This window comes from Pristis pectinata, chromosome 1, assembly GCF_009764475.1.
Source record: "Pristis pectinata isolate sPriPec2 chromosome 1, sPriPec2.1.pri, whole genome shotgun sequence".
Lineage (NCBI taxonomy): Eukaryota > Metazoa > Chordata > Chondrichthyes > Rhinopristiformes > Pristidae > Pristis > Pristis pectinata.
The window spans coordinates 118,879,676-119,023,854 of NC_067405.1; the positions used below are offsets into that span (position 1 = coordinate 118,879,676).

Consider the following 144,179-nt stretch of genomic DNA (forward strand, 5'->3'; position numbering starts at 1 on the left):
GCACCTCTTTCCCAGGGCACCAATGCTCAATACAACAGGGCACGGCTTTAAAGTAATGGGTGGGAAATTCAAGGGAGATATCAGAGGAAGGTTTTTCACCCAGAGAGTGGTTGGTGCATGGAATGCGCTGCCTGGGGTGGTGGTGGAGGCAGATACATTGGTCAAGTTCAAGAGATTGTTAGATAAGCATATGGAGGAATTTAAAATAGGGGGATATGTGGGAGGAAGGGGTTAGAAAGTCTTAGGCGTGGTTTAAAGGTCGGCACAACATGGTGGGCCGAAGGGCCTGTATTGTGCTGTATTGTTCTATGGTTCTATGAACAGTTAAGCTCCATTCTCTGTGCTAACATTATGAAGTCTAGGTGATTTGTCTGGCCTACTGGGATGTGCTAAGCAGGCCAGAATATACTAATGAAAAAAAAAGATGGGGGAGAGGGGGAAGATAAATGTCATGTACAAACAGCGAGTCCCAAAACAAACAGAAAGAAAGAGCAAGTTATCAGAAGTTAGAGAGAATTCAATACTGAGTCCTGCAGGCTGCAACATACTTTTCATTTGACACATTGATTGGAGGAAATTAATGTCCAAGGTGGTGGGTGGAATTGGTTGCTTTGACCTGCATAGTTACACCTTCTTCGAAGTTGCATTCAACCAGACAAACCTAGAATATCTACTTACACTCTGACCCCGCAGGTGTTGAAATGCATTGCTCAATCTCTGCTCAATATTTATATACCTCAGACAGTGAAGTACCTGATTGACAATGATCCATGAGGATGTTAACAGTGAGGGAAAAGCAGAGCAGTGATAGGTGGACAAAAGAGGGGAGGCGGGGTGGGCATAAGATGGTGATGGGTAGATGCAGCAAGAGATAGTGATAGGCAGGTGCGGGGGAGGGGGGGGAGAGTAGATCCAGCGGGGGAAGGGTCAAAGGTAAGGGGAGGAAAGAAAAGGGGGTAGATAAACGAGAGAGAGGGGGTAGATAAAAGAGAGTGGGGGACAGAAGAGAAGTGAGGGATTGTGTGGATGAGAAGGGTTGATTAGACTGTTATTGGAGAAGGTCACTGATTGACACCTGTATGGCTTAAATGTTACTGTCCTCTTTATTGGCCCAAGTTCAACTCTTGCTGCTTCATTATTTTTTAGTAACGACAAATAAAACTTAATACCAGCAATTAAAAAGCATTCCCATTTCTTGCCTTAACAACATAAAAATGAAATTCTAGGCCATTTGGCGTCATAAGCCTACATTGCCATACAAGATGCTCTCTCATATGATCTTTAACTTTCTGGCCCGATTCACATAAGCCTGGACTCCTTTATAACTCCACTACCAAGAATACCTTCCCCTCCCCACCTCCTTCTACCTTCCACAGGGACCACTCTCTTTGCAACTCCCTGGTTCACTCCTCCTCCTCCTCCCCACCCCTCACCTATCCCACCCTGGGAACTTTCCACTGGCCCCGCCATAGGTGCAACACCTGCCCCGACACCACCTCTATCCAGGGCACAGAAATGGGCCCTTTGACTCACTGAGTCTGCACTGATTATCAACCAGTCATTTACTCTGATCTGTTCTTTTCTTCCCTTTCCTAGCCTCTCCCTCTTTTATCTACCCCCTTTTCTTTCCTCCCCTTACCTTTGACCCTTCCCCTGCTGGATCTACTCTCCCCTCCTCCCCCGCACCTGCCTATCACTATCTCTTACTGCATCTACCCATCATCACCTTGGGCCCATCCCGCCTCCCCTCTTTTGTCCACCTATCACTGCTCTGCTTTTCCCTCCTAAATATTGGGCTTCCCTTTTCCTATCTTCAGTCCTGAAGAAGGGTCCTGACCCGAAACATTGACCGTCTGCTTTTCTCCACGGATGCTGCCCGGCCTGCTGAGTTCCTCCAGCAATATAGTGGTTTTCATCCAAAAATTCATGATCTTTTAAAAGAAATTCCTCAGCTGTCTAAAACTATGCCTCCTAGTTCTAGATTTCCCCACAACAGAAAATACCTCAGCATTAATCCTATCAATGCCCCGCAGAATTTTTTGTGTTTCAATAACACCACATTATTCTTTTAAACTCCAATGAGTATAGGCCCAATGAGTATGAACAATCCCTTTGTTCCAGGGATCAACCTAGTTCTCTGAACTACCTCCAATACAAGTCTAAACTTCCTTAATATAGGGAGACTAAAACTGATGCAGTACTCTAAGTGTGGTCTCACCACCACCCTGTACCGCCATAGCAAGACTTTCCCATATTTACTATAAATAAAAATAGAATATACTGGAAAAACTCAGCAGGTCAGGCAATATCTGTGGAAAGAGAAATAGAGTTAACATTTCAGATCTGAGACCCTTTGTCAGAATGGGAAAGGAGACAAGAAGTTAGTTTTCAATAGCAGAGAAAGTGGGGGAGGGAGGGGTATAACAAAGGGAAAATCTCTAGCAAGGTGAGACCATGAGACCAAATAAGCTAATGTGGCAGTTAGAAGCGTATTATGATCTTTCTTTGTGCTATGGTATTGCTAATAGTAGGTTTGTCGCGCACATGCCCTGCAGACCAGGCTAACGGGAAAAAAATGGAGCCAAAATTATAGATGGACAGCTGGCAAAAGTAGGCAGTTCTGATACAGACAAAACAAAAGAGCAAGTTACCCAAAGCTGAAGAATTCAATAGACTCCTGCAAGCTGCAATGTGCCCTGACAGAAGATGTGTTGTCGTTCCTCAAGCTTGCATTGAGCCTCATAACAACACAGGAGGCCACAGACAGAAATGTAAGCGGGAATGGGTCAGTGAACGAGTAGCGAGCAACCAGAAGTTCAAGGTCACTCCTGCAGATTGAGTGCAGATGCTCTGCCAAGTAACAACTCAAACTGCATTCAGTTTCTCTGATATAGAAGAGGCCACATTGTGAACACCAAATGAATAGACTGGAAGTGCAAGCGAACCACTGCTTCGCCTGGACTGTTTTGGTTCCTGGGTGGTGGGAAGAAGTGAAAGGACAGGTGCTGCACCTCCTGTGGTTGCATGGGAAAGTGCCATAAGATGGGGAGGTAGATGTAGATGGACGAGCAACTATGGAGTCAAATAGGGAGCAATCCTTTTGAAATACTGAAAGGGGAAGGGAGGGGAGGGAAGGGGAATACGTGTTGGATGATGAACTCGGGTGAAATGCACATACACTGTGCTCACAAACATCAGGAAGGTCATTTTTTAAACTTGAGCCCAAGGACAACCCTAAAGAAAACCCTAAAGTTCTCTGGTTGGGATAAATTGGCTTTTTATAATCACTGCAGTTTTCTTTTATGCTAGGTTTGATTTGAGTCTGTGCAGCTTTCTTCATTTCCCACATATTTCCTCAGTTTCACTGAACTTCCTTCAATACTGCTTTGATCAAATACTACCTTGATATCAAAGCCAGTGACGTTCATCTTATCTCTGGAATTCAGTTCTCTTGTCCCTTTTGGTCCAAGGCTATAATGAGATCTGGAGTTGAATATTATGGCACATAACATTGAAAATCAGTGAGCTACATATTGTTAAACACCACTTGATGATAATATTGAAAACACCTTCCATCACTTTGCTACTGATTGAGATAAAAAGCAGCAATTGACTGGATTGGACGCTGCATCTTCTGTAGGCAGGTGTACCTGGACAACTTTCCAATTTACCAGGTGAATGACTGTGGTGTGCTCATAGTGGATCAGTTTGAATTCAAGTACAGCTGGTTCTGCACCCAAGTCTTAAGTAATACACCTGGATGTGGCCAGTAACCATAGCCTTTGCTGGATCCAATATGATTAGCAATTTCTTGGCATCATGTGGATTGGTTCAGTTAGCAGACCTCTATGCTGGTAGAGATGTCAGGAGGCCAAGATGGATTAATTCATGTGTCACTTGTAGGTGGATATGGTTGCCAGTGACATTAATGAGTATAGGAAAGTTCACAGATCCTCTTCCTAGTTGTAACTGTCCACCAGCAGTCAACATTAATTGAGGCAGAACTACACAGCACAGCTCTGACCATAACATGCATGTGTGTATTCTTGAGTTGTAGCTTCATCCATTTGGTGCCTCTTGCTGCTCCTTACATGCTCTTCCATACCCTCATTCAACCAAGCTTGGTACCCTGACGACAGAAATGGTAGATTGAAGTACATGCCATGTCACAAATTAACTGATTGCAGTGGACTTCAATTCTACTGCTGCTGACTGACCATATTTCTTCAAGGTCCCCCTTTTGAATTGCTCTTAGTTCTGAATCCTTCCCCTTTTACACTGTGGTCATGCCAAATAAATGCATGAAGAATGTTGCCAGTGTTTTCAGTAGTGGTTTTGTCCTGTTAATTGCTTTTTGTAAGAGCATGCCTTGGTGACAACCTCATTGCTCTGCACCTGAAGCTATATAACTCAGCAGGGCAAGGATAGCAGACTTCTTTTCCTGAAGTATATGAGAATAATCACAGCCCTCAAGCTGTTTCTTGTAGTTCAAGTGAAACCCTGTACTTGAAATGCAAATTCCTTGAAGACCCGTGAAATCTCATGAATAAAGTATTCTTACACAAATGAAAATTCTTAATACAAGCTGCATCTTGAATTGATTTTTTGTTTGAATCAAGCTGGTCCATTGGTAATATAGACTGTGGACAGTACAGATATCCAAACTAATACTCTTCCAGATTGTTTGTATGGGTACAGTACATCACAATTGCCATCAATCACCCACGTTAATGCCAATACCTTCCACATCTAACTAGAAAGATGAACACTGCACACAGGATTTCAGTAAAAGGTCCTTATTATTGCAAGTGATTATATAGTCAAGTAATAGTTTATAAATTGATAAAACTTCATTATAAAACCACACTGATACCAGTCTTCATTTTGCTGTGAAGGAAGTACTTAAAGTAGCTTTTATAGGCCAAATGAAAAACATTACAATTCCAAGATACAGCCTCTTTTACAGCAGAAAATTAACTGTTTAGGTTCCCCTCCACATCCGAAGAAAAAAGGAATGTTAGAAGAAGCAAAAAAAAAATGGGAATATGGTCTAAATGCATGGGATAAAGTCTGATGGCTAAAGCCAAAAAAAAGGCACTGATGGAAAGTTTTAGCTCCCCCTCATTTACCTTTAATATTATCTTGTAGTGAAATTAACAATTTAGATGAGTAGTAAGTTTGTGGATGACACCAAAATTGTTGGAATCGTGAACAGTGAAGGTAGTTATTTAAGATTACAACAGGATCTAGAACAACTGGGACAGTAGGCCAAGGAATGGCAGATGGAATTTAACTTAGACAAGTGTGAAATGTTGCATTTTAGTAACTTAAATCAGGGCAGGACTTGTACAATAAATGGCATGTCTCTGGAGGGTATTGTAGAATACAGACACCCAAGGTTAGAAGTACATAGCTCCCTGACTGTGGCAACATGGATAGACAAGGTGGTGAAGAAGGTATCTGGCTCAATTACCTTCACTGGTCATTGTGTACAAGAGTTGGGACATCATGTTACAACTGTACAGGATGTTGGTGAGGCTGCAGTTGTGGAGTATCATGTGCAGTTCTGTCGAGCTATAGGAATTATATCATTAAGCTGGAAAAGGTGCAGAAAAGATTCACAAGGATGTTGTTGGGACTGGAGGGCTTGAGTTATAAGGATAGGCTGGGGCTTTTTTCCTTAGAGCACAGGAGTCTGAGGAGTGACATTAATCTAAAACTAAAGGGCATAGATTTATATCATTAAGCTGGAAAAGGTGCAGAAAAGATTCACAAGGATGTTGTTGGGACTGGAGGGCTTGAGTTATAAGGATAGGCTGGGGCTTTTTTCCTTAGAGCACAGGAGTCTGAGGAGTGACATTAATCTAAAACTAAAGGGCATAGATTTAACATGAGGGGGGAAAATTTAAAGGGGGTGTGAGGGGCAACCTTTTCCTAGAGAGGGTGGTGCGTATGTGGAACAAGCTGTCAGGAAGTGGTAGAGGAGAGAACAATTGCAACGTTTAAAAGAAATGTAGACAGGTACACAGATAGGAAAGGTTTACAGAGAGTGGACCAAACACAGGCAAATGGGATAGCTCAGCTAGGCAGCTTGGTCAGCATGGATGAGTTGGGCCAATGTGGCCCGTTTCTGTGCTGTAGGACTTGGCACAATGGAAAATTCAAATAAATTGAGCTATCAACTTAAGACCGTTTGTTTTCAGTAGCAATTTGTACTTGCATTTTATTTATAGGACTCTTTAAAATTGCATTCATTTCTTATTTCTCACCAAAAATGTTTCAATATATTTTGAACATAAATATTGTAACATGTGACATATATCCAACATACAAATGTACATATCTTCCGTTCTAAAAAAAACTGATGACATTAATACAGTATATTCCTATCTGAATGATCTCACCCATTGATATGTAGCATATTAAACAGGCAAATTATATTAAAATATTACATGCAACATCATGGCTACACAGACTTGCCCTAGTGAAAGTGCAATACATAACTAAAAATCTGTTTACTGTATGCAAACTCAACTAAGCTTATTAAAATCATCCTTCTAATACTAAAATCTACAACCTGCAGAAATCACCGTTCAGATTAGTCTTGTAACAGTATCACAGCATTTATGCATGGATAACAATGTTATTACATTACCACTTTTTTGAATTAAAGGCTGAAACGGAATAAAAGCTGAAGGGGTAAAATCTGGTACTTTCTAGTATAGTAGTTTTCATGCAGCTACAGCCGATTTCAATTTTAGTAGCTTTGTTCAATACTTCTTACATATTTCCTGCTATAATGTTCAGAATATAGTAACCAAAGCAGTGAGAATTCGATTGTGATGTTCTTAAGAGCTGATGCAGTCAATCATTGTTATATCAAAAACTCAAGTGCTTGTAGAACCACACGTAAACCTTTTAATGGAATTAAGAATCCATATACCCTTTGACCATCATTCTATTTTTGTAAACTATCACGATTTCAATTTTCACTTGCAATCCTATTTTATCATTTGTTTTTCAATGTGCAAACAATTTTTGTTAATGTACAAATATAAAATACAAAAGAGATAAAACACTATAAAAGTCACATTTAAAAGCAAATAAGTAGTACTCCAGGTACTGCCTAAACATAATATAAAATGATTTACAAAGTAATCAGGGTAAATAAACATACAAGTGCAAGATGAATCAATGAAAGATGGTTAACCCTAAAGGCCCTAATTTCCAAAATGAAATATATTCATGTAATCTTAACAGCTCCTGCAGTTTCACTGGTCACGACTGAAGTTGCATGCCCATATAATCATCTGCAATTTCAAATATGTATCATGGTTATTCTTTTGATAGAACACCATTTTAAAGGAAGATTTTACAGGATCCAGTTCTATCAGTTGGAAATCATTTAATTTTATTTCAATCCATGAAGTGTTCAGAGCTTAGTTTGCAATTTTCAATCCAAATTTAATTTCACAGCCAGGCACAAAGTGGAAGAAATTAGTCCTTAGTTACATGCACTCAAAAATTGATATAGTAGTGTACACATGCTGTATTCCACTTCTGAAATATGATTTCAACAGGACCAATTTAAGAAGTCGAGTACAATCCACATGTCACTACTTTCTCCCCCATGATACTGAAGGCAACAGAGAACAAATTTATACCCCTCCATTTGTTACGTTTTGTTAAATTGCTGGTTTTGTAAAATTCTCATGTCAAACAGTTGACAAAAGGTATTATAAAAGCAACCTTATGATGAAAGTGACCTCCACACACATTAGCAGCATCCTTTGTTCCTTTGATCTGATTTCAGGGAAATATAGTGCAAGTTAGTAGTATAGTCAAGAAAGTACTGAGGATTGTACAAGTACCTCAACATATTTGCATTCTGCTAAAATTTATAGTTTATTAATGATCTGTCAATTTTTAAACTATCTGAAACACTAGGTTATTCAATTAAGTGATGACAAATATTAGGTATCAGGCATGAATAAGCCACATCTAATGTTAAAATATAAAGTGGCCTTTACAAGGAATAGCTAGTAAAAGTGGTTTCCATGGGATCCTACTTTAAAAAAGGAAAAATTTAACTGTACAAATCAACAAAATTTCTACCCCTATTATCTAAAACCAGCTCAGCTGCAGCATTCTTAGTCTTTAAAACAAATTCTCTTTGATACTATTCGCATTGTACTAAATTACATACCGTATCAAAGAAATATTGAAAACTAATTAAATTGGAACATACATTTTATGCTTGGATACAATATTTGAAGTTTACTGCAAATCATTTATACAGGATAATAAACCAAGACCTTAATATTGAAAAGCTATAAGGAATTGTAGCAATGAGGATTTCTTGTTCTTTTACACGAAGAGTCTAGTCTGTGTCAATTTGTGATCCACAATGCATCAGGTCATCATGGCTGATACTCAAATTTCTGGATTCTGTTAGACGATTATTTCGCTGCAGTTTAAAAGCAAGAAAAAAATCACTAATAAGATTTTGTAATATCAAAAGCATGAGGATTTTCTGTGCTTTTTTAAAAAAAATTCCAGCCCATTAAGTAATTGTACATCACATGGCATCTCTTAGCATTCCAGCCATGACTGCAAACAATTTCTTTATTTTCCAAACTTGAAACTGGACTGTGTACATTTTAAATATTAAGAACCGACAACAGTTAACAAGAACAATTGTTACCACGATTTTGCACATTACTTATGTAGAATATACAGTGGTATAAAATGGTACTCTGCACACAGCAGTAGAAAGACCTGTGAAATGAAGATTAAGAGGAAGCACAAATGTTTTAAAGTAAAAATATCAATATTGTACAATTAAACATTTCATTACAATGGCTACCAATGAAAGGATAACAAAGGGTGCATAAAATTTTAATCAAAGCATACAACTCAAAACTACTAATTGCTTAGTCACCTGTGGAATAACTATTCATATTGTAAATCAAATGTTTCAAAACACTGATCAACTTGAGTACTATTCATTTCTTTAACTCTTGTTAAAGGGCTGTTTCTGGCGCGAGAGAAAACAGCACGAACAAGCTAACTATCGAGATTGGAGCTTCATAGGCGCACAATTGAAGCAGCTTCAGTAAGTGGATTCAATTCTTTTTTGTCCCAACCTTACAGTCATGGAAACTGTACTGATGCATTAATTTCACAAGAACAGAGCAAAAATTGAAATATTTGTTAATTGAAATATTCTTCTAAATTGTATACTAAATATCCATTATTTGAGAGCTTTCAGGCAATGAGAAAAGAAACAATCCAGATCATAGGGAATGTAATTACTACTTTGAATTGCACAAATTAATTCAGTTCACAGATACAAACATTCAACAACCTTTCCAGAATATCACCCTTGAACAAATCAATTCAAAAAAAAGCAGCTCATTTAATAGAAGGCAACATTATAAAACATGCACTTTTTAATAAAGGCCTTTAGACAGTAATCTTTTCCCTGTTACAACTACATAATGAAAGTTTTGTTCTCTTATCACTTCTATCCTTTTGCTGCAATACAGCTAGGAACCTGTAAACAAACTACTGGAGGAATTCATCAGGTCAGGCAGCATCTGTGGAGGCAAAGGGATAGTTGATATTTCAGGTCGAGATCCTGCATCAGGACTAAATGTGTAGAGGACTAAATGTGTAGAGCCAGTATAAAGAGATGAGGGGGAAGGGCAAGGCTGGTGCTGGCAGGTGAGAAGTGGAACCCAGGTGAGGAGGAAGTGCCCATTGTTCCCTCATCCTTCCCCCTCATCTCTTTATGCTACTATCCCTCTGCTTCCACAGATGATACCTGTCCCACTGAGCTCCCCCAGCAGTTTTTTTTTGCTCCAGATTCCAGCATCTGCAGCTTCTTGTGTCTCTGGAACTATGATTTATCTAGTGTAACCATTAGCGTAATGCTATTACAGTGCCAGCGATCAGGGTTCAACTCTGGCCGCTGTCTGTAAGGAGTTTGTACGTTCTCCCCGTGACTGCGTGGGTTTCCTCTGGGTGCTCCGGTTTCCTCCCACATCGCAAAGGCGCATGAGTTAGTAGGTTGGCATGGGTGTAATTGGGCGGCGTGTGCTCAGTGGGCTGGAAGGGCCTGTTACCATGCTATATAAATAAAGTTTTATATACATGATAGGTTTCTGAGATCATAATTTACCAAACATTTTAGAGTGCTGAAATGTGTTGCGTATCCTTCCTCCATCAGTTTTCACTATGTTATGATGACCTAATGATCACCGAACCAGTGACCTAATGGCCTGAACTAATAATCTAAAGTACAGGAGTTCAAATCCCACTTCTGCAGTTTCAAATATTGAATTCTATTTACATAATGAGTGTAAAATCAACTGATTTATTGATGTCCCTTCAGGATGGATAGTAATAACCTCGCATGGTCTGGTCTATGGATGACTTCAGTCCCACACTTAAGTGAAGTAGTTCAATAAACCAATCTGTGCACAAAAGCTGAAGACCTACCACCATTACCAATTTCTCGGGCTAATTATGACTGGGAAATAAACGCCTTGCCAGCAATGCCAACATCCCAAAAATCAAAGTCATAAATAGGCACCATGTTTACACAGGTATTCTGATCACGATTCAATAACTTTTTGTGCAATCTGCAATTTTATCTTCACCAATAAGAGTTTAACAGTCACAGTAAGCCTTCTATTACATTTTCTACTCTGACAAAACTTACCAAAATTTTCCTGCTAACTAAAGCAAAATATTCTCATAGATGAAAGTTAACAAGAACTTCAATTCTGCAGATAAATGTTACAACAAAGCCAAAAGGTCTCAATATAGCAGCTTGAGAGTCAGGAGGAACAGATCTAAATGTTTTATCTGACCCATATTTTATATTGCAGCAATTTGTTCTTTTGATAACATTTTAAATACATGTTCAAGCATTTTAGCAGTAATAGCTTACACAATGTATACATGACATTTTAATTACACATAGCATAGTTGATCTCTGCTATGACAACAGTTTGTGTACAACAGTCCTTGATGCCAACAACTATGATAAAGATCCTGATTACTGTGCCAAAATCACAGAATTTTACTGCCAATCACACACATTAGCTATCTGAAAGAGCTAATCAACTTAGACTGAATTGTGCTGTCCAAATCCAATTTTAAAACTAATTTTATATAGTCATATCTTCAAATACAAGACTTCTGATAAGCCACTACACTTAAAAACATATCTGGTTTTTAATTAATAAAAGCAAGATTCTGTAGATGGTGGAAATCTGAAATAAAAACAGAAAAATCCTGGAAATAGTTAGCAGGTTAGGCAGCATCTTACTGGTAAAGAGAGTTAACATTTTACACCTGGGCAGCACAATGGTGCTGCTAGTACAGCTGTTGTCTCACAACTTTAGTGACCTGGGTTCAATCCTGACCTCCAGTGCTATCTGTGTGGAGTTGGCATATCATCTCTGTAACTGTGTTGCCACTTTCAGGAAACGATGTACTTGTACACCTAGGTCTCTCTGTTCTACAACACTCTCCGGGGCCCTGCATTTACTATGCAAGTCCTGCCCTGGTCTAACTTACCAAAATGCAACACTTTGCACTAGTCTGAGTTAAATTCCATCTGCCATTCCTTGGCTCACTTTGCCAGTTATTCTAGATCCTGTTGTAATCTTAAATAAGCACCTTCATTGTCCACTATATCTCTAATTCTGGTGTCTTCTGCAAACTTACTAACCATGCCGACTACATGCCACAGTGGACCCAGCACCGATCTCTGTGGCACGCCGCTGGTCACAGGTCTCCAATCTGAAAAACCCTCCACTACTACCTCCTGATTGCTACCACCATGCCAATTTTGTATCCAATTGGCTAGATCCCCGTGTCCCATGTGATCCAACCTTCCAGACCAGCTTATCATGTGGGACCTACCACGAAGGATGAAATGAAACTGGATCAGGGTAACTTTGTAGAGCTAGTCAGTACTGCAAAAGAGAGAGATCAAGAGTATGTTTGTGTCATAGCATGACAATGAGCATAGATCTCAAGATGCAGTGCAGTGATATGGATAATTTAAAAGATATAATTAATTGTGGATGGATTAGAAATGTCTTGGGTGTGGTTTCCATTGTAATCCATGTGTGGTAATTCATAGTCTGAAATAGCCATTGATGGAAGATATGTTGCTGTGAAAGCAAGTTTTGATATCCACATGACCAAACTAGATAAACAAAGAGGAATAAAGATGAACAAGATCACAGAAACAAATGGAAATTTCATTGGAAGAAACAGAAGAATAGAATTTATTCAAAATGGGTATTCCTGGATTAGTAGTAGTAATGAATCAAGTAAATAATTTATCACATATCTTGCCACTGCCCAGGTTTCTAAACACACTTTGCAGATGAATCAGCAACTTGCTTGTATTTCTTTCAATTTATTATACATTCTTATTGCTCACAAGGTCATTTCCTTTATATCTGAGAAACCAAATGCAGATTAGGTAACTGCTTTGTTGGACATCTCCGTTCAATCCAAAAGTGTGACCCTGAGCTTCTAGTCACCAATCACTTTGATTCACTGTCCTGTTCCACTCTGACCCCTCTGTTCCAATAAAGCTCAATACAAGATTAGGAGACAGCTCTTTACTTCATCAGGCATATGGTGCTCTTCTGGACCTAACTCAAGTTCATCAATTTTGGTGAATGAGCAATTCCAGCATTTGCTAACTTTCCTTTGATAATTTTAAATTATGATTCTGCTTTAACTTTTATCACCCTCTCTAGATCAACCTATTGTTTCTTACCCTTCCCCATTTCCATCCTTTTGCACTTCACACTGTAACCTGCTCATGTAATTTACTCTAGTCACATAGCTTCCTTTGGTTTTCTTTACAATGTTCCTCTTTCTCTGCATCATAGGTCTAATTTTTCCCCAATTCTGATGAAAGACTGAAGATCTAAAATGTTTACTTTCTATTTTATCCCCCTACAGATGCCACTTAACTTGTTATTTTCAGCATCTTCTATTTCAGATTTCTAGCATCCACAGTATTTTGCTTTATCATTAAAGACTTCCAGTGTTTTTGTAAGCCATCATGAGTCATCAGAATACAAATGAAAGCAAAAATCTTAATTACGAGTTCTCATGTACCATCAGTAATTTTCTTCAACTGTGAAAACAAATAGAAAATACTTTTTAATGTGTTTCTTATTATCCTTTTGTTGACCATGGTTATGCTTGAAACTGATACCCTGGCTTTTAAAACCACAAGACATAGGAGCAGAATTAGGCCATTCGGCCCTTCGCGTCTGCTCCGCTATTTGATCACGGCTGATTTATTTTTCCCTCTCAACCCCATGCTCCTGCCTTCTCCCCATAATTCCGTAATTTTAATTCTGTATAGGATCAAATACACTTAATATTGCTCAGTGTAGGTATACCCATTAATACTTGGCCCAGTTCATTGTCATTCACTTACTTCACATTCATTCAAAGTCTGCCATACTTCAATTTAAAGCAATGTTTCGTGACACTTCCTTCTCAATCACAAGTATCAAATTAATTTGTGTTATGGCAATTATTTGCAAGAAATATTTTTCTTAGATTATTGTTAGCTAATTCTGATTTGCTTTCCTGACTTTGAGCCATGCTGTCAGTGTTGAGTCATTTGGGCTTGCCACTAACCTATAGAGTTGAATTGCTGCTCGAAGCTATCCAATTCAGAAGTGATGACATCCGATGTAAAATGTATGGTACACATTATAAAACGTATGGTAATATAGTTTGATCAATTTAAAAAAAGTCTTCAAATTTCAAACCCTGACTTTCATCCAAGTCATTTATATATAATGTAAAAAGCTAGGGCCCCTCGTGCACTTCCATTGGGGAGGGGTAGTGGGGAGATAGGGGAACTCTATCTGTAATCTTATTGTTCAATTCCCAATATCTAATCCATTTGTTTAGGCTAGAAATAACTAGCCAACCTATTTGCTTCAAATTATTAATCCATTTTCCACAATTACCTTTTTTTTTAAAAAGATAAGTTACTTCAAAATACTGCAGATTGTTGACAATACTGTGCACATGGTTGATGTTTCCCAACTAACAATAGTCAAGTATTCCTTTTCAATTATATGAAACAAAGTACATTTATTTTGCCTTAAGTTTTGTATGTTTTTTGAGCAATGTCGGTGAGATGCAACATTCAAGCCCTAAAGCAAGTAGTAAAGTTAGTAGGGAGCTGGAAACTGCTCTGCAGTTCATGCCTGTGTACAATATATGTTAATACACAAAGATGAGAGAGGACCAGTATGCATCTATGCAAAAGGAAATATTCTGGTTAATAAAAGCTGTTACTTTTTTTTAAAAAGTATCCCACAGGTAAGCTAGCAATTAGTAAAGTTTACATATATATTTAATACTTAATCTAAATTGTTAGTTTAAAAATGTTAGACAGTACAGAATGCTGAAGTTGGGATAGGCTAAGAGCATCCAGGATTAAATCCATGCCATGCTCTTAAATTTAGTAGAGATGCAAAAGTTTGAAACATTTCTTCATTTGAGAGCATCGTAGAAATGTTAATAACAATGTACTGTTAATTTATTAAGCTCGATATCACTGCAGCATTCTTTACAAGATCTAATAGAATTACGACACAAAACAGATGGAGAATTTGATTGGAGCAGCAGTGTCTTATCTGAAGCCAGCAAAAATTAAATGTTATACAAATGCAAGTAATTGACATCAATAAAAGTCTCTAGTTAAAAAAAAATCTAAAACATTTTGTAGGATTCTTCAGCTCAGACACTGCCATTGATACTAAGTGGTAAAAAAATACATAAGGCTTACTTGGAAAAGATCTTCAGAAGCCTTGCCGCCCCCTGTGTTAAGTACATTCAAAGAGTTGGCACGCTTCATGCTGTAACCATGACAGTGACATGCAAGGATAAACCAATCAGAATTACTGCAAACTAAAGCTCAAAGAGAAAGCACAGAGATTTTAAAGCATAGTACCATATTCTATCCTCAGTTAATAAAATGCTTCTCTTGGTAGATTTTGAAGTCAAGATACTTTTCTTCCCATAAGGAAGAAATCATTTTTTAAAACTCTATACCAAAATAATTTAGTTTTGTATCACATCTTTGAGGACTCGCTCTTGTGACAAGATTAGTTTCTGCTTGAAATTACATAGTGGAACAAATCATATTGACCTTAACTTAGTCAAATCATTTAACCATTGTCCCTGAACTATAATCTAAATATATTTTGCAGCCAGTATCAACAACAGAAATTGCAAAAGAAAAAGCTCAAGCTAAAAAAAAGCTTTAGGAAGATGTGCTCAAGCAGCTTTGTGGCAATCAAGCCCAAATGAAGTACTGAAAATCTTTAACCAAACATTTCACAGCAGACTAACATCTAAAATTAGTGCTATTGGTATCCTCAATGCACTTCAAGAATTCCACATATTCCTCCTCAGTGCTAGTTATGTACATCATACTATTATTGAGAACACTCCTTTGAAATTATGTGATTCCTTTTAGTAAGCATCAAAATGTTTTTTTCCAAGCCTTGTTCAGGCATGTATACATACCTTAGCAATACTTCTTTGCTTCAAAATGTTTCAAGATTTCCCTGAGACAGCAATAGAGTCAGGGCCAAAGATCATTAAACATTCCATGATCTAGAAGACTGAAAAGGTTCTTCAAACAAAACAATTATTATTTTTCCTCCTTCCATCCCAGTAAACAATTTTGCTCTACTTAATGCACCTAGTGATCTGACAGAACTTAAAAAAACTCACCCAACCGAGACAAGCCAGTTTGGTTGGAAGACTACTTTGGGCTTGAAGCTCATTAAAGTGAATCAAAGAATGTACAAAAATCGTTAACACTTCATTTAAGTTTTCAGCAAATGCCAAATAGAAATTAGATTAACTCAGTTTGTGAATTTTTTTTTGCTGGACTCAAGAAAAGTTCAAAAATTAAATCAAGCATGTTAGAAATGTGTATATAATATTTTATAAATGAATAAGCCGCCCAACTAATGCTTACTTTCAAAAATTTTTAGACATCAGTCCAGTTTCATTTTCAAGTCTGTATCCACTAGCCCAGAGTGTTCCTTAACCCAAATTCTTCCTTCTTCAAAAATAATTCCATTTCGAGGATACCCAAGGTATCCAAAACCAGTTAACAAAAAAATAGGTATTTACTAAGGAGCAGTAATCCTTCAAAGGTAGATTTTTAGATTGAGAGATTTTTTTTTTACAGCTTTTAAGAGTGAGATATCAAGAGTCCAGGAGCAGTTATGTTCCTGTTAGGGTGAAGGGTAAACCTGGCAAGTTTAGGGAACCTTGGCTGATGAGAGATATTGAGGGTCTGGTCAAGAAAAATGAAGAAGCATACATTGTGTTTTAGAGGTTGGGGACAAGTGAATCCCTTGATGAATACAAAAAGATTAAGAATACTCTTAAGATGGAAATCAGGAGGGCAAAAAGAGGATACGAGATGGATCTGGCAGGTAAGGTTAAGGAAAATCCCAAGAGATTCTATAGCTATATTAAGAGTAAAAGGGTGGCCAGTGAGAGAGTAGGTCCCCTTAGAGATCAGCAGGGCCGCCTATGTCTTGAGCTGCAGGAGATGGGTGGGATTTTTAACGAATATTTCTCCACAGCGTTTACTGAGGAGAAAATCATGGTTGCTCAAGAGATAAGGGAAACTAGGGGAAATGTTTTGGAGAACATTCAGATTACCAGGGAGGAGGTATTTGCAGCCTTACAGTACTTTAAAGGTGGATAAATCCCCAGAACTTGACCGAGTGCATCCTTGGACTTTGTGGGAGGTTAGAGGGGAAATCGCAGAGGCCCTTGCAGAGATTTTTGCTTCATCATTAGCCACTGGTGAAGTTCCCGAAGACTGGAAGGTGGCTAATGTTGTTCCATTGTTTAAGGGTAGCGAGGATAAGCCAGGGAGCTACAGGCTGGTCAGCCTGTCATCGTTTGTGGGGAAGTTACTGGAGGGAATTCTGAGGGACAGGATCTACCAGCATTTGGATAGAAAGAGTCTGATTAGGAGGAGTCAGCACAGCTTTGTGCGTGGAAAGTCAAGCTTGACAAACCTTTGAGAGGTTTTTTTTTGAAGAGGTAACAAAAAAAATGAGGGTAGGGCAGTGGATGTTGTCTAATTGGACTTTAGCAAGGCCTTCGACAAGGTCTCACATGGTAGGCTGGTCTGGAAGACTGGGTCCCATGGAATCCAGGGAGAGCTAGTTAGGTGGATTCAAAGTTGGCTCGGAGGCAGGAAGCAGAGGGTGGTGGTGGAAAGTTGTTTCTCGGAATGGAGACCGGTGACTAGAGGGGTGCCGTAGGATTCGGTGTTGGGACCCTTGTTATTTTATTGATCAATAAACTTGCAGATGACACGAAATTAGGAGGTGTTGTTGATAGTGAAGAAGATTATCATAGATTACAAGGGGATCTTGATCAGTTAGGGAAGTGGGCCAAAGAGTGGGAAGTGGGCCAAAGAGTGGCAAATGGATTTCAATACAGATAAATGTGAGGTGATGCATTTTGAAAAATCAAACCAGTGTAGGACTTATACTATGAATGGTAAGGGACCCAACAGAGGGAATTTAGGAGAATAAGGGGTAATCTTATAGAGGTTTATAAAATCATGAGGGGCACAGGTAAGGTGTATGGTAGCAGTCTTTTCTCCAGGGTAGGGGAGCCAAAACTAGTGGGCATAGGTTTAGGGGGAAGAGGGGAAAGATTTAAAAGGGACTTGAGGGGCAACCTTTTCACGCAGAGGGTAGTGAGTATATGGAATGAGGTGCCAGAGTAAGTGGTTGAGGCAGGTACAGAAGTATCATTTAAGCAGAGCTTGGATAGGTACATGCAGAGGCAGGGCTTAGAGGGATATGGGCCAAACACAAGAAATTGGGACTAGATGGGTGGGCACTATGGTCAGCATGGACTCGTTGGGCCGAAAGGCCTGTATCTGTGCTGTATTGCTCTATAACTCTAAATGTTAATGCAAGACTATTTGCAAATCACCTATACCCCAATACCAAACAAAAAGTAATATTTGAAACACATGGGAAAACAGGACCTCATGGGTATCTTTCTGTGCATAAGATGACATCATTTACAGATTTAATTTAAAAGTTTTACCTCAATAGCAAAAAGCCTAAAGACATGAGCAGAGATAAGATGTCAGAAACCACTCTCCCCTGCCCACTGTAAAAGGAAAGACTTGGATTTCAATACTTAGATGGAGGGGAAGGGATGAGACAATGCTAAATACTAACTCTACAAGACTCTAACACGTAGTGAAAGAGTATTTGTCACAAATATTCAAAGCAGACGAGTACTTGGAGAAGGCTAACGTCGCTATATATAAAGATAGGTGGATGTGGACTGAATGTATTTCATGATCATAGTTATATTGTAGAACTCATTCTTAATCAGCTGCAAGTAGGTTAGGAAATTTCCAATTCTCTTCCCACCCCAAGTTGGTTTAAGGTTTTTCTTGAATCTGTTTGTTCCCTCATACCTGCCTCAGAAATTACACAGCTGCTGGTGTGTGAGGTGTACTGGGGATCATGTTCCTTCAACGCAGTACGACTTTTTTTGTCCCATTCAATCCTTGTAATCTTTTTGTATGTCTTTTTGAATGGCTGTCAATGTAATTTTTTTCCGCTGTAATGTCAGTAACTCATCTGTATTATTTTCTCAGAAAACCTGTATCACTATAAGTAGATGTTTCTATGATTGTAAAAACTTAAAAGGATCTATGCTGAACCATCAGTTTAATAATAAAAAACTAAGGCATTGGTGATGATTTCAAGTAGTTCTTCAAACCTGTAATTAATAGTTTAAAAACTAATAGTTAAGTAAGAAGATTAGCGGCTCTTCTACTTTCCAAACAAAAGCAACCTCAATCAAATATCTGAATATTGCACCAAAGGCTTAAACCATTACAGAATGAACATTCTACACAATTTAATACATCAATTTGATGAAAAACAATTTCCATGTCAATAACATTTCAAATCGATTACTCTTATGCAAACAGTTGTCAATTTTCCAGTAAACCTACAAGCACACTGTAATGATGGTAAAATACGATAAAAACATTGTACGTCAAAACAAGTACATTTTCCCAAGAGAAATTAAAATATAATGTGCCCTTGCAACTGCCTTTCTGAATATATTGGGAAGATGTACAGAAAATGCACACTGTGCTGCTACATTATGAAGAATGGGAAAATTTCCAAGTTTTTTTTCCTGTTAATTAGTCTTAACTGTGGAGGGAGGATGAAATAGATTAAATCAATCACTATTCTATTCTGATTGCAATCCAGTGACTACTTATGTATGCACGGGTTGTCAGTGAAGACAGAAATTAGGTATGGGACACCTCACATATTAAAAAATGATCATTTAGGTAAAGCATTGGAGAGTTATGTGAGCCAGTATAATTGTACACAGCACAAATCATCGTCTTATGCTAAGAAAACTGGCATAAGATTATGATTATTTCTAAAGGCAAGAAAATATATTGTATATTTATTGAATCTTAGTTCTTATGGGGCAAGTGGTCTATTGGGTTAATCATTAAAAAAAGAAACAAGACACTGACATTTCACCACTCAGCCCAAGTCTGATCATTAATTCAATGCTCCACAGTGACAGTGAAAAATCTATTACCATGCACATTAAACAGGATCAGTGGGGAAAATTAGATTAATATTTTTGGCAACTGGTACCCTCTCAGCACAGGAAAAAGATCAAGCTGCAAACTGTGGTTCTGCCTAATTTATTGATGTAGTATGTGATGTGTTTTATATATCTGTGCTATTTTAAATAATACATATTAAACAATAAGCAAGCTTTAATTTCAAATTATCAATTTCAACAAAGTTTGCAATATAAATTAAATTGCTCATGTCTTTTGCAAGTTCCTTGACATTATTTCTACACTATATATTTTAAGCAATCTGCCAAATGTTGAGTTGCAGAGAGGATGAGAGAGCAATAGATAGGACAAAAGAATAGGGTGAGGCAAGATAGGCCATGAGGATAAGCTGTAAAGAAAGTTGTCCAGTTGGTGAGTTAATGAGGTCAGTTAGAGAGGGATTCTCCAGGATGTTGCCTGGGGAGTATTTCAGTTATAGGGAAAGACTGGATAGGCTGGGTTTGTTTTCCATACAGCAGGATAGGCTGGGGGTGGCGGTGGGGCGAAGCCTGATAGAGGTATGCAAAATTAAGAGGGACATAGATAGGGCAGATGGTAGGAAATATTTCCCCACAACAGAAGTATCCAAATCTAGAGGGCATGGGTTTAAGGCACGAGGTTGAGAGGATATCTGTGGAAGAACTTTTATATCTAGACTTTGTGGTTGGGATTTGAAATGTACTGTCTCAGTGGGTGGCAGGAGCACATACAAAGATTTACACATGACATTTGAGGTATCCAGATGGATGCTGATAGATGGGATTAGTATAGATAGTAATTGATGGTTGGCACGGACATGGTGGGCCAAAGGGCCTGTTTCTGTGTAGAATGACTATGAACAAAATCTGCAAAATGAGGGCAGTTAGAGTGAGAACACAAAGAAGTGTAAAAGTTGGGAAATGCAGAACTGTATGACATGCCCAGCAGGTCAGACTGTGCTAATGGGGAGAGAAAGACTGAGCCAATCTGATGACCAACAGCAGAACTGGCTAATTTGTGTACAGATTGAGAAAACAGGTTAGCAACAGAAGTTGTAACATTCAGGTAGAGTCTGTATAGCTGCAATTTGCCCAGATGGAAGATGAGGTGCTGTTCTGAGGTAGTGTACTGCATTGAGTAATCATAACACAGTACTGCATTCAGTAACCATAACATTGGATGACCATTTTGCGGAGCACTTGTTTGCAGTCTAAAGAAGCAACTTTAAACTCACTGTTGCCTGCCATTTTAATTCTCTTATCTTCTATCTGGGCAAACTGTAGCCTTCCAGACTCAATCTCCAGTTCTCTAAGATACTCTCTTTCTCTGTCTGATTCAGAAATACTCAATTCTGCTGTAGGGTATCTATCTGTGATACTGGCTTGGTTTTCTCTATTAGCATAGTCTGATCTGCTGGCTCTGCATTTTGCAACTTTGTCATTTCTTTGTATTGTCACTCTCTAACCGCTCTCATTTCGTAGCTCTTGTTCATGTTCTCTCTTTCTAACTGGCCCCATTAACCAGATGACCTCATCTAGAATCTCTCCCCATGGAAACCCTAGCCTCACCCAGAGATTTTCCCTGGTTTCATCTGTCCCTCCCCTGCAATCTCTAAGTTTTCTCTATTTTCCAGTTCTCATTAAGGGTCTCTAATCTGAACTGTTAACTGTTTCTCTTTTCACAGATATTACCTGACCTTCCAGCATCTTGTTGTTATTTCAGATTTTCTGCAGCTACAGTTTTGTTTGCTTTTCATTTTAGTTCTTTACTGCCTCCTTCCTATTTTTCTATATACTTTAATTTGTGGAATTAATATATTCCATTCATTTGAGAGCAATTCCAAAACTTAGAATTTCTAATAATTATTTTGAACAACAATTGCGGTAAGCCAGCCTGACAGTAAAAAAAAGTACAAGTCCTTTTACTAGAAATTTGGAACATAACAGCAAATAATGTGAAATAAAACAATTACTAATAGAGAGATGAAGATACCAGGTTATTTTTGGGTCCAGTATGGAATTAGCTTAAAGATAGGGAGAAGCAGGCAGGCTAAGTGCAGCATTGTTCAGTTCAGTAGCAGTATATGTCCATCTAGCTGTGCTCAAGGAACTTCACCTTAGGGTTCTTTTCTGAATGCATCATAAGGGAAATGGATAGCTGAGGTTATTCTACAACAGAATGAAGTATTGTTGTAGGAATACCTATGTAAATATAGCTAAAATATAAAAATCTCATTTACAAAAGCAATTAAACTTTGCAGAAAATGAAAAAAGTCTCAACTCAAAAAAAGGCCAAGGTTGCAACAAACCAAGGATAAAATCCAAGCACAAGCAAGCATAAGGATAATTAAAAGCTTTTCTTTTAAATTATTGTATTGACATTGCAAAAATACTAGTTAAACTGGTATTCTCAATGTTTTCATTTCTCTTCTCAATTTGGTAAAATAAATCAAAGACCATGTCCTAATTATAACTTGCTCATGCTCAAATAATTTTTTAACTAACAAATAGCAACTCCAATATGCACATATCGAAACGACCTGCTCATTTCCAGGAAGAATCAACCTTCTAAAATCACTGAGACATAGATGAACCAAGTTAACACAATACGAGCCCAAGGATAACATCAAAGCTCTGTCAGGAGCCTTTGCATTTTGCTTGTAGATCTTGTTTTGAAATTCAGGCAATGGTTCCAATAATTGAAGTTGATTTTAAGAACATTTAATACTTTTTGGCACATTTTCACTTTTGCAAAAAAAACTTCATTTGTTCATTTGACAAAATAAATGAAAAAGGTAATTATAGAAAAAAATTGCACAGAATTGAACAATAATTGTGTAGTTTTTGACAGTATTGGGAAGATGAAGGAACAAATTCAAGGAACTTACTCCTGGCCACCTTGCAGGTACTTTTTCTCTGAAGTGGATATCAGGCAAGGATAATACTGTGCTCAGTCATGAAACATATTATTGGTTAATAGTCTGTGTTATTATGACCATTTATTAGGTTACTTGGATAATACACAAGAAGCCTAGCTAAAATTATTTAGTCATTAATATCAGGAGATGAAGGGAAGAAAATAATGTTTGAAGAAAGTACTGATTATTTCTTTAAACAAGCTTTAAACTTGTATCCCTTGGTAATTTTGGACAGTTTTGAAAAAAATGTGTTATAATAAAAACTGATTTGAAAAGTTCGAAGTTTGACAAGAATCATACCATCTGGAATCCAAGTAGTATTTAACATGTTCAAGGTTATTGAACCTGCTGACTGGGCAATGCCGTTGTGGTTGTCGAAATAACCTCTACCTCACAGAAGCCGAATGTCTGCTCTCAGACACTTCCTTACACCCTCCAATGGACCATAATCATTATGTTCAACACCAGCCTCTCTCCACCTTATTTCATTTTATCCAATTAACATGGATAGAGATACCCACCCCATGATTACCAGCTTTTAAGAGGGTCTACTACGTGTACAATCAAGCAGGCCATGCAAAAGTATCCTGAAAAAAATCCAAGGGGAATTTTCCAGATCATAAGAAGTTACGTTAACATCTCCCAACTACATAGCTGAATCCAACTATTTCAACAGCAAAGCTCCCTTATGCATGGCTATCCAGACTATGTATTTGTTACCTTAGACCAATGAATGGGTTTTATAGAAAATTATTTAATGTAACACAAAATGCTTTGAGAAACACGAGGTCTTGGGGAAAATAAAAGCTCTGTATAAATGCAAATCTTTCTTCCTATTCGATGGCAGTCATATTGTGCGGGGAATCATTCCTAAATAACGATTTTATAGCAACATCTACATTATTCACAGCTGTGTCAAATTCAAAAACAGTTCAGACAAAGAAGAAATCAGAAAATCAATAATTACCCAGAATTCTTGGGCTCATTATCTCGTGGACTGCCACCTTTCAGTTTTCTTACTAATTTTTCACTACTACGTCTAATGGAGGCACGAAGTTTGCTGAAGGAACCACTACGTTTCAAAGATCCAGTTCCATCCTGCAAGCCAAATGAAAAAAGGTATAATTTCCAAGTCTATTTTAACACAATCTAACATTAACGAACCCTATGCAAACAACCATTAAAAGAAACAGTACAAGATTACTTTCCTTAACATTACTCATAGAAGTTTTATGTGCATAGGTATCAACACCACAATTATTGATTTGTATACATATATAAAGATTTATTTGTAACTTCAACATTCAATTGATTTTTTTTTAAACAAAGACATCACAAAATGTATTCTACATTGAGCACATCATAAAAAAGAAAAACTAGTGCCAATTATTGCTATTTATACAAATACCTGTGCATTAATTTGAAAAAAATATTTAATAAAATTCATGTCTGTTGCATTTTCTTACAGAAAGCATTTACCTTTTTGATATAGTGCTGTATTCTGCCTTCGAAAATATTTATGGTTATGAGTACACATTTTAAATTCTATTTGAAATGATCTCCCAATCTACCTCATCTTGGCCCTTGCACCTTACTTGACTACCTGCAATGCACTTTCTCTGTAACTATAAGGTTATATTCTGCATTGTTCTTCCTTTAGTACTACCTCAATGTACTTGTGCATGGAATGATCTGTCTGGATGGCATGCAAACAAAGCTTTTCACTGCATCTCCGTACATGTGATAATAATAAACCAATTACCACCTGGAAAAATACCATAACCTTACATCGTTTACACATATAATCAACTGAATAGCAGTGAAGTTCCTACTGAGATTGCCTTCAGCTGAAGCACAAGTTTGGGTTAGAGTATCTACTGAACACCCATTTTATTTTATTTCCTTTCAATGTTTGAATCAACTGTAAAGAACATGTTATTGTGCATTGATTGAGGTAGAAATATTATTGCAGTTCAAGAATTAAGCACAATGAGCAGATTTTCCAGCTGAAGGTTAGTTAAGATCAGAGATACAAATAGGTGTTAAACAATTTAAAATAAATCCTATGGGTCAACCTGGGCACCCGAATTTCATGATAAAAATAGTATACGATTTTCATGTTTTTCAAATGCAAGCTCATATTTCGACTTTGTCTAATAATGCACATTTATTAACAAATTAAGACTTCATGAACAGTACTTTCAAATTCTTTATTTGGTTCTACTAATCTACTTTTATTACTTTTTTTTAAAAAATACTATGTACATTTCTGGTCTCCAAATTATATAAATGTTCAAAATTCAAAAATCATTTGCATGAACAATAAGATTGTAGCTATCAGAAAAGAATGACTAAGCTCCTTTTCCTGGAGAGAAGGGATTCAAAGGATAGTTGCAAAGAAATTTCTACTTGAGTCAGTACTAAATTACAGGTCATAAGGTACAAAATATCATAAATTCAGTATGAATTGAAAATAAACTTGTTCACCCAGTGAGTGATTTGAATGTGGAACTTCTTCCACTTGGAGTAATTTAGGTAAATAGGACAGATGTGATTTAGAATAAAACATAGAATAAAACAAAATAAAATACAGGAAATGTGGACAGGTAGGACAGGTTTGTGTGGAGCAGAAATGCTGAATTGTCCTTTTCTGAACAGTAGATGCAAGTAACATTTGCTAATACTGTTTGCAAAAAGGCCATACAGTTTTCCATGGGGGACCAAATTCTCCCTTTCCAACTTGGAAATCATGACAAATTTTGCTAATATATTTTAGATAAATGATATAGTATATGAAAATAAAAATAACATTGAATGTATTCTTTCCTCCAGGGAGTACTGTAAAACCATGAGGTGCATTATTAAATAACTATAAAACTGCAGAATTTATGACTCAGGAAAAAATAATGTTGATAGGTAACAATTGTACTAATATATACATAATTTCAAGAAATTAGACTGAATTTTGGACAACTGGGGAGTTGAACGTTATGAAGATCAAACAGGAAAGTAATGTTGAGACCAACATTAGATCAGCCATCATCTATTGAAAACTGGAGCATGCTGAAGGGGACTTCCCCCTGCTTCTATCTGTTATGTAGTAACATTGTCGTGTCTACTAATGATTATTGATTACGTAGTGTCCATGTTACAGGGAAGAAGCATGCCTAACAATTGTGTCACTGCAAATTTATGCAAGGTATACTTAGCAAGCCTTGATGTTCTAGGATATTATTTTGGAGAGTGGAAGAGAAAAGGAAGCATTACAAAGCAGATCACAGAGGCAAAAGACAGATTAGTTAGATACTGAGCTAGTTTATTGAGAGTTAGAAAAGAGACAATTACACACACCTCTAGACAATTACGAAACCAATGGAAAGCAATTAACAAATGCTCTGAAGATTATACACAGTTCACCCAGAATAAAAAAAAGCACTTATCAACAAGATTGTTTTAATAGAATAGACCACAAGAGTTTAAATGAGCACATAAAGAACATGCCAAGATTTTAGAGAAATTCTATCTGTACACAATCATGCTTTTTAATATTTTTTTCATTTCAAAGCAGTCATTTCACAAGGTAAATCAATAAATCTGTCGTCGTTACATGAGATACCAAATGAAGTCTTAAATGGAAGTGACAGAAGCCTGATAACCAATAAACAGGTAACTGTAAAGTTAATTAGCTTAGTATTAGATGGGTATTCTAATTCTGAAGTGTAGGTCCTCTATGGTAATAGACTGCTGACATTTGTGCAAATGTTCAAGTCAGTCATTCAATTGTAGTAATGAAGAGTTTCAGACAGGAACAAAAATACAGCAAGCTACTCTGCAGAATTATAACAGCCTTGAAAAAGTTCTCCATAAACAAGGTGTAGCTTAGACAAATTTATAAATTGCAGTAGTGCAGAGAGATGTTAAAAGCCTGAAGATGGTACATGCCATTCAAACCGGAGACAGAATTAGTATCACAAAAGGTATCTATGCCTGTCAGACAAAAAAAGAGGGAAAAAAGACAAGTCAAAACTGTTGCAAAACCTTCAACAGTTTCATTTAAGGTAAATATACAAACAGTATTTCTAGGTCAAACTTTCTGCTCACCACTTTAAAAATCCAGCATCTTTGCTTAAATGTACCAATTACAAAATGTATTTATTGTTTATAGTGTATGGCATTGAAGGAGCAGAGCAGGGAGAGGAAAAGCCAATCAGAGAAGGACAGCAATTTGGGCAGGGCAGGGCAGGGCAGGGCAGGGCAGGGTGGGGCGGGGCAGGTGGGGGAGAAGGGGTGGACAACAATATTCCTTTCATTTCAGACCATTTGTCAAAATGCCTGCCAGCCAGAGAACTTGAATTGCAGTCACTGTTTTAAGGTAGACTATATGGCAGCCATTTTTAACACTGCAACATATTGCAAACAATAATGCGACAGCCAATCAAGTCTAATGTTGGTTGAGAGAGATGCATCAATGAGGTCACTTTGGACACCCTTCTCAAAAGAGGACGAGACAGACAGTAGGGCAAGGGAAAAGGGGGCTACAGGGAGAAAGGTGGTTAAAAAGTGGGTAAAATAGGTGGAGAGATGGGGATGGAGAAATGGTGTTGGCAAGGGACAAACCAGATGGAGGAGGAGGAGGAGGAGAAGAGGCGGAGGGAGGGAGGGAGGGAGGGAGGGCAGACAGACAGACTAAAAGCACCAAAGCACAGTACACAACATCTGAAGTTCAAGAGTGTACATCTCTGAAGCTTGATGATCAATGATGTAAAGCAGCATCAGCAAAGAGAAAACAACATAAGGCAAACCATACTAAACACATTCAGGATGCATTTGTTCAGCAATTCACAAAAAGGAAAATAATTCAATTTTACAAATTGTTGAAGATCTTGATTCTGTTTATAACACTGTTCAAATTTAGTTTTCCTACAGTGGGCAATATTGCAGCTTTGGAAAACATGCAGATAAACACCACAAGATTAATTTCCTGTCTGAAGCATCTAGGTGTGAGGTGAAAGGAACAGATTATGTTTGCATAGTTTCAACTACTTCATTTGGTTAGGGAAGACCAGGATTTACAATCTAATTTGAATTATGTAAAGTTACACCTAACTAGATACACGAAGACTGCTCTTTCTCCAAAAGTGAGTGAAGACCCAAGTCAAACAAGGCTGTCATTGCCTGTGCTCCCCCCCACCCCACCCCCCTTTCTCATGGCATTCCTGCACCCCACATCGAGCAAACTTCTTGCAGGAATTGAACTAATCTTCACACCTAATGGGAAACTGTTCAATCTACAGTGACTACACTCCAGAAGAAAAAGTAATGTACACCTCAGTAGTTGAGCTACAGTATGCAGGCAAACACACGTGTTTGTACACAGCCAGAGGCTGAGCTCCAAGACATCATCAACTCATTCATTGAAGGATACATGAAGGTAGGCTTTACTTTCACATCCACAAATCTTCTACTGGAAAACAAACTGTAGATGTTGGAATATGAAACAAAAATAGAAATTCTGGAAGAACTCAGCGATTCAAGTAGTATCTATGGGGGAGGAAGAAACCAGTTAATGCTTCAGGTCAAAGACCTTTGACCAGAGCAGTTCTGATGAAGGTCTTCAACCGGAAGCATTAACTGGCTTTTTTCTTTCCACAGATGCTGCTTAACTGGCTGAATTCTTCCAGCATTTCTATTGTTGTTTCCACCAACCGCTGCCCTTCAACAATAAAAACTCATGGCAAGAACCCAGAAAATGTAGCTGGCTTCCCATATCTTGAGAGTCACCTCTCACCAAAGGCAGAAATTCTCCACTGCCTTTCATGCACCAGTACAACCTTTGGTTATTTGACAAAAACGGTGTTTGAAGATCAACACTGCAGACCTGGCACAAACCCATAGTCTATCAGACAACAGTGATTCATGCCCAATGTTTTTGAGACCCAGGTTGCCTCCCTTAAAAAGGGTCTGGAAACATATCACAAATGCTGTCTCTGCATCAGACTCCTCTACCAGGCCAAGATCCCAATGGCAGACTGCATCATTTGCATCCTCAAATACACAATACTCAAAACACACAGACACAATTCCGAGTACCATCACAGGTAGGGAAGGGATTACTAGGCAGCAAGAAGAAAACATTTAAGGATACATTTAAAATGCAACATCTCAACTAATTCCAGGGAATCCCTGGCACATGATTGCTCAAAATGGAGGAGGATTTGGGATGATACTGAACTCACTGAGTACATGCATACGGAGCACATAGAAGTCTGCATAAATGGAGAAAAATGTGCACCACCTTACAAAACAATCTCCCTCCTACATGACCCATCAGGCACCTACTGCCCCACGTGCAAGAATCTGCAGTTCCCACACTGGCCTCGCCTCAAAACCCACAGAACCAGAAGGAAAGAAAGTCATCCTTGATTCCGTGGGACTGCCTAGGAAGAGGACAACAAGTGACGGTTGAAACTGGTTTTCGTGATGTGAACTCATTCACCAAAACTAGAAAGTAGTTGCCTGCATTAGATTTGACTCGAGGTAAATTTTCCACAGATTTTTCTCCTAATTGCCTTGTATTTTTATCTTCCTGTCTCAGAAATTACAGGGCTTTTGGATAGAAAGCATCACCTCTGCACTGCACTGTATATATAAATATGTTTGTATGTTAGATTCATTGATTTAGGAGACATTTAAAAAAATAAAATTAAATTATCACAGTAATATTAATGATTTCAAAGTGTTCAAAACTAAAGGCATTTTTTTTGCCTAGTGGAACATTTTTCACCAGCAAAGAAACGTCATTGAAATGAATGGTCCAAACTGGCATAAGATCAGAATGGTCATTCAACATGGAACATGGTGACATGTTGAGTATGCAGTGGTACCTGTCACTCAGTAAGACATAGAATTGCAGTGCATCCATAAGTCCCTGACTTTCTTCACTTCCAGTTCTAATGACTGACCTGAAACTATTCCCTACTCCACAAATACTGAGTATTTCCACTATTTTTTGATTTGCTTTACCAAAAACTCACTTATTCCATATTTGCAAATCAGAGACTTTCTCCGATCTCAAGTACATACATTCCCTATAAGTCCTGATAAGAACTTACTAGATGCAATTTTTAATTTGAAGCTTATGATGGTTCAATATCTAAGATTTATGGTAGGTTATCAGGAACGAATAAGGCTCCTTTAGACAAAATTAAAAATGCTTGGGAACACGATTTGCAGATTTCAATTTCTGAGGAAACTTGGAATGAAATTTTAAAATTGGTTAATACTTCATCATATGCGTGTCACTCCCTCCTTCAATTTAAAGTGGTCCATAGAGCTCACCTGTCCAAAGACAAGTTATCACGTTTTTATTCGGATATATCTCCTTATTGTGATAAATGCAATAATGGAGCGCTTCTTTAATTCACATGCTTTGGTCATGTCAGAGTCTTAAAAAAATACTGGATAGAGGTATTTCAAACTTTCTCTGTGCTTTTTAAGATAAATTTTAAGCCAAATCCTTTAACAGCATTATTTGGGATTGTTGGAGAAAAAGATATAATTTTGGAGACTTCCGACTTACACGTATTGGCCTTTATTTCTCTTATAGCCAGGAAGGCTGTGTCGCTTAAATGGAAGGAAGTTGCTCCCCCCACTCATGTTCAATGGCTACAGCATGTTATGTTATATCTAAATTTAGAGAAGATCCATTGTTCAATTTCTGGATCTAATCTGGACTTTCAAATATTGTGGGGACCTTTTTTTTGAACTACTTTCAAAACCATTGATTTAGTGCTTAAAGTACAGATACTGGCTAATACTATTTTGTCTTCAGGGCTTTTTTTTTGTCTTTTTTTTAAAACCAAACAGCTTCGGTCTTGGTAGTGGGTTTAGATTTTTTTATAATAAAATTATTCCAATTTATTAATATTAATTAGTTATCATTTCTATTTTTCAATATGAGGTATTATGATTTCAAGTGTGACTCATTACAATGTATTTTGTAACATTTTGTCTTTTGTTTCATGTACTTTGTATTTTCTATCTGGAGTTAATAAATAATATTGTAAAAGAAACAGATTTGCTTAAATAAATGCTAGATACCTGGTAAATAACAAAATTAAATGAAGGAAATCTGAGATACAAAAAATGCTAGAAATAGGTCAGGTACCACCTGCGTAGAAAGAAATAGAAGTGACAGTCTGATTTTTTCCTGTCAATTTCCATCTGACCTCACCATGAAGCTCTAGCAGTCTTTGTGCTCACAAATTCTCCTCTACCCAGTGTCAGTTCCTATTGGGAACCATTTTGCAGAGATCTTGGAACTCCAGCAATTATTGTGCAGAATAAGAAACCAATCATTATTAAAAATTCTCAAACAGTAAAATAATGACATTTTTAAAAACATTTTACAGAGCACAATATACACTGAAATATGGCACACAAAATTGGTGGAAATTTCAAAAACATTAAATAATATAAGCTTTAGTTTTAAAAAGTGTAGAATTTTGAAATAATCCTGAGGGAATGACAATCCACACCTTAAATTTAGATACCGGGGTGGGGTGGGGGGGGGGGGGGGTGGTGCGGGGAGGAGGGAAGGATATTAAGCAATAATTAAGGCTACTGTGGCATTATAAACTCACATCTTATTCATCATTAGTTCATAAACGCCTTCAAATCTTATCAGATTTCTGAAGATTCCACTGAAGGTGGCAAAAAAGTGAGACAAAGGACCACTAAAAGCTATTAATGGATTCTCACATTTAATTGTGCATTGCTTACTCCACAAGCTACTGTTTATAGAGGGAAGGTTGACAATTGTCAATCTTTTAGTGACAAGGCAGTGTGGTGATTAAGTTGCCAGGTTACCAACCAAAAAATTGGGCCACTGATTCAGAGACAAGGGTTTGAATTCCAACATAGCAAATGGGGAATTTAAATTCAAATGCTTAAATCAATTTAAAATCTCTTTGTAATTTTACTGAAGCTTACAGAATACTTTTTGTTAACATCCAGGAATATCCTCAGCAGAGGCAAAAATAGCAGCTGATTTTCTCCACCCCCCCCCCCCCCCCCCCCCCACCCCAAGTTTTACTGCATGCCATTAGGGAGCAATCAAGTCCAAATAAAAACTTGGGATAAGAATGCTGTCATAAATGCCTTCTTTCCCCACTAACACCTTAGAGGGAAACATTGTAAATCATGTTCTTGACTATTTATACCAATACAAGTGTTGAAGATTTTCACTTTATTCCTGAATTAACATCAGTTTCATTTTTCTTGACAATTAAGGCATCACCTTTGATGGCATTACTGTTATTCTGTGAAATGTTTCAGTATTTAGAATAATCAAATTAATTATTAATTAATAGATTTTACAGCTGGAGACAGGGAGGAGGGTGATAAGCCGGAACACAAAGGTGACCAGTGCTAACAATAGTCTCCACCTTCATCCTCCCCTCCACCTAACTCAATCTACCTTTTTTCTCTCTTTTTTTTGCCTGCTTCCACCTATCACTATTTTCCTCTGTCTCCCAACTCCACCCCTCTCCCATCTGGTTCTATCTGCCCATCATCCTTCACCCATCCTCAGTACACCAGTCACCAACTGCCCTGTCTCACCAACCCCTCCCCCCACCCCCACCACAAAAGATGCTGCTCGACCCACTGAGTTCCTCCAGCAGATGGTTTGTTGCTCCAGATTCCAGTATCTGTTGTCTCTTGTATCTTCTCTGCTATTTGTAAAAGTTTTCTCCAACATAACCTTTGGAAGTCAGTGTTAGACTTCTGCAGCATAATCTTCAGAAATCACTGAAATGATGAGAACTAGGTACTTGCAAACAATTCCTGCTGTAAAACATCCTGAAAATGCAACTCCTTGTCATTATTTTGACAGGATTTTTAATCACAATTACTGTTGAGAAACCCCCATGACCTAAGGAATTATCTTTTGATGTCTGGATGGTAATTCCTTCATAACTATTTCAGGAAGCAAGAGATACTAAAATAACAAAAATATTGTTCTTGAAAAAAGTGTTGAATTTAATTTCCATCTCAAAATCACGGAGTATAATGTTTCTTCTTTCTTTTGTGCTCTGTAAAATGATGGTCAAATGTTTTTTTTAATTATTTCCTAATATTCTCTGCGAGAAACCTTCAGTGAGAGTTTGAGAGTCATCTTGACAATATCACTGTTTTTAGGTGATAGGACCAACACCAGAAGCAAGGGTAAAATTCATTCCAGAATTTTGTACCATAGAACAATACAGGCCCTTCAGCCCACCATGTTGTGCTGACCTACAAACCACTCCTAAGAGTATCTAACCCCTTCCTCCCACATATCCCTCTATCTTAAATTCCTCCATATGCTTATCTAACAATCTCTTGAACTTGCCCAACGTATCAGCCTCCACCACCACCCCCGGCAGCGCATTCCATGGACCAACCACTCTCTGGGTGAAAAACCTCCCTCTGACATCTCCCTTGAACTTCCCACCCATTGATGCCCTGGGAAAGAGGTGCTGGCTGTCCACTCTGTCTATTCCTCTTAATATCTTGTATGCCTCTATCATGTCTCCCCTCATCCTCCTCCTCTCCAATGAGTAAAGCCCTAGGTCCTTTAGTCTCTCCTCATAATCCGTACCCTCTAATCCAGGCAGCATCCTGGTAAATCTCCTCTGCACCCTCCCCAATGCCTCCACATCCTTCCTATAATGAGGCGACCAGAACTGGACACAGTACTCCAAGTATGGTCTAACCAGAGTTTTGTAGAGCTGCATCATTACTTCGTGGCTCTTAAAACTCGATCCCACGATTTATGAAAGCTAACATCCCATAAGCTTTCTTAACTACCCTATCCACCTGCGAGGCAACTTTCAGTGATCTGTGGATATGAACCCCCAGATCCCTCTGCTCCTCTACACTGCCCAGAATCCTGCCACTTACCTTGTATTCCGCCTTGGAGTTTGTCCTTCCAAAGTGTACCACCTCATACTTCTCCGGATTGAACTCCATCTGCCACTTGTCAGCCCAGCTCTGCATCCTATCAATATCCCTCTGTAAGCTTCGATAGCCCTCCACACTATCCACAGCACCACCGACCTTTGTGTCATCTGCAAACTTGCTAACCCACCCTTCCACCCCCTCATCCAAGTCATTAATAAATATCACAAAAAGTAGAGGTCCCAGAACCGATCCCTGCGGGACACCACTAGTCACAGCCCTCCAATCCAAATGCACTCCCTCCGCCACAACCCCCTGCTTTCCACAGGCGAGCCAATTCTGAATCCATATGGCCAAGCCTCCCTGGATCCCTTGGCCTCTGACCTTCTGAAGAAGCCTACCATGTGGAACCTTGTCAAATGCCTTACTAAAATCCACGTAGACCACATCTACTGAACTACCCTCATCAATCTTCCTGGTCATCTCCTCAAAGAACCCTATCAGGCTAGTGAGGCATGATCTTCCCTTCACAAATCCATGCTGGCTGTCCCTAATCAGTCCATGATTCTCTAAATGCTCACAGATCCTATCTCTAAGAATCCTTTCTAACAGCTTGCCCACCACAGACGTAATTCCCTGGACTATCCCTACTACCTTTTTTGAACAAGGGGACAACATTCGCCACCCTCCAATCCTCCGGTACCATCCCCACGGACAATGAGGACTCAAAGATCCTAACCAACAGTTCAGCAATCTCCTCTCTCACCTCACGAAGCAGCCTGGGGAATATTCCGTCAGGCCCCGGGGACTTATCTGTCCTAATATTTTCTAACAACTCCAACACATCTTCTCTCTTGATATCTACATACTCTAGAATATTACCCTTACTAACACTGTCCTCAGTGTCATCAAGACCCCTCTCCTTGGTGAATACTGAAGAGAAGTATTCATTGAGAACCTCACCCACCTCCACAGCTTCCAGGCACATCTTACCACCTTTGTCTTTAATTGGACCTACCTTTTCTCTAGCCATCCTTCTGCCCTTCACGTACGAGTAAAAAGCCTTGGGATTCTCCTTAACCCTACTTGCCAAAGCCTTTTTATGTCCCCTTCTCGCTCTCCTCAGCCCCTTAAGTTCCGTCCTCGCTACTCTATATTCCTCAGGAGCCCTGTCTGATCCTTGCTGCTTACACCTTACGTATGCTGCCTTCTTCTTCCTAACTAGTTGTTCCATCTCCCTTGTCACCCATGGTCCTTCCCCCTGCCGTTCCTTCTCTGCCCCACCAGGACAAATTTATCCCTAACATCCTGCAAGAGATCCCTGAACATCCACCACATCTCTATAGTACATTTCCCCTCAAAAATATCACCCCAATTTACACTCTCTAGTTCTCGTCTTATAGCCCCATAATTTGCCTTTCCCCAATTAAATATCTCCCTGTCCTCTTTGCTCCTATCCCTGTCCATGACAATTCTAAAGGTTATGGATCAATGGTCGCTGTCCCCCAAATGCTCACCCACCGATAGATCTGTCACCTGACCCAGTTCATTACCTAAAACTAGATCTAATATGGCATTTCCTCTAGTCGGCCTGTCAACATACTGTGACAGGAATCCGTCCTGGACACACTTAACAAACTCCGCCCCATCTAAACCTCTGGCACTAAGCAGGTGCCAATCAATATTTGAGAAGTTGAAGTCTCCCACTATAATAACCCTGTTATTTTCGCATCTTTCCAAAATCTGCCTCCCAATCTGCTCCTCAGTATCCCTACTGCTACTGGGGGGCCTGTAGAATACTCCCAGTAGAGTAACTGCTCCTTTCTTGTTCCTAACTTCCACCCATATTGACTCTAGAGAGGATCCTTCTACATTATCCACCCTTTCTGCCACTGTAATAGTGTCCCTGACCAGTATCGCCACCCCTCCTCCTCTCCTCCCCCCTTCCCTATCCCTTTTAAAACACTGAAAACCAGGAATATACAATATCCATTCCTGCCCTGATGCCAGCCATGTCTCTGTGATAGCCAGGATATCATAGTCCCATATACTCATCCAAGCTCTCAGTTCATCTCCCTTATTGCTGATGCTTCTTGCATTTAAGTCAATGCACTTTAGCGCATCCGTCTTACTACTTTTATAGCCTGTACTCTGCTTCTCCTTCCTCAAAGCCTCTCTACCTGTTAGATCTGACTTTTCCCCATCCCCTTCTTCCTCTGACCTACTCCTCCGGTTCCCATCCCCCTCGCAAACTAGTTTAAACCCTCCCAAACCACCCTAGCAAACCTGGCTGCAAGGATATGGGCCACCCTCAGGTTCGGGTGTAACCCGTCCTCTCTGTACAGGTCCCACCCTCCCCTGAAAAGATCCCAGATTTTTTAAAAACAAATAGAAGATCAAGTATATCACATTGCTGCTGACTATAAAACCTCGACCAGAAGTGACTATGATACAAATCCTTTAACCTGATTTATACAAGTAATCTGGTGAAGAATTTGAAAAATTCACAAATTAAAATATTGATTTTCGTTAACTCTTAAGGCAAAAATATAACAAAGAAATTAATTACAAGGTGTAACAATATAAACATTACTTTTACACAATTATAATAATTTAGCTAATTAGATAATTTTTTGAAAGAAATTACCAGAGTAACAAAATGAAAATCGGTAGTTCGTACACTGGTACAGTTATGCTTAAGACTAAACACTGAATTCTCTTAAATTCAAAAATATGCAAACCTAAAAGATGACAAAAAAAATGGAGCCAAGGAGAAAATGAATTACATCTTCAGAATTATGAAGATAGGTCAATTAATAATTTCTTGATTAAACTGGATTTTTTTTAATAAAACAATCTTGTTCTGAAAGACATTTCTAACTGCCAAAGTGGCAGTGAAAGGAAGAAATGACCCAGAAATAGTGTTGACTATAATATACACTTGAAAATACAAAAATACACATTAAAAAAAGGTGCTTTAAATTCATATTTACATAAAACTTACATCAAGCTGATTACATAATGAAAAAGTGAGCAAGCCAAATACAAGATAAATTAAGAGCTGTACAGTACACAGTACCAACAAAAGTACAAATTTACGAAAGATAAACCTCTAGTCTCTGGATTTCTTCCGGGAATTCAAAAAGGAGAAAGACAATAGTTAGTGAAAACATACTCTGACCATTTTTCATACCACTAAGATATTGGTTTCTTTCTCATCACAAGGCTCAGACTTGATACCCATCAGACATAATACCCCTCAAAAGCAGAATCCAAAGACAGCAGTTGATAATGTTATACACAAAAGAATACACTATTTGCTGCAACAAGGTAAATTTGAAGTACGTGAATATTTCATATTTGAGTATTTCCCAAATACAAAATTGCATTCAATTTTGTTATGCAAGGTGTATTTTATATTCTGTTTTACGGAAAGGAATATGGTATATCAAAAAGTTTTCCCGAGTAAAATAAGTATAGTTTTCAACTGCCAAGTTTTTTGGAGTGCACATTCCCTTAGTTTGGTATTTCATTTTATTTTCTTGTAAATATCCTGTTTACAAAATCTACATAACCGTGAACCCAAAATTATCCACCAAAATACCATTAATGAGAACTTCAAACCACAACGTATGGTCACATACAAGAAGTTTTGCAATTACCATGAGTTTTAAGATACCAAGCAGAGTAGATAAACAGAGGGATCCTTGAATGTTCTTGGACAGTAGAAAAAAGTGATTGAGGCAGCATAATAAATACTTGCCTTTATTGGGAGAGGACAGAAAATATGAAAACAGGGAGGTCCTGTTAGATTATTGATTCAGCCATAGCACTGTGTATAGTTCTGTTGGGTTGGGGTTGCTTTCTTTGGAACAAAGGAAGCCAAGGAGAAGTTTAATTGAATGCATAATATTATGAGAAGCTGTGAGAGGGTGAATCTCACTTCACAGAATGAATAATAATCAGGGGACACAGAATGAAGTCAGCTGTAGAAGGGGATCAAGAAAAAAGATTTTCAGAGTAATAGGTATCTGAAACTTGCTCTCTGGAAGTGTGGTGGCAGAAATACAGACTGAAGACACATAACCCACAATGCAATGGATCAAAAACTAGGAATTAATATTAACCTAGAGTCCATTTTTGATCGGCCGTGGACTTCTTGTGTGCCACCATTTCCTATGATTCTATCAGTTCATTAGCCAGAACAAATCTGCCACACCAAGTGGCATTTTTTCAAATTTATCTCTCAGAATTTCAAAGTATTCAAGCCAATTCAAAACAAATAGATAATATAATGCCCTCCCCTGAGAACCATCCACTGTTTAGCAATAGAGTGGCCAACCAAAGTATCCCCAGTGTCCTGTCAATCTGCTTTATACCTGGTCTCAAGAATGTACAAGTCAGAGCTCACTTATTTCTCTTCCAATTTATTCAGCATTCCAAAGGATCAATAATGGCACCTTCAACCTAAGGAACTATAGAGAAGGGCAAATATCCCATCCTATCTTTGGACTTGTATACTAACATACAGATTAAAATTGAATGAAAAAGTTTGTAAATCAAGACCTCAATCCAAAAGTGTTTTTTTTAAATTTCCTTTAACTTAGATTTCCACAGAATCATTTGAAGCAACTGGGATTAGTATAGATGGGTACTTGATGGCCAGCATGGACATGGTGGACAATAGGGCCTGTTTCTATGCCGTAGGACCTTATTGCTCTAAATGGCATTTTTAGGAGATGAAAAAGAATTTAAATGTTTAGTTTGTATTAATTACAATAGATAAATCTTATTGTAATCGTATTTGCAAGTTGAAATCTTTTGAAGTGAAGAACCTTTTTGCAAATAGTCACTGAACAGTAAACTAACCCACTCAAATTAATTTATAAATGCTTTAAGTGCAAATCCAGGAGTTTATATCTTTTGATAATGTTTAATGTTATAAGTACGCATGAAATTATTAACATTATACTTCAAAAGGAATTGTGCCATAGTAACTATTTGGATCAGATTTAATAAGCAATTTAAAACAAAAGACTGCATTCAGAAAGATATTTTAAACTATTAGGATTAATATCTCCAAATTATTTACAGCTATAGTTTCTATCATATCTCAAAACCTCATTGATACAAATCTGCATGGTCAATTGGCAACATTTTTTATCTGCTAGGATATTCAAATCAAACAGCTAAAAATTTCCGGATTCTGAATTTCGAGATGTGAAAATGACTCTGCTTCCACAATCCTTTAAGGAAGAGGGCTCCAAAGACTAAAAACTCATGAAATATGAATCCAATTTTCTTTACACAAGAGCATTGCTAATTTAACCACAAAGGATTTATAGTTATCTTAAAAGAAAACTTTTATTTTTGCCCTTTGACTAATGTACCAATGTTTCACCTAGATTTGTGGACTGTGTACTGTACTTACCCCATTCCACTCTACGCCCATACTCACTTCCTCGCCACCATCAGGACCACTCTCATATTTTACCACATCTACATTTAGACTTTCACGGCTTCTTCTTTTCTCTATACTTTCAGGATCATTAAGTACTTCAGCTACTCTTTGTTTATGGATATTATCAAGACCCTGTGGAACAAAGGTATTCATTTTATTTGAATTACTTTTATAATAATGATATTAAATTGCAAGTAACTGACATTCTGTAAAGAAACCATAAATAAAACTTTAATGTAAATATACTACAAAATTGCGCAAAAATACATGGAACTTAATTCTGTGTAACACAAAGAAAGAAACCTTTGCAATTAAAATAATGCCTTTCATGACTTCTGGGAAACTTGATGCTTTACGCCCAATAAATATGCATAATATAGTTGGAGGAAATTCAGTGGACTCCCACAAATAACAGTGTGATAGTGACCATATAATCAGTTCTAGTGATATTGACTGAGGGATAAATATTATACACAGCACAGGGGAAAATTCCCTGCAATTGTTCAGAATGGTTCCACATATCCTTACAAGCACATAATGAAAGATTGTTCATTATAATTGAAAGATGGACCTCTGACAAGGGAACATCCTCAGAATTGCACTGGTACCTCAGCCTAGATTTAGTACTCAGGTCTTGAACCCATAGCACTTTGGTTTAGAAGTGGCAATGCTATCAACTGAACCCAGCTGATTAGGCCACAGCTAGAATACTGTTTGCCACACTATGGGAAGGAATGATTGCAATGGAGAAGATACAGAGGATATTCACCAAGATATTGCCTGGGATGGAATGTTTCAGTTATGGGAAGAGACTGGATGGGCTGAATTTGTTTTCCCTGGAGCAAAGGCTGATAGAGGTATACAAAATTACGAGGGCATAATTTGGATGGAATCGGGAATGCACTGCTTGAGTGAGTGGAGGAGGCAGGTACATAGAGCATAGAACAGTGCAGCACAGGGACAGGCCCTTTGGCCCACAATGTCTGTGCTGAACACAATGCCAAATTAATTCAATTCTCTTCTGCCCGTACATGATCCATATCCCTCCAACCCCTGTATATTTGTGTGTCTATCTAACAGCCTCAAACGCCACTATCACATCTGCTTCCACCATTAACCCTGGCAGCTTGTTCCAGGCATTTACTACTCTTGCCCTGCACATCTTCTTTAAACTTTCCCTTTCACCTCAAATGCATGCCCTCTAGAATTAGATATTTCTACCCTGGGAAAGTGATTCTGACCATCTATCCTATCTATTCCTCTCATAATTTTATAAACTTCTATCAGGTCTCCCCTCAGCCTCTGACACTCCTGAGGAAACAATCCAAGTTTGTCCAACCTCTCCTTACAGCTCATACCCTCTAATCCAGGCAGCATCCTGGTAAACCTCTTCTGAACCCTTTCCAAAGCCTCCTCATCCTTCCTGTAATGGAGAGATCAGAACTGCAGATAATACTCTAAGTGTGACCTAATCAAATACTTTCACAACATTTAAGTATCTAGCATTGAACTGCCAAGACATAGAAAGACTATTGACATGGTGGGCTGAAGGTGCTCTTTCTGTGCTGTACAATGCCACAACTCTCTGATTCAAGTACCATTGTTCCTCTTAAAATGCACAAAAAGTGTAACTCCTCATTCTGACCTGAAATTCTCTACACGTTGACTCCGTTCTGCAATGAAAGCAGTGAACATGAAATATACTGCCTACATGATGAAACTTACTTGTTTACGAGATCTCAGAGCCGCTTCTTCCAGTGTTTCAGCTGCTTCAAACTTGCCCTGACGTTTATAAAGAGCCCCAAGATTCTTCAATGTTGTCGTCACTGTTGGGCTTTTTTGGGGAATAAAGGGAAATGAACAAATTAAGGCTTTCAAACAAAAGTATTCACATCTGAAAGGTTGAGTATTTTGCCATTTTGATACCTTTTACAGATATTATACCAAGTGAAACAGAGTTCAACATATCTGTGATGATTAAAATAGCTATAAAATTTATTTTCAGATTCATAGGGAATAATAGAATCATGTAGCATGGAAACAGGCCATTCAGCCCAATTCATCTATGCTGAACAGAAGGCTCCCTTCTATATTAATCCCATCGCCCAACACTTGGTCTATTTCTCTCTATGCCTAAGCAATTTAAAGTCTTCATCTAGATACTTTTTAAATGCTATCAGAACCAGCTTCAACCACTCTCTCAGGCAATGTATTCCAGATACTTACCACTCTTTGGATGAAGAAGGTTCCCCTCATATCCCCTCTGAATCTCTTCCACCTTACCTAAATTTCCTGCAGTCTACCCTATCTATAACCCTCATAATTTCATATACCTCAATCATGTCCCCCTTTAATCTCCTCTGCTCCAGGTAGAGAAGAGCAAGCTTCTCCAGTCTCTCCTCATAACTGAACTAATTCATCCCAGTCAACATCCTGGTAAATCTCCTTCGCACCCTCTCCAGTGCTATCACATCCTTCCTACACCTTGGTGACCAAAACTGCATGCAGTACTCTAGCTGAGGTCTGACTAAGGTTTTATAAAGTTGGAGCATAATCCTCCCTACTTCTGTATTCAATGACCCGACTAATGAAGGCCAGTATCCCAAATGCCTTCCTAACCAAGATGTCTCAATGAATTACCACCTTCAAGGACCTATGGACTAGTTATCCGAGGTCCCTCTGTTCCTCAATACTCCCCAAGATCCTACCATTCATAGTTTATGTCCAATACCACCATGAATACTCCTTCTCTACTTAGAGTGGTCATGGATTAGAAGTTTTGAGCATATCCTTGAATCTTTTCCTATCTTCCTCAATCTGCTTGCATAGAGCATTTCAGGAGTCTGGTGTAGGTCTGCTCAATGTAGACAGTTGAGAGTAACTAGGGCTTCAATATAGGACACATTGGCCTGGGAGAGGACATGAACATTGATCTGCTAATCATTCCAGTGAACTTGGAGAATTCTTAAGAGTCAGCAATAGAGGGTATTGGTAGGTTAATTGGTTACTGTATATTGTCCCTGGTGTAGCTGGGTTGCGGGAGAATCGTGGTTTGTTGATGGATGTGTGGGAGAGAATAGATTAAGGGGAAATAAGCATGCAACTGAGACTGATGGGAATGCTTTGATTGACTGAAAGACCTCCTTCTATGTCATAAAGTCATACAGTACAGGCCATGTTGTATTACATTTAAAATCATTACAAAATTACTGGTTTGATATGCCTAAGTTTAAATGCATATTCACAGTGTATCGGCATTCTTTTGCAATTTCAGCTCTCAAACCAGAATTTGCATATTACACAGGAGTCATCCTTACTGTGTCATGGTAGATACTGTCAAACTGTATGTTGTATTCTAACTATAGTAGCTAATTTAAATGTAAATAACTTTATTTTTTTATAATGTTCTAAAATAGGCTACGTATCATCTTAGAACAGAAGTATAAATTTCGTAAGCTAGAGATGTGTTAATTCCTTTAAAAGAATGTGTTAGAATTTTGCCTCTTTTTTGACAGCATCCCAGCTATCTAAATATGCATTAAAGTACAAATACGTAAATTATGTAGAGGTGGAGATGGAAGGAGGTTACATTCTATGAACACTTGAATGCTCTTATTAGAATCCTAATAGGGACCAAGCAGAACTGAAAGAAATTATTGCTCTACTTATTTATTCTGAATACAGGCAGTCCCTAGGTTACGAGGGGTTCCATTCCTGAGAACTGTTTATAACCCAAACCGTTTGCAAGTTGGAAATGAACAAAAACAACGTGTGGGAGAGGATCACAGAAAAAGTGAGCAGGCACGGAAGAGTGGTCACCAGTTGGCCTCTCCGACTCAGTAAGTGAGCAAGAGTCTGCTTAGTGCTCCACGCGACTCACTGGGGGAGGGAAAGAAGAGTTGGGGAGAGAAGGTACGCAGAAATGTTCTGTTCCCACCCAGCAGAAGATGCCTGCAGCCCTGCAGCAGCCAGCAAACCCATCCCCGTCCATCATGCTGGTCTCCCAAACACTGGTTCATATGCACAGGGTGTCTATAAGTCGGACATCTGTAACCTGGGGAGGAACTGTATTCAGAACTCCACGTTAAGAGAGTATACAGCCTCAGGATAAGAAATAACACTATTCTGTTGACAATAACCTCCTTAATAAAAATACGAAAATATACCTGTCAACTTTGCATGCCTTGTACCAGCCTCCATACTCGCCAAATGTGGTGCCATCTTTAGGTTTCCCCTAAACAGAGTACAATAATCTAGTATGTGCAGTGTGTGGCTGGCTTGTATACAAAACAATCAATAAAAAGACAGTAGAGAAAATTAAGTCTCAACAGTAACAATATGAAAAGTTTTACATGATGCACCATAAAAGGTAAAAATGAAATCTCTCAAACCTCTATTCCATAGAATTAAATGCCTCAACAGCTTTGACAGAAGTTTAACCTATGAACCCAGTTTCCCTTTTTGTCAAAGGCTGTCCAGGATGTTCCAGACACAGACCCTCAGCACTACACTGCCTGAGGCATGGTTGCTGCTGAGACTTTACCACCCAACTTGCGTGGAACCTTAGCAACATCAACCCTCTTTAACTGGACCAGGTGAGTACAGGGGCAATACACATCAACTCTGATGTCAGGCTGGGACTAGCAAGATCCAACCTGATACATACAAGTTGAATTAGGTTAACTGAATTACTTCAGTGCAGACTGTCCAAGAGTATCAATTTGTAGTCTAAAAAGCTAGTCAGATATCCATTTTCTAGATTCAATATGGGGAAAAAAAAGATTCTAAATTATTTTATCAATATGGAAAAATCATACACAACATCCACACATGTTCAACATTTTTTTTAAATAATCAATTTTATCATGTTTAAACTGACTGAAATATTTTCATACAAACCACTGAAAACAATGACAAAGTTTTACTATTACCTTGCACTGTTCCTCTCTTTCTTCAGCATGCATCCAAATAGGTTTATTTTCATCTTGGAAAAAATAGAAAGAAATCACAAATTGTAGTGGTTTATTCCCCCCACATTTGAATCATTTCACCTTTCATAATCCTTAGAAATATTTCAGAAGTAAAGATTAATTTGATTGAAAAAGCAGGAAAAGATGTGCAATACAAATGCAAAAAAGCTACAATTCAGGAACAGCAGAAGGTAGCATCTATTTGTTTTATACCATAATTTATTTATTCATTATTGCCTGTTAGCCTGAAAACCTGTTTATTAATTCCTCTAAACCGAAGAGGGAAATAAGAAAGCAAAATTCATACACCTTGGTTATGCTGACTGTTTTAGTTGAAATTAATAAAATTCTGCTCATCAAAATGAAAGATCCCTATAATCATCCACTCACCATCCACACAACCAAATTCCCTTTCATGAGCACGCGTGAGAATCTCTTTGTATAATGTCTCTGCTTGCTTGAACTTTCCTTGCTTCAGGTAGCAAGATGCCTAGAAACGCAGAAAACACAGTAAATGTAAGATTTTTTAAAAATTGAAGCTGCAACACATTAAATCACTAAATTGCCATCAATTGGCTAAACACGTTGGCTTTCTTTGGTGCAATTGCTAGAGAGATGTTGAGCGAAGTCAGAATAAATCAAAGGAGAAAATTAGTACAAGAAAGCAAGCCAGTTATATTATTTTCATACACCTCCAATACCTTGTTATTCTATATTAAGTATTCCACAAAACGACTATAATTTGATACCCAACTTAAATGAAAGCATTCTGGCTCTCTGCATAATGTCTTCTTTGGATATTCTTTCAACTACGTTTCAGGCCTCAAATGGTATGTGCACCGACCAATATCAAAGTCAATGTAACTACTCCAGTACACAAAACTACTCAGGACATTACAGCACAGAAACAAGCCATTTGGCCATTAAGTTGATGCTGGTGTTTATGATCTGATGTCTCATCCGCAGTTTCAACATCTTGTCCTATTTCTTTCTCTTTCATGTACTTATCTAATATCTCATTGAATGCAATGAAGCCAAGTGTCTTAACTGCCCCAATTGGTAATGAACTCCAGATTCTTATCACCTTCCAAATGCTGTTGTTCCTTACCTGGCTTATATTTATGACCTTTATTTTTACTTTTGATAGAGTCTGAAACTAACTTCTCCCCACATTGACTCAATAAAGTTCCTTCATAATTTTAAAGACATATAAGGTCACGTCTCAATTTTGACTTTTCTAGAGAAAGGGATCTCCGCCTGTTCAGTTTTTCTCATTCACCCTGCTCTCTTATTTCCATTATTATACATTTCCTCTTTCTTATATGGACTTCTGACCTGTGCACAATACTCCAAGTATGGACTAATCAAGTCTCCACAAGTTTAATATACTGTATATCATGTTTTTGAATTTTAGAAAAAAAAATTAGAAATAAGTTGATATTGGTGCATATTTATAGCTTTGTAAACTGTATTTATCTTTTCAACTATGTAGGAATTTATTGGTTTTTGCTGTTACACTATTTAGGGTTTTACTTTCCACCATAGATTCATTTTTCCTCCTGTCAAAATGCATCACTTTGTAATAACCTATTAAAATTAATTTACCATTTACAAAATTAATCCAGCGACCAAACTGAGCTAGCTGAGGGCAGCTACTCCAAAGGGAACAGTCATAATCAGCCACTCCTAGATAAGTCCTGGACTTGTTCAGTCTGTATGTTTTTCGTGACAGATGCTTTCAACTAATAGTTTAAAGTTTTGCCATTAGTTTAAAATTTAAACTAAAATTTTAATGGATTTTAAATCTCTTGGAATGTCAGAGATATTTAAAAACTGTTTAAAAGTCTTGCCAGTCTTTGACAGAAGGCAAGATTTCATTCCTAAACTTGTCTCCTGCCTTAGGCCATTAAGGCTTTTGGACGTGGGGTCTCAGCAGTACGATGCTAGAGTTGTACTTGCCACTGAGGCCTCCCTGTGTTTCTTGGGAACAGTGGGCTTCAGGGCCACTGGGGGGTTCATGGGGATTCAGGGCCATCAAGTATCAAGTCAAATCCAACTCAATTCAGCCCAGAATTCATTAATGTCATTTTGTACATTGTTACAACCTTACTTAGTGTCAACTCTGCACTCCAATCACCCACACTGTTTATAATTTCACATACAGGTTTTCTTTCTTCCATGGTACATGGGTATAGCTGGCAAGGTCAGAATTTAATGTACATCCCTAACCCTACCCCGAACTCTGGGAAATCTGTTCAGGAATCCTCATTTTGAATAGATTTTACATGGCTGTGAGAATGGCAAGAATAAGCAATTTTTTAAAAAAATATTTGTTTGCTATAATGTTCTCAACAATTTATGTATGATTTTAGGTGATCTAATTTTAATCACAAGTTTTTCAATAATTTAATTAAAATAATTTAATTTTAACTTTTAAGTGCTTTAAAGAGAGACATTCACAAGCCTTGAAAATAACTTGACAACACTGACAGAAGCCACATAGCCATTTCGCTTTTGTACATATGCCTAATTTAACAAAAAACAATTTAACCATAACCTATACAGATATACACATACTTCCCTATCAAAACCTACAAACAACTCTGCTTCAATCTTCATACGAGAGAAAAAAATTCTTCTAATTTCTCCATTTTATCCTTGGCGATGATCTTAAATAAATATCAATTCAGCACGTGGTGAAAATGTTTTTCATCAGTTCATCTCAAAGATACTTCATTGCAATGAATGTTCTTTCAGATCTCGGCACATTCTTTGCTCTAATTCCTTTAGTTTCTCTTCACTAGTCTAGTGATTACTGCTGTGTGTATCTTCCCAGTGAACCTCTCTATTCTCCCAGTTGACTTTCTTGGTGCTTTTTTTTGTTTACAAATAACTAAGTCAGATGATCACATATTCAAACACCAAGCAATAGAGCCTGGAGCAACAACCTCAGTGTAGTACTAAAAGTATTGCATGGTTGAAGGTGGCATCTTTCAGATGAGATGATAAAACCATCTGCTATAGTAGTCACATGAAAAAAGTCTCATGGCACTACTGAAACAGTTTTTCTGCTGTCCTGGATAACCACTTGCCTGCAGCAATAGTTTATCTGACCATTTATCGTACTGTACTTTGTAGAATTCTGTGTGTTACAATAGATCTGCGTGTCAGGACCATAACCACAACTTGAACATAATTAGCTGATTCCAAAATATCGTGAAGTCGTGAAAGTCACAATATAAATCCAAGTTCTTGAGAGGTTGAGGGATTCAATGGGGCTTGTTGTGTATGAAGCTCAAGGGGAAAAACAGAAATCAAGAATGATAACGAGTGGATAAGATGGGATATTACAAAGATAGGGAGGGGTAGAATTGAATAAAGATTTTGAACCAAATTCTCAGAATTAAGATAAGGGCTTTGAGTTCAGTTGATGAACAATCTCTTAAAAACAAGATGACATGTTGTCATTGCAACAAGTGATCTCTGCTTTTCATATGGAACAGTTTATTATGATCATGTAGTCTTTTTTTTAAGAAGTCTGCGCAATCCACTTCGGCAGGGCCCACCAAGGTGCCGCCCTCGGACAGTAAAGCCAAACAAGGTAGGAGCACCCAGGCCCCTCCCTCCCAGTGCAGGCCCATCATATAGTCTTACCAAATTATTTTTTGTCTTTGCCACATTTGGATCATCAGGCCCAAGTTTGGTTTGGTAAATCTCCAAGGCTCGCTCATAGTAATACTCTACTTCTTCATACTTTCCTTGGTTCTGGCACAATAGTGCCAAATTATTTAGTTGTTTGGCCACATCAGGATGATCCCTGCCCAGCACCTGAAGCAAGCAGAAAAGACATTTGAAATTCCTGCACGGTTTCTGAAACATTCACCAACATTATTTCTCAATGAAAAAGGGTTACTCAGTTTCACAGAGCACCTGCTAACCTGTGAATGTAGTTGTGGTTATCTGAGCATCACTATGAAAATGAAAAAATAAAAAACAAACAATTGGACAGATTTAAATTCCATAGTAGCTGAATGCTCACATTCAAACTGCGCAAATATCAGTGTCAATTAATCTGCTGACAAGTTTGGTTGTGTTTGGGAACTCTTATACATAGAGGCTGAATGCCAGTTCTCCGACACCTCCTCATAACTCCCTCTGAACCCCGACTCCACCATTGAATATCAGCTCATTTCATCTAGAGATCTTCCCTGCATAGCCTTTACCTTATTGCCCATCAGTTACACATTGCCTATTTGCACCTTTGCCTTCAGATTCCCCAGCAGGAGTGTGCCTCGAGACCCATTGTTCAACCACAGAACTCTCCTTCCTTTCTTGACTCTAGTTTCCCATTATCTATGAAGCTTCTGGTGCCCCCTCCCCCACCCCTTCAATAGTTTCCCGGTTATTGTGGAAATCAGTGGGATTGAGGTGGATACTTTTTGCTAGCCCATTCTCTGAAATGGAGATAGAGAAGTCAAGCAAAAGTCAGAGATAGATCATTTGAAGGTGAGAACAAAATGTGACAAGATGGGTCATCAATGAATCAGAAAAAGAAATGGAGAGAATCCAAGGAGGATGTAAAAATGACATTCCACATACCCACAGAGATGGGCAGAGCTTGGAGCCATATGGATTCCCATAGCAACACCAAGAGGAAATGAATGGAATCAAGAGAAATTGCTCAATACAAAAGATCAGTTAGGCAGAGAAAGATAGTGGCTGGGAGTATCAGTTGAATCTCTGGAGCAAAGAGCCCTCAAGCTGTCCTGGTGGAGGTGAAGGTATAGAGGGATTGGATATCCAGGGTGAAAATAAGATGACTTTGGGGCATCAAGAATAGTTCCCACATTGACTTGTTTTCAGTACTGATACATTACTCAAAGGATCAACATCTCTTTCATAACTTTTAAGATTCTGCCTTCAAAAGGAAGTTTGAAGGCTAAATCTAAAACAGCATGACTGTTTTATCTGGTTACTAACCTTTTCACGGATCTCCAGAGCTCTTTTACACATCGGCTCAGCCTCTCTATACTTTCCCCTTTTTCCATGAAGTACTGCAAGATTATTTAAAGTGGCTGCAACCTGCAAAGAATCCAATTAGAAAATTACAAGGACAATTCTTACAAATAGGAAAACTTACTTTTATAATAAAAAAAAAACGAAAAAAATCAATGCTAGAAATATAAAACAAGATAAGAGTGTATTTTATATTTGAGTTTTGCAAAGCAGTGTCACTATTTGTCAGAAATATTGCAATTGAAAATATTAACACCTGCCAAAAAAAATAAAATCATGTGGGGTCTCCGGAATACTCTATTTGCAGGCAGATATGATTTTTAGATCATTCAGATGTTCAAGGGTGTGCAAATAAAGATTCTTTATAACTGATCCAATAGATGCATTCACAATTTAACCTCCCTACCTGGTCATCATTTAGGAATGGTAGATGTTAATCTCACCCTGTTGGTTTAACATCAAGAAATATTTAAACTTTATTCTACATTCCCATGCAAGAAATGCACACAACCACAAGGTTGATCCGAAAGGATAATACGAACCGCAGGATGGTCTTTACCCAGTGTCTTCTCCCGAATAGCCAAGGCATCATGTAACAAGTTTGCTGCCTCTTTGTATTTGTTCTGGTCTCTAAGCAAAAGTGAAAAAATAATCAAGGATACACTACAAAATTTTACAAGGTCCTACTAATCAGGCATTTATTTGCAGATTTATACTCATATTGACATACAGCACAAAAACAAGGCCCTCTGGCCCACCATATCTATGCCAACCATCAAGTACTGATCTATACTAGTCACATTTAGCAGCACTTGGTCCATGGCCTCCTATGCCTTAACAATTCAAGAACTTGTCCAAATGTTTCTGAAATGTGAGTACCTGCATCCACAACCTTCTCAAGTAGCACATTCCAGATTTCAATAATCCCCAGGGTGAAAAATTCTCTTTCTCCTCACGATAAACCTATGCCCTCCGGTCTTAGACAGCTCTGCCATGGGGAAAAATTTCTTACTATCTACCCCATCTATGCCTTTCAGTTTTGTCTACCTCCATCGGATACCCCTCAGTCTCCTCTGCTCCTTGGAAAACAAAGCCAGTCCATCCAGTTTTGCCTCATAATGAAATGCTCCATCCTATGCAACATCCTGGTGAATATCATCTGTACCCTCTCCTGTACGATTTTGTCCTTCTTATAGTTTATTTGCTGTTAAACTTCCTAAAAATGTCAAAGTTCACTGTACCAAAGTTACATATTAATACAGACTGTATATTGATTCATTCAGGTACCCAAACTTAACTTCCTTTATAACAAAATAGGTTGCAAACAAAGTTATCAAAAAGAAATTAGAACAACTGTAATGCTTCTCAATATGGTTAATCTCATGTCAGAAATGAGCAATAATGTCAGTGAGCAATAAGGCACAGACTGAATTTTGTCTAAATAACACTATTGTGAAAGCAAAAACTGCCATTAACCTTGCTTTGTAATCTGTGGTTATTAATATTTAAATAAAAAAAATTTTTCCCCCCAAACAAGTTTATTCAAATGTATTTTATATTTTAAAAAATGAACAACCTATATGACCAAGAGGATAACTAAGGAGCGGTAGGACTGCTCAAGGATAAAGGAGGGAATGTGCTTAGAGGCAGAGGACATACATGAGATCTTAAATGAGTACTTTCTATTGACATTTACTGAGAAGAAGGATGTACAGGATAGTAGGATAGTGAGGTCAGAGTGGAGTATGCTAAGATGCTAGAGCATTTCAAGATTAGGAAAGAGGATCTCTTTAAAACCATTAAGGTGGACAAGTCCCCAGGGCCTCATGGGATATACCCCAGGCTATTCAGAGAGGCAAGAGATGAGATGGCTGGGGCCTTGACCAAGATCTTTGTATCTTCACTAGCCACAGGTGTGGTGCCACAGGACTGGTGGGTAAATAATGTTAATCCTTTATTCAAGAAAGGGAAATAGGGATAATCCTGGAAATTATAGACCAGTGAGTCTCATGTCAGTGGTAGGGGAACTAATGGAGAGGATTCTTAAGGATAGGAATTATGAACACTTGGAGAAGCATGGTCTAATTAGGGACAGTCAGCATGGCTTTGTGCGGGGCCGGTCATGTCTGACTAATCTGATTGAGTTTTGAGGAGGTGACAAAGGTAATTGATGAAGGCAGGGCAGTGGACATTGTATACATGGACTTTAGGAAGGCATTCCACAAGGTCCTGCATGATAGGCTCATCCAGAAAATTAGGATGCATGGAATCCATGGTGACTTGGCTGACTGGATCCAAAATTGGCTTGCCCACAGAAGACAGAGGGTAGTAGTGGATGGGTATTATTCTGGATGGAGATCTGTGGCTAGTGGTGTTCCGCAGAGATCCATACTGAGACCTCTGTTGTTTGTCCTATATATGAATGATTTGGATAAAAATGTGGTAGGGTGGGTGAGTAAGTTTGCAGACGATACAAAGATTGGTGACATTGGCAATTTTCTATGCAATGCACAAAGGATACAGCGGGCTATAGATCAGTTGCAGATATGGGCAAAGAAGTGGCAGATGGAGTTTAATCCTGGCAAGTATGAGGTGCTGCACTTTGGCAGATCCACCATAAAGGGAGAGTACACAGTTGATGGCAGGATCCTTAACAGTGTTGATGAACAGAGGAATCTTGGGGCCAAGGTAGACGATTCCCTAAAAGTTGCTGCAGAGGTCGACAGGGTGGTAAAAAAGGCGCATGGTACACTTGCCCTCATTAGTCGAGGCACTGAGTTCAAGAGACAGACAGTTACATTACAGCTTTATAAAACTTTGGTTAGGCTGCATTTAGAGTAATGCTATCAGAAGAATGTGGAGGCTTTGGAGAAGGTGCAGAGGTGGTTTACCAGGATGCTGCCTGTTTTGGAGGACGTGTGCTATGAGGAGAGGTTGGACAAGCTGGGGCTGTTTTCTCTAGAGCACTGGAGGCTGAAGGGAAATTTGATAGAAGTTTATAAAATTATGCAAGGCATAATAGACAGCCAGTATCTTTTTCCCAGAATTAAAATGTCTAGTACTAAAGGGCATGTATTTAAGGCAAGAGGGTGAAAGTACAAAGGAGACATGAGGCGTTTTTTTTAATTTTACAAAGAGTGGTGGGGGCCTGGAATGCACTGCCAGGGGTGGTGATAGAAGCAGATAGCATAGGAACACTTAAGAAACTCCTAGATAGGCACATGAATATGCAGAGAAGGGAGGGACATAGTCAATGTGTGGGGAGGAGGGATTAATTAGGAGTCATTGGTTTAATTAGTTCAGCACAACATCACGGGCCAAAGGGCTTATTCCTGTACCGTACTGTTCTATATGGAATGCAATTCAAATCTTATAAAACTATATGATACGAAGTGCTGCAGGATTCAGTTTGAGTTGGATTAGGAGGCAAGATAAAATGGACTGCATGCAGGTAGAAATGATAAACTAGGTTTTGCACTATCATGCCTTGAATTATCCCATTTGACTTTGTTGCAGTCTCTTCTTGCCTTACCATCTGTAAATTTACCAAGTGTTTTTATATACACTCCCTTTAACATTCTTTGTTTATATCACCTCATTCTTCCTAACACTGCTATACCACGATCTTATGCACTATGTTCTGCCCATTTTACAAGTCTGTATGTTCCTCTGCAGTTATGTTATTTATGTTTCTAACTTTTATTCATCAAACTTTGAAATCATACTCTGTATCCCAAAATCTTGGATAAAAATGAGTTTCAAGAGTGAAGATTGTAACACTCAGCTAGATGGTTGAAACTGAACTCTTTCCTCTAGCCTGAAAAACAACTCTGCCATAGGGCGGCACGGTAGCTTAGCGGTTAGCGCGACACTATTACAGTGCCAGCGATCGGGGTTCGATTCCCGTCGCTGTCTGTAAAGAGTTTGTACGTTCTCCCGTGTCTGCGTGGGTTTCCTCCGGGTGCTCCGGTTTCCTCCCACATTCCAAAGATGTACGGGTAGGTTAATTTGAGTTTAAAAAATGGGCGGTGCGGACTCATTGGGCCGGAAGGGCCTGTTACAACGCTGTAAATAAAATTTTAATTTTAAAATATTTCAACCCATGCAGCCACTATTCCATCATCTTTAACTTTGTTAATAAATTCACCATGTTGTTCTTTATTAAATGCCTTTCAAAAGTCTATATACCCATCAATTTTATTACCCTAATTAACACAATACATTGATAAATAACTTAATTAAGTAACGCCCTTAACAAATCCCTACTAGTTGTCTTTCATTGTTGTCATGCCTGATCCCACCCACATCCCTCTGCCTGCTCTTCTTTGGCTGCACTTTTGTAGCTTTGTAGTAAATCTAAACACAAGGCTTGGTGATTAGAGCTGTCATACAGCCATGAGTGGTGCCTGTTTTAGACCATTGATCCTGCAACTCCATCCCCAGTATGCCCTGGTGTCCTTTTGAAAAGCCTTCAAATTATGAATAAATAAATTTACTTTAAAATACCTAAAACAACCAGAAATTGAAAATGAAGTAAAATACAAAACAAACAAGCCACTGATCTGCACTTAGCTTTTAAATCAAGGTCAACAATCCCATTCAAATAAAGGGGTTGCACTTCTATAACCAAGGGGCTAGTGCATCCAGCCTATGCTAAGTACATCTGTGTTCTGCTGCTGGATATTGATAGCAAGTTCAGCAGTAAAGCAGCAAATCTGATGTTGCAGCATCTGACCACTGGTTTGCGCCTGACTTTTATGGAGAATGATGCCTATCCCTATTGGGTCTGGGAGGGGTGGGGGTGAGAGCAGATGTGGAATGAAACGTGAGGATAAGGGGGACCCTATCACATCATTCTCCGCCACTTCCACCCACATCGTTCTCCACCACCTCCAACGGGACCCCACCATCAAGCATATCTTCCCCTCCCCACCCCTTTCTGCCTTTCAAAGGGACTGCTCTCTCCGCAACTCTCTTGTTCACTCCTGCCCCCCCACCCATCCTGCTCCCACCCCAGGAACTTTCCACTGGCCCCACCATAGGTGCAACACCAGCCCCTACACCACCTCCATCCAGGGACCCAAACAGTCCTTTCAGGTGAGACAGAGAGTCACCTGCACCTCCCTTAATATCATCTACTGCATCTGGTGCTCCAAGGGTGGCCTCCTCTACATTGGTGAGACCAAATGCAGACTAGGTGACCATTTTGCAGAACACCTGTGCTCTTTCCATAACTGTGACAGCATCTTCCCGTTATCAGTCACTTGCACTCCCCCCCCCCCCCCCCCCAACACTATCACTGATATGACAGTCCTTGGCCTCCTCCACTGCCAGGAGAATTCCAAGAACAAACTGAAGGAACAACACCTCATTTTCCGTTTTGGAACCTTGCAGCCTAACGGCATGAATATTGAATTCTCCAACTTTAGGTAACCACCCCCCCCACCATGCTTCTTCTCTTCTTCCCTTTCTGAGCCCCTTTCCCACCTCCCCTCTTCTTACCTTTGACCCATCCCCCGGTGGATCTGCTCTCCCCTCCTCCCCCGCACCTGCTTATCACTGTCTCTAACCTGCATCCACCTATCACCACCCTGTGCCCACCCCACCTCCCCTCTTTTGTCCACCTATCACTGCTCTGCTTTTCCCTCCTATATATTGGCCTTCCCCTTTTCCTATCTTCAGTCCTGAAGAAGGGTCCTGACCTGAATGTTGACCGCCTGCTTTTCTCCATGGATACTGCCTGGCCTGCTGAGTTCCTCCAGCGTAACCCTAACATCCCACAACCCTTGCCAACACCCCCACAAGCCAAAACCCTCCACAAACCCAATTTAACCCCCTCCACCTCATACACGACTACAATACCTGGGACCCCTATTAAGATATGGCATAAAGAACAAGGCACAGATCCCAATAAAGGCGAGTGGAGCTGGACCAAGATAATGAAGGCGTGGGCCAGATCAAAGTTGCAGGGTCCAGTGAGACTGAATCTCCTAACGAGATCAATGAACACAAGAGGGATAATTTTCCCACTGCCCACTAACTAACAACACCAGTGTTTTTCATCTAGATTCCAGCATCTGCAGTCCTTTGGTTCTCTTGGTGGATTCAAAATTGGCTCAGAGGTTGGAAGCAGAGGGTGGTGGTTGAAGGTTGTTTTTGGGAATGGAGGCCGGTGACTAGGAGTGTGCCACAGGGGTCAGTGTTGAGACCCTTGTTAACCGTTATTTATATAAGTAATCTGTACGTAAACGCACAAGGCTTGATCAGTAAGTTTGCGGATGACACTAAATTAGGAGGTCTTGTTGATAGTGAAGAAGGTTATTGTAGATTACAGAAGGATCTTGATTAGTTAGGGAAGTGGGCACAGGAGTGGCAAATAGATTTCAATACAGATAAGTGTGAGGGCACTAGGGAGTGTAATGGAACAGAGGGACCCAGGAGTACAAGTGCATAGTTTGTTGAAAGCGACGTTACAGATAGACAGAGTGGTGATAAAGGCGTTTAGCATGCTGGCCTTCATCAGTCAGGGCACATTATGTTGCAGTTGTACAAGTCATTGGTGAGGCTGCCCTTGGGGTACTGTGTACAGTTTCGCTCACTGTTATAGGAAAGACATGGTTAAACTAGACTAGAGGGCCTGAGTTGTAGGAAGAGGTTGACCAGGGTAGGTCTTTATTCCTTGGAACATAGGAGAATGAGGACTACCTTATAGAAATGTTTAACATTATGAGAGGCATGGATAAGGTGGATGGTAACAGTCTTTTCCCCAGGGTAGCGGAGTCCAAAACTAGGGGGCATAGATTTAGGGTAGAGAGGAAATATTTAAAAGGGACCTGAGTGGCAACTTCTTCATGCAGAGGATGGTGAGTATATGGAACAAGCTGCCAGGAAGTGATTGAGGCAGGTACCATAGTATCATTTAAGAAGCACTTGGATAGGTACATGCAGGGGTGGGACTTAGAGAGATATGGGTCGAATGCAGGAAATTGGGACTAGTAGGGTGGGCACAGTGGTTAGCAAGGACTCATTGGGCCGAAGGGCTTATTGCTCTATGCTGCATTGCTCCATGCTGTATTCCTCTACGACTCTAATTCAGATATCTCCCATTTTCAAACTTCACTTTATTCCCTCCTCAGGATTCCTCATGTCTCCCAATGATTATTATGTATTGACACCCATTTAATCCCTTCAGACGTAACTGCAAGACCCCACTTACTTCTTTTATTAAGGAAAATCCTCTTACATAACCATTTATAAACTGAAGTGAGAGATTTTCTATTTAAGATGCATTTCATTCTTGTTCCCAAGATGTAGTAACTCAAATATTCCTGCCATTTGTCTGTCTACTCATGAATGTATTCTCTCAGTTGGTATGATCAAAAAAAACTTATGTAAATCTCAAAGTACAAAAACATTTTTAAATATTTACAACTTTTCTACAAATAAAAAGTCACACTAACCTGTACACCAAAGCAAGAATGTTTAGCATCGTAGCAACATCAGGATGGTCGTGCCCCGATGTTTTCTCCAAATCTTCAAGAGCCTGTTTACAGAGAGGTACAGCTACTTCATACCTGCCTTGTGATGCATACTGTATGACTAAGTTATGTAGGGTCCTTAGTCTGGCTGGGATTTCATAGCCACCCTGCTGTGCTGCAGCAGCTGCACTGCTATGTTGTTGTTGAACTGTAAATTAATAGAATATTATCTGTATTATGTATATTAAGGTGTAGATGTAATATTGCAAATAAGATATTATATTGATATGACAACCCTAGAAATATTATTTACACCCTAGAAGCTGCACTAGAGTATTTCTTGCCCCCCCAAAGTACTGGTTCACCCAAATGATCAAACTAGTTTAATTTGTAAGATTTCAAAGTCATCCATTTTGTTTTATGCCTCTTTCTGGCATAAACGAATAAAGTAGTTTTTCTTCCACCACTACCAGAATACATTTCACCAATCAAGTATTCCAAGCAAAGAAACCTATCTTGTACTTCTTCATAGCTTTCCTTTTTGTGCGTACATCACTATTCCACATCAAGAGGACTGATGGAAATATTTAACATTAATCAATTACATTAAATTCTAAAAGGTCATTTTTAAGTTATAATTTGGTTATCCTGTACTACTACCACCAACCACCAATAAAAACCTTGGCATCAAACAATTTGTGTTTCTTTGTAGGGTTTCATCCCAAAACATCAACAATTCCTTTCCTCCCACAGATGCTGCTCGACCCACTGAGCTCTTCCAGCAGATTGTTCGTTGGTCTATTTTCTAAGAATTTTATATATTGAAAAACAGGCAGGCAATGAGGAATATTGTACTGAGATGAATGGTTCGCTGTTGATCATATTGAATGACAGAGCAGGCTGAAAGGCCTACTCCTACTGTTATTTTTCTGTCTCTGTTTCCAGGTGTAAATATGGAAAATGGAATCAATGCAGGAATGAGGACAGACCCAAGAGAGGTACATGGGAGAGAAAGATGGAAAACAACAGTAAGCATTAAAAATAGATCAATGGAGCATAGAAGAAATGTATTCCACTAAAATATAACTAGCCAACAATGAAGCAGTGGATAAATAAATGCTGGACACAAAACTAAATAGAGAGGTTTCTAGTTACATTAAGGATATAACAGTTTAACAGAGACAAAGATTAAGGCAAAGAAGAAATGTAAAACTTAAGTTGCAAGTGTAAAAATGGAAATGTATGCTCTTAGCACTTAACAAAAAGAGGTAATTAAGGGATCAACAAAAAAACTCAGATGGCATTAAAATGACGAGATACTGATTACACAGAGCACACTTATTTATGAAACATAGAAAGAGAAATGACCATTAAAAAATCAATAAAGGTAAAATGATATATATGTAGATATATAAATTAAAAAAAAAGGAAAATAGAACTTATTCAGGCAACAACAGACCAGCAACAATTTTAGGGGACAAGACTAGCTTTAACAGATGAGATAATAAAACATCTAGAGCACAATTTAAATACCTAGCATGGATTTTCAGGTGAAAGGTCATGTTTATTGAATTCTTTAAATAAAGAAAAATTATGTTAAGACAATGAAATGATATTCAATGTATGGACTATCAGAAGTTGAGTAGTAGGAATTAGGTAGCTGAATGGATGGATTGAATGCCACAGAAAACAAAATTATATTGCAGCTGATGGAAAATCCTCAAAACTAACAGGAAGCAATGTCCACGGGGATCCATCCTATTATTTACAATAATTCTAAATAATCTGGTATGGCAGCAAAATCTGCAGATTATCATCAAACTGGGAGTATAGTTGAGTAATATGGAGGACTGAGCCAAAATACAGGAAGATGTCAATGGGCTTGCAAAGAGGGTAGATAAGGGTCAACTTAAAGTCAAAATGAAGTACAACAAAATCTATTCAGTTTGACAGGAAAAAAAATGGAGTTTACTGATTTCTTGGAAGAAAGACTATTATTTGGAGCAGAAATCAGGGAAATATACACAAATTAATAAAATTAACAATGCAAATTCATGATATAAAGAATAGTAGTTAAGAAAATCAATACTGTATAAATTATTTACATTGAATATTGAACATTCCACACTTGTATGTCCCAGGAACCCACTAAACTGGTGATCTCCATATTAAAAGAAGGAAATTAACCACTGAAGCACTGAAAAAAAGTACAAAGATGTTGATGTAACTTGGAAAGATTTTCATGGAATTGAAAAGAAAAGCTGCAATACAAAAAATTAAGCAGGCTTGGACTCTGTCCTCCAGAAAAGACAAAAAGGAGATGCCATAGAGACTCTTAAAATTATGAAGGTGATTATTTTACGGCAAGTGGAGAGAAATTGTTTCTTGTGCTCAAGTCCAGAACGAGGAAGCATACACACAAGAGCGTAACACAAGAAGAATGAATGAATTTAGCAGAAAATTCTTTGCTGATTAATCAGTACGTTACAAAGTGAATGAAACAGATGGCATTTACACTCAAAAGAGATGGCTTGATGCAATACAGAAGGAGGAGGAACAGGATATATGGGTGATGCAAACATGGAATATAAACAGCAAGGATTAGTTAAGATTGTTCATAGATAGTGCATAATCCACAAAGATCTATTCTTCTCATAAAAAAATCACCAAGTTATGCTTTAGGCTTAATTTTAATATGCCTTAGATTTGCAAGTCATACCAAGCAACTTCAGAGTAGCTCCTGAAAAAGAACAGAATAAACCAAATTTTGGACATACTAAGACTGTATTGATTTACTAAATTCAAATGCTGATTGATCAACTCGGGGATTTTTTGGTAAAATGACGGATTATATAGATAAACAGAACACCGCAGTTATAGTCTAGATGGATCTGACAAGGCAATCCAAGCGGTGCTAAACAAGGGTTTTGTTTCAAGAACTTATGATGTATGGTACCAGAAAATAGAAGACAGTGCACCAGTTTTTTGTACCAAAATTCCAGCAATACATTTGTACACAGCTAGTGGTACTAAATTTGGCCACGAACAAATTCTGGGCACAATCAATTCATCCACATCTCTATTCTTGAATAGAGATGTTATCAACCCTCAAGCCCTTTGGCATAATTAGCATTTCACTCAAATGACAAAAAATATTACAGATGTTGAATCTGGAACAAAAAAAAAACAGACCACTGGAAGAATTCAGCAAGTCAAGCAGAAAAAGGTGCATTTTGATGTTTCAGGTTGAGTCCTTGCATCAAGACTGATGTAGGGTCTCCACCCGAAATGACAACATACACCTTCCACCTCCACAGATGCTGCTTGACCCACCAAGTTCTTCTAGTGTTCTGTTTTTTGTTGGCTATCATTCATTAGGTTTGGAGACTTATGGATATCCATACACATTGGATTTTCAACAGATGAAAGAAAAATCACAAGCCAATACAATTTTCAAGGTAATCTGGGAAAATTAATTCCCATTGCCATGCTGATTCCAGCAACACTTGGGCTTTAATCACTGCAATATATTCAATGATAATATTGAATAACTCTGAATAACCTAATTTTCCTAAAATATCCATTATAGAAACTGGCCCCAAACATCAAGTGATTTAATTCCTAAATACTAATAGAACAAGAATCTAAAAATTCCATTAAATTTCTTTGCCTGTGACAATTAAATCAAAAGTATATATGTACCCATTCTGACATGTCAAAATATCTGATGTAGCGTTAATTACTTAATACAATGTAATTACAAGTAGTTCAATTTGCAACTTTAAAAAAAAATCATTCAATATCATTGCAAAATTACTATTAATAGGATGCTAGATCATTCTGAACACTTACTTCCCTGCCCTGGTTCATCATCTTCATTTGGGAAAAGATCATCCAGAGGTTCTTTGGATGAATCTGTGTCCTTGTCCTCCTGTACAACATATATGTAAAGTAAGTACACATTATGTACTAGACAACTAACCAAATTCTTTATTACATCTGAACGTTAGATGATTTAGACAATTCCCCAAATGTTAAGCCTAACCGAAGTACTGATTAAAAACATACAAAATGAAAGCATCAGCAGGGCCTTGTGTCTCTTTAACTCTGCTCTGCAATCAGTAAGGTCATGCCCAATCCCATGCCATAGGTCCATTTTAGACTCCCTCCAAACATCTCTCATTCCCAGCCTTAAATATACTCAAATAAAACCGGGCATCCACAGTTGTCTGGAATAGAAAAGTCAAAAACCATTTAATACCAAAATATCATTTCATCTCATTTTTAAATGGCCAAGCCTTTTTCCTGAGTTAACACTACCTAGTTCTGGATCTGCTTGATGAAGAAACATGCTTTCAATTCACTCAGAGTTTTGCACGTCTTAATGAGATCACCTCATTCTTCTGAACTCCAGTCAGTTCAAGCCAAACTTCCTCAAATTCTCTTTATTTGACAACCCATGCCTCAATTAATCTTGCAACCCAAACCCAAAACCTGCATATTTATCCCTGGTTATCAAGACCAAAATGCTCTAAGTACTCCAAATGTAGTCCCACCAAAGTCTATAACAATCTCAATATGATGTCCTCATTTTTGTTGTGGTTAGAATAAAATTCTTTTCTTCCACTAGAGTCTGGATTTAATGCTGATCCATCAAGTTTCAGATATTTCATTAGCATCACAGCCGTTTATAAGAGATGATGATGTATGAGTTATTTTCACTGAGACCACTTTGCGAAAAAAGTCTCATTTCCCCAACCATGAGTCCTACAATGTACAATACATGTTAATGGCTATGAACACCAAAAGCAAGGTCAATGGCTAATGATAATTTATAAAATCCTTTGATAGTGATTGTCTATACATATTCTAAAACATTAATTTATTAGCTGACAATAAACACATTAAATACATTTAGCAAAAATTACTTTCTATCTGCATTTTTCTATTTAGGCACCCCTAACCCCACCCTAATTACCACAGTAGGGCACAGAAGTTACTGAACATAAAAGTTATCAGAAAAACAAATGCCAAAGAGGTACACTGCAGTGTTTGAAGAAGGGGAGATCAATGGAGTCAATAAAAATGAATTTAGGGAAAGTGCACTAGATTCTAGGATCAAGAAAGCTGATGGCTGTCACCATAGTCAAATAAGATGACGAAGGAAACTGCAATGTGAAAAAAGGCTGGAATTAAATGAACAGACATACAATAAGAGCACAATAGCTCAGTGCTTCAAGTCTCATTCCACTGATTTTACAGTATTTTTTTTTACATACACAGAGCGTGGTGGGTGCCTGGAATGTACTGCTGGGGTGGTGGTAGAGGCTGACACAATAGGGACTCTTAGATAGGCATATGGATGCAAGAAAAATGGAGGATTATGGGCTGTGTAGGAGGAAAGGGTGAGATTGGTTGTTGAGTAAGTTTATATAGGTTGGCACAACATCGTGGGCTGAAGGGCCCATACTGTGCTGTACCATTCTGTAAAGATTTCATTCGGTACCACTGTTCTACAGCCTTCCTTGGATAGATACTTGAAATATCTCTATTGTGTCACCTTGCCATTTCAATTTTAAGTTATAAATATATACAGATCTAGTAAAATAACCATAAACCAATGAATTTTCCATGAATTGGTCAGATACTGGTTCACCGAAACAATTCTGTTTCAGCATTGCTATTAGTGACAGGCACAGGTTTCCTCAGTCAAGGGAAGGCATTAATGATAAGACCCGCTAGGTTCAGAAGGATGACATTATTAGGGTTTGCACTGGAGATTACCTTGCCGCTTGGATAGAATTATAGAGTCTAAAGCACAAACAGGCCTTTCAGCCCACCATGTCCATGCTAACCACCTTCTTGGCTGGCATTCAGAAGACTGCATCGGGGAATTCCAAAGAAGGGAACTTAATTTTAGATTGTATTTAGAAAAAAAACCTATTTATGCTGTGTTCTACATAACGCTGTAGAATTATAATGTAACTACCTTCTGAAATGGCATCTAAAGGAATGAATCAAGCAGACACATGTGCAATTATCTTACCTATACAACATTTGGGTGCAATCTGCTGTCTACTCACCAGTGGTGAAAGATCTTCATCAAATTTTTTAAGTTGATTCATAAATTCTAAATGTTTCTTTTCTTCTTCCAGTTGAGCAACACTCTGTTCACTTTTCTGCAACTTTTGTTGTGTGTTTGCCAGCTCATCTCGTAGCCACTGGTTCTCCTGACACAACCGACGCACCTGAGCACGCAGTTTCTGTTTTTCTGACTCCACTGCACTTAAGTGACTAGATAATGCCATCATAACCTTAACACAAATCATAATAAGCACATTTTTCAAGACTGAAGTAAAGAATTCTTAAATACCATTAAATGTTAAATTCCTGCCAATATTCTTCAAAATGTCTGTGTAGGAAAAATGTTCTAAAAATAAGTGTAGGTTTTACATGCATAACATAATTTTGTAACTACAATGCCCAAGTCAGAATTAAATATTTTGCAATGCAATCAAAACAATAATGTTGCAATTTAGTTTTGCACTTAAATTTTGTAAATAGAACTAACATTTTAAGCACAAGTTTCATTGCTTTTATAGTAGGAAACAAAGATGATTACTCAAAAACACTGGTAATTCATACTGGAAGGATGTAATTTTCTGCAGCTTTCAGTGAACGATAGTATCACTCTACACTACAAATAAAAACAAGCCATAAGATGTGAAAAACTAAATACATCCAATGAATGATCATTAAATAAGTCATACTGTTATCAATTACCATGCCACAAGCACACAGTCTCTGGACTGCAGCACTGAGGCAGGACAAATGTGCTATTAAACATTGATTATTGTATAATCTTTTTTAAAAATTCTAGAAAATTTGTTTCCTAATATTTTTGATTCCATCTTGTACTAAATCATGATACATTCCATGCAGCACAAAGCCAAATGTCTATTTCATGATAAATGTGTTTTATCTTTGAAGTATATAATGAGTGCAAGAGAAAATACTATCCACTATTTCACATGCCACATCAGGCTGCTGATAAACTATCTGGAAGGTCAAAAATACTATTTTTCTATTACCAATGATTTTGTCTTTCTCCATTTCTTCTCATATGATATGACTAACAAAGTCCCCACATATCAAGAGGAGATAAACTTAACTTTGAAAGCAGTCATTTGTGATCTGCATCAATCAGTATGATGATGATCACTGCATTTGTCCAATAAGCTGAGAGAAACAGCTTTCTCAGTAAAGCCTTAATATGGTGCCTTGTTTCCTGAAACAAGCTGGAAATTAATTCATTTAATGACAGTATTAAACAGCTTGACAGTCTGAGGTAAGAGCATAAATCCGAAATCAGTCTGAACTTTGAGCCTTAGTGAGGAGGAATTTCTCAGAAATATTACTATGTGTAACACTGAAAAAAGTCTTTGAACTGCAAATGTGAACATTTTTCTCTCTTGATATATAGCACCTGATCATCCAGGATTTCCAGAATTTTTTACTTTTATAAAAAGATATTGTTGCCTGCCTTACTATCAAGAGTAGTAACAGAAATACAAGGCTGAATAAAGTTAGATGCAGAGCATATAGAACTTAAAACAATATACAAAATAAAAATCTTGAACAACTTTGAGAATGTTTACCTGTGCCTCACTAAGACCAAGTTCTAACATTTCCAAGGACTTGCGAATCATGTTGGATTTTTCTTCAACCAAATTCATCTCATCATCTTTTTTCAGACATTTCAGGGTTTCCAGCAGGCTATGTAAAATGGAGTTGTGTTCATTTTTTAATGCCTCAAGCCCCTGAATCACCTGTTTTGTTTTTCCAATGATCTCCTCCTGAGAGAGTTTTTCTAATTTATCTTCCTTTAAATATACCATTGTAGACATGGTGTCATACATCCTGAAAAAATATCACAGTGTTAACAAATGGCAAAAGTATATAAACATTGATTACATACATGCCAAAAGCAATTTACAATGATATACACTGATAAAAGTTTGATTAAAATTCTTGACAGGGAAGGCAAATTTGTTTTAAGTAATACTGTAGTGATAGTGAAGGTGTTAAAGATCTGGAATCATTCCAACATTAAAATGTAAGGAGATTATGGGATTAAACTTAATGCAGAAAATAAGAATGGAATTCATGTTGTTTAAAATCACTGCTCAACTAGCAAATCCAGATTTCAGACCAAAAGGCAAGACATGGTTGCAGTTGATTGTATTATGAGCATATTAAAGCCCAGTTTTGAAACTGTTGCATTCTTAATGGAATCAAGACAGCAAAAAAAGGCCTACATATAAAAATGACTGAGAGATAGTTTTCCATTACATCAATGGAACATATCTAAAATTAGTAAATAGTTAATATTTTCAGTACCACCAAGTTCGCCATTAGTCAAGATTGACTTCACTCATTTTCTTAACAAAGCAAATAAACATCCCTCAATCATAAAAGTCAGAAATTGGGGACATTCCATTTAGTATCCCTCAGAATATATAACGGATCTCGCCCACATGCAGCAAATCCCAGAAAATATTCTGGATTGGGCTCCAAGTGGCAAAGAACATTTGTACCATACAAGATCGTTTTGAACAAGAGAAAGATTAACCACTTTCCCTTGACATTCAATGACATTACTAAAGCCAACTCCTCCACCAACAACTTGATGATCACTACTGACCGAAAATTTAACAACTCCGTCACATAATGTTCTCCCCGTGTCTGCATGGGTTTCCTCCGGGTGCTCCAGTTTCCTCCTACATTCCAAAGGCATACAGGTTAGGAAGTTATGGGCATGCTATGTTGGTGCTGGAAGAACGGCGCTACTTGCGGGCTGCTCCCAGAACGCTACGCAAAAGATGTTTTCACTGTGTGTTTTGATGTATATGTGACTAATAAAGATATCCTATCTTAAATAGAATGGCTACTAGAGCTGGTCAAAGGCTGAATATTCAATAATGAGAGATTCTCCAAAGCCTAACCACCATCTACAAGGCACAAGCCACAAGCCAACAGCATGACAAAGAAATTGTTTAATTCCCCGGATGAGTGCAGTTGTAACACTCGTGAAGCTCAACACTATCACTTGAGACTCCAACTATAAAAATATTCACTACCTCCAACCAGGGACAACCTTCTAACAACCAGAAACCAAATTCTTGACAGATGAAAAGAAACATGACGAATTTCTTCAGTCAATGGTGTTTCCCTGTGGGGTTGTGGGAGAGATAATTTAGCAAGTAGAAAGCCTTCCCAGAATGACTGCAGGCCCACCCTCCACATTCAAGTTCACACATACTTTGCTTTCTAGCTCACCTGAGTCCCAGTCTGGACCCTCTGACAGTTCTCCGATTGTCTGCACCAGCCCTGAACCAAATTCTCAAGAAAGAACAGTTACGTACAAGGTTCTCCCAGTAGTCAGCAGAAATTCGGAATTTATTGATATCACTAGATTGGATCCTTGGCCTTCCTCTATGTTACAGTTCTTGAATTGGCCCTACAACACATCCTTTGGTATACAATCTAGAACATGTGCTCCACATGTTCAGACCTCCATGTAAGTATGTCCAAATGCAGAAGCCCAAGAGAAGTTCGAGGATGAGATATCAGCATATGACCTCCCCACTCCACTGCTAGACTCACCACTGAATCTAGCAGTGGATAACTGATGTGCTGAAACAGGGGCCAGTTTTTTTGCCATAGATACCTGGACATGCATTTGATTACTTCATATAATTTAAGCATTTTAAATTAAATTTAATCTTTCTTAAAATATTTTAACTCTTTATATATTTGATATTTATTGGCATCTATTTGGTAGTTGTTAAATGCTTCTCCAAGACACATTTAAAACCAGTTCAAAGCCTTTTGACAGCAGTGTTCTAGGGTGGGGCCTGTGGATCCAATGCCAGAGATTCAAAACGAGGCCTGTTCTGTTTCATGGGATGTCTCTTGGGTCTGGATGGAGAGCTTGACCAGCCTGCCGTATCCAAATACATTAGCACAGATGGACACTGGGCTAAGACTAAATTACTAATTTCTTGAAGGCAAGTTTCTTGGGAAGGAATGAAGAATCAACTGATAGTGGTTTGATAGCTTGCCTCCATCTTCCTATCAAAACCTCCTACTGGTTAGCTATAGATTGCTTTAGCAATGGCAATATTGTTGAAAAATCATAGGCCCTAGAAGTATACAGAGTCTGTGAAGAATTTGGAATACACTTTCCCCAAAATTATTTCATGACCTTTGTGCCATTACTTTCCAACATGCTATTCAACCATTGCCTAATTTGAGGTGAGAGTGCAGGAAAAACACTACTAGACCCACTTAATATTAAAACTCGTATGTTAAATCTCATGCAGCAATGCAATATTGCAAGAATAATGTAAAAAAAGACTGTAAATATTACAAAATTTCTTCCAAGGTTAACAGAACTTTCTGATAATATCACAGACTGAAATTCTAAGGACATTTGAAATATCATCAATGCCCACAGCCAAATATTAAATGCCCAGACTCAGCATTCCTGTCTCCTCTAATTCCTTCTTTAGGTTCTACTCAGCCTCAGAACCATTTACCATTCTGGTAACCTTAATATGCTTTGACACCCTGGCATAAGTAATTATAACAACCTTGTTTAATTTTCAATAGAATAATTCATTTCAAAACTGATGCACACATAAAATTTCCAAGCAATTGGGCCAGGCAAAGCCCGAGTGCCATTTTGCTGTGTAACATGTTTTATTTCCATTTTAAAATCAAGCCTACACAAAATGAACTGGGAGTGCAACTGTTTTCAAGCATGACTACCATTGATTTTATAATTTATAAACCAGTAAGCTATAAGCTATTTAGGAGCTGGGCATTTTATTCCATCTGCAAGTCTACAAATGCTAGTTGACATCATCTTGTTGTGTCAGAAATGAGAATGTATTGAGTCAAATGATCGCATTACATGGAAATCTTGACAACTGTTTCATTCACATCAGGTATAAGGTCATTTAAAAATTATGCAAGGCAATACAAATGGCTCAATAACATTCGAGTAGAGTTTGGCTTCTATACCATTTTAACTTCATGAGCAAAATTAGAATGGGTTTAATACACCAGTTCTTAGAGTATTATTGCCTATGTTAATTTACAGATATCTCTAATTTGTCTGATTATAATTGAATTTAATTAGAATAAGCTATATCAGATTTCCAATTGATATTGTACAAGAATATAAACAAACTTGAGTTGAACAGGTTTCAAGCACTGTACACTATTATAATATAATAAACATTCAGATCAGAGGCACAAGCAAGTGCAAAAATATGGTGCTTCAATTTGTTTTGAATAATTAGCCAAAATATAGTCGATTTCATTTCACAAATTATACATGTCAAAATACAAAGAACAGAAAATATATACAGTTCATAGTATTTTGTACTTCAAAATCATAGGTAATTTCACATAAAGAACTCCAGTACAGGACTAAAATGCTCAAGATCAGTACAACAGCAAAATATCTGGTGGTAAAGTCCACTCCCTCATTTACAGATTGATTATATTGAAAATTTGCACATTTAGCTTCACATTTCCAGCATATATTCTTCTGGTCACAAAAATAGCTGATTGACTTTCAACTATTTTTACATAACACCAGTAGTAGCATAGCTGCAGCTCGTAAAGAAAGTTTAGAATGCCCTAAAGTTCTAAGTCCCTTCAGAGGCTTACATTTACTTTAGAAATTTTCAAATGCAGTGCAGATGCATTGCACAATGCGGTTTCATTTTCCTTGACTAGAGAACTATGAAACCATCAATAATTTTGGTCTTGCCAGCTCATCAATATTTTCACCAAGCCTGACCTCATTGTTAAAAAAAAAGGAGGCTTGAAAACTAACACTACAGGAAGCGAAAGTAGGACCAAACAGGAACATATATTTAACTTGTAGTTTCAAAATCTTTAAGAATCAGCCTCAAAGTTTAAGCACTTGTTGCTTTCCCACTTCCAAAATACAAAAATGAGCTATACAAAGTATTCTCTAGCTAAATGTTTGCCATGGACAACCACCATGCCACTGGACTAAAATATTTTCCAATTCCTTACCATCGTTTATTTCAGATTCCATTGAACTAAAGCATAACGATTTTACACTCCAACAACAGGAAGTATTAAATCACGTTACAGGCAATTCCTGGATAACGAACGGGCTCTGTTTTACAGACGTCCATAAGTCGATTTTGTCCACAAGTCAGAAAACACTCAAAAAACTCAATATAGTAACCATACCTCCATAGTATTGTAATGAATGACATCAAAAACACACAAAACTGACAAGAAAGAATAATTACTAGAAGTGCAGAGAGAAAAAAAACAGTTCTGCCATTCGTAGGAAAGAATGTATGTATGTATGTCGGACTTTTGAATTGAATAATATCATGGGAGCTCGTTCATGTGTCTATAAGTCAGGTGTTCGTAACCTGGGGTCAACCTGTATTACCTTTTTAGAAAACCTTTTCTAAGGATTGGCAGAAAAAGATTGAATTACCCTACCGCATTGGTTCTGATCAACCATAAAGTTATTGGAGATTTTCACAAGAAAACAAAACATGGCTTGAATTTATATAGTGCCTTTGATGTAATAAAATTTCCCAAGGCAATTAATAGGAGCTTTATCAAACAAAATTTCACACTCAGCCATTAGAGGAAATATGAAAACAAATGTAATGAATGTCTTAAGGACTGCCTTAAAGTAAGCAGAGAAAAACAGATGCAAATAAGTTTAGAAGGGGAATTTTGGGGCCCAGGCAAATAGACAACTATTAGACCACATGATACAAGAGCAAAATTAGACCATTCAGCCCATCGAGTCTACTCTGCCATTCAATTTTTTTTTAAACCCATTCTCCCACCTTCTCCCTGTAACCCTTAGCCCCCTCACCAATCAATCTCTGCATTACATACACCCAGTGACTTGGCCTCCATAGCCATCTGTGGCAATGAATTCCACAGATTCACTACCCTGTGGCTGAAGAAATTCCACCCCATCTCAGTCTTAAAGGGCTGTCTGTTTATTCTGAGGCTGTGTCCTCTGATCCTGGACTCTCCAATGAATGGAAACCCCTTTTCCACATCCATTTTATTCAGGTCTTTCAGTGAGATTCCCCCTCATCCTTCTGAACTCCATAAGGTACAGGCCCAGAGACATCATAAGCTCCTCATATGTTAAGACTTTCATTCCTGGGATCATTCTTGTGAACCTCCCCTGGACCCTCTCCAAGGCTAGCCCATCGATCCTTAGATATGGGGCCCAAAATTACTCACAATATTCCAAATGTGGTCTGATCAATGCCTTATAAAGCCTCAGCAGGATATCCCTGCTCTTATGTTCTTAGTCCTTAATTTACACTGCATTTGCCTTCTTTACTACCAACTTGACCTGTAAGTTAACCTTGAGGGAATCTTGAACTGGGACTCCCATGTCCCTTTGCACCTTTGATTTCTGAATCTTCTCCACATTTGGAAAATAGTCTACACCTTTATTCTTCCTACCGGAGTGCATATCCCACACTTCCCTACACCGTATTCCATCTGCCACTTCTTTGGCCACTCTCCCAACCTGTCCAACTCCTTCTGCAGACTCGCTGCCTCTGCGACATTACCTGTTCTTCCACCTATCTTGGTATCGTCTGCAAATTTGGCCACAACGCCATCAGTTCCTTCATACAGATCATTACTGTATAAAGTAAAAAGTTGTGGTCTCAACACTGACCCCCTATAGAACTCCACTAGTCGCTGGCAGCCATCCTGAAAAGGACCCCTTTATCCCCACTCTCTGACTTCTGCCAGTCATTCAATCCTCTATCCACGCTAGTACCTTGCCTCTAACACCACGGGCCCTTATCTTGTTTAGCAACCTGGTGTACAGCACCTTGTCAAAGGCCCTCTGAAAATCTAAGTAAGTAACATCCACTGACTCTCTTTTGTCTAATTTGCTTGTTACCTCCTCAAAAAATTCTAACAAATTTGTCAGGCAAGATCTCCCCTTAATGAAACTGTGCTGACTTTGTCCTATTTTATCATACACTAAGTATTCTGAAATTTCATGCTTAATAATGGATTCTGCAATCTTACCAACCACCAAGGTCAGGCTAACCAGCCTATAATTTCCTATCTTTGCCTTCTTCTATTCTTAAACAGCGGTGTCACATTTGCAATTTTCCATTCCTCTGGGACCCTGCCTGACTCCAGTCATTCTTGAAAGATCACTACTAATGCCCCCCCAATCTCTTCAGCTACCTTTTTCAGAACTCTGGGATGTAGTCCATTTGGTCCAAGTGATTTATCCACCTTCAGGCCTTTCAGCTGCCCCAGCACCTTCTCTTCAGTAATGGCCACCACACTCACCTCTTCCCCCCGACTCTCTTGAATTTCTGGCATGTTACTGGTGTCTTCCACTGTGAAGACTGATGCAAAGTACTTATTTAGCTCCTCCACCATCTCCTCATTACTAATTCTCCAGCATCACTTTCAAACGGTCCAATGTCCACTCTTGCCTCTCTCTTACCCTTTAAGTATTTAAAAAACTTCTGGAATTTTTTATATTATTGGTTAGTTTACCCTTGTATTTCATCTTTTCCTCCCTTATAGCTTTTGTAAGTTACTCCAAAAACTTTTATAAGCAAACTAAAGCTGTTTGTGTGTGATGTGAGAATGTTTCATGGGATTAAATTCTTCATTTTGTTTACATGTACCTACACAATTTACATTTGTAATGATTGGATAAATATTTTGAATTCATTAAAAGATTAAAATGCAACAGTTCTGTAAAGGCCAAACATGTTTTCTGTTAAACAGCTTACATATTCACTACTTTAAAAACTGGAATTTACTGTTGTGTTTAGTATCATCATGGACAGCCAAACTATTTACTTATATTAAACTTACATAAATGTACATTCACAAAATTCTACATTTTCAAAACTCTAAATTATATATCTTCTGTATTTTCTAAAATCTTTATTTATATAAAATATGGCTATCATAAAGTGTAGGTTCTGTAATATTGAACACTTAGCATTAACTCAACTTTTCCTTGGCTAGTCAGTGCAGTCCACAGAAGCCATTATATTTCCATTGATTACCCACTTCATTCCCAAACTGAGAATTAAAAATATTTTTAAAAATTTGACAATGGTGAAAGGTAGCTCCTCTGATTTCAATGAAATAAATTCAATCCTTCCAGTTCCAACCACTACCACCAAGCCTTAAGAATTAAATATGATTCAGGAAAAAAAAGGGATAAAACATAAAAACTTATCAAATATGGATTTTAGGATGCCAATGGAGTTAAATATCACTGCTCACTACATTGTTAATTGCATACTAAAAAGGGAAATTTTACATTATTCAAAGGCATTTTCTCCCAACAATGAATGTCTTTTACTGTTGATTACCAATTTTTTTGGTGTAATTTGGGGCTGTGATTTCTTATCAAAACACACAGTGAAATGCATCTTTTGTGTAGAGTGTTCTGGGGGCAGCCCGTTAGCATCTCAAACATCTTTAGAATATACCAAAGGGTCCCTAGTAATGGCATCACTCCTTAAGTGGAATCGCTGGTGTTTTGCTGGCAGCAGAGCAGGTATTCCTATCTGGATGTATTACGGCTTGGTACAGCAACTGCTCTGCCCAGGACTACAAGAAACTGCAGAGAGTTGTGGACACAGCCCAGTGCGTCATGGAAACCAGCCTCCCCTCCTTGCACTCTACCTCTCGCTGCCTTGGTGAAGCAGCCAGCATAATCAAAGACCCCACCCACCCGGGTCATTCTCTCTTCTCTCCTCTTCCATCTGGTAGAAGATGCAGGAGTCTGAGGGCACGTACCACCAGACTTAAGGACAGCTTCTACCCCACTGTGATAAGACTATTGAACAGTTCCCTTATACAGTGAGATGGACTATGACCTCACAATCTACCTTGTTGTGACCTTGCACCTTATTGCACTGCACTTTCTCTGTAGCTGTGACACTTTACTCTGTATTGTTATTGTTTTTACCTGTACTACATCAATGGACTTTGTACTAACTCAATGTAACTGCACTGTGTAATGAATTGACCTGTACAATCGGTATGCAAGACAAGTTTTTCACTGCACCTTGGTACAAGTGACAATAATAAACCAATACCAAGGTAGAAGATACAGGAGCCTGAGGGTACATACCACCAGGCTCAAGGACAGCTTCTATCCCACTGTGATAAGACTATTGAATGGTTCCCTTATACGATGAGATGGACTCTGACCTCACAATCTACCTTGTTGTGACCTTGCTGGTTATTGTCTACCTGCACTGCACTTCCCCTGTAGCTGTGACACTTTACTCTGTACTGTTATTCTTTTTACCTATACTACCTCAATGCACTCTGTACTAACTTGATGTAACTGCACTGTGTAATGAATTGACCTGTACAATTGACAAGCAAGACAAGTTTTTCACTGTACCTCAGTACAAGTGAAAATAATAAACCAATACCAATAACTAATGCTATATAATCCTAACTAATGCTAAAGAAAAAAGTGAAATACTTAGCAACTACTGTTTGGAAAGATTAATCAAGGTTCCATCAATGACTTATTATGCCTGCTCATTGTAAACGATTAAATTTCAGATCACATGGGTTTCAGCAAGGCTGGAAACTTTATTAGAGGGGCACCTATATCCTTGCAGGGAGGTTTGCTAGTGTCACCTGAGAGGATTTAAACTAATAAGACAGGGGATGGGAACCAGAGCAGTCGGTCAGCAGGTGAAGAGGTTGAGGAGAAGGTAGAGATTGTCAAGCAAGTCCAATCAGAACAGGCAAGGCCAGGTTAATGAACATGATGGCACTGAAGGTCTGAAGTATATTTATTTTAATGCAAGGAGTATACTGAGTAAACCAGATAAGCTACAGCATGGATTCAACATGGAACGGCAATGCTGTAGCCATTACAGAAGGCTGGCAGCACAACATTCCAGGGTTTAGATGTTTACAGACTTAGAGAGGGATGTAAAAGAGACGGTGGAGTTGCATGACTGATTAGGGAGAATGTTATAACTGCAATTAAAGAGGACATCTTGGAGATCTCTTCCAGATGGAGTCAGGAATAAGAAAGGTGCAATCGCTATGATGGGACCATAGGCCTCCCTATAGCCAGCAGGAGATAGAGGAACAGATATCTAGGCACATCATGAAAAGCTGCAAAAACAACAGGATTGTTGTAGTGGGTGATTTTAATTTCCCCCAGTTTTGACCAGGACTCCCTTAGTAGTCAAAAAGAAAAAGGAAGCATATGCAAGGTTTTGGAAGCTAAAATCAAAAAAGGCCCTTTAGGAATATAAAGAAAACGTAAAGAACTTAAACAAGGAATGAGGAGGGCTAAATAGGGCCATGAAATATTCTTGACAGGTAGGACTAAGGAGCATTCCAAGGCATTTTATATGCATATTAGGAGCAAGAGGGTAGCTTGGGAAAGGGTTGGTCCACTCAAGGACAAAGGAGGGAATTTATGTGTGGAGCCAGAGGATGTGCGCGAGGTCCTAAATGAGTTCTTTACATTGGTATTCGCCAAGGAGAAGGACATGGATGATGGTGAGATCAGGTAGAGGTATGTTGATATTCTAGGGCATGTCAATATTAAGGATAGGCTGGTGTTGGGTGTCTTGAAAACATTAAGGCAGATAAAGTCCCCAGGGGCCTGATGGAATCTATCTCAGGATACTGAGGGAAGCAAGGGAGGAGACTGCTGGGACCTTGAAAGATCTTTGATTCCTCTTCAGACACAGGCAATGTCCCAGAATCTGGAGAATAGCAATGTTGTTCCTTTGGTTAAGAAGGGCATCAGGGATAATCCAGCAAATTATAGCCTGGTGAGCCTGACATCAGTGATAGGAAAATTACTGGAGGACATTCTTAGGGACAGGGTTTTATTGCACTTGGAAAAGCATGGACTAATTAGGGATAATCACCAATGGCTTTATGCATGGGAGGTCCTGTCTCAGAAATTTGATCAAGTGTTCTGAGGTGACAAAGACTATTCATGAGGGTAAGCAGTGGATGTTGGCAAGTCATTCACAGCTGTATAAAACTTTGGTTACTAAAGCATTTTACAAAGCCCCTCATGATAGGCTGATCCAGAAGCTTATGTCACGTGGGATCCATGGAGAATTGGTAAATAGGATATAAAATTGGCTTGTCATAGGAGACAGAGGATAATGGTGGAGGGGTATTATTCTGACTGGAGGTTTATGACCAGTGATGTTCCACAAGGATCAGTGCTGTGACCTCAGTAAATGATTTGGACAAAATTGTAAGTGGTCTGATTAGTAAGTTTGCAGACAACATAAAAATTTGCCAAGTTGTGGATAGTGAGCAAGATTATTCAAGGATACTGTGGGACAGATCAGTTGGAAATTTGGACAGAGAAATGGCAGATGGATTTTAACCTGGACAATTTGAGGTGATGCATTTTGGGAGGTCAAATGCAAGAGGGAAATATACAGTAAATAGCAGGACCCTTTGGAGCATTAATACACAGAGGGATATTGGGGTGCATGTCTATAGTTCCCTGAAAGTGACAACAAGTGGATAGGGTGGTAAAGAAGGCATATGGCATGCTTGCCTTCATCAGTCAGGGCATTGACTATAAAAGTGGGCATCAAGTTCAGCTGTATGAAACTTTAGTTAGGCCATATTTGGAATATCGTGAGCATTTCTGGTCGCCACACTATAGGAAGGATGTGGAGGCTTTGGAGAGGTTTACCAAGATGCTGCCTGGACTGGAGTGTATTAGCTATAAGAAAAGTTTGGACAAACTTAAATTGTTTTCTCTAGAGCTGAGGGGTGACCTGATAAAGTATACAAAATTATGAGAGCCATAGGTAGGGTAGATAGTCAAAGTTCACCCCCCCCCCCCCACGGTGGAAATCTCAAATACTAGAGGGCACAGGTTTAAGGTAAGAAGAGGGGAGATGTGACTTTTTTTTAATTACACAGAGTGGTAGGTGCTTGAAATGCACTGCCAGGGGAGGTGGTAGAAACAGATACAATAGCAATGTTTAAGAAGCATTTAGATAGATGCAGGAACAGGCAGGGAATCGAAGGTACAGGCTACGTGCAGACAGATGGGATTAGTTAGATTGGCATCGTGGTTGGCGCAGACATGGTGGGCCTGTTCCTGTGCTGCACTGTTCCATGTACATTTGCAGCAAATTATAGATATTTTTGTGTATCTCATTACTTGTGAGCTCATGATGTATTTTTAATATACCACAACAGTAATGCTCCAGTTCTCGAGCAATGTTGCCATTCTTCACACTTAACTCTGAACAGCGTTTGTAAATATTTAAATAAAATGAGCCATCATATCCAACATCTGCTGAACAAGGACCAAGAAGCATACCACAAGCAGGAAACAACTGATTTTTCAGCCCTTCCTAACTATGGAGGGGAGGGGGGATACAAATAAATGAAGATTTGCTCCTGTGCCAGATCTAATGCAACATTATCTTGCAAAAGAACTGTAGAAATACTGCAATTTCATGTTCTTACCACTGGGCGGCACAGTAGTGCAGCAGTTAGCAATATACTATTACAGCGCCAGTGACCAGGGTTCAATTCCCACTGCTGTCTGTAAGGAGTTTGTATGTTCTCCCCGTGTGTCTGCATGAGTTTCCTCTGGGTGCTCTAGTTTCCTCCCACTTTTCAAAGATGTACAGGTTAGGAGTTGTGGGCATGCTATGTTGGCACCAGAAGAGTGGCAACACTTGCCAGCTGCCCTAGCACATTCTCAGTAATGCAAAAAGATGCATTTCATTGTGTGTTTCGATGTACATGTGACTAATAAATAAATACCTTATCTTGAATGTCATGAGGTATCCAACGTCAGAGTTCAGTAGGGAAAGTTCAGAGCTTGCGTACTCACATTTGCACACATGGTCAGAATCAGATTTATTATCACTGACTTGTACATCGTGAAACTTATTGTTTTGCGGCAGCAGTAGTGCAAAGACATAAAATTTACTATGAATTACAAAAATAAATAGTGCAAAAAAAAAAGTAGTGTTCATGGACCAGAGATCTAATGGTGAAGAGGAAGAAGCTATTCCTAAATCATTGAGTGAGGATCTTCAGGCTCCTGAACCTCCTCCCCAATGGTAGTAACGAGAAGAGGGCATGTCCTGGACAGTGAGAGTCGTTAATGATAGATGCCACTTTCTTGAGGCACAGCCTCTTGAAGATGTCCTCAATGGTGGAGAGGGTTGTGCCCGTGATGGAACTGGCTGAGTCTACATCCCTCTGCAGCCTCTTGCAATCCTATGCAATAGTGCCTTCATACCAGGCTATGATGCAACCAGTCAGAATGCTCTCCACTGTACATTTGTAAGGGTCTTTGGAGACGTACCAAATGTCCTCAAACTTCTAATGAAGTAGAGCTGCTGGGGTGGCTTCTTCATGATTGCATCGATGTGTTGGGCCCAGAATAGATCCTCCGAGATGCTGATGCCAAGGAACTTGAAGCTGTTCACCCTTTCCACCGCTGACCCCTCTATGAGGACTGGCGTATGTCCTCCTTCCTGAACCCTAAACTTGCTATTACTTATATACAGAGATGCTGCCATCTCTCTTGCTAGATCTCAACCTTTTACCTAGAACCATAACGTGTCCAGGGCCACTCCAAGGTAACTTGAAACATGCCTAAATTCAAATTAAAAGTGAGCAGCTAGGCACTCCTTTGTATGCCAGTTGGGCAAATGTAATAAAATCAAATGTCAACTGAATATTAAGCAAGCCCATCCATTTGTAAAAAGTAATGCCAGATTTTCAGAAGTGGGGACACTAGTTCTTACTTGAACAGCTTAAGATCATCCAAATTTCCTTGACTGAGTCCTCAGGATCTTATTAATGTAAATTTAACACAACAGCAAAACCGAGCCTGCAGGATCCCTGTATTCAGTTGTCTAATATGTTAATCAGCTACTTGCCATTTATGAACCTGTGGGAGAAGCGCACACTGGCAAGTCTACGAGAATCACCGCTTTGAGTCCAGTGAAAGCAATGATTGACTCACATGCAGCATCCGTCTAAACTCGCATTACATTTTTTGTGAAATAGCCCTCAGTGGTATGAGCTTCTGCAGTACCAACATTTACATAGCACACAGTAAAGAAAACAGATTTTGTTTTTGGATGATCACTTCCTTCCCTCAATTTCAACAAGGACTGTCACATGACTATGCTACAACAAAGACATTATGCTGGATGCATGTCCAATGGCAAAAGGAACACGCTAGCCAATGGTGAGCCTGTTAGTCCAAGGTCTTTAGGAATTCTGCACAGTCACCATCTGAATCTGGAGTACTCCCAGATGTGTGTGCCAGATTAGTGCTCACTTCCCTGAAATTGAACGTGATAAATTATATTTTCAAAAAAAACTTTTATGATACAAAGACCTTGGAATTCAGGAGTATCTCAAGCTTGCATAAATTAACGATATAGCTGTATCCTTGTGTCTCAATTATTAATTGCAAGCGCTTACGACTAACTTCCATGATAGGTTCTGATGAAAAATTGATCGAAATATTGCCCGTTTCTTGTTCCATTGAGATTGGTGCTTACAGCAATCAAATTTGAAACCTTGTCAAATATTCGGTGCTGTTCACTTTGTATTTTGTTCTATTCCTCCACAATTGAAACAGATCAAGAAGAGACCGAGACGACCATTTCAAACCACAGCCACCAGCAATTCTGTGGGAGATTTGCTGAACACGCCGCGGGATACAAGCAGCAGCTACTCTGTAAAGCAAGTGTCGCTGGTTCACATGAAAACACTGAAGTGTTCTCATTTTTCAAGGAAATGAGTCACAGCTACACCACCGCCAACCCCTTGGCCAGGCCGCAAAATACAGTGACAAGCTCTACCCCACGATGTAAACCATAAAGTTACCAACGCCAATTAACTCAGAGAGAAAATTCAATGCACAAATATAATTAATACAGAGCTGTCAAACACCGAAACATCCAGGGACGCTTCCAGAAGCAGAACGTCAGCGCAGCTGTAGCCTCAAAGTAAACCTGCAGCTGTGCGTGTTACTCATCAAATCACTGAAAGGCGAAAACAACGATTGCAAAACCCCGGCGGACGCTTTGCAGGGGTTCGTTATCACCAACAGTTTAGACAACAATCAAGATCGAGATACCGTTGACTAGGTTCAGCATCCCCACACCCTCACCTCCGTCCGGCAAAGTCTAAAACCGGTTACCGTTTGCTTCAAATTCACGGTCCACCCTCCGTGCGGAGCTGTGCGGCCGGCGGCCTTTCCTGTAACGTTGGGGAGGTGGAGATAACAGGAGCAGCGGCGTGGGAGCCTTTCGCCTTCCTCCTAACAAATTCTCCCCCTAACGGGCCGGAGCCCCCCACCCCCCTCCCGGGCCGGCTGAACAACAGTCCACCGGCACCGACGGACGTCGCGTCACCCGGAGCCGGGGATGTGATGTATTACGGTGATGGGAGATGGCCGGGGTTTTACATGCAAGGTACCAGTGTGAGCGCCAATGTTCCAGATCTTTCTCGGCGATGCCCACCCACCTCGAGCCGCCCCGATTCCCGTGGCTTCACAGCAGAAGATGGCGCCTCCTCTCTACCCACAGTGCTCAGCCCGATGGCTCTGACATCACCCAGCCGGCCAGTTGCCCGGGCTCGCCCCTCGCCCCGCCCACCGGCCGGCCAACATCAGCGGGTCAAGGGACGGAATGCACCGAGTCCCATGTTTTCCCTGCACGGCAGGTTTGGAGTCAGCCTACTTCTGCTTGCTGCATTCAAACATGCAACGCCCCTTAGACCTTGCGTACTCGGTCTGCAGTTTCAGTGCCGTCCTGATGCAGGGTTTCAACCCCGCAGATGCTGCTCCACCCGCTGAGTTGGTCCAGCAGATGGTTTGTTGCTCCAGATCCCAGCATCTACAGTCTCTTGTGCATCTATACTTTAAAATCAATTGGCTACTTACTGTATTCTATGCGAAGGAATGAAGACAAGGAAAGATCTGAAGCAATGGGCTGTGTGGGTTTCACAATTAATCGCATGCTCAGCCTTAGAACTTTTCCATCCACTTTTGCAACAACAGGTGTGCCAGACATGTGCTAACATTACACCATTGTTTAAAATAGTAGCAGTAATAAACGAAATTATTACAGGCCAATTACTTTAACTTAGATGGCAAACTTAAGAATGAAATTCATTCTTATGGATAGCATAAACTTTCGTAGAATTATATACTGACTTTATAACGGAATCTAGGGACTGGCTCTCGATCAGAGCCACTCTAATTCCATCCCCTCTCTTTCTCTATAGCCTAATACATTTTTCCTCCCATATAATTTATCTAATTTACTCTTGAAGGCCACAATGAGACCTGTCTCCACCACATCCTCGGGTAGCACTTTGCTCTAACTTCTGGTAACTCCACCCCTTCTTTGTCTTCTCCCCCTCCCCCACCCACCTACCTTCCCCCTCTCACCTATCCCCTGCCTGCGTGTGCTCCTCCCCCTCCCCCACCTTCTTATTCTGGCTTCTGCCCTCTTCCTTTCCATTCCTGATGAAGGGTCTCAGCCCGAAACGTCAACCGTTTATTTCCCTCCATGGATGCTGCTTGACCTGCTGAGTCCTCCAGCACTTTTTGTATATTGCTCAGGTCGTGCATTCTTTATTTCAACTTCATGTTACATTTAAAAAAAAGATTTTCTTCGTGTCACTCTTAATTCTCTTCCCCTTCATTTTTTAGCTATGACTTCTGGTCCTTGACATCATCATTAAAGGGAAGAGCCTTCCATTACCCACTTTGTCCAGATCCCTCATTATGTTATATACTTCCAGCAAATCTCCCCTCAGCATTCTCTAAAGAAAACAATCTCATCCTTTCTAATCTAGGCACACATCACAGAAACCATTCTGGTAAGTCTTTTCTGGACCGAATTTAATGCATCCACATACTTCTTTAAATGTGGTGAGTAGAATTGTTTTAGAAAGGTTTATTAAGAAAGGCACAAATCAATCAGGACGGTCAGTAGAAAGTCATTATGAGAAGGTCATGTCTGATTAATTTGATTGAATTCTTTGAGAAGGAGCAATGAGGCCTGTGCATTTGATGTAGCCGACCTAGATTTTAGCAAGGCTTTGGATATTCTCTTGCATGGGCCCTGTTTTTTGTGGGATACATGGAATAGTTTTTGTTTCAATTGTAGTCAGGCCCACTTCCTGAACTCTTTTTCTGTTATGTCAATGACCATATTGAGGCTGCTTCCCACACCCATCAGAACTTGAAAATTTTTACCCTACTCTTGTTTTCACACAGTTCATCTCCGACTCTTCCCTTTGTAGATCTCTCTGTCTCCAGCTCAGGAGTGAGGCTAGTGAAAACATCCATTACAAACCTACAGACTCCCACAGCTATCTGTATTACTCACCATCCCACCTTGCCTCTGTAAAGGCTCTATTCCATTCTCCCAGAACTCCATCGTTTTTACTCCAATAATGAGTCTTTCCACATGGATGCCTCTGAGATTTCTTTCTTCTTCCTGAACTGTGGCTTCCCCTCCACCATTCTTAACAACACCATTGACCATTTATTTCCTGTACTCACCCCCTTTCCTCCTAGACAGAGCAAGGACAGAGTTCCCTGGTCCTCACCTTCCACCCCACCAGCGTCCACACTTTGTAATTTCTGCCATCTCCAACAAGATCCCATCACCAGACACACCTTCACCTGCCGTCTCCTTTCAGCATTTCAAAGCTAGTGTTCCCTTCACGACTCCGTGGTCTGCTCTCTTCTCTCTCCAACCACTTCCCTTCTGATATTTTTCCATTCAACTGCAGGAGATGTAACACTTGTCCATTTCTCTCTTCCCTTCCCACCATCCAGGAATCAAATTGTCCTTCCAGATGAAGCAGCAGTTCATTTGCACTTCCTCCGGTCTAGTGTACTCTATTTGGTGTTCACAATATAGTCTCATTTACATTGAAGACACAGACTGGATGACTACTTTCTGGAGCACCTCTTCCAGTCCACAAGCACAACCCTGAACTGCCTGTTGCCTGCCACTTTAATTCTCCTGCTCACATTCTGATCTAGCTGCCTGTGGCCTCCTGCACTGTTATAAAAAGGCCCAATGCAAGCTTGAGAAATGACACTTCATCTTCCATCTGAGCATACCTTAGTCTTCTAAATTCAAGTTCTAATTCTACAATTTCAGTTAACTTGCTTTCTCTGGCTGTATTAGAATGGGTGAGGTCATACATCTGTGATATCGGCTCTGATTTACTCTCTCCATTAGCACAGGCATGTTCTGCAGCCTTGCAGCTTGCAAGTCTTATATTCCTTTGTCTGTGTTCTCATTCCCTAATGCCCTGATTTCATAGCTTTTATGAACAAAGGACCATGTTCTCCCTGCCTAATTCCCCCAGTTAAAACATTAGCTGGATAACCTTGTTTACAGCTTCTCCCTAGGGCAAGCCTGGCCTCGCCCAATCGAGATATTCCCTTTGTTTTATAATCTGCCTCCCTCGCCCTCCCTGCAGCTTGATACGAATTTGTTTTTCTGCTTCTCAGTTCCAACAAAGGATCGTCAATCAGATGCTGCCCGTTTCTAGCACATCCTGTTTTTATGAAAGATTGGGTAGCATTGATGTTCAAAGGGAACTAGCTGTGCTGGCACCAAAGGTGCTTAAGGCCAACACGCCGGTGAAGTAAACCATTAAGCGGGTAACTGGTATGATGGTTTTTATTATGAGAATATTTGAATACTGGGGTAATTGTGTAGGGCCTTTGTGAGATTGTACCTGAGGTAAGAAAAGGCACACTTGCCATAAAGGACTGGATTGGCTCCAGGAATGGGGGATTTGCTGACAGAAGAATTAGAGGCAATCTCATTGAAATTTACAAAATTTTTAGTGTCTGATAAGCTAAGTACTCGGAAGATGTTTTCCTGACCAAGGAGACGAGGACAGAGTCTCAGAATACATGCAGGCCCTTCAGTAAAGAGATGAGGCAAAATTGCTTCACACAGAGGGCAGGTAGCGGAGCTGCTAACTCAGCTGCAGCAACACCGATTCAATCCTGACCTCCAACACTGTCTATGTGGAGTTTGCACATTCTCGCTGCGACCATGTGGGTTTCCCCCAGGTGCTCTGGTTTCCTCCCAAAAAAATGTGGCAAGAAAATGAGGTAGTGGCCATATAGGAGGTAAATTAAGAGACAAAAAGGCTCTAATATCAGGATATAGTTGCCATTCATTTGTACAGTAAATTATAAGGAACATAATGTAAAAGAGCTGGTGCAGGCCATTTTGCACCTTGAGCCTTCTCTACCTCAACTCCATTTTCCTTCCCTAACCCCACAGGCCTCATTTCCTTTCATATCTAGGACTACGTAGATCTCTGCTTTGAATGCAATAAACAACTCACCCTCAATGGCCCTCCAGGGTAGAATTACAAAGATTCTCCACCCTCTAAAGAAATGTCTCCTGATTTCAGTCCAGAATGCCCTATCCTTTATTTTGAAATAGTCAACACAAAATATCCTCCAATATTTTCTATGTTGCCATCTAACTATTTTGTTTGTCTCAATTAAGTCACCATTCATTCTTCTAAACTCTAGAGAATAGAGACCTAGCTTATGGAATCTCTCCTCATCTGAAAGACTTGTCATCGCAGCAAATAGTCTGGTGAATCTCTGCTGCACTCCCTCTGTAGCAACTATATCCAAAATTGTACACAGCACTCTAGGTGTGGTCTGATCAGGTTCCCATATAGTTGCACAAGGACACCTTTACTCTTTTAAAATCCTCTATCAATGAAGGCCAACATACCATTTGACTGCTACATTTGCATGTGGGCTTTCAGTGACTTATGTATGAGGACACCAACGTCCCTTTGAAAATGTACTTTTCCAATGTCTCACCATTTAAAAAATGCTCAGGATTTCTATTTTTACAAGAAAACTCATATTTTTTCCACATTGTATTCTATCATTGCCCATGCAATTAATTTGTCTTACATCTCCTAGAAGCCTCCTTGCATAATCATCACTATTCGTATTCCCACTTAGTCTATTGCGCAAACTTGGAAATATTACATTTGGCTCCCTCAGCCAAGCTGTTGAAATAGATTGTGAAAAGTAGTTGTTAATTACCGATCCCTATGCCACCCCATTAGTACCAAACAACCTGCCAACCTGAGGAGGAACCATTTATTCCTATTTTTTTTTATTTTATTTATCCACTAACTAACTCTTGATCCACACTTGAACATTACCCCAAAAATCTTGTTTAGCAATCTCCTGTGTGGGACCTTCTCAAAAACCTTCTAAAAATCCAAATATACACTGGTTCCACTTCAGATACATTCTCAAAAACACCATTAGTCAAATATGATTCCCCCATCATAACTTCATGTTGACAGCGCTCAATCATAGTATTATTTTCTAAGTGCCCTGATATCACACCCTTTATTGTAGATTTCAGAATTTTCCCACCTACCATTGTTATGCTAACAAGTCATTAGTTTCCTGTTTTGTCTGTCTCCTTTTTTAAAAAGTGTGGTCACATTTGATACCCTTCAATCTGTAGGAACCATTCCAGAATCTAAAGATTTTTCTAAGTCAGAACACCAACTATATCTATAGCTACCTCTCAAAACTCTGGGATGTAGATTATCGAGTCGTTATGATTTATCAATTTTCAAGTTCATTAGTAAAAAAGAACTTGTTAATTTCTTTTACTTCCTCATTTGTACTGGTCTCTTACTTCTCTAATGTTTCTGGGTGGATTTTAGTATCTTTTAAGGAAAGATGGGCACAAAGTATTTGTTTAATTTCACTGCCATTTCCTTCTACCTCAATATAACTTCTCCCAGCTCAGCCTAGAAGGAATTCACATTTGACTTCTTTAGTCTTTTCCTTTTCACATATCAAAGAAGCTTCAAGTCTATTTTGATGCATCTCACTAGTTTACTCCTGTATTCTATTTTCCAATACCAATTTCTTACTCATCCTTTGCCAAAAATTTTAAAATACTCCCAATCCTTGATTTTACTGCTTTTTTCTAGCAACTTTATAAGCATTTTCCTTAGATTAAAACTATCTTTAATATTTACTGCAATCCATGGTTGGAGCACTTTTCCTTTTGTACTTTTAAATAATGTATATTTGTTGTAAATTATGTTTTATACCATATCATAATTAATAAGAAAGCAACATTTTATAAATACAATGCTTGCTAAAGAATAATTTGGGGACATGCAGTTTCATCATACATCATTAATAGTTTGCAACATCAATAATGATACTTGACCTATCTTGTCTTTATATTTGCCTGAGATGGCTCAAGGGGAATAATGTCCTGCCAAGTGATAAAACAGAGAAATCAATTTAAATGCTCATCATTATTTTTGATGTTGAAAAAATAATACACCAAGGCCATTTTAGATTCTTCTCATTTGTCCAGGTTTAAACATTTACTCTCCCTTAAGACTTGTGTAATAATCAGTTGAACTGTAAACAAACTAAGACCAAATACAGTTTCAATTTATATAAAACCATGCAGAGTATTTTTAAATGCAGCCTTCTGGTGCAAAAGACATAGTTAACACTAAATATATGTCTTGCATGAATGGAATGGCTTTCTTCATGTCATCTGGTAGAATTTGTTGCCCCCTACTGACATATTTCATTATTGGCAGGGGAAATATTCAATCTGGCAAATCAGGTTAAGAGACAAACTTTTCAGTCTTAATATGTACAATAGAAACTACACAAAGTACAGTAAGTACATCCTAACTCACTAGTACAGACATCAGCAGTTAATCTTTAAACACTAAATCACCAGTGCAGCTCTGTGTCTCAAGCTGCTGTCAGCAATAAGTTTTAACTTTTAAAAGATTAAATCTTATTCTTTTGGGTAAATTGGGTGCTAAATATGTTTTTGAATTTAACAATTAAGCCACCTAAAAGATGTTACCTATTGCCTGCATGATTGGGATTTAGGTCAAGTACTGATTTGGAACATTGAAATATTAAACACTGCACTAGCAATATTAAGAATTAAAGTTCAATTTTTGATATTGATGTTGGTTGTGATTTATCATTAAAAGGTAACTGATAACTTTGATAAGTAATTCAAATATATATGGGTGAGATCGCCATTAAGAGAAAATAGATTGACACATGTTGCAACTAACAACATAAAAATGGTTGTTTGATTTATAAAATTCCTTACCACTTATTTAAGTATGGAGGTTCTCATGGTATTCAGGTCATCATTTATACTTCAAACAACAAAACACAAATTAATTGGTCATTTATCTTTTTACGAGATCTAACTGCTCATAAACTACCAAGTTTTAATACACAACAGTTTTCTGCCTACACACTTTACAAGTAATCATTATCCTGCATGATTTGACATGTTCTGGGACATGCAGAGGATGTGAGACAGATTATATAAATGTAATATCATCCTTTCCTTGTGATAAATGTGGTGAATATGCTTTCTTTCCTCTTAACCTCACTCAGGAAATTAAAGTTACAAAAATCACAGCAAATGGATTTCTGCAGCTTCATTTGCTGGTTGTATATTGTGGCAGGTTTGTTCCATTTTTCATTCAAGTGATTTCTAATTGCTATTTAATTAGTTTAAAGGTCTTCAATTTCTAAGCCTATGCAATCAGGTATTGTACTGTGGTAAAATACAAGAAAAACACATGTAGAATGCAATGTAGATAAAACATATTTATCTAACAAAAATTATAGTATATTTTGATCACAACTGCATTTTAAGAATCCTTCACTGAGAGACATTAGCATATCACCAATACCCAAGTACTTTCACAGCACGGTTAAATTCCATCTCTAAAATGCTCAAACTTCCAGAACAGGATCTTCATTGTTTGACTTCCTTCCTCCGTCTCAGTCTTCTCCAAGCATTTTGCAATACTGCTCGACCCATTAACCACGTGATAGTAAAATTACGTCTGTACCATTCCCTTATCGGAGGAAGATGGGAAAACAATATTATTTTAAATCCAACAGCATTCAACATAGTTCAAAGTTAAATTACACTTAATTCTGGTTGTATACATTGGAGCAAAACAGTTTATCATATTGTTTGGAGTAATTGCTTTCTGCTTTCCAGTTTTAAAATATTTTAATTTGCAGAAAGGTTAAAGTCAAGATTTCTGAAGATAATTTCTAATTTTAAATCTACTTTTCTTTATCTGTATTTGTTTTCAAATGCCTATTATTCACCTCTTCAGAATTTTCTTTAGGTGGGGCCTCTACACAGAAGAGGCCAAGGGCGTTTTCACAAATCATTGATTGTTTTAACCTTTACTTCGAAAAGTAACACCACAATACTGCGGAAATACTCCACCCAAGCAACTTCCTTAAGGCTGGCAGATTTAAGGGGAGGTCTCAATGGCAGATAAGTGGTGAAGAAGGGAAACTACAGGCCATCTTTTATTTACTTCTTTGGAAACACACAATTATAATGACTAAAGAGTTACAGTGACTTTGTTCATTATGTCCTGGAAGAACTTGTGCCTTAATACAGTTGCTGTCAATTTATTTTCATTCCTCTTTCTAAATTACTTATACACTCTTTACACTAACTCAACATTGATAAATAGATTTACTTACTTGTTGTAGTTCACATGTTTTTCATAATTTGTATTAAGAAATGCCTTATAAAATTCAGCCATCTCTTCTGCAGTCAAAATGTTTTTCCTCCCTGAAAATGTAATATGGCAAATTCAATCCATGTAAGAGATCAGATTTTAAGTTTAGATGTTATTAAATGTATTGTCTTATGCTTCAAGGTCACCCAGTAGATTCTAGAAGCATAACACCATTCCTTTCATCATTTAGTCTAAGTTAACAAATTTTTAAGCACATGCATAAAAATGTACAAAGAAATAAGAAACATTCAATTAACTTTGGTACCATTTTAGGTATTAGGACAATGAAATTCCTCAGTTAGAAACAATAAAATACCAATTTTTTCCCCAAAGGAATCATTCCATTAAAAACAATATTGTCAGCTGTCAAACACAGTTGAATTTCTCAAAGCCATTTTGTTAGCACATTATTATTAATAAAATTGGTTGCATCATGGTCTGCTTCAGCAATTTGAATGCACAGGAACGTAAGAAGCTGCAGAGAGTAGTGGACTCTGCCTAATACATCATGGGCACATCCCTGCCCATCACTGGTAGTGTCTACAGGAGACGCTGTCTCAAGGCGGCAACATCTATCATCAAAGATCCCCACCATCCAGGCCGTGCCATCTTTTCACAGATACCACTGAGCAGGAGGTACAGAAGCCTAGAGTTCCACAGCACCAGGTTCAAGTACAGCTATTTCCCTTCAACCATTTGGTTCTCGAACCAACTTGCAAAACCCAAAACACTACAGTTTATCAACACTGACCACTTTGATCACTTTGCACTAAAATGGACTTCTTTTGTTCTAATTGTGTTCTTTCTTGTAAAAATTGTGTATAATTTATGTTTAATTTATGCTTTCCTTGTGAATGCTGCTTATATGATGCTGTGCCTATGATGCTGCTGCGAGTAAGTTTTTCATTGCACCTGTGCATGCATGTACTTGTGCATATGACAATAAACTCTACTTTGAACTTTACACCCATGTTTAACCAGATTCTATAGTAAGAATGCATCTCACTTGTACATACAAGTTTTACCGTTATATTTAGATTCTTGTAAAAGTTAAATTATAGTTGTTGTATAAATTGTTTGCAAATTCCTCAACATTTTAGATGCCTTGACTCAAACTGGAGGTTCCCTAACCAGGATCAAGACTGATGTGGCTTAGCTTACTTTTAGCAGTTCTACTCTTTTTTTTATTGGAAAAGTACTATTATTCCTCAAAATGCATTGGCATCTCATCTGATAGAAAATTATGAACCCTTAATGGAACTGGTATTATCATTGAAAATTAAAACACAAAAAGCTAACATCAATTAAACAACTTTAGGAAGGAGGAATATATATGGATATGAGGAAAGGGTGGAGAAATGGGGTCACATAGCTCCAGTTGCACAGCTGGCAAAGATGTGATGGACCAGATAGTATTCTTGTGCTATAATATGCAACCATGTTCTTCTTGCCCTGTGGTACAAAGTACTCATAAGGTAAATTTTCCATATTATTATTGAAAATGCGAACAGTAGTCTGTTCTGTAAAGTCTTAAGTCACACTAGGAAAAGGATGGCATATACAGTCTTAAAACTTAACCACAAATTCTTATAGAGTTATGATGAATTGTTATAACCGGAGCATTTAAGTTAAATGATACATTTCATTTATTCCCTGCATAAATCCCTTGTAAAGAAGAAATTGATTTGTACAGAAAAGCTCAAACATAATATGACATTGGTGATAAAATACGCAATGGTGTCCAAAATTCCCAATTGACATGCTAACATTCCTGATGCTGAGTAGTGCAATAAAATAGCTCTGTTGGATAAAAACAAAAGCAATATATTTATAATCACTGAAGTGTCAGTAAAGATGGTCCTGTACAACTAATAGCATTCCGCAAAATAACGTTTGAGAGATTTGCAATAAATATGGGAAGTGTAAATTATATAAAAAGAAATGTCAAAAAATATAACATTCAAAAAATACAATCAATTGTTAAAGGTTAATACTTCAGGTGTTATGCAAGGTTACAGAAAGTAAAAAATGTAATTGAGGTTAACCCTATCATCGGGTAGAAGACACAGGAGCCTGAGGACAGCTTCTACCCCACTGTGATAAGACTATTGAATGGTTCCCTTATATGATAAAATGGACTCTGACCTCACAATCTACCTTGTTGTGACCTTGCTGCTTATTGTCTACCTGCCTGCACTTCCCCTGTAGCTGTGACACTTTACTCTGTGACACTTTATTGTTTTTACCTATACTATCTCAATGCACTCTGTACTAACACAATGTAACTGCACTGTGTAATGAATTGACCTGTACGATCAGTATGCAAGACAAGTTTTTCACCATACCTCGGTACAATTGACAATAATAAACCAATACCAATACCAAAAAACAAAATGGATGCCAGTTCATCCTCTACAACACCAATATGGTGTATCTAATGTATTACTACCCAAAAGATTATCCAATAAGAGCAGCTACACCCCATTAAATTTCCAAGTGAATGCAAAAATTGGGTTTGTACCTGAACTCTCAATATCAATTTAAATAATCTGCACATTTCCTTAAAAAATAGAGGTTTACAAATTTGATAGGCTAAAGTGGTTCACTCTCTATTTGCTGAAATGAACCATTAAGTCTTTAACATTGTACATTACCTTAAATGATGTCACAATGTTCCACGCACATTTCCCTCCACAGTGGAATTTCCACATAAAATAGAAACAAACCTAACACAATTTTAAGACATGATATGGCAACAATAAAGGATACGTTTTAGGCATAAATCTCTCAAACCAATGGATGCAGACTATCCAAGCGAGCATAGTTTCCAAGTTACCAGTTCTAAAATATATCCATGAATTTCCAAAACAGAATTTCCGCACAACCTTGTTGATCTATAAAATGTCTTTTACAATTTGACCTTCAAGATATGAAATCAAAATTCAATGAAAATAATTTACTCACCTTCTTCATCTCTTAATCCCAATCCCTTCGCTTTCAAGTGGGAGTGTATAAACTCTTCTTTTTCCTTAAAATTAATGCATTATACTTTACATAAGAAACTGGACACACGTTCGATATTATTCTCTAACAATTTTAATTTTTTAAAATTTTTTTTTAAATTTTATTTACAGCGTGGTAACAGGCCCTTCCAGCCCAACGAGTCTGCGCCGCCCATTTTAAACCCCAAATTAACCTACCCGTACGTCTTTAGAATGTGGGAGGAAACCAGAGCACCCAGCAGAAACCCACGCAGACATGGGAGAACGTACAAACTCCTTACAGACGGCGACGGGAATTGAACCCCGATCGCTGGCACTGTAATAGCGTCGCGCTAACCGCTACGCTACTGTGCATCTTTGAATTTAACAGTAATGCCCCACAATGTTACATGCAGGGGGATGTATTTCTCTTCTGCTTTTGGCCCTCTTTTTCTTTCTCTTCTGGCCCTCTCTCTCTCTTCCACTTCTGGCCCTCTCTCTTTCTCTTCCGCCTATGCGCCGACACCTTCTAGCCCTCTCTCTTTCTCTTTCACAATCTTGATTACATGCAATGGGGTGGGGGGGGTTCATCTACTCTAAATAATTAGCACTGAGTGCTAATTTAATATTCAAGCACATTTAGTTCATATACTATCTTAAAGGTTTTTGGCTGTCAAGCAATTTTCTATTGGTTGCAACAGAACATTAAATGGGCAGATTTTAATCCCAGGTATCATGTGTTTTGGTTCAATAGTGATGGCAATGGAGGCCGTGTGTTACTGTGCATGGTACTCAGTCGGTGTGAAGCAGGGAAGAAAGGCCAAACAGGTTTGCTGCTATGTTAAAATTGAACTAGATTTGTAATGAAAAATATAAAATCAACGGTGTTATGGAAAAGAGCAAAACGAAGCAAGGTGTAGAAATATTTTGAGAAAGCAAGCAAAATGTGTAAATTATGCAATTGAAGATTGGCCTTTTACAAAATGACCAGTTCAATGCTTTACCATTTGAAAATGAAGCATCTGGACAATTCTCTGATTAAAACTGTGAATGCTGAGAAAAAAAACATATCGCAACAATTGCTACCAACAGTCATTGATATGTTGCAAGAGATATGCTCCTAATTTCAAGTGGTCATTAAATCCATTAAGCTTGAATACCAAGGCACAAAACAATAACGGAAAGGCCATGAAACTTAAAGAAAATTGTGCTGCAAAGATCTATTCAAAATATTTGAACACAGAAAAAGTTGGCATTAGAACAGACACATAGATGGTGTTCAATACATAATCATAGGTAGTTGTCATCTGTCATTACAGCGAGGGGCAGATTAAGTGAATTGTTGTTCTGTAGATTCTGTAGTTTGAAAAGACAAATAGTCCAGACATTTTCCATGCAGTCACTGAATCTGAAACATTAAATTATGACAATGTAAATAACATGACCTTAGCCAAAGTAAGTTTACTTGGAGGAGAGTTTGCCCCATGCAAGTGAGAGCCTTAAAGTTCCCTTCACAATTCCCTGATCCACTATTCGATCTCCACTAATCACTCTCCTTCTCATGGCAATTTCCCACACAACTGAAGGAAACCTGCCCCTTCTCACCAGCAGTCTGTACTGATAAAGCAATGGTTGATTTGGACTTCCAATCTTGTGTCTTGCATTTGGTGCTCACAATGTGGACTCTTCTACATTGGTGGAGCCAAATATAGGCTTCCTTTGGTCAGTGAGCTTCCAGCCAGTCGCCTGTCACTTTACTTCTCCATCCCCACTCCACCTTGACCTCCCTGTCTTTAGCTTCCTACACTGTTCCAATGAAGCCCAAGTGAGGTCAAGGAACAGCATCTCATCTTTTGTCCAGGCATGTTGCAGCCTTCAGGACTCAATACTGAATTGAATAGTGTTGGATAACCAGCTTTTCCTGTATGAATTTAATTGGGGAAGGGCAAATTATGAGGCTATAAGGCTAGAACTTGCGAGTGTGAATTGGGATGACGTTTTTGAAGGGAAATGTACTATGGAGATGTGGTCGTTGTTCAGGGATCTCTTGCAGGAGGTTAGGGATAAATTTGTCCCAGTAGGCAGAGAAGGAATGGCAGGGGGAAGGACCATGGGTGACAAGAGAGGTGGAACAACTAGTTAGGAAGAAGGCGGCAGCATACATAAGGTTTAGGAAGCAAGGATCAGATAGGACTCATGAGGAATATAGGGTAGCAAGGAACTTAAGAAGGGGCTGAGGAGAGCAAGAAGGGGACATGAAGAGGCCTTGGCGAGTACGGTTAAGGAAAATCCCAAGGCTTTTTTCACTTATGTGAAGGGCAGAAGGATGACGAGAGTGAAGGTAGAACCGATTAGAGACAAAGGTGGGAAGATGTGCCTGGAAGCTGTGGAAGTGGGTGAGGTCCTCAATGAATACTTCTCTTCAGTACTCATCAAGGAGAGGGGCCTTGATGATGCTGAGGACAGTGTTGGTAAGGTTAATGTTCTGGAGCATTTAGATATCAAGAGGGAGGATGTGTTGGAGCTGTTAGAAAATATTAGGACAGATAAGTCCCTGGGATAATCCCCAGGCTGCTCTGCGAGGCGAGGGAGGAGATTTCTGAACTGTTGGCTAGGGTCTTTGAGTCCTCGTTGTCCATGGGAATGGTACCGAAGGATTTGAGGGTGGCGAATGTTGTCCCCTTATTCAAAAAAGGTAGTGGGGATAGTCCAGGGAATTATAGACCAGTGACCCTTACATCTGTGGTGGGCAAGCTGTTGGAAAAGATCCTTAGAGATAGGATCTATGGACATTTAGAGAATCATGGTATGATCAGGGACAGCCAGCATTGCTTTGTGAAGGGCAGATCACAAGCCTGATAGGGTTCTTTGAGGAGGTGACCAGGAAGATTGATGAGGGTAGTGCAGTAGATGTGGTCTCCACGGATTTTAGTAAGGCATTTGACAATGTTCCACATGGTAGGCTTCTTCAGAAGGTCAGAGGGCATGGGATCCAGGGAGGCTTGGCCATGTGGATTCAGAATTGAGAAAGCAGAGGGCTGTGGTGGAGGGAGTGCATTCATATTGGAGGGCTGTGACTAGCGGTGTCCCACAAGGATTGGTTCTGGGACCTCTACTTTTCGTGATTTTTATTAATGACCTGGATGAGGGGATACAAGGGTGGGTTGGCAAGTTTGCAAACAACACAAAGGTTGGTGGTGTGGATAGTGTGGAGGACTGTCAAAGATTGCAAAGGGACATTGATAGGACGCAGAGCTGGGCTGAGAGGTGGCAGGTGGAGTTCAATCCAGAGAAGTGTGAGGTGGTACACTTTGGAAGGACAAACTCCAAGGTTAATGGCAGGATTCTGGGTAGTGTGGAGGAGCAGAGGGATCTGGGGGTTCATATCCACGGATCACTGAAAGTTGCCTCACAGGTGGATAGGGTAGTTAAGAAAGCTTATGGGATGTTAGCTTTCGTAAGTCGGGGGATTGAGTTTAAGAGCTGCGAGGTAACGATGCAGCTCTACAAAACTCTGGTTAGACCACACTTGGAGTACTGTGTCCAGTTCTGGTCACCCCATTACAGGAAGGATGTGGAAGCGTTGGAAAGGGTGCAGAGGAGATTTACCAGGATGCTGCCTGGTTTAGAGAGTATGCATTATGAGGAGAGACTAAGGGAGCTAGGGCTTTACTCTTTGGAGAGAAGGAGGATGAGAGGAGACATGATAGAGGTATACAAAATATTAAGAGGAATAGATAGACAGCCAGCGCCTCTTTCCCAGGGCACCAATGTTCAATACAAGAGGGCATGAGCTTCCCACCCATTACTTTAAAGTAATGGGTGGGAAGCTCAAGGGAGATATCAGAGAGTGGTTGGGGCATGGAATGCGCTGCCTGGGGCGGTGGTGGAGGCAGGTACATTGGTCAAATTCAAGAGGTTGCTAGATAAGCATATGCAGGAATTTAAAATAGAGGGATATGTGGGGGGGAAAGGGGTTAGATAGCTTTTAGGCGAGGCTTAAACGTCGGCACAACATTGTGGGCCGAAGGGCCTGTATTGCGCTGTACTTTCTATGATTCTATGATTAGAATTGGGAGGTCCGTTCTAATGCAAGGTCATAAACTTAACTCAGTGTTTTCTTCTCCATAGATGCTGCCTGATCTGTTGGGTATTTCCAGCATTCTTTGGTGTCAAATTTCCAGCAAATGCAATGATTCGTATCTCAGTTCTTTTGTTGTGCATTCTTCCTTTAATTGCCTTCATTCAGCCATTAACTAGATGGCTCTGAAAGAATTGTCTCATCTGGACAACCCCACCTCAGACATTCTTTTTGTTCTCTCCACCCAGCCAGCCATCCTGCTCTCTGTAATTTGAGGCATTCTTGTTTTCTCACTTTACCAGTTCTGGTCAAGGATCATTGTTACTTCTGTTTCTTTTTCCACAGAATGCTGTCTGATTTACTGATTGTTTCCATCACTTAGATTAAGTGGTGTATTTGGACTTGCAGAAAGCCTTTGATATGGTCCCACACAAAAGATCAATAAACAAAGTTAGAGCATGTGTATTGTGTGTAATTTACTGGCATGGACTGAAAATTGATTAATGGACAGTAAACATGAAAGTAGGAATAAATGGGTCATTTTTAGATATGGAAATTACAACCAGTGAGGTACTTTTTGCTTCTGGAGTTTAATAATAAAGGTTATTTGTACTTTCTCTTTTAAGTTTTTCTTTCTAAACAAACTGCAGTCAGCATCTGAATTAATGACATACCAAGTAACATGGTGATTTAGTTTCTGGAATGGTATTCCAAAGACCTGAACTTAACATCCAGAAGCAGCTTTAAGTGCTACCATGGTAGTGGGGAAATTTAAATTTAGTGACTTAACTATGTTTAGAACTGAAAGTTAATGGCAGTAATGATGAACATGAAAATACGAGCGCTGTTGTAAAAATCTCCAGCTAATGAATATTCTTTCATTTGCTGACCCTACCCAGTCTGGCTTTTATACGATTCACTAATGACACAAAGCTAGGTAGCTGGGTAGACTGTGAAGAGGAAGAAAAGAGAAAATATGGTGACATAGACAGGTTATATTTAACGTGGAAAAATGCAAAATCATCTGCTTCGGTAGGAAATATAGAAAGGTGGAGAACAAATAAAACTGCAGATGCTAGAATCCAAAACAAAAAACAGAAATGCTGGAAGAACTCAGCCAACCATGTCATGTCTGCGAAAAGAAAAATTAGTCAACATTTCAGGTCAGCAACTCTTCCTCACAAATGAAGGCAGAGTATTTTATTAAATGGTGAAAGATTGAAAGGTATTGGTGCTTAAATGGACCTGGGTGTCCCTGTACACAGAACACTGAAGTTAACATTCAGGTATAGAAAGTTGGCCTTTATTGGAAGAGGACTTGAGTACAAATGTATTGGGCTGATTGTGTCAAAACCATCCCATTCCCCAGACTCGCCATTCATGGTCCCCATCTGCCCACACATATCTTGGTACGATGCAAAGGGATGTTTGAACTGACCAAGAGGCAGCTGGTGAGTCATTGCTAGGCCTACCTCCAGAATGCCCTGACAGACTTTGAATGAGGCAAAATTTAAATTTTGTCTGGTCATGAGCATGTTCTATTGCACTTTACCCATTTTTACAGCTACTGTGGCCACTTTGTTTTATACTTTGCCACATTACTTGCATCTCTGGACGGAGCTGAGAGTGAAGCTGATTCCTGTCAAAACCTTTAAGTCTCTTTTACAGTTACACATCTCTGATATTCAGAGACATTTAAAAATATAAAGTTTTTGTAAATTAAAGAAATTTAGTTAACTGAAATACAAAAATACCTTTTCCCTCCTAATCTCTCGACTGAGAATCCCCATTGAAATGAATAGGCTTCTGAACCTACATTAGGTTTTATGTGAGAAAGCATTGGAGAGGTAAATTCTCCAGCATAATACTGAGGAATCCCGGCAAGATAGGGTGGCACGGTGGTGCAGCAATTATTGCTGCTGCCTCAGTTCCAGGGACCCCATTCAATCCTGACCTCAGGTGTTAATTGTGTGAAGTTTGCTCCTTCTCTCCATGACCATGTGGATTTCCTCTAGGTGCTCCAGTTTCCTCCCACATCCCAAAGACGTGATTAATGGGCTACTGTAATTTGTCCTTTTGTGTAAGTTAATGAGAAAAAGAATCAAAGGGGAATTGATGCGCATGTGTGAGGGAGCCATGTGTGAGGCAGGGGCACAGAGAAGTATAGAAAGATTGCTCCCTGGGAGCCGGCAGGGACCCAGTGGGCCAAAAGGCTTCCTTCTGCATCCAGCAGCAGAGCAGAGTGGCGTTTATACTGGCACTACTCTCGTGCAAGATTCCCAAATCTTGCAAGTCTGACTAATCACCTTATTTCAGAGATTGTCAAATGAATGAAGAATTGTATGAAATCTATGAAAAATTATAAAAGTAAAAGCTTCATCCTGTATAGAGAAACAAAGGACTGCAGATGCTGGAATCTAGAGGAAAACCACTTTGATGCTGGAGGAACTCAGCAGGCCAGGCAGCATCCGTGGAGAAAAGCGGGTGGTCAACGTTTCAGGTTAGGACCCTTGTCCTGAAGAAGGGTTCTGACCTGAAATGTTGACCGCCTGCTTTTCTCCATGGATGCTGCCTAGCCTGCTGAGTTCCTCCAGCATCATAGTGTTTTTCATCATCATCCTCTGTATCACAGGATGACAAGAAGTTAAAGTTAAAGGGTACCACCACATTACACATTCACAATTCTGACATAATTGTATCTTACAATTTGCAATACAAAAGCTGGTTATATTTTGTAGTCTCAAAAACAAATCAGGCAAAACTTGAATGTTAAGAGCATACAGTATTTCAAATGAAAATAAGTGTAAACAACTTGCAATACTCACCTTGTTGAAAGTTATGTTCTGATTTGACCAAAATTTCTGGTTCCAATTCTGTGTATCTGTTCTTAATTTTCTCAGCTGCTGTTCTAGCTTGGATTCATTCTTTGGAATGTAAAACTTCACACATCTTAGGTTTGAAAACCTATCCGGAGGGCCAACCCAGTCAAAATGTGAGTCCTTTGGAGGCTGAAAGTCTGAAATCTAAAAGATTACTTAAATCAAGTACAAATTATTATCATTTCTCTTAAAACTGTAGAGAGATTCAAACATCTCAGGCTGTTTAAAGCCACCAAAGTCAAAATTCACTTTTAATGAATGATTGTCTGGGATCTGACAGCTTTTTGGATACCAGAAATTAAGATGAGGTTCTCCCACGTCGAGATGTTCAAGTTCACTGTAGTTAATTATTTGCCAACAGCAGGAACTCAAGAACTATTCCATGTAGATAAGAAATTAGAACAGGAGTCAGCCATGCAGACCCTCAGGGATGCAGGAAGTGTTGATGGGCCTGCTGAGCATCGCTGATCCCTGGGGAAATATTGCTAGTGATAACAGCCTATTGAGAGAACATTGATTGAATTGGAACAATGTTTATGTTTAGATCAGACAATGACCATATACAGGATCTCCAAGATATGCAGGGGTCACATAGGGAGAGCAAAGTCAGAAGTGGCTGATCATGTAACTTCTTGCTTTTCATTAATTAAGGGGTGATAATTGAATCTCCATACTTTGGTAGAATCATTGTAGTTCATCCCGAAGACTTGAACAAAAATGCCTGCTTTATACAATTAAAGAATGTGTGTGGACTGCATCTACTAGGTTATTGGGCCCTCACTCTCCTGCAGGTCAATAAATACTTCTCTGGTTGACCCAAGTACATATTCTTGTGATAGATTCTTTTATTCCACCACATCACATATAAACCTTGCTCACAAAAGTAACGGCTGAGATCAACAAAACAAGAACGTGAACTGCATTGGTCCTTGGTCCTGTTTTATGAAAGATAATAGAAGAACCAGTTCACGTTTGTCACAAAAAAGCTGAATGTGACAGTTTTCACAGATCAATAATTACTTCATGTTTTTCTGTGTTTAAAACAAAATAGAAACAGGCCTAATAAGATAGTGAATGTTATAATAATTTCTCCAACAATGCTTTGGAAGCTCTCATGTAAACAAAAGTAATTTAGTCAGACAGCTACAGAAAAGTACTGAAATTTTAGTTAGATGTCTGAAGACATATCATTTAAAATTGACAGATCAACTTGGGCAGATTGAAATGATGACAGCAGACTAAACAATACTTGGAAGGTGCCTTATTAAAGTAAAAAGAAACTTAAAAAAATATATATTAAAAGAAAATAAACTTTTATTGAACACCAGGTCAAGCTGGAGTGCGATCAGCTAAGGCTTGAGCCGGGGTTGGTTCAATCCTACATGGTAGGGAGAAGAAGTGAATCTAGAGAAGACTTCTCTATGCAATAACTGGTACATTTACATTTTGTCATCCTTAAAGCCCTGATGTCAAACAGGTTCATGGGAAAAATGTTTCTGTCACAACCTCCAAAGGTAGGAAAGACCACAGCATTTTCTAAGAAATTCACTGAAGGCTTGTCAACCTATCCAAAAGTACGATATTGCAGATATGGTTCTGATGAAAGTTTATTGACTTAAAATGCTAGCTCTGTTTTCGTCTCTCCGCAAATGCCGTCTGAACCAAGTATTTTCATTGATCAATGTCATCCCAGCATCAGCAGATATTCATATTTTCTGATCTCGATTAGGGCAGCAAAGGGACGCAGGTTCTCACCTGTACTTCAATATAATTGATTGTACTAATGTTGGGTTAGCTTTATAGTAATGGCCTAAATTTAAGTAAGAACTCTTTTAGTATTGGTCTGTATTAGTGGTTGTGAGTACAGCAAAAAAAATTAGCATTTACTGTCATTACTCTGTAAAAGTAACAATAATTTGTGGTATCTGTGCATGCAGCATTAAATATAAGAACCCAAACGTTGACTAGTAACAGCTTGCTACTCCATATGGTGGATGCTTACAATGTCATTAGATGTAATCAGCACAGAATCAGTGATTTGAAGAATTATAACCTTATATGCACTAGTTTTGCTGCACAAACCAATTGCGAAATTTTGTTGAATGGGGTTCAGTTGGGCTTTCCAAGTCACAGTAACACAGAATTACAATCACTCTGGTCCAGCAAACTAATTTTATATGTGGTTTGTTATTCCCTCAACAAGGAAAATAGTAAGTTTAAAAATAACAATTTTTATTTTTATTTCATCTTCTGCCTTAATGCCATATCGTAGAGTCTTGCATCATAGAAACAGGCCTTTCAGCCCAACTCAACCATGCCGACATTGTTGCCCAGCAAGCTAATCCCATCTGCCTGCGTTTGGCCCTTAGGCCTCTGAATCTCTCCTATCCATGTACTTATTGAGATGGCTTTTAAACGTTGCTAACGTGCCTGCCTCAGCCATTATTTCTGGCAGCTCATTCCAAATATGCACCACTCTTTGCGTGAAGAAGCTGCCCCTGATGTCCCTTTTAAATCCCTCATCTCTGATCTTAAACTTGCACCCTTTTGGTTTTAGAACTCCCTCCCTGGGAAAAAGACTATGTGCTTTCTCCCTGTCTATGCCCCTCGTGATCTTATATAGCTCTATTAGGTCACACCTCAATCTCCTACGTTCTAGGGAATAAAGTCCTAATCTACACAACTTCTCCTTGTAACTCAGGTCCCCAAGTCCAGGCAACATCCTGGTAAATCTTTTCTGCACTCTTTCTAGTTTAATAACATCTTTCCTATGACAGAGCGACCAAAACTGTACACAATACTCCAATGTCTTATATAACTACAACATAACTTCCCAACTCCTACACTCAATGCCCTGTCTAATGAAGGCCAGCGTGCCAAACCCCTTTTTCACCACCCTGTCTACCTGCTAAGCCACTTTCAGCCAATTATGCACTTGCACTCCTAGGTCCCTCTGTTCTCTAACACTCCCTAGGCCCCTACCATTCACTGTACAAGTCCTACCCTGATTTGATCTCCCAAAATGCAATACTTCACATTTATCTGGACTGAAAGCCATTTGCCAATCCTCAGCCCACATACCCAGCTGATCAAGATCCCCTGTAATTTTTCATAACCTTCTATACTATCTACAACACCAGCTATTTTGCTATCATCCACAAACTTACTAACCATGCCTTGTGCATTCACATCCAAATTGTTGATAAAAATTTCAAACACCAAAAGTTCAAAGCACCAACCCCTGTGCACACCACTAGACACAGGCCTGAAGTCCACGAAACAACCCTCAATATATTCGTTCCACAGATGCTGCTCGACCATCTCCAGATTCCTCCAGACTCAAGCACCTGCATTCTCTTGTGTCTCTATTTTTCACACTTCACATTCATTGCCTCATACCCAAAGCATTTCTTGTCTGAATATTCAAGTATAGACCAGTGAGTCTTACGTCAGTGGTGGGCCAACTATTGGAGAGGATTCTTAGGGACAGGATTTATGAGCATTTGGAGAAGCATAGTCTTATTAAGGATAGTCAACATGGCTTTGTGAAGGGCAGGTCGTGTCTCACGAGCTTAATAGAGTTTTTTTGAGGAAGTGACAAGACAAATTGATGAAGTAGTGCAGTGGATGTGGTATATATGGATTTTAGCAAGACATTGGACAAGGTTCCCCATGGTAGGCTCATTTAGAAAGTCATGAGGTATGGGATCCATGGAAAAATTGGCTGTGTGAATTTGAAATTGGCTTTCCCGCAGAAGGCAGAGGGTGCTTGTAGGTCGGTGACTAGTGGTGTTCCGCAGGGATCTGTTCTGGGACCCTGCTCTTTGTGATTTTTATAAATGACTTGGATGAGGAAGTGGAATGATGGGTTGATAAGTTTGCAGCTGACACGAAGGTTGGTGGTGTAGTAGATAGTGCAGAAGGTTGTCTTAGGTTGCAATGGGATTTAGACAGGGTGCAGAGCTGGGCAGAGAAGTGGCAGATGTAGTTTAATCCAGAGAAGTGTGAAGTGATACACTTTGGAAGATCTAACTTGAAGGCAGAGTACATGGCAGGATTCTTAGCAGTGTGGAGAAACAGAGATTTTGGGGTCCAAGTATCCCTTAAAGTTGCCTCAGAAGTGGATAAGGCAGTTAAGAAGGCATATGGTGTGCTGGCCTTCATTAGCTGGGGGATTGAGTTCAAGAGCCGAGAGGTAATGTTGCAGCTCTATAAGACTCTTGTTAGACCACACTTGGAATATTGTGTTCAGTTCTGGTCACCACATTATAGGAAGGATGTGGAAGCTTTGGAGAGGATGCAGGGGAGACTTACAAGAATGCTGCCTGAGTTGGAAAGCATGTCTTAGGAGGAGAAGTTGAGCGAATTAGGGCTTTTCTCTTTGGAGCAACGGAGGATGAGAGGAGACTTGAGAGAGGTATATAAGATTATGAGAGACATAGAGAGAATGGACAGCCAGCATCTTTTCCCCAGGATGGCAATGGCCAATACTAGAGCACCCATTTAAGGTGCGTGGAGGAAAGTTCGGGGAGATGTCAGAGGTAGGTTTATTTTTTACACAGGTAGCGGTGGGCACCTGGAATGCACTGCCAGGGATGGTGGTAGGGGCCGATACAACAGAGTCATTTAAGAGAATATTAGATAGGCATATGGACGAAAGAAAAATAGAGGGTAATGGGAGGTGAAGTAGAGAGGGGGATAGATTGAATGGGGATAAGGGTGGCACAACATCGTGGGCTGAAGGGCCCATACTGTGCTGTACTGTTCTATGTTCTACATTAAATAGTAAGTAAACTTGAGTGCCTTCAACACTAGTATAAAAACTAGAGTGCCACAAACTGACATCTGGACACGTGGCAGCTTGATTGTGTAATTACAAATGAATCAAAAGAGATTGAAGAGGAAGAGCGTATTTCCTAATATTTTCTTCTACAGGATTAAGAATTCAATTCGCAAAAGTAACATCCAATCAGTGGACTGTCTATAATAGCCACCCAGGAATAAAATGCAGATTCTGTGACTGCTTGGGGAATAAGCACTGTTAGGGGAATAAGATGGAGATGGTAGACAAAACACCATGGTATTTGCTTATCAGGAATTATAAGAAATGAGATTGATATATTTGAGATGGAGTCCAAGAAACACTATAATTCAAAGAGTTTATTGGATGATCACAGATAAAGTACCCACTTGGTCCACCAACACACAAAGAATGTAAAAGCCTAAAAGTTATTTTTAAAAATCCCACTGTTAAAAAAAGTGGGGCATAGTACATATTTAATAATGTATTATGAGTTTATATATGAAACAATTTTCTAAACCTTCAATGTTTTGAAGAAAATTATCCCCTATCGTGAAAAAGCACCAGTTTGATTGCTGAATTATAAACTGCATTTCTATACAAATATAAATGTTATTAAATTGAGAATCTTACAATGCCCATTTGATGAAAGAGGTTTTGTAAATATTGAAAAATGATTGTTACAAATGCATTAATGGTAAAAGATACATATATAGTGTCTCTAATCTCATATTACTAATTAACATTAATTTTCTCATTATTCCATTTTAAAACTAAACTAACATAAAATGAGAGAGAAAGGAAAGGACCAAGTAGTGCACACCATTAATTCCTCAGAATAAGCAAACAATATATTCATTATAACCAAATTATTGAAATTCTTTGGTCTCAAAGAATTAAGCATTTTGAATCTGTAAGATACTGTACCTAACAAAATTATTCTAAGCCCTACATGTTACAGTAATGGGCCAAATTGCACCCATCCTTATGCCTTGTGGTTACTTACCAAACCCACTTCCAACCTCCACACCCCCACAATCCCTTGGGCGCAATAACCTTGCCAGCCGCTCAGGTCTAATTGAGCTGCAGGCACTGCTGGAGCAGTGGTCCAAGTGGAGTAGTCTGCAAGCAGTGACCAGGTGATGGATCTGTCAATCCAGACCATCTTTGGCTCCACCCTAACACAGTGGACAGAGCCCTTTGGCCACATCTCATCTATTTCAGCATCTCTGCTCTCAACCACCCTCCTGATGGACAAAATAAAGATAGAGTTTCCTCGTCCTTACCTTCCACTCTACCAACCTCTGCAATCTACTGATCATCCTTCATAATTTACAACAGCTCCAACAAGATTCTAACACAAGATGTATCCTTCCCTCCTCTTCCTTCTCAGCATTTTGAAGGGATTGCTCCCTTCGCAATTATCTAGTCCGCACTCCCTTTTCCACTTCCAAATGCAACGGTTACAGATACAACACCTGTCGTTTCACTTCTTCCCTTTCCAATATCCAGAGACGCAACAATCTTTCAAGTAAAGCAGCGATTCACTTACACTTCTGCCAAACAATTTACTGGGTTCCGTGTTTGCAATGTGGTCTCCTCCACAATGAAGAAGCCAAACGCAGATTGGGTGACCGTTTTACAGAGCATCTGCATTCAGATCCATAATTCACTTGAGTTTGTAGTTTACAGCTGCCTGCAAAAACAACTAGCTGTTAAGTATCCACAGTAAAAACTCCAAATTAATTTTTGAAAGTTTAGTTTTCTGTACATTAAATAATGGACAAGGATCACAAAAGTTCATCGACGTACTTTTAATGATCCTGAAAAGCGCATTTGTTGTAACACCATGAGATGCTGGTGTTTGTACAAAACGACAAGCCTTACTGCTGTGAAAAATTTTCTCAGTAATTTACCTTCGACAATGTGTACAATACCTGCCATCCTCTGGAATAAACGCAAATCTTCGTTAACCTCACCTACGGAGGAAAATATAAGCGCGGAACAGATTTCCAGGACAAATTTGCTTTGAAGGACCTGAAGTCGGGGACACTTGTCCTTTACCTCGGCATCATGTTCCCTTCGATCAGGGGCCCTAGTTGAAGCCGGACGGCCATAACTCTGCGCTTCGGCTCCCTTTGCAGAAGCGCTCTGAAGTAGCCTTCTCCGGAATGGGTTTCTGCAGGATGAGACCAGAGCCCCGAACCCACGGCACATCACTTTCCGCGGTCAACCGCGACACCTCCCCGCTCGTTTGACAGCCGGTTACAATTTACGGCAGTGAGGCAACCGAACCTATTTCCTGTCGTAAAAAGGAGTGCCGTGGCGTTCCTGTCGTGCGGCCAAAACATCCGGAGCGTCTTCAGGTGTCGCAGGTAGGTTGCGGCTGTCGGTGGTGTTGTCCCGCTCTCTGGTGGGACCGTGTGCTCGGGGTCGTCCGCTCCCCCTGCGAGTGGGACGTTGTCACTGTCGCATTCAATGGGAGCAGCGGGGGGGGGGCAGACCTCGGTTAACCTGGGCCCCGGCTGAGTTAACCTGGCAGCCTGGGTGAGGGTGTGAACATGGCGCCGTGGCCCGGCCCACACCCGACCCCCGCAGGACACCGTGCGCCGTCCAGCATCTGCCGACCTTTTCAAACCCGAACTCTTGTCCTTTACCGACACACGTTTGTTTTTGAATCCCGAGAAAGTCACGGGCAGCGGACCTGCGACACCCGGTCTCGATCCTGTCGCTACCTATTCCTCTCCAACCCCTCCCTCCTTCCCTCCCTATGCCGCCAGTTACAGCTCGCCCAAACCACGCTGCCCTTGAATATTGTGTGCTGGTCTAGGCTGGTCTGGTCTCCCGAGCCGAGGATGTATTACAGGGAATGAAATGAATTTTCTGTTGTAATGTCTTGAATATGCTCAGCAACTCAGCCTCCACAGCCCTCTTGGGTATAAATTTCCAAAGATTCACCAACCTTTAGATGAAGAGACTTTTCATCTCTGTTCTCTTATCTGATCCCTTATTTGAGACTGTGACTCCTGATTCTAGACATTCTAACCAGGGGAAACAGAACTGGATGTAGATCGATTCCTGGGTTGTGAGAGTTTACACTTTGAGGAGAGATTAAGAAGTCTAGACCATTTCTATATTGATTTCAGAATGAGGTGTTTGTGAAACATACAGAATTCTAATGGGAAGCAAAAAGGTTGCATATGCAGGAAACCTGAACAAAAAATGGAAAAGGCTGGAACAATGCAGCTGGTTAGGCAGCGCTCGTGGAGAGAGAAGTCAAGTTTACATTTCAGGTCAGTGACTCTAAACAGCACTCAGGACCTTGAATTACAAGTCAGTTTCTCTCTCCACAGATGCTGCCTGATACACTATTTTCTGTGTTTTGTTTTAATTCTTAACTGGGCTTGGCAGGGTAGATGCAAGGATGATGTTTCTGCTGGATAGACTGGCAAGTAAAATTTGCATTACAAAAATCCAGGGCAATAACTGTCAAGTGAGAACCTAACAACTTGCCTGGACATTCAGTGGCATTACAGTTGCTTAGTCCCCTTTCATCAATGTCATGGGGGTTACCATTGACCAGAAATTCAACTGGACCAGCCATGTTGATGCTGTTGTTCAAGAACAGATCAGAGGTTGGGTATTCTGGGGTGAATTACTCACCTCCTGACACTGCAAAGCCTTTACATTATTCACAAGGTACAAATGAACAACCTAATGAAGTGCTATTCACTAGCCCAGAGGTGCAGCTGCAACAACTGTCAAGAAGCTCGGCACCATCCAGAATAGAGTAGCCTGCTTAATTAGTACCTTACTCACCAGACTAAACATTTATTCTGTACACCCCTGACGCATAGTAGCTGCAGTGTGTACCATTTACAAAATACACTGCTGTTATTTGCCTAGGCCTTTCTGACCACACCTCCCAAATCCATGACCACTGCTGGCAAGTAGGACAAGAGCAGCAGATTGCAAAGGAACACCACCACCTGCAGGTTCCCCTTCCATTTCACACACCATTCTCATTTGGAAGTATATCGCTGGTCAATCATTGTTACTGTTTTAAATCTGAGAAGTTCCTACCCAACAGATTAGTGGGAGTACTTTCACCAGAAAGACTGCAGCACTTCAAGAAATCAACTCACAACTCACTAATGAGGGATGGGCAATAAATGCTGGTCTTCCTAGCAACATTCAGATTCTGAGAAATGAATAAATAAAAACAAAGACATAAAAGATTGGGCTAAGGGGAGATGCATATAAGAGGACAGCAGACAGGAAATAGAAAATATGAAAAATTCAGGAAGGCAGCATTGCTCAGCTTGGGAATATGGCATATCAAATGCAGGTAAACTTCAGAAGCGCCTTGCCTGCCATGTTCCAGTAGGGGATCCCTATTCAAACACAAAACCTCACAATTCCTTAACTTGCAGGAATTACTGCAGCCATTGCCAGTACTTGTTATCAGAATGAGAAAATGGAGAATATTAACTCAATATTTGCTGAGGTTTCTATTGAGATTCATTGGGGTAGAGTAGGAAGCTATGGACTCCAAGGCCATAATGGAATGGGGAATTAAAATGGCAAGTGACTAGAAGCTTGGGGTCATGCTGCAGTTCAAACTGAAGCAGTTATTAATGTGTGTTAGGTCTATCAATGCAGAGGATGGGATATCTTGGGCAACAAAGTGGTATTTCACTCGAGAGTATCTGACAGCCTGGATCATGGAAAAAGAACTTTAAAGAGCAACTCTTATCCTAGCATGTAAATGCACTAGGTAGATGAAAAAATGAATTAGGGTTTGTGGAGAGCTCAATACCTTTGAAATACCAAAAGGGGAGGAAAAAATGGTGTGTTTTGTGGTGTCATAACCTCAGTAGTGGTGGTGGATATAGCAAAGCATAACCACAGAAGTGGAGGCAGCTGAGGTGGAAGGCTTGGACAAGGGGACCCCTATCATAGAGAGAGTGAGGCGAGGGAGGAGATTGCTGAACCATTGGTTAGGATCTTTGAGTCCTCGTTGTCAATGGGGATGGTACCGGAGGATTGGAGGGTGGCGAATGTTGTCCCCTTATTCAAAAAAGGTAGTAGGGATAGTCCAGGGAATTACAGACTGGTGAGCCTTATGTCTGTGGTGGGTAAACTGTTGGAAAGGATTCTAAGAGATAGGATCTATGAGCATTTGGAGAAACGTGGACTGATTAGGGACAGCCAGCATGGCTTTGTAAAGGGAAGATCTTGCCTCACAAGCCTGATAGGGTTCTTTGAGGAGGTGACCAGGAAGATTGATGAGGGTAGTGCAGTGGATGTGGTCTACATGGATTTTAGTAAGGCGTTTGACAAGGTTCCGCATGGTAGGCTTCTTCAGAAGGTCAGAGGCCAAGGGATCCAGGGAAGCTTGGCTGTGCGGATTCAAAATTGGCTTGCCTGTAGAAAGCGGAGGGTTGTGGTGGAGGGAGTGCATTCAGGATTGGAGGGCTGTGACTAGTGATGTCCTGCAGGGATTGGTTCTGGGACCTCTACTTTTTGTGATATTTATTAACGACTTAGATGAGGGGGTGGAAGCGTGGGTTAGTGGGTTAGCAAGTTTGCAGATGACACAAAGATCAGTGGTGTTGTGGATAGTGTGGAGGGCTGTAGAAGCTTGCAGAGGGATATTGATAGGATGCAGAGCTGGGCTGACAGGTGGCAGATGGAGTTCAATCCAGAGAAGTGTAAGGTGGTACACTTTGGAAGGGCAAACTCCAAGGCAGAGTACAAGATTAATGGCAGGATTCTGGGCAGTATGGAGGAGCAGAGGGATCTGGGGGTTCATATCCATAGATCACTGAAAGTTGCCTTGCAGGTGGATAGGGTAGTTAAGAAAGCTTATGGGATGTTAGCTTTCATAAGTCAGGGGATCAAGTTTAAGAGCCGCGAAGTGATGATGCAGCTTTACAAAACTCTGGTTAGGCCACACTTAAGAGTACTTTGTCCAGTTCTGGTTGCCTCATTATAGGAAGGATGTGGAGGCATTGGAAAGGGTGAAGAAGAGATTTACCAGGATGCTGCCTGGATTAGAGAGTATGGACTATGAGGCGAGACTAAAGGAGCTAGGGCTGTTCTCATTGGAGAAAAGGAGGATGAGGGGAGACATGATAGAGGTATACAAGATATTAAGAGGAATAGATAGAGTGGACAGCCAGTGCCTCTTTCCCAGGGCACCAATGCTCAAAACAAGAAGACGTGGCTTTAAGGTATTGGGTGGGAAGTTCAAGGGTGATGTCAGAGGGAGGTTTTTCACCCAGAGAGTGGTTGGTGCATGGAATGCGCTGCCTGGGGTGGTGGTGGAGGCTGATACATTGGACAAGTTCAGGAGATTGTTAGATAAGCATATGGAGGAATTTAAGTTAGAGGGATATGTGGGAGGAAGGGGTTAGATAGTCTTAGGTGTGGTTTGAAGGGCAGCACAACATGGTGGGCTGAAGGGCCTGTATTGTGCCGTATTGTTCTATGGTTCTATGGAAAGATGTGACCACAGAAATATGGAAAATGGTACAGACATGATCAGGGACCCTATCACCTGTGTCGCAAGGAAAGTCGTCAATCTGAAAAGCTTGCTGTATGTCACTTAATATAGGTGCTGCTATTATACATTAATAACTGTCTCGGTTTGGAGCACAGCATGACCCCCAGTTTCTAATTGCTTGCCACTTGAATTCTCCATTCCATAATGGCCTTTAGCTTTCCATAGAGACTGCTTGATCATTTGATTTCTTCCCCCCAGTATTTTCGACTTTTATTTCAGATTTTCAGCACTAAGTGTTTTGCCTTTACTATAGTATTTGAGATAATTCCTAACCAGAGTTGTCATTTGTACTCATGAAAAACATTCTTGATATTAATATCTTCAATGCTGTTGGAGGTATTTTGACTCTTGCAACAGAATACATTATATTAGAATTCTGTAAATTAGAATTTGTATGTAATTTTGTAATTCTGGTCTTGCATTAATCATCTTTTTAATTATGCAACTTTGTTATAATAATGTGATGCTACTTTTAAAGTAACCTTAAGAGTTTGTGACAGTATATTAACGCATTATGTTCTGCATATAAAAACTCAAACGTGGTTACCACCTAACTCACTAGAGGCCTTCCTGTTGTCTCAGACAGGACACACGTTCTTTTGTTTGTTAACATCAATTTTTAGCATTGAATCCCTGAATGAGAATATAATTCGTAATATAGAATACCAAGGGTATAGGTGTACAGATATGCTGAGTTACAGAGTAATAAGTTGATGGTTTAAGGCCCATATATGGGCTGAATTTTCCATACCTGATAGAAATGGGACAGCAAACCCAAAAATAGTAGCTATTAACCTACTACCCACAGCTGATGTGGTAGCTACAGGAATATATTTCCAGCTCTGCTGCCAAGCACCACAACCTTCCTCTGAGTCAGGCAATAAACCTGTTTAAATATCAAGTGACTTTGTGAAATACATAGAATTTCAGTTTCAATTTCTGACCAATATTAGGTGGTAGTCTGACCAATGTAGATCCCAAAGGCAAGTCACTGATCATTTTTGTGAAGTAGTGAGGATTAGGACTGTCTATTCAGGCTCCAGAAATCCATCTTTGGCTGCTATTCCACTCCTCACAAACTGAGCTCATCTTCCTTCAAGAACCAGCTGAGGCCAACCAAGATGTCTAATATGGTGGTAGCCCAGAACTTGCAAATTGCTCTGAGGATACTAGATTCTTGCTGCAGCTAACTAGTCCAATGCAAATAAGGTCTTCTAAAATGGGCCTGGCTAGCTGTCTGGATTATGTTCTGAGACAATATGCAGCACATGATATTCTGAACATTTTAGATGTTCATTAAATTCAAGTGAATGTCAGCAAGGAGGAAAGGTTTCACAATATAGTACTGTTTACAATTCTAGGTGGAAATTTGATGGTCAGGAACAAAAAAATACATATTTTATTGCCAATGGTCTAAAGGAGGGTGAGGAAAATATATTTTGGAAGGCTATTGTATTGGATAAGCACAAAAATAAACAGTCATTTGTCAGACAATATTTTCCTTTTTTTCTGGAAAATATTGAAGGTAGCAAGAAAGCCTGTCATTTTCAATTTAGTCAAACTTTTGCAATAAAACTCTCAGTAGTCAAACATTAATTAAATACTACAACTGATTTATCATCTGGTGAGTTTGCTTTTGGCTGGACTTTGGAATAATAGTACATAGAGATTAATTTCTTTCCTACAAATGAGAAAGAAATGGAAAATTCACACATTTCTCATAGATCAAGCTGACTTCCCTTTTTGTAATTCTTTGCAGTGACATTGAAACAATTTCCTCCTTATCTTTTTGATTCTAATGAAGGAAAAACCTTAACTAGGAAGGCAATTTAAAGAAAGTATTAAAACAAATGGCACCTCTTTTAACTTGTCATTTACAGTGGCTTTTGCTTTATGATTTCATCAGTGAAACAATGGGTCTTCTGTGATCTAGATTGCTTAGCAACATGGAATTATCTACTATTGCTGCATTCATTTGAATACATCAATTTTTCTTAGAAATCAATGCATCTTCACTCTAGAATAAATCTCTTTACGAGGGCTTGCTTGAAGTTGCCCTTATGTAGACATTTCAGATCTGTAAGTCTGAGCATTCTTGTACTGACTTTTCTGCATCCTTTTTTTATGTATGCTATTGGTGCTGTAAATTGTGAATCTAAACAAGTAAATGTATTATGACTAGTGTCATGTAGCATTGCCTAATGTGATGCTCAGCAACACAAGACAAGATTGTTCCAGGTTTTATATCCCACGTGATGGATTTCACCTGGCAACATGATAGAGGATGTCACAATTAGCTTGTGAGCCACTGGTTTAGGTACCAGAAGATCAAGTAAGATGTCTGTTATGATTCTATTTCGGTGATTTCATTTGAAAAGTGAGTGAGAGAAGGGTTAGATTTAGAAAAGAAATGTCTAAGTAGGTTGATACTGCTGAAAGTTAATAGCCCAGAATTTACAATCAACAATGAGCCATCCACACAATGAAAGCAGAACAAAGCCAATCGACAACACAGCAGAGCTTTTAAGTTTAAGCCACAACCCCCTGGCATAAGTTGCTGTAAAATCTTTCAACTTCTATTTCTGATTTTAAAAAAAATAAAAATGTACAAATAATTCGGTATTATGTTATTAAAAGTTCTTAAAAATTAAAACAGTTAAAAGATTAAATGAAAACAATTAAAATACACAGATACTAATGTTTAATCCCTCATAGCATTCCCTTCCATTGAAATCAACAGAGAAGGTTTCCCCACTTCAGATCCAACTTGACACAGGTTGTTTGTGCAGAAACCACAGAGTAAGTGGTTGGAAATACTTCCAGCTTCATGGTTCTTTGCCGAACTCCACGAGGAGTCCAATAATGCAGAAAATGTTACAAGGGAAAGCGAGTACAAACAACTCCCTGCAGCTTGGGGGCTTCAGCACTTGTACAAAGTTGCTGTCAGTTATTTGAGGGAATCTTGCTGCCTAAGTGGGAAACTGCTGACATGTCCCTGCAAAATCTGGGCCAATATAACTCAGCTATGAATATAAAAACATAGGAAGTAAAAGCAGGAGTAGGCCATTACTGTGAGGAATCAAAGGGATCAATGAGAAAGTTGTTTGTGTGTTCATAGGAATAGGAGCAGGGAAGTTATGAGGGCATGAAAGCAGAGTTACATATATACATCAAAAGATTGGTCAGTTGATTTACAGTGGTTGATAGTTAATGTAAAGAATTCCACCCCATTCAATCTTTCCTGTTACATATGACAGATTCAGTATCATTTGGCTTTTTTGCACCTATTCTGTATCTCGGTGTCCTTTTAATATGTGGATACCAGAGTTTTGCACAATATTTCCCAATGTGGTCCAACCAAGATCCTGCACAAATTTAACATATAGTTTTTGACTTAGAACTTTGAAACTGGAAAAGGAAGTTATTAACTCAGAACAGCCTCAATCTGCCCATTGTTGGCAGTTGATAATTGATCAGCAGTTGTAAGTGCTTGTCTAGCAGGGAGTAGCCGTTGTGTGCAAGCATTTAGGTCATTACTTTTAAATGTGTAAACTTCAGGTCAATGATTTTTCAAGGGACATGGTGCTTCAGGTTTATTGAAGTTCTTGTAATGTTTGTGAAGGAGGATGCAAGCAAATTAAGTTGATTAATAATGAGTGAAAACCTGACTTAGTTTCATTGTCATACATTGAGGCAGATTTTGCAGTAAGTAGCAAGCACAATTGGCTCACCACAGGTCTTGATTCCAACTGGTATAAAACCTTGTTGCCATTTGACAATATTTATTATTGCCTCTAGAAAAAGTTTAGATCTGATGCCAAGAAGTGACCTCCTCACCAGAATGTTTTCGTTCAATTTCAGACTTACAATGATAAATTAGGGAAAAAGAAAATATGGACATGGGTCAACAGCATCCTTCTTTGATAAAGGTTCAAGAAATTCAGAAGGAAATACAAGAAACCAGTCGACTTGTATTTTCATTCAGTGGTACGCAGGCTGATAAAGAATACAAGCAACTGGAGAGCTTCTTGACCAAGTTGCTGTTTGAGTTAGATGCAGTAGATACAGATGGCAAGCCAGAAATTCAGAATGGCCGCAAAAATGCAGTAAAGGCTGTGGAGGAACTGTTGAAGGAGCTCGAGCAAACTGCAACTCACCCATCACGGCTGAAGGTGGAAAAAGTCTTTGGTGATGCACAGCAGTTGGTTACCGGTGAATTATCTTCTGCTGAGGGCTTAATAACTGAAGAGTTTGCTGATCGCATCCAAGAAATCATTTTTCAACTGACACAGGTAAAAACAGGAGGGAAAATTAGTTTGAGGAAAGCCAGATATCGAGCACTGACAAGAATTTGTGCTGTACAGGACATCATTGAAAACTGCATCGGTCGACAAGCATTAAGTTTACCTCTATCCACAAATGCACATCCTTCTGTTTCTAAAATCAATTCTGTTTTATGCGAAGTTAGCAAAGCAAGGTGGGATGTGATTGGCCTATTGATGAGCCTAAATGCCGTGGAGAATTGTGCACATTTGTCTCGAATCCTCACTGGATTGTTAATGCAGTTGGATGCTATAGATGTGGCTGGACACTCAGAAGTGAGAAACTACAGGAAACGTGTGGTGCATGAAATCAATTGCTTACTGGGACATTTGGAGATGGAGTCAGAGGGAGAGTCTGCTGGGCGTTATGACCTCGCACAGAATCAGTCCATCAAACGTATAGAAGAAATACGTCAGAAGACAACACAGTTAAAACATCAGCTGCTGCAACAGGAAAATGCTTCTGATTTGCATTTCAAACCACATGCTGAACTGCAAAGTCTTCTCACTGAATTGGATCAAGTAGACATTGACAAAAATCCATGTATTCGTGAAGCTAGGAGAAGATCTGTAGTTGACGTGCAGGCTGTGATTGCTTATGTTGACTTGAAGGAGATTCTTGAAAATAGAGAGAACATGAAAGAAGAGCTGAAAAGTGAACATCCATCACAGAAAGCTATATGGAAGGTCCTAAGTCATTTATCAGAATTTCAGAGACAAGTACTGTCCTTTGATGGAGCTAGAACTGACAAGAATTATGTGAGACTGGAAGAAATGCTCACAAAGCAACTTCTTGCACTTGATGCTGTGGAAACCCAAGGGAATGATGGTGCTAAGGTTGCCAGAAAACAAGCAGTGAAGTCTGCCCAGAATATTCTTAATTACCTAGACATGAAAACAGATGAGTGGGAATACTAAATTGCAGTTCGATGTGTGAAGTGTAGCTTTTGTGCTTTTGTGACTTGTGCTTTGCACTATTTTTAACTGCTTAAGAGAATTGTTCAGGCTACTACCTTTAACAATTTCATGCAGATTAAACCCCATCTCATGTTATCATTTATAAAAGTAGACTTCAAGAAAGTTTTTGCACTATGACTGCAAGAATTGAATGTTATGACTGTGTTTTGGGTATTTCATTATGATGTCGTTAAGACTTAAGTAAAGTAGCATTTGGAAATACTCTAGTTAAAATATTGAAGAATTTAAGCCCCTATAAAATGTTGTTTTTCAACTCATTTTGTTTTGAATTTCATGTTCAGGCCATTAGCTGAGAAGAGTGGGTCTTTAGCTCCAAATATTTTCACAGGCAGTATGGAGTGCTGGATGTTTTCACACTAATTATTTTTGTTTTCTTTATGAGCTATGCATTTTATTTCTATTTAACATTGGATTAATATTATTCATAAGCATAGCTGATTGTAAACCTTAGTTCATATATAGCAAGCCACTGAATTGGGCCATTAGCTGTATTTTCTCTTAAGACTACAACTCAGTATTGAAGATAATAAAAAGTGATAGATTATTTCAAAAGTGAATGGCATTGGCAAAGAAATTACTTTCAAATATCAGTGTTTCAGAGATGTTGAGTGCCCATACTTGGATGACTATTTCATCAAACATGTTTACACTGCACTTGAGAATGTTTCCATGACTCTTGACAGATAGGTGTGAATAGATAACTCTTTGGAGAGAATCCATATAAGTAGCTGTACTTGACCGAAGTGCAATTTAAATGGTATTTAATAATACTCAATAAATTAGATTTCAATAAATTTGAATTACAATGTGTTAATTTTTACCAAAAATTTCGATGTTGATGGGATACTTAAACTGGGATAGGGATTAAGGAAAAAGTTAACACTGCCATCTCACGATACTCCATAGATTTACATAGCACAGTATAGCACAGGAACAAGTCATTCAGCCTATGATGTTTGTGCCAGGCATGATGCCAGATGAAACTAATCCCATCTGCTCGCCATGATCCATATCCCTCCATTCCTTTCACGTTCATGTGTCGGTCTAAATGCCTCTTAAATGCCACTATAGTGTCTGCTTCCACCACCATCTCTGGCAGCGCATTCCAGGCACCTACTACTGTCTGCCAAAAAAGCTTGCCCCGTGTATCTCCCTTAAACTTTCCCTCTCCCTCTCTCACCTTAAAGCTATGCCCTCTAGTATTTGACATTTCTGCTCTGGAAAAGAGACTCTGACTATCTGGCTGTCATAATTTTATAAATTTTACCAGGTCTCTCCCTCAGCCTCTTGTACTCCAGAGAAAACAATCCCAGTCCGTCAAACCTCTCATTTAGCATGGGAATTTTGTGAAGCTTCAAGGAAGTTATTCTGGACACTGATGGCTACAACAATACTATGTAATACAGTGGTAATGCAAGTAGATAGCAACATAGATATCAAGCAACAATAATACCATATCTATGTACATTACTCACCACGTTTAAGTCTGATGCCTCAAGGATGAGTCCTATGGAGAGGGGGTGAAGCATGTTCATTGAATAAGAGACCATAAGTATATTATTTCATATTAAATTACTTAATCTCCATTTTAAATTATGGTAATGTAATACGTACATCATTGTTATCCCCATTCCACAAAAACAAGCCGATTAAATCTATTGTATCTTTCCCCAGCTCACCCTTGCCCATATTTCTACTATATCTCAAAATAGAAGAAACACCACTTGTCCAAACATTATTCAAAAGTGTTGAATATAAATTAAACATATTGGATGGATAAGGGCACTGTGAATTCATCAGTATTCAAATTACATTGGAATCAATATTGTACCTTGCCTTCCCCTCAAAAAAAAATTAAGCCAGCTTTTAGAAGTAAGGAATTTTATTATGTTCTTTACACCTTTAAATGAGAAAAGACAACTCCTTCTGTGGTATACCCTTTGTTCAACAGTAGTATTAAATTGGTAATTTCTGCAGTTCAAATGAGGCAATTGAATTGCAATAGATTGCCATTCAATACCACATGTATATCTTGTGAAGAACATGATGAGTTGCAGTTTTTAAAGAGAGTATTACACGTGAATTTTAAATTCTGGTCTTTGTCTCCATTTCTACAAAATATGATTCTACATTAGTGTGATAACAAGATTTTGATACTCCTAACCCAGATAGCTATCATACATTTTTCTCCATTTTTGTGAAATAGTGGAAAAGATATGCTTGAGAAATATAGTAAGGCTGCAGATAGGCAAAAGCATGCAACAATCATTCTCGCAGTTTCCACATCTTTCCCCACACTTTGGATTTAAAAGATCTCAAAAGTCTTGTAATGTTCATTGTTGCTTTCGATGCCGTTTATCTACATTGCAAGTAACAGTGTCATCCCAAATGGTTCCTCAAATAAATCTGCAGAGGTGTTCATGCTAGCTGCAGTATATGGATTTGTTTTTTTGTTCTGGAATAGTTGGAATTAGAGAACCATTTTTCAATCATCTGCTAGCATTTCCATGAATATCAGTGGACAGGGGTGGCTAGGCAATGTTAACTGGCATCCAGCGTTAGCTTGCTGTCACTTGTGCAAAATTCTGCTCCACATGAGAGGCTGATAACAATTCTGAAGGAAAGCTTAATTAGAGCGTTGAGACCCCACTTTGGTGTTGGTTAAGAGCCCAACCCTACCTGGGTTGCTTCTAGAAAGACTAAGGTATCCATTTTCAAAGTCAGTCAAGTTTATTGTCATATGCATAAGTACGCGTATGCAATGAAAAGCTAACTTGCAGCAGCATCACAGGTACAGAGCATCGTATAAGCAGCATTCACAAGGAAAACATAAATTAATCATAAATTATACACAATTTTGACAAGAAAAAAACAATTAGAACAAAGAAAAAAACAAGGTCCATTTTAGTGCAAAGTGATCAGAGTGGTCATAGTGTTGCTAAACTGTAGTGCTGATTCTTGAAGCTGGTGGTGTGGGACTTCAGGCGTGCGTACCTCCTTCAGAAAGGTACGTCGGTATTAATACTAACAGGTATGTCCATATCACTGATCACTCCCCACCCCACTCCACCCCCACATTGGTGCTGATTATTAGCAACCTACAACACTTTGTGATTTCCTGATATTGCAGAGGAAAGGCCTATTCTTCCATACAAAGTACTATGTAATGTGTGTGGTAGATTATCAGAGCATCTCCTTCCAAAGTATTCCTTCTCAGGAGGCTAAGGCAAGCTGTGCCTGGAGTCATAGTTTGGGCATTCTTGAGCTAAATGGTGATTATTTCCTATTAACTTCCGTCACTTACAAGTATCAGAGGAGATATTTGACTGTTTCCTTCAATTGCTTCTTCTGTAATTTATCCTCCTCTTTAGTGGTTAACCTATAAGTAGAATGGTCAGGTGAGTGGATAGGTGTAATTACTGCCATGTCACAGAGTTCTGCCAGTATTGTCTGTAATTGGGAAAATATTTTGTACTACGTTGTGACTTTTTTTTTGAAGAAAGTATTAATGAGTAACATCCAAAAATCCGGAAAATCAGTCAGTCCAGCACCAGCTGAAGTCCCAAGGGTGCCTGGTCACTGGAGTATTACTCCAGTTGGAGAATTTGGGTGTGGGTTGTGGGTTGGATGGTGAGAGCATGTTATCATTAAAAGAGAGAAGGCATTAGATGTCAGTGGGCTTAAAAGGTAGATAAGTCCCTGATGAGTTGTTTCCAGGGTTGCTCTGGGAGCAAGGGACAAGATCACTGGGGCTCTGACGTTTTTAAATCTTTGCTTCCTTCATTCAGGAAAAGCAGCAGGGACAAACCAGGTATTAGTCACTGTGTGACTAACATCAGTGGTAGAGAAGTTACTGGAAAAAATTCTGGGTTCCAGATTAATCTGCATTTGGAAAGGCAGGTATTAATCAAATTTTGAAAATTTGATTAAAATTTTATAAAAGTTGAAAATTTATCAACCATGTGGCCACCGAGCAAGAAACAGCTCTTCTAAATTTCACATGTGACAATCAAATGGCTTTGTTAGAGGGAAGTTCCTGTCTTATATCACTGAATTTTGACAAGGCCCCACAAGGTCCAAAAGGTTAAAACCCACAGGATCCATCTCAATTTGGCAAAATTGGCTTGGTAATGGGAGACAGATCAATGGTGGAGAAGGTTTTTTTTTTGTGATTGGAAGCCTGTGACTACTGATGAACCTCAGGGATTGGTGCTGGGATCCTAATTGTTTGTTATATACATTAATGATTTATATTATTAATGTGGGAGATATGATTCGCAAGTTTGCATAGGACAGAAAAATTGGTGGTGGTGTTGATAGGGAAGAGTGTAGTCTTAGGCCACAGGATGATACTGATCAGTTGGTAAGACAGGCAGAGCAATAATAAATGACATTTGATCTTTATAACTGCAAGGTGATGCACTTTGAAAGGGCTTATACATGTAGAACATACACAATGAAGGGTAAGGCCCTAGGAAGTATTGAGGAAGAAAGGGATCTTGGTGTACAAGTCCAAGGATCCCTGATGGTGGTAGCACAGGAAGATTAAAAGGTATTCACGATTAGCTGGAACATAAAATACAAGGGCAGGGAGGTTATGGTACAAAGTTATAAAACATCAGTTAGGCCATTGTGTGCAGTTCTAGTCACCAGACTACAGAAAGGATGTGATTACACTGAAGAGTGCGCAGATGAGATTCACCAGGGATGGAGCATTTCACTAATGAGGAGAGACTGAATAGGGTTTGTTTTCCCTGGGGCAAGGGAGGCTGAGGGAGGACCTGATAGAACCATACAGAATTCTGATGGGCATAGATATGACAGATGGTAGGAAACCTCTCCCCATAGAAGGGTGTGTAAAACTAGAGGACATAAGTTTAGGGTAAAGGGCAAGAAATTTAGAGGGGATCTATGGAGGATTTTTTTCCACCCAGGGGTGAATGCAATGTGGAACCTACTGCCTGTGGGTGGAAGAGGTTTAGTAGGGGCAGAGACTCTCACATTTGAGTAGCATTTAGACAAACACTTGATTCATGCTAATTCCATTTAGATGTTAAATATTTCCAAATGCATAGAAAATATTTTTGAAATCACATTTTATCATTAACATAGTTTGTTAAAATTAATTCTGTGATGGATGAAATTCATGGTAATTTTTGTGTAGTGCTTATGTTAACAAATCTACAATTTAAATTTATTTTACATTCTTAAAGTTGATAAGGCATTAGTATTCAACATAATGTAGATACTTACTGAATGTCATTCTTTTATCAGAAATATCAGCCTTCGAGGCGGCACGGTAGTGTAGCGGTTAGTGTAACGCTGTTACAGCACCAGCGACCCCGGTTCAATTCCCGTCATTGTAAGGAGTTTGTACGTTCTTCCCGTGTGTCTGCTTGGGTTTCCTCTGGGTACATCAATTTCCTCCCACATTCCAAAGACTTACAGGTTAGGGCTAGGAGTTGTGGGCATGCTATGTCGCCACTGGAAGAGTGGCGACACTTGCGGACTGCCCCCAGCATATTCTCAATAACACAAAAAGACGCATTTCACTGTGTGTTTCAATGTACATGTGACAAATAAATATCTAAATATCTAATGGGTAGTAGCTGTTGAAATGCATTAAATTACATTGCATTTTAATTAATCCTTGCTTAATATACTGTAAATAATAGCCATTGCAATATTCATCAGATTGTTTAAAATGTTATCCTTGGCTACCCTGGAGCTTGTGGGAATCAATTAAGTCAAATGACCAATCTTTCTACAATGGTACTAGAGTCAGAAGTACAAACCTGCTTTTGAAATCTTGCGCTATCTTAAACCTCTGCAAGCATAGAAATCATCACCCTCTCACCAGCAGTATGTCATGGTTGCATTGTATACGTGTATGGGGAGCCTTGCAGCAACACAACCCAATCCTGCAAAGGACAAAATGACAAGGTAGATTGGAACACCAGGTTTTATTTTGCTGTGCTGTGCCTAAAGTCTCTACTTGCGTTTATATCAATGAGACAAGTATTGTGAAAATCATAAAAACAGTAGCTGGAGGAAATCTGAAACAAAAACAAACAAATGTTGGAAACAGTCAGGGGGTCAGGCAGCATCAGTGGAAAGGGAAACAAGAGTTTGTGTTTCAGGTCCAACATCCTTTGTTCTGATGAAGGGTCTTGGACCTGAAACACGAATTCAGCTTTTCTTTCCATTGATGCTGCCTGACCCCAGTTTTGAATCAAGGATAGTGTTTGTTTTCAATTTGTCTTTGCTGGAATGAGATTTTAGTCCATAATATTTGATGATTGTAGAAAAATAATCTTTGTTTTCTGTTAGTTTTGTTGTGTATATTATCTTGTAATTCAATCGCCAGCTCAGAATGTTTACAGTTGTATTCTTGTTGAATAGTACCGTCCAAAGAATAAATATTCTTTTGAATTTTTCTTATTCAGTGAGTTTTAATTATTGTGTTGATTGCACTCTAACTAGATACTACTTTTGTTGATCTATAATAAAAAATAACTGGGCAAATATGGAAACATATATGCTATCTAATCATTGAGTTACTAGACTGCCTTTATGTTGAAAGCAGATGTATAATATTGACTCCCAGTTCGAGAGGATTTTTTTGTATCAAATTGGCACCAAATACAAGTATAAAATGCAGGCTTCTTTGTTGTGTTGTTACAAAGGTTAGTAATATTACACTGTACATTTGGTTTGAGCTGATCTTGCAACACCACTTACATTTTCATTATACAGCCAATCGATCTTCAGAATGTCATTGAATATTGGAAAAACTTACATGGACCTTGATCAATCCTGAAGATTCGTTTTTGCAGCAAATATTTGTTTGAATTTAAATCATAACTTTTTAGGACAGAAAAGCAAACAAAAATAATCCTACTGCAGAAGTCCCGTAAAGAAACAAATGAACCTCGATAAAATTCAAATCCATTAAGCAGAGTTGGTTGAGGAATGAATGTTGAACAAGTATCTAAGAGAATTCCTTGCATTGCCCCATATTGGTGTTGTTTATTATTGTCACTTGTACCGAGGTACAATGAAAAACTTGTCTTGCATACTGATAGTACAGGTCAATTCATCACACAGTGCAGTTACATTGATTTAGTGTACAGAGTGCATTGATGTAGTACAGGTAAAAACAGTAACAGTACAGAGTAAAGTGTCACAGCTACAGAGAAAGTGCAGTGCAATAAGGTGCAAGGTCACAAGGTAGATCGTGAGGTCAGAGTCCATCTCATAGTATAAGGGAACCGTTCAATAGTCTTATCACAGTGGGGTAGAAGCTGTCCTAAAGTCTGGTGGTACGTGCCTTCAAGCTCCTGTATCTTCTACCTGATGGAAGCGAGAAGAGGAATGACCCGGGTAGGTGGGGTCTTTGATTATGCTGGCTGATTTGCCAAGGCAGTGTGAGGTAAAGGAGGGGAGGCTAGTTCCTGTGACATGCTGGGCTGTCTCCACAACTCTCTGCAGCTTCTTGCGGGCCTGGGCAGAGCAGTTGCCGTACCAAGCTGTGAATGCATTCAGATAGGATGCTCTGTATCATGCATCGATAAAAGTTGATGAGTGTCAAAGGGGACAAACCGAATTTCTTTAACTTCCTGAGGAAGTAATATAGGAGATAAACAAAATTTCTGTTATATCTTCTCTGAGGGATTGTGCTCAAGTACTAGATGAGGTTCCACATCCACAAATGCTGGCTTGTACAGAGGAATTCTTCAGTTGATGGAATACGAAAGGAACACTATGCAAGATGATGTTGAATGTTCAAAACTTAAAGCATTTTATTACTCATTCATTGAACTCCACATCTGACCAGGAAGAATGTTGGGATTTTCAGGCCAACAAAATAATCCATTAAATTTCCTGTAGAGTCTGATACTGCTGTTCAGTCATCAGAATGATGTAACAAAACCACAGAAGTTTACAGCACAGGAGGAAGCTTCTTTGGAGACACAAGAAACTGTAGATGCCGGAATCAGGAGCAACACACAAAATGCTGGAGGAACTCCGTGTTCAGGTAGCATCTTTGGAGAGGGAGAGAAATAGACAGTTGACATTTCGGGTCATGACCCTTCACTTAAACTGTTCTTTTCTCTCTACAGATGCTGCCTGACCCACTGAGTTCCTCCAGTATTTTGTGGGTTGCTGCAGGAAGTATTTTGGTCAAAATACTTATCACACTCTCTCCCCATATCCATGTATTTTCCTTCAATTCAAATATTTTCCCAGTTTTTGCTTAAATGGTGAAATGGCCATTGCTTCAAACATTCCTTATAATATAACATTAACCTCCCACATATCTATCTTCCTAATCAGAGGAAGTGATCTTTCCCAAAAATTCTTAATAATTTTACAAACTTTTATCTATCTTGACATTTGCCTCAGTTGAAAGAATCCTCTATCTAAATCCTATTATTCCTGGCAATATTCTGTCAAATCTATGCTGCACATTAACCACTATTTTCCAGTATCCAGTGTATATGTTGCTGAACTGGTAAACTTGAGGCTTGGACCACAATCCCAAACAAAATGGTTGCTGAAAATCCGAAATAAGAATAGAACATGCTGTAAATACACAACAAATCATGTGGCAGATATGGAGAGAGAAAACCAGTTTATACTTCAGGCCATGAAATGGATGCTGGAAACCTGAAATGATGCAGCCTGATTGGCTGAGTATTTCCAGCACTTTCTGTTTTTTATATATACATCTGTTCAGGTTGATCATCCTTCATCAGAAGTGGGAAATACTAGCGTAAAGTAAGTTTTAAGTCACAAAGAAGGGGAGGAAGGGCAGAGAGAACAAAATGGGAGTTTGTGATAAAGAATAGGGCATATTGCAAGCCATGGGGATATTAGTTGAAATAGGACAGTAGTTGGTGAAATAACAACAAAAAATGTCTGGGGGGGGGGGGAGGTATAAATAGCAGATAAATTAAGGAATAAGGAATTACCAGAAGGTAAAAAAAAGGGGATAAAACCCTTCGTACCAGAAAAGTGAGGTTCAAGACTGGAATGGCTAATTATTTGAAATTGTTGGATTCATTGAGTCCAGAAAGCCAAATGTGTATAGTTGTTCCTAAACTCCCAAGTTGGGCTTTATTGGAGCAGTGTAGGAGGCCAAAGACAGAGTGGGTGTAGAATAGAGAATTAAAATGATGGCAACTAGAAACACAAGGTTAACCCTGCAGACTCAAGCAGAGGGGTCTGCAAAGTGCTCATTCGACCTTGTCACGAACCAGCAACAAAAGAAACACACTGAGCATGATTCAGTGTTAAAAACTATTTTATTAATTACTACTTATGATAATACGTAAAATAAAAGTAAAAATGTTAGTATGTTAGAATTCAAAAATGTTAAACCTCGAACGTTAACCCCAAAACTAAACTCGTCGTGTGTGTGTGTGACAAAGTCCCAAACTCCAAGTTCCGGAATGGTTCTTAAAGTTCAGTTCCGCAAGCCATAAGGTGAAACATGAGCAAGGGCTTCTTCGACAACCACTGTTGTCAGACGATAAGACGTAGATGTAGAGAACATAGAGAGAGTAAATACGAAATCCAAATGTTCCACGATGGAACCCAAACGACACTCCAGTGTTTACTCGGTAGTGACTTCCTCACCCCGAAAAGCATCCGAATCGTGGTCATCCACACAAATACCTGTTTCCTTCTACAGGTCAGCAACAAAGTGAACTCCACCAGATTACTTCCAACTTCCATAAATGGATTTCAGTGGCAGACACAGTTATTGTTTCTCATCCATCGATAGAGAAAACTAGCAGGCTGGTGTCTCTCTCCCTTCTCTCTCTCTCTCTCTCTTTCTTCTTCAACAACGTCATTACGTCCTTTATCTTCTATTGACGTAAGCACGCCCCACACACACACACACATACTCTCTCTCTCTATCTTAAAGGGACTTTCACTGAGTCCGTAACAATCTGTGCTGGGTTTCCCCATGTAAAAGAGAGCATGCCTCTCCTTGGCTGGAAGCAGTGCAAGTAAATCATTGCTTCACATGGAAAATGCGCTTGGGGCTCTGGAGAGTGGGAAGATGAGGTAAAAGAACTAATGTAGCATCTGCCACATTTGTATGGAGGAGTGTCATGAAAGGGAGTGGGTTTTGATGGACGTGAGTGGGTATTGGTGGATAACAAGCAAACCAGAATGTCCTCGAGGGGAATGTCCTTTTAGAATGTTGAGAAGTATAGGGGTAAGGGGTGGTGATGACGTAGAAATTAGAGGATTATCTGTAGAATGTGGTGACTGCTGGGTGGAAGGCAAGGAAGAGTCCTTGTTCTGGGTGGTATAAGAGGGGTTGAGAACAGAACTGCAGGAAATAGAAAAGAGGTGTTGAGAATCCTGGCAACTACAGTTATGGGAAAGTATGGTTGAGAAAAAAAAAGGTACATCATGGACTTGGAAGTGGATGTCATCAGACCAGGTGCCAAAAAATCTGGGAGGATGGAAGGAAGTCCTTGCATAAGCAGGGTGGGAGGAAGTGTGGTCAAGATTGCCATAGGATTCCGTGGCCTTGTAGTGGATACTGGTCACGAATCTTTTCCTGAAATGGAGATGGAGTTTAGCAAGGGAAGGGAACAATTGGAAATGGACTGTGTGTAAGTGGAGCAAGGTTGAAATTGGCAGCAAAGATGATAAAACTTTTAGGTTCTGTGATAGCAGGATTTAGCATCAATACAATCATCAACATACTGAAAAAGAGGTGCCTGAGTAGGGCTGAAACAAGGGCTGTAGGAACATCCCACATAAACCACAAAGAGACCGACCCAGGTTGGACTCAAATGTGTTCCCCTAGTTACACCACTTATTTGCATAAAGTCAGTGGAGTTAAAAGAGAAGTTGATCAATGCAAGAACAAGGTGAAGGAGGGTGGTGGAGGAGGGGTCCGCTTGAGCAGAACGACAAATTTCAGAAGGTAGGTTTGAATGAAGTAGCATAGAAAAGTCCTAAACAGCTAATGTCACCCCTGGACTGACAAATTTAAAAACTCACCATGATAACTGAAAAATACAAGCTTAATTAATTAAATAGATCTGGAATAAACACATGATATGTAGTTATGGTGGCCAATATGAATCGTAAAAATATATCTGGTTCACTAATATCTTCCAAGGGAAGGAAATCTACCATCCTTAACTGAACTGACAAACAAAATGAATCAGTCACATTGAAACTGCTGTTAAAAGACTACCATAATCATAAAAAATATCCATACCACCCAGCATTGATCTAGGCATTGGATTTGGACATGACAAAGGCATACCCAGCCCTAACAGTTCTGAAAATATCTCAACATGAGTGCCAGAATTGGTGGAGCTGTCCTGCAGACAAGAAAAACAACACAGTAAGGCTCTACTCACAGAATCACTTCATCGACTATGCCTTAACAATAAGTACGTAAGCCTGAATATTCCAAATCAAATCTTTTTGGTCATTTATTGCACTTGTAAGCTTTAATGACCTGGAATCACTTTGGTTCTGCCTCAAGCTTTATATTTTACACTGTATCTATCCAATCATTTAAACTATCTTCCAATTTACTGTTGTGTATTTCAAAAATCTCAAAGCTTATTAATATTTTGCAAATTTGGATATGCCCCATTCCATTTCCAAATCAAGGTCACTTCATATATAAAGAGAGTAAAGCTGGGACCTCAGCACCAATTACTCCCTGGATGGCAAGCTAATATAAGACTTAAACTTTGAACTTAAATCTCTGCTCTCTGTCTCCAATTTTAGAGTCATACAGCACAGACACAGGCCCTTCGGCCCAACTGGTCCATGCCCCATCCGAGCTAGTCCCATTTGCCAGCATTTGGCCCATAACCTTCTAAACCTTTCCAACCCATATACCTGTCCAACCGCCTTTTAAGAGTTATTTGTACCTGCCTCAACCACTTCCGCTGGCAGCTCATTCCACATAGATACCACCCTTTGTGTAAAAAGAAGTTGCCTCTCAAGTTCCTATTAAATCTTTCCCCCCCTCATCTTAAACCTATGCCCTCTAGTTTTTGATTCTCCAACTCTGGGGAAAAAGACTGGGTGCATTCACCCTATGTGAATCCTTGTAAATCTTTTCTGCACTCTTTCCAGTTTAAAAACATCTTTCCTGTAACAGGGCAACCATAACTGAACACAGTACTCCAAGTATGGCCTCACCAGCATCCTGAACAACTGTACCATGACCTCCCAACTTTTATATATTGCCCAAGGAAACCTTCCTGAATGCACTTAACAAATTGCACCCCATCTAAGCCCTTAAAAGTACGGCACTCCCAGCCTATGTTAGGAAAGTTAAAATCCCCTGCTAGATCAACCCTATTATTCTTACAACTCTGCACAATCTCCCTGCATATTTGTTCTTGTAAATTCTGTTGACTAATTGGGGGCCTACAGTACAATCCCAACAATGTGATCATCCCCTTCTTATTTCTCAGCTCCATCCACAAAGCTTCACTGGATGATTCTTCAGTAATTTCATCTCTGACTACTGCTGTGACATTCCCCTTAATCAAAAATGCAACTCCTCCTCCTCCTTTTCTCCGCCTCTATCCCACCCCCCACAAAGCACCTGTACCCTGGAACATTAAGCTGCCAGTCCTTTATGCACTTAAAATTTTAGGCAGCATTTTCTGTGCAGAATTGTATCAAGTGCTCTCTAAAAATCGATGTATATGGAACTATTTGTACCTAATTGGTGTCTTTAACACATGGAGCATTGCAAATCACTTTGAATATAAAGCTAAAGAAAGTGATACTGACCCAGGAATGGATAGGTTGGATGAGGTGATGATGAGATTTAAGGATGAAAGGAACATTTAGGAGGAGATTCAGGTAGATGAAAGCTCAGCTGTTAGTGGTGGGATGATGCAAGGGGTAAAGGATAAAAACAAGGTACTTGTGTGAGTTTAGGGTTTGAGGAAATTAAAGTAATAAAAGAGGGTAAGGCTGTAGAGAAATCTTAAAAATGGTGAGTTCAGATTCCATGCTTGGAACCTCTGTAGGTAGCAAGAGTTGGAAGTGTCAGCCAGCAGCACTTACTGTGACTTACACCCCATCTTCCTTTATCCACCATCTCAGTACCTGCTCGGGGGACAACAGATGAACGTTTACTCGTCAGGTCAGGGAGCATCAGTGGAGCTGCTGCTGAACATTTTCTTTTTATATTTCAGATTTCCAGCACTTTCACTTTTTGGCATTTAGATGATCATTTACACAGCTACAGTTAGTACTTCACCTTACATCCTTAAACTTTTTCCTGATTTACTCACTGTAATGGAGGCCCTGACACATTGCAATTATCCTTTTTGGAAACTCTAAGCTTACAGCTTGTCTTTGAAGTTTGACTTTAAGTTTGAAAAATGATTGCAGTTGAACACCAGTTCCAGCAACATTTTAAAGTACAAAAACCATCAGAGTAACTGTTCTTTCACAAATCCTTGATTTTGGAGTCCTTTTATTCATATGTTAATGAGGATACTATCATTTAGGGGTAATGAATTCAAAGATAGAAAAAACTAAATTCCTTTTAATAAATAGATATTTCATATTTCTTGACCCAGATGATTAATTGATGATAATTATGTTGGTAATGACTGATTTCATCTGACTTTAGTCAATGTCATGAGGTAAGAATCCCCTTCAATATGATGAAATTATGAGAAGGGTTAAAATAGTATACAAGACCTACACAAATACAGGCAGTCCCCGTGTTAAGGGTTCTGTTCCTGAGAACTGTCCTCAAGCCAATTTCTCCCCAAGTTGGAAACATTCATTTTCTAAAGCTACCCATATTGTATTACTCTACGTATTCTTATGATTCTTTCATTTCATTGAATTATCACCCTAACACCACCCATAATGAAGCTAATGGAATATATACTGTCTCCAATCATTAATGAATACCATGAAACATTTTATTATTTTTACTAGCTTGAAAAATGCTTTAAAAAAAGTGTTTGGGAGAACTTGCGTAAAGTTGGATTTCTGCAAGTCAGGTTTTTCATAACCCGGGGAGCCTCTGTATACAAGATTGTGAGAGGCATAAGTAGGGTAATCAAAATCTTTTTCCCATGGTATGGATTTCAAAAAGAAAAGGAGGGATTAGGTTTAAGGTGAGATGAAGGAGTTTTAAAGGGGATCTGAGGTGCAAGTTTTTTTTTAAATATACAGAGAGTGGTTGATATCTGAAACATGCTGCCAGAGGAGTTGAAAGAATCAAATACAATTTTTGCATTTATGAGGCATTTAGACAGATAGTTAAATAGGCAAGACATGGAAGTCCTACTATGGGCAAATGGAATGAGTGTAGATGGCCAAAAAAGTTGGCATGGACACGGTGGGCCAAAGCGCCCATTTCTGTGCTGTGTAACTTTATGACAGTAATCTAATTCACAAGGTGCACTTAAAATGATGGCCACTGGAGGGCACTCATTGTACGGGACACCACCTGAATCTTAAATAGCCAGGCATTCTCTGCATTTTAACCACTTGAAGATGCATCTTACTGTGTCAGTGCTGGGAACATTGTTGCTGGAACGCAGAAAATGCTGACAAGGTCACACCAATAGCTGTGAACCATTCTTGAACTGCTGCAATCCCCGATGGTGTAAGCAATTCATTTTTGTTTAAGCACAATATAATAGTTTGTTTCACATAAATTATCAAATGACTTCTTTGACATTTAATACAGGAATTTTTTTGTTACTTTTTTAACTTTTAAACTAGAAGCTATTTTTATGCAAATAATTATTTTCCAAATGTTTGTAAATTATTGTAAATGATGTTATCCATTTCAGGATTTGTGTAACTCCAAAATCAGTTGGAGGTGAAAAGGTACTTTCATTCAAAATATTGTGATATTTTAACAATATGTGATACAGTGATATTTTTATCACTGAAATTATGTCTTCCTCAAAGTGTGAGCCAGGAAGGTTGTGGGGCTATGGGTAATTACTATTGGTACAAGTCTGAGTGCCATCTTATGAACCATGGTGTTACCATGGAAGATGGATAACCACGTGAGGGAGAATGGAATGGAAAGGTCTGCTGATGATGTGGATGGAGCCTGACGTAGACCCATTGGGCCTAATAGTCTGTGTGAGTACAGTAATGTGGCAGCACTGCTTAAATTACAGGCCTAGAACACAGAGTTGAGGACCATTGGTCCAAAGATACAGGATCGAATTCCAAAGATACGAGATCAAATTCCATCATGAAAACAATGTCAAATGAATTAATAATTCAGCACCTTTTCTACATTCGCCCTTCATGATTATCTGGTGAATATTTTATCAAAGTATTAGGAGATTATTTCAAGAGGTTTAATTCAAATGTCCTTTGATTAAACCATTTACATGGATGCAAGGAAATAAATACTTTGATGATCAAATAAACAGCAGATGCTGAAAATCTGAAATAGAAAGTGCTGAGAAACTCAAAAATAACATAGGATCAGTGGAAAGAGGAACAGTTAACGTTTCCAGCCTAGGATCCTTCCTCAGAAGTGAGAAAAAGAAAAACAAGTTAGTTGAGGCAGCAGAGAAGGTGGGGGAGGACAGTGGGTGGAAGAAGAAATTTTTCTGACAGGGTGAAACAAATACTTTACTCTTTTGCAATAGTAATGATGACTATTTCAGGATTATTGGATTTAAGTAATTTAAACAGAATTTTGGAATGATTTTTAGGAGATAGAGAGCTTAGTGACTTGGTGTCATGACAACAACCTTTCCCTCAATGTCAGCAAAACAAAAGAGCGGGTCATTGACTTCAGGAAAGGGGGCGGTGTACATACACCTGTCTACGTCAATGGTGCTGAGGTCGAAAGGGTTCAGAGCTTCAAGTTCCCAGGAGTGACCATCACCAATAGCTGTACTGGTCCAACCACGCAGATGCCATGGCCAAGAAAGCTCGCCAGCGCCTCTACTTCTGCAGGAGGCTAAAGAAATTTGGCATGTCCCCTTTGACACTCACCAACTTGTATCGATGCACCATAGAAAGCATCCTATCTGGATGCATCATGGTTTGGAAGGCAACTGCTCTGCCCAGGACCGCAAGAAACTGCAGAGAGTTGTGGACACAGCCCAGCGCATCACGGAAACCAGCCTCCCCTCCATGGACACTGTCTATACCTCTCACTGCCTTGGTGAAGCAGCCAGCATAATCAAAGACCCCACCCACCCGGGTCATTCTCTCTTCTCCCATCTCCCATCAGGCAGAAGCTACAGGAGCCTGAGGGCACATACCACCAGGCTCAAGGACAGCTTCTATCCCACTGTGATAAGACTATTTAAACAGTTCCCTCATATGATGAGATGGACTCTTGACCTCACAATCTACCTTATAACCTTGCACCTTATTACCTATCTGCACTGCACTTCCTCTGTAGCTGTGATACTTTACTCTGTATTCTTTTTACCCTGTACTACCTCAATGCACTGTGTAATGAATTGATCTGTATGAACGGTATGCAGGACAAGTTTTTCACTGTGCCTTGTTACAAGTGACAATAATAAACCAATACTTTTGTGAATGATCTTACAAACCAAGTAACAGGCGAACTGTTTTAAATATACTCTTGAAAATTTTTAAAGTGTTAAACTATCATAGTCCTTTGCTCATTTCATTAAACAGGATTTTCACATTTTGTAGATTAAAAAGGTTTGCAGGGATTCGTTTATTAAACACTATTGTATAATCAACCATGAAAAGAACACAAATCTTTCGATTTGTTTTGATTTCCATTCTCAGCTATTTTTCTCATGAGGAACATTTCATTCAAATAATGAGGAAACTATCAAAGCTTAGATGAAGAAAAATAGTTAAGCAATAGGCTGAATTTCTCAGAAGCAAAACTGAATGAACACATTGCAGAAGTTTGTTTTCAATAATACACAGGCTGATGAAAGGACTTCATACTGAAATATTAATTCTTTCCCTCTCCAAAGATACTGCCTGACGTACTGAGCATTTCTAGCATTTTTTTCTACTTGCAATAATTCTTGGTTTTCCCAGTTATTTAAGACAATGTAAAATTAACTAAGAGATGTTTCCTTATCAAAGTATGACAGTTTATTTATTTTTTGTTAGAATTCAGTACACACAATAGAAAAAAAATATTACCTGTATTTGGACATTGTTTTCTTTGTCTTAAATCAAATCAGGCTAAATGTGCTCAACGTACTAGATACATTTTCCCCGAATAGGATCTTTCTACCATATTGTCTTCATTGTACCCTTCTATTTTCTATAGTGTTTTTAGATTTGCAATCACTTTTCCAACTATGATTACAGGCAAGTGTAAAGGGAGCTTGAGAACTGGAGTACCTAGTGAGTTAAAAGGAAATGTGGGAAATGTGGGAACTGGGCCCTCAGTTAGTCAAAAGGGAACACAGGAACCTGGTTGCTGGTTAGTTGAAAGGGAGTGAAATGATCATCTGGTGAGCCAGATGCTGAACCATCAGGATTTTTGAACAGTCGGAGTTGATCAGAATCACTGTGCCTTTATCTCAGTTTATTATACTTCCTGAAGCTTATAAAATCTTTATAGTTTAAAAACAACCTTAGATACTAAATCCCTTAGCTAACAAGACCTACAACAGATTATCCAATTAGTTCTTTACTTTGCTGTTTGTGCAGCCTTGCTGTATGTTAATTGAGTGGTGTGTTTCCACATTTCACAACAGTATCTTTACTTCAAAGGGTCTTATCAGCTGTGAAGCATTTTAGGATATCCCTTCAACATGAAGATACTTTACAAGTATAAAGTTTTTCTTCACAAATAAATCTACAACAGGCAAGAAATTAATTTTTACCTCTCATGGATATTTTAATTTGTTCTCAGGTTGTAGGTAATGCATTACCTGTGAAGTCAATAATTCCACAAAGGTGTTAGGTAGAACATTTCAGAATCTTGACCCAACAATCAGGAAACAGCAATACATATCCACAATTTGAAGGTAGCGGAATTTGTAATACACAGGAACTTTGAAAAAAATGATAGTCCTGTAATGATGCTGCTCTTGTCCTTCTGAGTGGTGGAGGTCACAGGAAGGAAGTGTTGTTCAAAGATCCTTGGTGAGCTACTGCAGTGCAGCACAGACAATCAGAAAGCCACGTCCTTTCTACAAAACGTTAGTGCTGAGGCATATCCCCAAAACTGTATTTACGCAGTATGGCAGGATCATTTGAATATTTTTCAGTCTTTAAAAGAGTGAGAAATGTAATCATCACATCAAAGACAAATAATTTTATAATTTGCAGTGAGACCCACATGGCAAATTTTCTGTTTAGATTATCTGCCTGCAAATTAACTCAGTTCACTCAATTATCAGTATGAAATGAACATGTCTACAAGAAAATTAAATAGACCTCCAGGGGGCATTTGAAGTCCACATGAGCACTTTGCATTTAAGTATTAATACTGGCAATGCTCAAAGTCAGCGAGCAGAGTAGCTGCCTTATGGGTATTTAAAAAAAAAATCAACACTTTCATAATATGTGAGTGATTAGAATAAATATTATGGTAAATAATGGCCTGTCAAAAAATAATGAAGTTTTAAATTCCTTAAATATGGTTAGTGTTTCCAAGTAGATCAGTAGAACAAGTGCTTAAGTTTCTCTGTAAACCAAAATGTAAAGAAACTAGTTTGATATATATGTCAAATTATAGCTCCAAATGAAAGGACCTTTCTAAACTAAGTTTTAATCTTTTCTTGAGTGATATATTTAGTACACCTTGTAAAGAACATGTTTACAGCAAATGTACAAAATGCTTTCAGAAAAACTATTAAATCACTTCAGTATTAATTATTCAAAGGTTGTTTGAAATAAATTTCCTCACAGGATTTAAACATTTTAAAATGGAAGCAAATTTCCATAAAAACAACCTCGGAAATAGGATCAACAGTAGACAATTTGGCCTTCCGAGCCTTCACCACTATTCAAAGACAACATGACCATCTTCAACTTCATCTTCCTGTATTCTCCTCGTATCCATGAATGTCCTTGGTACCTAAAAATCTATTGATCTTTGCCTTGAATATATTAAATGGTTGAGCACCCACAGTTCTCCTGGCTAGAGAACTCTAAAGGTTTTCCAACATTGAATAAAGAAACTTCTCATCTTAGCCTACATGGCCAACCCCACCTTCTTAAACTTTGACCCTTGGTTCTTGTGCTCCCAGCACCTGACGTGACAAGCCTCGAGTATTTTGTTTCAGAGATCACCAGTCATTCTTACAAACTTTAAAACCAAAATAGGTCCAGCTTCTTAATTGTTTGTCATTGATTAATCCCTGCCACCCCAGGAATCCTAATCCTACACTATACTACCCACTCCCTTAGGTCAGGAAGCAGGACTTCAGGTGAAACATCTAAGCCCTATGTGACCATAGCCAGAATTCTAATTATTTTAAACCTGTCTTCTTAAAGGCAAAACAAACCACTAATTCCATGCTGTTTTACATGTTAGCTTTCAGCTAATCATGTACAAGGGTACCTAAGACCCACTGAATATTAACATCCTCCAGTCTCTCAGGCTTTGAAAGATATTCTGCTCTTCTATTGCTCCTAACAAAGTGGATAACCACATTATTTCCCATTTGCATGTTTCACCCACTCACTTATCCTGTCTCCCAAAGCCTCTCTGTGATCTTATTCTACCCTGTAATTAGTGACCCACCAGCAAAACTGAGAGAATATTTGGCTTTGAAACTATGATTTTGTAGGTGGGTTGCTAATTAGAGGAAAACAGACGTACTTTTATTTCAAAAGTTTTTTTTCCCTTGGTCTTTTTTGGTCTCCTGTACTGTATGTTAATCCTTGCCAAAGATGATTGAGAAGGCAATCTATCCAATGTTCCCACTAATCCCACTGTTGAGTGGGCAAATCAGTGTAATGAGGCATACGACAGCAGCCCAGGCTGGGTTAGCCGCCAGCTAGCCCTCACTGGGAGAAAGCGGCTAGTCTACACCTACAAGTTTCTTTCATAGCTCATCTTAAGAAAAATAACAGGTATGAATCACTGCCATCATTTCATGGCGTGGCTACCTTATAATGCAAATTATTTCAAAGCATTCACTGAATTGTACTGCCATATTGCAAACACATCAAATAACTACGTTATAGTTGAGGGATGGGAAAGCAATGTTATCATTTTGCTAAACATCGAATTTGCTTTAACATAGTCCTTCATCCTTACGTGACAGTGACAGTGACAGCATCCACTTTTATCATCGGCTTTTACTGGCACTTCATTGAAGTTGAGGTAACGATTAATACTTCTCAGAATCACGCTGTACATCTCTTGGGTCTAACAATGTTCTTTTGATTAAAAGCTTCAAGGTCTCTGAAAAAGACATTAAATAAATCAGAGCAGCAGTCCAAATAAAGTGGATTAGCCTTGGTCCATCTATTCCAAGAGGTTTTCCTGCTTTGAGGAGCAGGAAGGCAAAAAAAAGGGAGTAGGTAGAGTGGAGAAAAGAGAGGTGAAGAACAGAGGATGGAGTAGGCAGGGGGTGGGGGCAGAATAGAGAAGGACCAAGGAGATGACCAGAAAAACAAGAGAAAATTAAGAGATAATGGAGGTAGCAAGAAAAGAATAAAAGGAGCTGGGGATAAAAGAGTTGATGAGTAACAAGGGGAGGGAGAGACAGAAAGGGAGAACATGGACACGGCAGATATTGAGGGTGAAGAGAGAAAGAAGGGAGAAAGAGAGTAATAAATGAGGAAACAAAAGAAGAGGAAAGGAATAAGGGATAGAAGTAAAAACACATGCGAGAAAGGAGAAGATGTGACACCAAGAAGAGTAGGAAAAAAGAAAAGAAATTCATCAGATAAAATGTGCTTGGGAACAATCTAGAGGAAAGGGAGTAAGGAAAAAGGGAGTGAGTTGAGACAGAAGGGAAAACAGAGAGCGATAAAAGTGACATAGGAGCGACAGAAACAAGAATTTGGAAGGGTAAGGCTGACATAAAGTGAGAAAAATAAAATGGAAAGAGAATGAAATGAGGAAAAGATGAGGAAGGGAGAAAGCTCTTTCATATTTATCAATAATAGTGTCCTTCATTAGAGAACTGCGACAAGCCCAGGAGAGTTTGGAGCTGGTTATAAAATGTTTTGAAAATTATTGAATTAAGTTTTTACATATATATTTATTAAGGATGACATTTTGAATGAATGAACTGCCAGGAATGTTATGAAATGCAAACACAGAAATGTAAAGAACACAATATGTTGCACATATTCTTCAAAGAACCACAATATATTTGTTTAGATAATGTGCTGTTCCATTATTATTCTTAAAATGTTAAACCATCTTATCTGTAATAAAGATAGATATAAAAGTAGGTTTTAAATGACAACGTTAATAACTGATGCATTTATTTCAGAACACTTATCGTAGCAGTGCAAGATTTCATATTCAAAATTAAAGAGCTAAAGCATTTTACTTTTAAGCTTCACTGACCATTCAATCTGACAGCAAAATCTATTATTCTAATTCAAGAATTGTTGCTAAGATCAAAGTTTCTAAAATTTATCCTGGAATCTTTTGTGCTGAGAAATGCCTATTTTCTACACGACAGGGACATCATTTATAGTCCTTTATCTGAGCACATTCCTATGGTCTCACAGCAACACCGGCAAAACTTCAATTTATTTGGTCTCCAATGTACTGCACAGCTTTCTATAGCTATTCTTCTCACGAACCTTAATGGGCGGAAGCTCCATGGTAACTGTCACATGTGGCTTCTGTCCCACTTTGCCTAGTCTCCATTTAGCAAAGCGGCAAGGCAATCAATGCCCCCTTGAAATCTTTGCAATTGCTGGTAACTTGTGAAAAACAAAAAGTCATTATATTGTGCCTGGAGCTGTGTAACTGAACGTTGTGGGAACCATGCCTGAAAAACACAAAGGACTGCAGTAAACATTAATGAAGAGCCTTCCAGCGACGATTCAGAATATTTTTGTATGCACATATCCAATTATTTCCACTGACTTTTAGAGATGCACGTTTTAAAATTTTGCAAAATTATTGTGAAAACCTAAGCACAGGGTCTCTGCAAATACTTTCTTTTTCTGTAGACCAAGGATTAACCTTTGACTGTAAGATTTTCTTGTATTACCAAAAGGTTGTACATTCTAATTTAAACCTTACTTGACAGACTTTACCCGAACAACATCCTGTTGACACCAAAGCCTTATTTAGATTGTTTATTGTTACATTGCCAATAGCTTGTTTGGGCTAACTAAATCGGCACCTTACAAAAAATCTAGAAATCTAAACCGTGTTTTCATCTTTGGGCCAAAAAGGGAACGAGGTTCATCTTATCTCCAGACCTGATTAATCTTGGGGCTGATGTAGGTGGGAGTTGAGGTGGGGAGGAGACAAGGAGGAAAGACTCTATTTTTTTTAATAAAAGCACCAAAGAATCTTTCGTGGTTTATTTCTGTGTGCAGAGTATTTTTGAAATAATCTTTGAACAATAATCTCTCTTGTAAGAACCCTACTAATATTTATAAGAAAGTGATTTAATCATATTACACATTATTTAAAGAGCATCTTCTCCAGATGTGCTATTAAACAGTACAAAAAGTCATCAGGGTACTTATATAACAATGTGCAAGTTTAAAAAAAGAATCTGCAGGTCAATTTAGCTGCTGTGTTAGCAAGGGTTGATTGTCAAGGTAGTGATGCAGAGAGCCTTAGATAGCAGCATTTATTTTAGAACAGACACTGAGTTATGCGTTAATACTCTCAGGCTGAGGAGACTTTTATAGCTAGCTTTTCCCAGTCTTAGTTTCCCTCCTTAGATGGAAAAAGGATGGAATGTTGACTAAGAAATCTCCTGAGGATTGGTTGATGGGAAAGGACCTAAATCGTATTTTTCTAACTCTAATGTATTGTAAATGTTACCTTTTCTGATTGACAGTTCTATTCTTTAGTTTCAAATAATCCACCATGCTTCAAGATGGATATAGATTCCAGTCTGTTTGGGTCACTTTGTAGTTGACATTTTGCCTATAGAAAGGGCAAGGCAATCATTAAAAATCTGCATGCTGGAATCCATTCTCTGTGGCAGAGGGCACAGTGTCATTCAAATGTTGGCATGACATCACCATTCCACAGCTTATCTCTTGTTCCTATTGGTGGAACCTGTTGTATGCATCACCATAGCAACATGGAAAATTCAATAGAGGTGATTCTGCAAAAGCTGATTTTCACTGCTTTACAACTTTAAAGATTAAAGCTGATCTGTATTTTTTATATTTCATTAAATTTAACAAATTATATAAGAAAATCCAACAATTAACTCAAGTTTTCTGAAAAGTTTTGTCTTTGACTGAACTGAGAATAAAGTTTAAATAAAATGGATGATTTATGTTGCATTAACACTTGCATTGCTATGTAGTTACTTCTTTGTCCCCAATAGAGAAATTCAACTTTCAAGTTGATCATTTCAAGTTCAAATGCACAAAATCAACAAATATTCATATAGACATATCACACATGGTGTCATATTTGCTCAGCTTTGGGATACAAATACAGCAATCCCATAGAGTGATATCATTTGGGCTGAGCTGCTTAATATGTTTATATTTCCAAGGGAAAATCTTAACTCAAAATCTAGTACTATGCAATACTTCAGCTCTCTTTGTGTTATTAATAATATTTTATGATCATTTTTGGACACTATTGCAAAGATGGAGAAGATGTCATCCATGTTGACAACTCAACTGATTCATTACTTTCCTTCAGGGGAGGGAACCAAGCCATACTTATGAGTTCTGGCTTACAAATGGCTCCACTCCCACGGTATGTGGTTGACCCCTAATGCCCTCTAAAGTTGCTTACAATGCTATAGTCATGAAAGAAAAACAATCATTGACCTTTGTATCATTAGGAATCAATAATAAATGTAGCCTTGCTCATGCAGAACACATTATTTTAAAAATCTACGAGTTTTTTTTTAAACAGCTGAAGATCCCTTAAATAAAGATTTCCAGTGCAAAGTAAAATTACTACTTTACATCACAAGGTATGTATCACTTCCATTGTATAACTGAAAACCTATGTAGAATAAATTAAAAATCACTAAATTGCATACTTTGTGCTTGTAGAACATTAAACTACAAGCACAAAAAGACTTCCCTGCAATTAGCAGATATTGCAATTCCTAAATTAGACTGATGCTTTCACAAAGCATGGGTGTGCAAATCAGGCAGCAATGGATTAGCAATCAATTATTCCCAAGATTGATTTTTATTTCTCTTGACTACGGATCCACTATAACCTGAATTTTACCACCTCCCCTCCCTCATTCCATCCATATCCAAATACCAAGGAATATGACTTTAAATTTGGCCACATGGTTATTGAGATGTTACAGTACTGGTGAAGTCACAACTGAAAGATTATCCTACAGTTTACTTTTAAAGAAATTTCTTTAAAAAAATTAATTCTTTTTCAGGTTTTAAGTTTGTTGGTAATGATAAAAGGTTCATGTGTTTCTAAAATGTGATGAGATGCAAAAGCTATAAAATCTTGTATAATGCTCAGTAAATGACAAAAGGAAGACTGAAGAATTACAGGTCATTGTTTAATTATTTTTTCCTTGTAATTTTATTGTAGTTGTTCTACTGTTTCTAAATTGAGTAGCTATAAGACTGGCTAAATGATTCTCATTGTAATTTTACAATGTAAGTGTAATCTAGTTATTATAAGATTGTAAAGGGAATGCTGGTAAAGAGTAAGTTAGGAGAGAAAGTTGAAACTTCAGTTAACTGCAATCAATAGCAAAACTTTATCAACCCTTTAGTTAGACTATTGAAGATTTAATGTTTCCTGCAGATTATCAATGTAAAACCTAAACTTTCCTACCTTCCCACAAGGAAGAATATCAGTGTGAAAAGAAAAGTGAATGGGATGGGGGTTCCCATCAGCTGATCCACAAGCACAAAGTATATTTGTTTCTTTCCAACTATTAATGTTAATGTCTTTTGAAATTGGGGCTTGTTACTGTCATTTAAAAGCCTTCTTTAAATATAGTGGACTAAATGGTTTCCTGCAGTAACATTCACTCCCTCAACCACTGGCTGCAGTGTGCATCATCTATAAAATGCACTGCAGTTATTTCCTTAGCATTTCTGGCAGCACCTCTCAAACCCACAACCTCTATCAGCAAGTAAGACAAAAGCTTCAAGGTGCATGGGACACCACAATTTGCAAGCTCTCCTCCAAATGACACTGAAATGCATCTCCATTTCTTCATTGTAGCTGGGTTTAAAACCTGCGAACCCCTACTCAAAAGCAGTGTGGGAGTACGGTCACCAGTAGGCCTAGAGTGGCTCAGGCTGATGGCTCATCACCCCCTTATCAAGGGCACTTAGGCTTAGGCAATATGGGCAGGCCTTGCCAGGAATTCCCAGATCCTAAATAAATGAAAAAAAAAGTTAAAATTAGGGAAACAATCTTCCTCTGTACCATTGTTCATGTTGATACTTCATTTTTAAGTTAAATTTTTTGCTGCAAGCTGGATTGCCATTGTATGACCAGGAATTCTCACTCAGAGCATTGCAGCTGCTCCTGTAACAAAGCAGTTATGTCTGAGGAGCTGCTACCAGGACTAGCAGTCAGACTGTTGTTAATGAGTGGTGTGTAGTAATTTCCCGGCCAGATCCCTAGAAGCAGGATTATAGTGATTGCAGTACAAACTCATCCTTCAACAATTGATCTGCCCACAAACTGCTTAAAATATTCATCAGCTTGGGAATATGAATGAAAACCATGAGATTTTACCAACAGGTACCAGACATTTATATCTACGAAGTGCTATGCGTCAAATAAACCAAGGTGACTCAGTGCTGATGTTCATTAACAGGTGCAAACACAATTTATAATTCTAGGCCACATGCAGACTTATTCCACCCCCCCCCCCCCCCCCCCCCCAGTGCCGGAGTGTAACAAGTTCTCACCAGGTCACAAAGGTGAAACCAGTCATACATTCCAACTTAAGTATTGAATGTGTGAAACTGTTAGCAAGTTGGATCAGTCCAGTTTACTGCTTAACTGGTTGGGTGGATGTAGGGAAGGTGGAGAAGAATCAGCACTCATGCAGATCGATACATAAAACTGGTGTGTTCAACATTCTACAATGGCTGCATAAATTTATAGGTTTGTCTTAATCTAATGATTTGAGTACAAAAACCTTGACTGAGAGAGTGCTGCACCGTTAGTGGTTCCGCTTTGCAGATTAAAAATCCCATCAACTCTCAGCTGGATGCAAACGATCCCATGGCACTGTAGTAAAGAGGAGGGGAGTTATTGCCAATGTTTATCCTTTAAACAACATTACTAAAGCACGGCAAGTTGACAGACATATTTCCTGTACAGGTGAACCCCACGTCATGGGAGGGTTGTATTCCTAGATTTTGTCCGTATCACGAGTTTCTATAACATGAAGCCGTGCCAAGAAGCAAAAATTGGAAATAAACTTGGTGTTTATTTATTTACATTTTTTTTACAAAACACAAATTCCATGAGATCAAATTTTATTCCTTATCTCAAATTTTTGGGTAGTAATTTGTAAATTCTGGAAGGGTGAATTTTCATGTGGCTGTGACATGGGGATTGCCTGTACTTCAACAATGACTAAACTTCAAAGTATTTAATTGGTTGTAAAGTGCTTAAGAACATCTTGATATTGTTTGAGTTGCTACCCAAATGCAAACTATTTTCTCCCCCCAAAGTCCAGTTTGTTTTCTTTCCTATGCAGTGACTAGTGATTAATTGTGCCATAATATTAAATGTTGCAAAGGAAGCTACTGTTCAGCAACCATTATGTAGAACATGTTGTGATATCTTGTGGAACCAGCAGTCAGCACTTGGTCAATAGAAACAAATTATTCCAGTATGCTTTTAGCATGTGTTCAGTTGCGGAACATGTAACTATAACTGTACTCAAATGTATCAAGATCTCCTTCTAACGTTATTCTGGGTAATGAAGTAACCCATAGTTCTCTTTCAAAGTGATTGTAATTGTTTTAGATTTCATTTTTTTTTAAAAAAGGATAGAGCCCATAATTTCTTAAGATAAAAAAAATGTGGCAATACAGTAACAAGCTTCGTAGATTTCCTGAACTTGCAATTTTGCCACTTAACTTAATACACTCATAATGAAATAAAATTCTTCCTCATTCTTCCCAAATCCGCTCAAGGAATTTTTCCCATTTCATTTAACTTAATTTATATCTACTCTAAAAACATTTGAGGGACACAGGGGATAAACACAAGGGATAAAACTAAAATTACCATCCTTGTTTCTCAAGAAATTTGTTAAAAAAATGTACATGTCCATAGGTTAAGTTTTAACTAAACCTAATGAGACAATCCTACCCTTTTACTTTCCTGGAGGAAGAGATTTTGAAAAAGTGTGAAAAAAGTGGATTGTTTGTCAATTTATAAGCAGTTAAGCCTAAAGCATTAAAGAATAAAAGGAATAAAAGGTTTTTTTTAAATATGTTTGGTTTTTTTTTAAATAAGTTCTCATCGAGAATAGTGGGGGCAGGACTGCGCAGGCGCGTGACGTCAGCAGGTAAAGCGCGGGCAGTTTAAAAAGCGGGTGACAAAAAAAACTTCAGAGGTTTCGTTGGTTTCGTTTCAGCAGGCATCAGGACTTCGGAACAGATAAGTTTTTTTTATATATAAGTTTGTTTCTTTAAAATAAATTCTCATCAGGAATAGCGGGGGCAGGATTACGCAGGTGCGTGATGTCAGCAGGTAAAGCATGGGCAGATTAAAAAGCAAACCGCCATATCCAGCGGGCAGTGGAGTGAGAGACAGCAGAGTTGTTGGGCTTTGGTTCAACGGGTTTAGGCATAAAGGGGCGAGGAAAGGTAGGTGACTTGAGTAAAGGAAGGAGTATGAGTGCAATTTCCTGTACTCAGTGTCAGATGTGGGAGTTCCCAGAGTCTCCCTGCCTCCAGGAAGGCTGCATCTGCACCAGCTGTGTCGAGCTGCAGCTCCGAAGGGACCGAGTTAGGGAACTGGAGATACAGCTCGATGACCTTCGTCTGATCAGGGAGAATGAGGACCAGATAGAAAGGAGTTATAGGCAGGTGGTCACACCGGGGTCACGGGAGTCAGACAAGTGGGTCACAGTCAGGTGGGAGAAGGGGAAGAGTCAGGTACTAGAGAGTACCCCTGTGGCTGTACCCCTTAACAATAAGTACTCCTGCTTGAGTACTGTTGGGGGAGACAGCCTACCTGGGGGAAGCAACAGTGGCAGTGTCTCTGGCACAGAGTCCGGCCCTGTGGCTCAGAAGGGTAGGGAAGGAGTGAGGAGGGCAGTAGTGATAGGGGACTCCATAGTTAGGTGGGCAGACAGGCGATTCTGTGGACGCAGGAAAGAAACTTGGAAGGTAGTTTGCCTCCCAGGTGCCAGGGTCTGGGATGTTTCAGATTGCATCCAAGATATCCTGCAGAGGGAGAGAGAACAGCCAGAGGTTGTGATACATATTAATACCGACGACATAGGTAGGGAAAGAAGTGAGGTCCTGAAAAAAGACTATAGTGAGTTAGGAAGGAAGTTGAGAAGCAGGACCTCAAAGGTAGTAATTTCCGGATTACTGCCTGTGCCAAGTGACAGTGGGTATAGGAATAGAATGGGGAGGAAGTTAAATGCGTGGCTGAGGGATTGGAGTAAGGAGCAGGGATTCAGTTTTCTGGATCATTGGGGCCTCTTTTGGGGCAGGTATGACCTGTACAAAGAGGACAGGTTGCACTTGATTCCCAGGGGGACCAATATCCTGGTGGGGAGGTTTGCTAAGGCTACTGGGGAGAGTTTAAACTAGAATTGTTGGGGGGGGGGGGATCCGAACTGGAGAGACTGGGGAAGAGGTGTTTGGCTCTCAAATAGAGAAAGCTTGTAGTCGGTACGAGAGGGAGGATAGGCAGGTGATAGAGAAGGGACGTGCTCAGACCGGTTTGAGATGTGTCTATTTTAACACGAGTATTTTGAACAAGGTGGATGAGCTTAGAGCTTGGATAAATACTTGGAGCTACAATGTGGTGGCCATTACAGAGACTTGGATGGCTCAGGGACTGGAATGGTTGCTTCAAGTGCCGAGTTTTAGAAGTTTCAGAAAGGACAGGGAGGGAGGCAAAATAGGTGGGGGAGTGGCACTGTTGATCAGAGATAGTGTCACGGCTGCAGAAAAAGTGGACGTCACGGAGGGACTGTCTACGGAGTCTCTGTGGGTGGAGGTTAAGAACAGGAAAGAGTCAATAACTTTACTGGGTGTTTTTTTTATAGGCCGCCCAATAGTAACAGGGATATTGAGGAGCAGATACGGAAGCAGATCCTAGAAAGGTGTGATAATAACAGAGTTGTGATGGGAGGTTTTAATTTCCCAAACATCGATTGGCATGTCCAGATAGTGAGGGGTTTAGATGAGGTGGAGTTTGTTAAGTGTGTTCAGGAAGGATTCTTGACACAATATGTAGATAGGCCTACAAGAGAAGAGGCTGTGCTTGATTTGGTATTGGAAATGAACCTGGTCAGGTGTCAGATCTCTCAGTGGGAGAGCATTTTGGAGATAGTGATCATAATTCTACCTCCTTTACGATAGCACTGGAGAGAGATAGGAACAGACAGACGAGAAAGGCGTTTACTTGGAGTAAAGGGAATTATGAGGCTCTCAGGCAGGAAATTGGAAGATTAAATTGGGAACAGATGTTCTCAGGGAAAAGTACGGAAGAAATGTGGCAAATATTAAGGGGATATTCGTGTGGAGTTCTGCATGGGCATGTTCCAATGAGACAGGGGAGTCATGAGAGGATACAGGAACCGTGGTGTACAAAGGCTATAATAAATCTAGTCAAAAGGAAAAGAAAAGCTTACAAAAGGTACAGAGAGCTAGGTAATGTTAGAGATCTGGAAGAGTATAAGGCTAACAGGAAGGAGCTTAAGAAGGAAATTAGGAGAGCCAGGACGGGACATGAGAAGGCCTTGGCAGGCAGGATTAAAGAAAACCCCAAGGCATTCTACAAGTATGTGAAGAGCAAGAGGATAAGATGCGAAAGGATAGGGCCTATCAAGTGCAGCAGTGGGAAAGTGTGTACGGATCTGGAAGAAATAGCGGAGGTACTTAATGAATACTTTACATCAGTATTCACTACGGAAAAAGATCTGGGGGATTGTAGTGAGGACTTGCAGCAGGCTGAAAAGCTTGAGCATGTAGATATTAGGAAAGAGGA

The 144,179-nt window shown here is 39.0% G+C and overlaps 3 protein-coding genes across 15 annotated transcripts; 1 reads left to right on the forward strand and 2 right to left on the reverse strand.

The window, feature by feature from the left end:
• Positions 1 to 4,896: 4,896 nt before the first annotated feature.
• On the reverse strand, positions 4,897 to 79,353 carry klc1a (kinesin light chain 1a). Of its 11 annotated transcripts, XR_007958110.1 has the most exons (18): positions 79,139 to 79,353; positions 65,208 to 65,283; positions 64,162 to 64,423; positions 62,587 to 62,817; positions 60,356 to 60,434; positions 56,486 to 56,711; positions 49,568 to 49,655; positions 48,990 to 49,091; positions 47,664 to 47,837; positions 44,400 to 44,499; positions 43,971 to 44,023; positions 43,206 to 43,273; positions 40,765 to 40,873; positions 39,010 to 39,171; positions 23,605 to 23,735; positions 15,601 to 15,709; positions 14,858 to 14,927; positions 8,390 to 8,467 (listed from the first exon to the last, which is right to left on the reverse strand). XR_007958110.1 is itself a non-coding variant. In XM_052037734.1 (17 exons), the coding sequence occupies exons 2-17, from the start codon at positions 65,252 to 65,254 to the stop codon at positions 8,381 to 8,383; spliced, it is 1,818 nt and encodes a 605-aa protein (XP_051893694.1). In that variant the 5' UTR covers positions 65,255 to 65,283; positions 79,139 to 79,353; the 3' UTR covers positions 4,897 to 8,380. The 11 variants fall into 11 exon arrangements, 10 of the variants coding, with proteins under 10 accessions (XP_051893694.1, XP_051893782.1, XP_051893182.1 ...); XM_052037734.1 differs by lacking the exon at positions 15,601 to 15,709 and having other exon boundaries at positions 4,897 to 8,467; positions 64,333 to 64,423; XM_052037222.1 differs by lacking the exon at positions 15,601 to 15,709 and having other exon boundaries at positions 4,901 to 8,467.
• A 5,425-nt stretch (positions 79,354 to 84,778) lies between these two features.
• On the reverse strand, positions 84,779 to 104,320 carry LOC127575953 (cytochrome c oxidase assembly factor 8). The gene is made up of 5 exons (XM_052026228.1): positions 104,081 to 104,320; positions 97,162 to 97,359; positions 90,239 to 90,302; positions 87,237 to 87,327; positions 84,779 to 86,584 (listed from the first exon to the last, which is right to left on the reverse strand). The coding sequence occupies exons 1-5, from the start codon at positions 104,231 to 104,233 to the stop codon at positions 86,482 to 86,484; spliced, it is 609 nt and encodes a 202-aa protein (XP_051882188.1). The 5' UTR covers positions 104,234 to 104,320; the 3' UTR covers positions 84,779 to 86,481.
• bag5 (BCL2 associated athanogene 5) lies at positions 104,257 to 120,325 on the forward strand. 3 transcript variants are annotated; one of them, XM_052026170.1, is made up of 3 exons: positions 104,339 to 104,391; positions 105,163 to 105,309; positions 112,446 to 120,325. In XM_052026170.1, the coding sequence occupies exon 3, from the start codon at positions 112,478 to 112,480 to the stop codon at positions 113,822 to 113,824; it is 1,347 nt and encodes a 448-aa protein (XP_051882130.1). In that variant the 5' UTR covers positions 104,339 to 104,391; positions 105,163 to 105,309; positions 112,446 to 112,477; the 3' UTR covers positions 113,825 to 120,325. The 3 variants fall into 3 exon arrangements, with proteins under 3 accessions (XP_051882120.1, XP_051882139.1, XP_051882130.1); XM_052026160.1 differs by lacking the exon at positions 105,163 to 105,309 and having other exon boundaries at positions 104,257 to 104,391; XM_052026179.1 differs by lacking the exon at positions 105,163 to 105,309 and having other exon boundaries at positions 104,333 to 104,391; positions 112,383 to 120,325.
• The last annotated feature ends 23,854 nt before the right edge of the window (positions 120,326 to 144,179 follow it).

Excerpts from the sequence above, each read along its gene's own strand:
- LOC127575953 (XM_052026228.1), bottom strand. The coding sequence starts at position 104,233 with ATGTGCCGTGGGTTCGGGGCTCTGGTCTCATCCTGCAGAAACCCATTC. Across the intron at positions 97,360-104,080 it reads GAAGGGAACATGATGCCGAG|ATTTCAGACTTTCAGCCTCC; the intron begins GTAAAGGACAAG and ends GTAATCTTTTAG. Across the intron at positions 87,328-90,238 it reads GGGATTAAGAGATGAAGAAG|GGAGGAAAAACATTTTGACT; the intron begins GTGAGTAAATTA and ends TTACATTTTCAG.
- bag5 (XM_052026160.1), top strand. The coding sequence starts at position 112,478 with ATGGACATGGGTCAACAGCATCCTTCTTTGATAAAGGTTCAAGAAATT.
- klc1a (XM_052037222.1), bottom strand. The coding sequence starts at position 65,254 with ATGCAGACACGGGGAGAACATTATGTGACGGAGTTGTTAAATTTTCG. Across the intron at positions 23,736-39,009 it reads TGGGCGTAGAGTGGAATGGG|GATGGAACTGGATCTTTGAA; the intron begins GTAAGTACAGTA and ends TTTGGCTTGCAG. Across the intron at positions 14,928-23,604 it reads AATGAGCCCAAGAATTCTGG|CATGAAGCGTGCCAACTCTT; the intron begins GTAATTATTGAT and ends TCATGGTTACAG.